Source organism: Tinamus guttatus, unplaced genomic scaffold, assembly GCF_059628265.1.
Source record: "Tinamus guttatus ecotype Peru unplaced genomic scaffold, ASM5962826v1 Tinamus_guttatus_pri_ptg000399l, whole genome shotgun sequence".
In the NCBI taxonomy this organism is placed as follows: Eukaryota; Metazoa; Chordata; class Aves; order Tinamiformes; family Tinamidae; genus Tinamus; species Tinamus guttatus.
The window spans coordinates 1642523-1786701 of record NW_028288933.1 but is presented as its reverse complement, the minus strand read 5'-3'; the positions used below and the strand labels follow the sequence as shown (position 1 = coordinate 1786701).

At 37.2% G+C, this 144179-nt stretch overlaps 2 protein-coding genes across 2 annotated transcripts; one reads left to right on the top strand and one right to left on the bottom strand.

The window, feature by feature from the left end:
• Positions 1 to 37003: 37003 nt before the first annotated feature.
• METTL25 (methyltransferase like 25) lies at positions 37004 to 82836 on the bottom strand. Its single transcript, XM_010211142.2, has 11 exons — positions 82680 to 82836; positions 79684 to 79784; positions 74117 to 74743; positions 71010 to 71154; positions 53912 to 54006; positions 51952 to 51981; positions 51369 to 51442; positions 49403 to 49496; positions 39593 to 39667; positions 38904 to 38975; positions 37004 to 37355 (listed from the first exon to the last, which is right to left on the bottom strand). The coding sequence occupies exons 1-11, from the start codon at positions 82834 to 82836 to the stop codon at positions 37233 to 37235; spliced, it is 1593 nt and encodes a 530-aa protein (XP_010209444.2). The 3' UTR covers positions 37004 to 37232.
• A 7280-nt stretch (positions 82837 to 90116) lies between these two features.
• On the top strand, positions 90117 to 95062 carry CCDC59 (coiled-coil domain containing 59). The gene is made up of 4 exons (XM_088531214.1): positions 90117 to 90234; positions 91064 to 91286; positions 94030 to 94126; positions 94804 to 95062. Exons 1-4 carry the CDS (start codon positions 90117 to 90119, stop codon positions 94963 to 94965), a joined length of 600 nt encoding a protein of 199 aa, XP_088387340.1. The 3' UTR covers positions 94966 to 95062.
• Positions 95063 to 144179: the final 49117 nt, after the last annotated feature.

Sequence of the window (144179 nt, the reverse complement as noted above, 5' to 3'; positions counted from 1 at the left end):
TGCAGCAGTCGGTACTGGAGAGGTTTAGGTAGCCATAAAGTCCATTTTGGTGTAACAGCATCAAGTCCAGTGCCATCCGGTTCTGAAGAGTCTTGTTTTTTGATGTGGCTTGTAATTGACGATTGACTAGTATCAGTGGCATTAGCTAATTTTTCTACTTGATAGGCTAGCTTACTTAACCATAATCACATTTGCAAGACCAAATCCAAAAAAAAAAAAAAAAGTCCTTCCATCTAAGACAGATCCTGGGAAGAGCCTGAAAACTAAACTTTGGTTTCTTCTTTCTTATGTTCCACAGAGCCTTTTTTTTTTTTTTTTTTTTTTTTCTCTTTGATGCCAATACATCTCCTCCCCAAACATCTTTTAACATGCACATACCTTCTCCAACATTCTGTAACACATCTAACCATACCTGTGCTAAATATTTAGCCCTCCTTTATTATTTACTGTGTGCAAACTGGAGCTCCCAGGACCCAGGTCATGATGGGAAGACTCTGGTTTCTTCTCAGTCCTGCCATCCCTCTACATGTCCTGACAGTTCTATTTTTACTGGTTTTGCTTAAGCCATTCAGTGGGGTCAGAGAAGAACCCTGCTCCACATGGGGCACAATGTTGGGAGGCCCAAGATACACTGGCGTTCAGGTAATCCAGCCCATAAGGTGGTATACATATTGCCATCACTGCAGGCCCAGATCAAACCAGCCGGAGCGTCACCAGAAGCTATATGGCAATCATTACGAAGCACAAAGTCTTCACTTACTGATTTATATTTTATGCTGTGATTATGGCACAGACAGCCCATTTTTAGGGAAATGTAAACTGGCCAATAATGTCTCACCCAATCGTGTTGTTCCCAATTGGAGCAATTTATCACATTTTGGCAATACCACAATGCTGGCTTGTTTGATACTGAGCCAAAAGAAAATCCTGGGCCAAATGGTACTACAGATTTGGGTAGAGGCAAGCAAGCGGTAATACTAGATTCATTGAGAGCAGTTGCAAACCCCTTTATTAAAGTTTAGGGCTAAGTTATCCTTCAAACCATGGGTGGCAGAGTCAGGGGCGGATAAGGTTTGTGCGTTGTCACTATGAGTATCTCCTTGATTCCAGTGCACTAAACATACCAAGCCAAAGCATATCTTCCCAACGCAAGTTGGAAATATCATATTTGCTAATCCTAACTACAGCTCTATAACCCTATTACAAATATCTGATTTACAAATATCAAAACAACACTATGCATGAAACTAACAATCCTGATGGATACTCAAGATAGGAGAGTCCTTGGTTCCAGGTACAATTGTCCAGCATTCCGGGTTTTTCACATCCTGGAAAACAAAAGGAAGAATGCTCGGTCTCTGCCTTGACCGGCATAAATTGGATTGTTATTGATTTTGCAAGCATAAACAAGCAATTATATTTGGTCAGAAGTCGGGAAGGATCCACCGACTGCTTATGCGGTGTGTCTTCCCACTGGCATCAGTGGCTTCCCAGGCACATAGTCCTCGAGGTTTAGCCAAAATTAAAGGAACAACCCCAATAGAGGGCAATTTTGCCATCACGGGCTGTCCCACCTGCATTTGAATAGGTGTATGCTTTTGTGACTCTGAGGGCTCTGATAAGGTGGGAGCAGGTGGTCCTGCGGGACAGAAAGCTTGTATTTTGGGGCTTCCATAAGTTCCCCATCTGTTATTTACTGTGTAGACTGCTTGGGATAGCCGCAGATCCCAGTTAGGCTGTGACACTTTTGCATGTTTCTTAATCATGCCATTGACTCTTTCCACTATACCATTAGCTTGGGGATAATAGGGAGTGTGAAACACCCATTTTATTCCTTCTTGTTTTGCCCAATCTTGCACTACAGTAGCAGTGAAGTGACTGCCATTATCACTTTGTAGGCACTCTGGTGCTGGGAGGCTACTAAACCAGTCCTGCAGGATTTTCACAGTATTCTCACCAGTGGCTGCACTTAACTGCTGTGGCCATGGTTAGTCTGGATACTACTTCCACGCCTAACAGGATGTATTTTCGACCATGAGCAGGTCTTAATGGTCCTACATAATCGATTTGCCAGGTGCTCCATAAGACTTTGTTTCTTTGAATGTGCTGAGGGGGAGCTTGATTAGGATGATTCATTTTCAGTCGGAGTTGGCATTGAGGGCAAGCTGATATGATTTCACTAACTAATGCTACTGACACAGGCCATCCCCGTGCCACACATTCGTGATATAGATCATTTTTCCCCGAATGTCCCCTTTTTACATGCAACCATTCGATTAGCCTTTGCCACTCATCTCCTTCAGCAGCTACTGTTTGCACTTGCGCTAACCTATCGACTTCCTCATTCCACTTAGTTGCGGGTGCACTAGTTTTTGCATGTGCCTTTACCCATCCTATTTCTAAAGGTCGGTGTCTGCTTACTTCCAAAAGTCTCTGCCAGTCACTTGTCCTCCACACTGGTACACGATTTACCTCCCAATTATTTGCTTCCCATTGACATATCCATTCTGTTGCTCCCTTAAATGTGGCATAGGAATCAGTATAAATTACCTCAGCTCCATTTTCCACAGCTAACAGCAGGGCTCGGAGTTCCCCGACCTGGGCGCTACCGTCACCCTCCTCAGTTACTGACCGTCCTGAGCTTATTTCCAGGGCTGCTGCCTTATAATTCCACCCCGTGCTTGTTCTTCGGGCAGAGGCATCAGTAAACCACACTCCATCCTTTTTAGAGGATACAGTGAATTCTGGAGCTACCTTAATAGGTGAAGGCTTATAAGGAAGACATAATGTTGTAATGTCTGAGCTTACTGGCTGTTGTAATTTGGAGGTCTTAGTTGGTCCTTCTTTTAGTGCTAGCAAGTGGCTTATTCCTTCTAGATAAGCATACCATTTGCGGATCGTTCCCTTCTGTGCGACACCTTCAGGAGGGGGGGCGCCTTTAAGAATAGGACTTAACAATGGAAAAGGCCCCTGAACGATGATATCCTGTGAGGTTCGTAGTTTTTCTGCCTCTTTCACTGCCCGAACTAAGGAGAGAAGTCCCTTTTCCCACTCAGAATAACGCTGCTCTGTCTCTTTAAAGGAGGTAGACGAGAAAAGCAGGGGTCGCGAAGGACCTGAAGCTCCTTTTTGAAAGATGCCGCAATAGGAGGCATGTTCAGAGAAACCCCATTCAGCCCGAAAAGGGTCCACTGGATTTAGGGGGCCTAACCTCTGATTGATAACTAATTCATCCTTTAGGGTTTTAACAGCTTCTGCATGGATCGGAGTCCAATCCCACGGTTTGTTCTTTCTCAGCAAATCATACAGAGGACGGGCAATTACAGAGAACCCAGGAACATGTTTCCTCCAATATCCTAGTGTTCCCATTAGTCGTTGTAGTTCCTTCTTGTTTTGGGGTAGGCGTCCCTTTTCGATCTCTGTTAATGTATCGTCGGGCACAGCTACAGCTCCTGATACCCACAAAGCCCCCAGGAATTTAACTTCTTGTGCTGGACCTTGACATTTGGATGGTGGTACCTCCATGTCATGGTCTGTTAATAGTTGCCAAACATTTTGAGCAGTTTCTCGTACACATTCTTTGTTGTTTCCACCTATTAGTATATCATCTATATATTGATAAATGCATATTTCAGGGGGTTTCTTTACTGTGGCTAGAAGCTTTGCGAGCGCATTATGTGCAATAGTGGGTGAGTGTTTATATCCCTGTGGCAATCGATTAAAGGTGTATTGTACACCATCCCATGTAAATGCAAACTGTGGCTTATCTTTATCTTCTAAGGGTACCATAAAGAACATATCTTTGATATCTAGGGTGGCCATCCAGGGGTGTGCAGCTGATCGTATAGCCATGACAATCTCAGCTATGCTAGGGACTGCCGCTGTTAGTGGGCCGGTGTTATGATTAAGTTTTCGGTAATCAATTGTCATTCTCCACTTGCCATCTGGCTTCTTGACAGGCCACACCGGGGAGTTATATGGAGAATGGGTTCGGCCAATTATGCCTCGCTTTTCTAAGTCCACAATTACTTCAGTTATTCCCTTCTTTGCAGCTGCAGGCAAAGGGTACTGGGGAACATTGGTCACATGAGATGGGGGCAGGGCATGGGTTACTTCCAGCACTCCTACCGTTAGGCTTTCCTGCTCGTTTCCTCCAAAATTCCAAACACTACCATTAGGCAGGTACCATCGTTTTCCTCTAAGTACATCGTATCCTAGAATGTTCCCAGGGTGTGAACTTAGTACCACATCCACAGCTGTCATCCTCTTTTCCCCAGGCAACCATAATTGGGTCCTAGCAAGTGGGCATTTTTCTTTAGCACCTGTTACTCCACTAATCACAATAAATTTTTGAGAGGGTTTAATTCCTAATGATTCTGCTTGCAACTTGTTCAGAACACTAATCTGTGCTCCAGTATCAATCAAAAATTCTAGACTAAGTTTTTTTGGACCAACAGGAATTGATATATAGGGTTCTTTGTTTTTGGACCATTGAAAAATATGTATCATGCGGGTTGGGCGGCCCGAATCCCAATCCACATGGCTTAGTTTTTTTGATCTCCTAAACTCTTCACTTAGAGGCGCAAAGGGATTGTTTGTTCTGTCAGAGGCGGGGGGAGAGGGGGAGTTCTTGTCTTGTCTGCTTGGAGGAGGAGATTCAGTTGCTCTGCGTTCCAGGATTTCAACCAATTTTCTGATGCAGCTAGTGGATTGCCCCTGCAGCATAGCGCGGGGCACTCCTAAAGCTAATGCTTGTCGCCATAAATCATTGCGCAGAGTGCTGTTAATTTGATTTACTGATGCTGGCAGACCCTGAAAGGGTTCCAGTTCATGTTTCGGGTATGGTCGACCCTCCAATTTTCTTGTGTGAAATACCTTCCTAGCTCTCCCTGATTGTTCTGATAGAGGCTCAGGGTCTGACCATGCCATCTCTCGTCCATAACTCACCATGTCATGTAACAGCTCTGCCCAAGTAGGGACGTGTGCAGGGGGGGCGTGAAGGTTCTGATTATTATGCTGTTGAGCCCGTATGACCCTTTCCTTTAAATTTTGCATATATATCTTTGCTGTGTCAGGCAGACCCTTAATAAGGGGCCTTAGGTGGACTGGGTCTACCGGAGCCATTAACGGAACATCAAAGCGTCCTCGGTCATACATTGCCTGAATACAAGCAGCTTTCTGCATTGCCTCTGATAAGCCAGACAGCCCCCTAACTTTGATTATTAGTGGCTCGTCTCTTTCTCTGGGGTCTATTCCCCCTGCCCAGTAAGCAACTCGAGCAGTAATAGATCGATTATCATCTGGGAACCCCTCATCTAGAAACACTCCTGGTCCCCAGAAGCCTAAAGATTCTTCTCTGTCTAACAATATTCTGTCGCCACCTGAAAGGGAAACTCTCCACAAGTATTCAGTTTCGGTTTCCCCAGGCTTTCTTGAAAATTTAGTCTGCAGTTCTCCTAATTCTGAACCTGAATAAGGAGTAGTCCGAACTGTGGTGCGGGGATTCCGACCTCGGGGACCTTCAGATGTTTCGGTCTTTATCAGCGGCCGAACAGCCACTAATTCTGAGGATTCTTCTTGTATCTCTTTATCTGGATCTCCCCATATGTCCCCGTCCCAGTCCTCAGGCTCAGTGTTAGTAATTAACTTTCTGATTTGCCGCATATTAGGGGGTCGGGGTGCCTGCATCAGCATTGTTTCAATTCGCTGCTCCAGTAACTGGGTACGTCTCTTTTCCTTCTCTAATTCATACTGCAAATGTTGAATTTCTGAATTCTTACTTTGATAATCTAATTTCAATTTCTGAAATATTTTATAGTCCTTCTGCGCCTGAATTAAGCAACCGCCCAGAATAGCACAAATAACACCCTTGCCTCTGCCGTCCTTAAACTTAGCATGGCATTCCTCCATTCTTTGCAAAACCTTTTCAGGATCTGACCAATTATCTCTGGCCCAATCTTCCCCACCTTCTGAGGGACCACATTTCTGTCTCCGTAGGAATTCCTTTATCGACATCCTGCCGACTACGCCAATTTTGTGTTGAAAATGTTGCAGTTTGAAAGCCGCAGTGGTAGTAGTGGTGGTGGGGGGGAAGGAGATATCAAAAAAAAGTATCGGATTCACAAACAGTCTGTGGACTGTAGGTCCGATCGCCTTCCTAGGAGCGAATCGAGTTCCCAAATAGCGTGATCCACTATAAGCTCGACCCTGGCAGTATCGGATTCACGAACAGTCCGTGGACCGTAGGTCCGATCGCCTTCCTAGGAGCGAATCGAGTTCCCAAATAGCGTGATCCACTATAAGCTCGACCCTGGCAGTATCGGATTCACGAACAGTCCGTGGACCGTAGGTCCGATCGCCTTCCTAAGAGCGAATCGAGTTCCCAAATAGTGTCACCAACTATAAGCTCGACTCTGGCAGTATCAGATTCACGAACAGTCTGTCAACTGTAGGTCCGATCACCTCCCCCCAAACAAGTAGTCGAGTTCACAAACAGTATGATTTATTCAAATGCAACATTTACAAAGCAGGTTTCGGATGTCAGTACAGGAAATTCTCTACTAGAGCGTGGGATTTTTTGCTAGCTCTGATGTACAAATGTGCAATCATCACTCACCCCAGAAGATGGGAGAGGGCTCTCAGTCTCGAGTCTCCTCAGGCAGCGTCCCAGCGCGAGGGGAGGGAAGGGGGATCAGCCTGTCGACTGACCCAGGAGTTACGATGGTTTCTTCCCTCTCACTTCTTAGTCTCTTCAGGCAGCGTCCCAGCGCGAGGGGAGGGAAGGGGGATCAGCCTGTTGACTGACCCAGGAGTTACGATGGTTTCTTCCCTCCCGACTTTTCATCCTTAGTTCACCTTTTATACTTTTCTTTACATTCAGGTGGAGCTTGAGTGACTAGAGTCATACTTAATATTGTTATTGATTGGTGAAAAAGTTTCTCGCTTTCATTTAAAGGTACAGTCAACCGAAAATCTAGAGCGCATGCTCAGTGAGGGGTGGTCGTACCTCGGAGGCGGGTAACTTTTGGGATGGAAGTATGGTTTTCACATTATAATGAGCAAAGTTCAAGCAAAGTTCATCATTTGCCACCTTTGCTGGCTCAGCACCGGACTTGTTATCGTATATCTCTCATTAGACAGCCACTGTGCGGCTTATCAGCAGACCAGCACAGGGAGTGCAACAGAGTTTGGCCGCGGAGCCTTCACCCCGCTCCATCCTCCGTTACTCCCTTTTGCAGCTGCGAGGAGGGCAGATTGCGTTGCCCAGGGAACCGTGGAGGAGCAGAGTCCGTGCATACCAACCATCCTGGAAGTGGCAACTGTGTAGCACCCCAAGCAGGCCTCTGTAATGCCAGAGCTGTGTTAGGCCCTAGTTTTCCTCTCAGTTCCTGCTTTCAAACAATTCTTCCACAAACACTCCTTCCACAGAGAGAGGTTTTGTTGTGTCAGGAAAGATTAAAATGTGCAAAAGCATCCTGAAATATTTGGAAATCTCGGTCTTTCTTGCACTTCTTTTTACTATTGCCAAGAGATGCTTCCTGCCTGCGGAGGTTTGGCGTGGGAATCAAGTGATACTTTGGCATGTGCTTTTTAGGGCTTACATTAACTGAAGTGTTCCTTCTCTTTGGGCAAAAGTTATGGGAAATTAGTACAAAAACCTGACTCCCGGGAAGTACCGCCTTCCAGTATTAGAACTTGGCTGGTGGGTCTGTTATCAAGGCCAACATTTTGTACCAAACACTGGTCTCATGGACAACCAGGCCTCCTGACCGAGGGAACCACTGCTGCTCAGCTGGACTACGTGGGCTGCGAAAAGGGAATATTCATTTTGTGTGCCCAGGGTGAGGTCGGGTCCTTTTAATGAGCTGTCTTCAAAGCACGGTGAAGGGACTTGGGCTCATGGGCCCAAGGACTGTCTTATCAAGCTTCTTTTGGCCCCTTAAGTTTCACCTGTTTATCCCTGGTTCAAACTCCACAACTACAGCTTAACAAAAGCCCAACTTCCAGACACCATTTTCTTTTGTTTACTACTTCATTTTCCCTGTGGTTTGCCTCAGACCAAAAGAACCACAGAGCAGATTTCCACATGACTCTTGCCTCTTTTACCTAAATAAAAGAAAATGTCATAAAGTGACAGAGTCATGTTAGAAACCACAGATGTAGATATATATATTTAAAGTATGTTTTAAGGAAATATCTCTTCTAAATCTACTCAGAGACTTACCTAGCACTAACCTACCTATGCCAGTGTGGATTAAAGTGGAGCCCAGAATTCATGGAGTTCTTCCATTATACAAGAGGTATATTTTCTATTTCTTATTGCAGAAGTTTTTTATACTAGTAGTAAAGAGAGAATGTGAAAAAGGGTGGGGTGGGGAGGAGCTTTGCAGTGTATGCAAATTTATCACAAACACAATGAATGTAAATGCTTATATTTCTTACTATAGTCAAATTTACAGGACCAGAGATACAATCTATGTCCCTTAGCAATGCACAGTGGAAAAAAACTGCAGCAAAGCCACTCTTTTTAAAAGAAAAGTAAGTTGACTACAAGGCTTCAGTTACAAACACTACCAAGGAATAGATGAATAGATAACCATTGCTTCTAAACAGGTGAACACACAGACAAATATATCCCTTTTCAGAATTACGCTTATCCGTAGCATTCTCAAGAATACAGATTTTTTTTTCACAAATTCTACTGAACCATAAGAGTTGCAAGACCAGATAATAGTAATAATACAGAAGTTCCCTTTTTTTTTTAAAAAAAAAAAAAAGGAAAACAAATTCAAGATGGAGCCAAGTATTTCCTTATAATCAGCCAGTAGCAAGGAACCTGCTATCACCCAACTTTTCTCAAAAGTTTTCTCTCTCTCCCTTCCAGGTTTTCCTTGCTGGAACTTGCCTCATCTTTGGATTTAACCTTTATCAGGTTCTTTGGTGTTTTTGCATGCTTCCTTCTCCGCTTTCTCTCTCTCATTGCAACAGATAGGCAAATCTGCAACCAGTTCAGCGCATCTGAATTGCATCTTCCAACGTGTCTGAAACTCTTACAGACCCGCCCAACATAGAGCTTTCCCATGTGTCCTCTTTAGTTAGAGGCAGAAAGAGGCTGTTTCTTGGTCCCTCACGCGCCTCAAGAGGAGAGTGTCCATCCTTCCCACTGGTGTCCATGCTGCCGGTCCTCCCTCAGCATTGTGCATCACTTCTGCAACCTCCCTGTTGCTCCAGGAAATCATAACACAGCTGCAGCTGCTCCCTGATGCTACTTGACTGCAATATCCTAGCAGGCTCGGCTATTCAAATAAGTCTTATTACGTCTTTAAAACAAATACGTTTAATTTTACACGAGGAGCTGGTTTAAGATAAAGGTAACATGATAATTTTAAGATGGAAATATTTCGGTTAAAAAGAACCAGAAACCACCATGTCCTTATCTTATGTAAATGCTACATCGTGAAAATCCTCGCTGGCTTATCCTGGCTTACACCGTGTAACATTTCAGCTGTTATATTTCAACTGTAATAACAAGCAAAATGTAATCTTAAGAGATCTTATCGAATCACCACAATCCTTCCATATGCAAGGACAAAATAACTCCTCATCAATGTTATGTTCTCTGTAAGAGGTTCTTCTGGGGTTTGGGACTTTTCCCTTCCCTTCCTGAAGGAAGAAGATGAGAATTTGCTAAAAAATAGCCCCGTCTCTGCTCCTCAGAGCCTAAGAACACTGTCTCCTTGTGGATTACAGCTGGCAGCTGCGAGGTGTAAAGTTTTACAATTTACAGTGCTGGGATTTCTTCTTCTTCTTTTTAATCTAGGCTACTCAAAAACCTTTAGTTTTTTTGGCGAGCTGTGAAACTTTAGATTGCGAGTTAAGTGGAATGTTTCTGCCTGCAAATACTATAGTGCATGTATGGACTAGAGGGAATGTACAGCAAACGAATGCAGAACACATTAATATTGACTGGTTTGGAGGTGTCAGGGGAAGCTAAAGGAAGTTTTAAGCAGCTACAGGAGTTGTCATAATGATGAAGGATCATTTCAGAGGTGAATTAACCTTTTCCTCCATTTATGGAAAAGTCCTGTTATAGTTAGTAAAGAATGGTCATGCATTTTTAATAGAACAAGGTTTTTCATGATTAAATTCTTCAGATTGATTTGAGAAGTCTTCATAAGTTCATTTTATAATATTTTCAAGGACTCATTTAATCAGCAAGGTTAATTTAATTTCTGTGGCCTTCCACTGGATGTGTCTCCTCCAATTCAAAATTATTGTTCAGGAAAAAGAAAGAATGTTTTACAATAGCTGGACCACATCATCCCTTCCTCTGATAAAATACTCAGGAAAAAGTCCTCGTAAAAGGCAACTTCATGAGGACCTGGTTGCAGAGACACAGGCTGTCCCACTGGAGGGCCTAGGTTTGCCTCAGCCCAAAAAGGAAAAAGAAGGGCACTGCGCTATTAATTTGTTCGGTCAAATTCTTAAGCAGCTGACTCTGTCTATTCCTGCTTGTTTTGGCCTCAGGCAAGCCTTCTGGCTTACTGGCAATGCTGCTGGATTGTACCTGTGCTGTATGGGATTTCCTCTGGCTCCGCCTGACCCTAATAAAAGCCCGAAGAGGCAGAGCAGAAATAATAATACCAGAACCCTCCAGCAATTGTGGCTAGAGCGGATACTTGTCTTTTCCCTAACCCCCTCCCATTTGTGTCTCCTTTAGCCTCTCCTATCTTTCTTTAATCCCCATCTAGGAACCCTGTCTCTTCCTGCCAAACCTCTAAGCAAATGAGCATGCAGGACAACCCACCGTACAGGGGAGAAAACTCGTCCGTGGAGATGCCACGTGCAAAGGCTAGGCGTCCAAATGGAGTTTTTCAGTGGAAAAAACAGACGTGTTCCCACCTTTCTCTTCTGAGAGGGATCCCCGAGCTATTTTCTACGAGCCTAAGATGATTGTTAGCAGACTCCGTGCTGATCCCAGCTCCACCTCTGCCTTGAGAAATGTTTCCGCACGGTGCAACCTGGGGTTACTGCAAGAGCAAACCAAAAAACACCTGGGAAGGGGGCTTTGGAGAGGCCAGGAGAAAGCCGGTACCAGCTCTTGCGCTTTGCCTCCTCTGCTTTCGAGCACAAGATATCTACGAGGTAGTTTCTGTCTTTATTAAACACATCACACACAAACTCTATGGAAAAATCTTTTTTAAAATGGCCATGGCCCCAACACTGAAGCACACTCGGTCCCTCCCGCTTCTTTGGCCCTAAACGCTGTGTATCTGCCTCAATGCAACACAGCCTAAGGAAAGGGATTCTGCTGGACTTGCAACTCCCTTATCTTCACGGGAGGAGGCCACATCTTGACTTAAATTTCAAGATGTTTCTTCTTATGTCTCTTTAAAAAAAACCCACAACTCTTTAATCAGAATGGTTAGAGGAGATAATATATAAAATGTTTCAGAAGTTTCAGTGAATGAATTATTTGGACAGCATAGCCTACCAACATTTTCATGACTATTGGATTTAAATTGTTTTTTAAAAATCAAGCAAAACATAATGAAAAGAGTGTGTTGCACGTTGCACTGTAACAACTAGCATTATTTCAAAACCAATATATTTTTTTAAAATAACATAAGATGGAGGAAAATAAAGTCACATCTATAACGACTTATAATGACTTTGTTTTATACTCATACTTTATTAAATGAGCAAACTCAATCTAATCTTAGGGGGACGAAATCATCCTTTGCCTAAACTTGCTCAGAGCGTTGAGTATATGTTTCAGTCCATTTAGGTGAAACTATGAAGAATGTTCTGCTATTGAAATTATAACCCTAAGAGTAAAATAAGAAAGGCTGAATACAGATCCATATCCATGCAAAGAATTAGCCTGAAATTTTCAGAAGTCAAAAACAGCTTCTGTGGAGTTAAGAGGGACTCAAGATTCCATCCTGCTCGTTTCATAAATTAACCCACAAGCTTTTGTCACTGCTTTGGCTATGACGCTGCATCAAAGCACAGCTTACATAGGAAGGCACAAAGGCATGAATTTTCCCCCCTAATTAGCGGCTATTTTTAGGTCCCATGGTCACAGTTGTTCTTATCTTGAAAACTTTTCATTTGCTGGCTATCCATGGAAATATCCAAACACAGCTGAATACATCACAGTGCCAACAGGAAACTGCACAGTTCAGAAGGCAAGACACAGTAGGAGAAGATGCAAGATTTCAGCTTTGCTAGCTGATGTAATGGTGAATGCAGCTTGCCCTCTTCTTCACCAGCTGGCCAGCTCTACTCTGCGTCCTGCTAGTTCATATATTATTTGCAATTGTGTTCAGCATGGAGCCTGAGCCTTACTACAGAGCTCAAATGAACATACTTGGATTTCACTTTGTTATTAAGGAAATGTAAGTTTTAAAGGGCATGGATCAGTCATTTCATAATTTCTTTCAGAAGCACTGGACAAATACAGGGAGTAGTAAGGGATGATTAGTTAAGCAGGGGTATGTTTTCATAAAGAAATGTTTTGAATTAAAGACAAGCATACTGAAATGATTATTAATTACAATGATTGTAATGTTTTTATTCCTTTTCCTGAAGTCACTTATTCCTCTAGCAATTATAATGTTTCCCCCCACCACATGCAGCCATTTGCTACCTAGAACACAAAGGGTTTTATATTAGCTTGAGCCAGTGTTATCTGAACTGCTACCCAGCACAGCTGGACTCTGTTGGAGGCTGGTGGAGCTTAGTGCATGGTGACCTCTACTGCTTGAGTAGTGCTATAGTCATAAAAGTCATATAGTCACTCGGCAACGCCAAACATTGCAACTGCTACATGCCTCATTGTGGAAATATGGACCAAAAAAAAAAAAAAGCTATTTCTGAAACATAGCTTGTACTATGCTGGGACAGTTTCATCTGACCAGCTGCACAATAAGCCACTTGAGTCTAGAAAACACATCCCATACCAAAGGGTGTGTGTGCCTTTTTCACAGATTTATAATGGCCCTATATAATTTCATCTGAAATACTATTTATTGTAACTCCAGATGTCTGGCTGCATTAACTGTTTACAAGGATGCAACATCATGCATGTTAATTGAACTATACTATCTGCCACTTAGTTTTATGAACAAAAATATTACATTTACTGTTAATTTATAAATTGTAAATGTCATGGTTTACTATGCAAAATGCCATAGTAGTATGTTAGAAAGCATTAGCTCTGTGAAAAATGTTACAGCACTTAATAGGAACCTACAAATCCTGCATACAAGCCTCACTCTTGCTCCACAATATTGGCATAAAAGCAAACTGCATCAGTACAAATTTAGGATGCCAAGAGCCAAAACAAAGTCTAATACAAAGTAAAGTGAAGTTAAGCAGATGCATGACCTGGATTCACATATGTTCTGTTGCAATTTCAGTCTTTGTTTTTTTTACCTAAAATGACAGTTGTATCAGAAGATGGGATTATTCTGGTCGATATAAACAGTACTGCCACGTTCACACTCTTTCCACATCTAAAGCCTTTTCCCAGACTACTCCCATCAGCAGAGTTATTTATATCCTTTCCCAGCAGGTATGGCACCATGCACTGTTGAGCCAGATTCAGTAGCTGGGGCTTGACATTTGCCTAGGGTCCCTTGAGAGAGTCAAGATTTAAAACATCTTTTTATGTATGTGATGCATCTCTTCCAGGCACATTTTATGACATGAGAAACCTGGACTATGTCTCTTTGCATTGGTAGAGTCCAAGAAACAGAAAAAAAATGGGTATAACTTAGCTCAAATCAAAAAATGTTTGTAAAATAAAAATGTGGGGAAGTTCTGTTGCCTTTAAGCTGCCATTTCCAGCATTGCCAGATCTCTACTAGTGCAGCCTTTCCCCTTTTTAACTGACAAAATATCACAGCATGAGAGCCAGAGAAAGAAGGGGATATTTCTAAATCCTATAGTTCCCAGCCCAGCTAAGAGTTTGAGGTGCATGAATGGAGCTAGATGTTGCTTGCAGGTTAGTCCTGCATCCATGTTGCATGATGTTGCTTAACTCCAACCCCATTAGCCCAATAAACAGTAATCCTTAAGGATCACCCAAGGAGATCCCAATATCCTTGTAAAAAATGGCAAGCCCAACTGTGCAGCACTTGTGAAAAGCTAAAAAGCTGCACCTGGGACCAAGCTGTAGCCCTTGGATAACTCCAGGAGCTCATGAGAATGACTTGCCCAGAAGCCCTGCCCCATCTTTGAACCTGCTCTATCTCAGAACAACCCAGGGTTGACAGCACATGAGAGCAAAAATCGCAAGTTTTTTTTTTTTTTTTCCCAAAAAAGTTCTCCTTAGGGGAGAGAGAAAGAAATATTTCCCTGGAAGAAGGAGTGGTTTTGTAGCATACCTTTCAGCCCATAGTTTGGGTATATGCAGGCCACACTGTGTTTTGAGAGGTAGAGAAGACATGTCATACTGGTGCAGTAGTGTAACCAGGGAGAAATTGTTCACTTCAAAATATCCTCCGAGCAAGAGCGGAAAACTACTCAGGGAAACTCATTGCAGGCAAACCTCCTGCAGACATACGGTATCACAACTAGAGAATAGATATTTTAACCAGAATACTCAGCATAATTATGTATGATCGCTATTAATCTCTCTTCCAGAATACAAGTCAAAATTCCTTAAGGCTTTCCATGAAGCATTGTTCCAGTCAGTTGAAAGGAATTGCTCTAAGATGTTGCAGTTACTTTTGATAAATAGTCTGTGTTTAAATCAGAAAAGAAAAAAGTTATGAGAACTTACAGCTGCAATACAAGTGTTCACAGTTAAAGCTAACAGATTTTCTTAAAGTGAAAATTAAGCCTCTTATTAAATAAAATCATTTTTAAAGTAAAAAATATTTAGTGAGACGGCCCCTACTAAGCTTCCCGTTCAGACCTTCTCATTGCTGCTACTGTTTAGGCAATGAATATTCATGAACATAAACATGATTTGTAACATCTGTGTATCAGTGGTAGAGTGTTAGCAAGACATTTACACTCCTTTTGTTTGGGATATATGCATGTATACAAAAAGAGAAACTTTCCCTTGTGATCTTCTCCAGAGATGATTTCACTGTCCAAAGTTTGGTCTTAAAAAATTGTAATGTACATCATATGATTCTGCAGAAAGAGAAATGGAAGCAGAGTGCCTCTCAGCCCACAGCCAAACCCTCCTACCTTGCCAGAAAACAGAAATAAAAGTATGAATCCCTTTAGCAGCCTTCACTATGCTGTATTAAAAAAAAAAAAAAAAAAAACCACCATAGACTGCATCTGGCTTGCCTATACCTAAATGATCCAGTTTTATCAGTATGTATAAAAGCCCATCTTCTGGGTTAAAATTCGTCTTTTATATTCTTTAGTCCATTAGCCTAGGTGTGTTAGATGAAGTTGTGAGGCTCAACACATGAGAAAGTCATGCTGATTTATTCAGTCACATTTTACATTCATTAGTGAAACCAGTATGAGCAACCCCTTGCAATCCATGTGAAGTCTATTATTTCAGCTTCCCACTATCTTGTTTTAGTTTATCTTAAATTAACTCAAAACTTTAAACTTTATTCAACAGTTTAAATTAACTCCTAGCCTTTTGTGCCAGGTCCCTGAAGTTCATTTACATTTGTACTTTCATTTGAAATGAGGGAACTTCATTTAGATGAGCTCTGTGATAGGAAGCTAATTTGAAACAGTGAGCTAACAGGAGCTAGGAAGGGTGGTATAATGCTTCATGGTGCACTTTCTTTAATGAACATCTCTAATAAAGTCCAAAATAACAGTCAGCCATGACCTGAAAACAGTGTCTTTCTGGGCATCTAGCTGCCAGCTAAGCTATTAGAAAGTTTCACCAGCTAGATAGTTATCCTCTCCAAAGATATATATGGTTACACACAAGCTCTGAACATTGCATCCTCTCTTGAGTCTTCTACCTGTCCAGATGGCGTCTCTTCCTCTGCTTAAACACACAATACACTTTCTTACTTTCTGGTCATTTTGTAGTTATGTCTCTCTGCTCTGTATGGAAAAGCAGAAATAATTTTGATAAATCTTTTCCTCCAACTGATCTCTTTCCACCTTTTTTTTTTTTTTTTAATTGGGGCTGTAATAGAAAGCATGGAATTGCATATTCATGCTGCAATCAAATTTCATAAATGCAGTTCTCAGACAGATGGAAGTTAAACTGGTCAGGAGCAAGCTGTGTGTCTCATATTCCTACCCATATATTGAATTATTTGCGTGTAGGTCATGCAGGAGTTCAAAAGAAGCTTTAATTTGGTTATTGACTTTTAGCAGTTCAATCGCTAATGTGAGGCATCGGTAATTACAGGTCAGTCCTGTATCTTTCCCGACTCTGAAGTGAGACAGAACTCACAAAATCTGGATTCATGGAAACTGAAATGTATGGAATTATAAAATATGATGGCTCATGATGCTGAAACATTTATCACTCGCCTGTGTAGGATGAAGTATTGTCTGTGATGTAGAGGGGCTTTCAGAGACAATTTGAGGTTTTACTGCAAAATGTATGTCCATGAGATTAAAAGCAGTCTTCCTGTTGTTGTTCTATTGGAATTTTTGAAACCAAACTGTGCCTTATATTTCTGTGGCCCTGCAGTGAGCACATCCAACAGTCTATCCAACTTTTCTGGAAGAAGTCTTTCCTGAGCATTCGTCTTTAATGGGTATCATCTGAAGTGTTCCTCTTCTGGGATGAGGCCTCTTGCCAATGTGCTGAAACATGCCATAAAAATAGTTCTTCCATCATATTCCTGAATCTTAATCATAGAAATTGTCACATTCAGAGACTTCTAAAGAGACTTCAGCATGAAACTGGTCCATCTCAGTCTCTGTATAAATAAGATATGCAGGCAGGAGTGGGACTGCCTTCTCTGGCTTTTAACGGGTGCTACACACAAAATGCAGATTCTTTGCTAGATATAGGTACATTATATGAACAGTCAAATGGCTCCAGTTATCTTACTATGTCCACATTTCAGGTTGCCTCAAACCTCCTCTTCTGGAAAGCCTGTAAAAGAAAGATTAATGGCAAATAGGAAGCTTTAGAAAACACAGACATCTGGAAATGAAGATATCATAATGGTGTAAGCCACAGTGGAATAAAACATTTGTTTAATTCAACGTTTATTCTCTAAAGCCAGTCAATATGGAAAGAGAGCCAGCAATTTAATGGCATGCATTTGTTTAGGTAAGGTCTGCTGTGCAGAGCAGCCACCCAATTTAGTTCCAAACTCTCCCCGACAGCAGGTGCTGGGTGTGCTGGGTTGTCAGAGCACTTTGTTCCCAAGGGTTAATGCACATGGTCACTCATCATCATCACACTTGGCTTTCTTCACTTGGGCTGAGGATCTGTGTCACCTGCACGAGCCCCTCCTCACCCAGCATCTCACAGCAACGCAGAGCAAGGAGGAAACCCAGCCACGCTGGGTTCATAGGGATGTCCCACATCCACTCCCAGCAGACACAAATCCCACCACATGACCCATGCGGATGGGCAGCTGCCGCATTATGGCAATAGCTGGTACAGCCTGTGGCAAAATTTCAAGTGTGGGTGTGCAATAGCATTGATATAGTCATGTTGTAAGCTGTTCTGTAGGTGATGTTTATTTTGTTCTGGTTTTAATTTCCCGCTCAAGAGCTTGAAATATTTTCTTCCTGAGCCATTTCCTTCTTTATCATTTAACTCTGATTCTAATCAAAGCTAATATTAACATAAACGTATTATTTTAAATTTAATGTCATTTCTTGTAGTTCTTTAGCACTTAAAAACAGCTTTGTTTTGTGCAGTAGCACTATCAATAGGCAATAATGCAAATATGAGGCCAATATTTCTTATCATCCTGGTTTGCAACCAGCATTGTATTATAAGAAGAATTTTCCAACTCAGCTGTATGCTTTTAGAGAAGAACAGATTTTGAGCTCGCTATTTTGTAGACTTTCTAAAAACAAGAAGACTTTATCTAGAAGATGACTTGGTAATGTAAAGTACATTACAGCATCAATAAATCACCCTGATGGATGGAAACTTGTCAGCAACTGAATTTAACTTTTGTTAAAGTTAAATCCAATTTAATTGTGTGTATAGGCAAAGCTTGAGAAACCAACTGTGAATTACAAAATTTTGGTTCTGATTCCACAAGGTAGTGAGTGACCTCTATTTTCATTCAAGTCAACAGAAGTCAAGGGTATTTATTTCTTTGTCGAGCTGTATGGTAGGTGAAGGATTATTCTGTAAGGAAAGAAAATGAATTTTAGTTTGTGTTTGCTTTCCTTTAACACATGGTTTCATTTTGAATTGGTTATGGGGGATTCATCTCTCTGAACACAGAAATCTAAAGAAGAAATGCCTGTATTGGAGCTAGTCATCTCCTTTGAGAACTGACGGAGAGAAACAGACATTTCTAGAGCTTTAATAGACATGAAGGGTTGGTTAGAAGAATTCTCCCTGCAAATATCTTTTTTATCTACAGACTATTAAAGGGGCTTAGTCTGTCTAGTTCAGGTTTCATGGCATACATTTATAGTTGTCATGTCACAGTTGTTGTTTCTTAGGATCCTGCTCTAATTTTAAATCAATGGGACATCATCCTTATACTACTGGTCACAGAATATCCTGATGACTTAATAAAATCTTAGGTAATTTCAGTGCTCTATTTTGAAACATTGCTCAGAAACTCAGTGAAGTGATTAAGATTTTCTAATAAAAACTATGAAACATTCAGGTTTAAAACATTCTCCTGTAGGCATTTGTCAATTTTTATGATGCTCTTGTTATTTTATGACAATTATTATGGCACAAGATTGTGGTAAAATAAACAGATACAGGAATTTCAAAAGTTTAAGACTCATCAGTCTTTTCAAGAAGACTCAAGACTGCATTGCGTCTTCCTGATACCCTCTGGGTGGAGGACATAGTTCTATGCAAAAATCTGTATGTGGTGTCAGAGAGATAGAAATATCCCTTTCCTAAATCCAAGCAAAGATAAGGAACAGCAACTTTTTTAGCTATTGCTAAAGGACTGTGGAGCGACAGATCATGGTTATTCCAGCCAATTCCAGCATCCTTATATAAAGAAATGAGGAAGTGACTATGGCGTTATACTGTGTCATGAGTCACACAATCTTCTTGCAATGCATCTTTCCATACTCAAATGAATCACAGTGATTTCCTTTTCTTTGTGAGACTAGGGACTGAGGAATTGCAATAATCCAAGATTTTCTCCTACAAATGGTGTCTGTCTGCACAAACAGGCCTTAGTATTTGTTTAGAATCCTACAGCAATCATCAGAGACACTCCTGTCTCATGGAGCCAATTGCAAGCTTATGATTATTAAGCCAAATCGTAACATAAAAATGCAAGTTGAGAGAGAGTATTCAGGGAATAAATACACAAAACAGGATGATTGAAAACAACAAAGCCTGAGGAGGGAAGGGAGTACTGGCTGAGCAGCAATTTTCTAACAGGAGTTTTGCAGTAGAAGTTAGAAAATTTCCAGTGTAAGAACAGAGACATAAAATCCCATTTCCTTTGTCAATATTCTTGTGGCTGATTTGACACTTTTCCTCTCACTAATTTAGTGATTACATAGTTTAGCATCCTACTCAAAAGCTATCTTGCCTGAGAGAGTTTGTGTGTGTGTGTGAGAGAGAGAATAACATTTCACTCCAGAACAAGCAAATGGCAAAAAATGACAACATTCAAGTGTGTTAGGTCAATAAAATATTTGTTGTTTTACATTGAGCAATGGCATATTTCTCAAGAGCACTGAGAAATTCCTGACCAGTGGAAGTCAAGTATCATGCAGGCTGAACGAAGGTGAGTATCTTAGCAGACCCATCTCGGTCACTGCATGCTTCAAATCACAAATGAAGCAAATTTTAGTAGGACTTCTGCAGTACCAAAATGACTTCTTCCTGAGACTTCACATACTTTGAGCATTTCTAGGGCAGCCCAGGGCTAAATTATAAAGTGCCTCAGTGCTATCTGTCTCTCTGAGAAACAGTATGAGAGAGAATGAGGTTGATTTTCATTTTATAGCCTCAAGAAACATTTTGTTTTTCCCTGTGCTGAGAGGACAGCCCTCACCCCATACAAAACAGAGAGGATATGAGACCCAGCCTACAAGGAGTGAGCTGCTGCTTCTGCTAGTCATGCACTCAGAAGTCTTCCTGTGAAAGGAAATCAAAACTGTAATTAATAAATCAGGTAATTTCACATTTGTATTCCAAATCTTCTCTGCTGAGAAAAAAGTTCAGGCTTATCCCCTTACACAGAAACTTATTCTATATATTCTCATGCCCTCCCCGCCCCCCCATTTTTTTCACAGCAATGCATTTGAGACTGCTATAAATTAGAAACAATAGTGAATACATTTAGGAATTCATCTTAAACTTCCTCTTTTTTCTTCCTTCTCTTCTGTAACAATTCTGTCCACATAACTGTCTTTCACCATCTCTCGAGAGCTATTCTTGGGCTCCATCTTTCCAGAACTGCCTATATCAAATGCTAATTGGCTTAATTAACTACAAGTCATAGCTCCAACAAAAGCATTTCCTATCTGGTCAATGCGACCATTAAAAAGTGATTTGCATTACATTTGGAGCAGCAGACATTTAGCTTGTGAAAAGGAGTAATGAAGCGTGTTTTCTGGGCTCACAAATCAGGTACTGGAGGTGCAGAAAGCAATTCCTTTGCAAAAGCAGCTTAAAAGAGAGCGGCTTTACTTAAACTACTTTTTTTTTTTCTTTAATAAAGATGGACGTAACTTTTTGGGAAGCATAAAATAATTGAGAGAAATGGAGACCATCTTCCTTAAGCCTTTGCCCTTTGACAACCAGAGGGAAAACCTGCTATTTGGTTGTAATAAGCCACAGAAGTAGCTATGCAGCTCATATTTTGAAAATAGACTCAGGAAGGGCAAGTACAGCTCTCAAATGCTGCTAAAAACCCGAGAACGACTGGTGCAAATGCAGGGCTCTGCTCTTCCTTTCAGTAATGCAGAGCCACCCACAAAAAGGTGAAATTTCTAGTGAAATTTAGCTCCAATTTAGGTCCGTTTCTTCATGACCAATTATTAAGTTCTTTATTAATCTAATAGTAAACAAGCTCCTCTTCCCACCTCTGACTGTGCAGCAAGTCCTCACCTGAGAGCCCCAGTACTCAGAGATTACGGTTTTAGATTTTGCAGAATTTGTTAAAGTTAGGATTCCTCACCTTTTTCAACAGTCATAAATCATGTTAAAATTTCAAATAATTAACCAATCTATTATTTAAACTACCAGCAGTGCAAGTAGACTTCAGACTACATCTGTGTTAGCAGAGAACTGCAAGGGGACCTGGGTTGGACCTTAGCACATAAGGAGCTGTCCCCAGAGGGGTTTTGGACCATGATGACTGTCCCTTCCTTAGATACAGCTCAAGGTGTTATTTAGATATAGGTCAAGGTGCCAGGGTGCTGCAGGGGCTGCCAGGGGGCCAGGGTCCTGGTGGGGCTGGAGCTGCCACCACTGCTGTGTCCATGGGCAGGGACTGAGGGCCCCAGGCTGAGTCCAGGTGGGAATCTTGAGGGGTGGCCAGGGACAGGGAGGGCGGTCAGTGCCCTCAGAGCCTGAGACGTGAGATACCATGGACCACTCCAAATGGGAAAGGGCGGGTGAGGCCCTTCTTTTGAGGCAGGAGAGAGGTTAGTCTTGTGGCTGCAAGTTTTGCAAAGCTCCTTTTCTCCAGACTCGAGTTCTTGCTTTTACCTGGAATGACAAATAGATAGGCATAATTTGACATTTGGACAGCTCTGGTTATTGTATTTTTTTCTCTGACTTATCTTTGGGCAGTCCAAAGATTCTTGCATTTAGCACTACAATACCTCAGTCCTGGTTGCTCCCACAGGTTTTCCAACGCGTTGTTCAGATGTGCCTCTTCCATTATCACCCCAAACAGCTATACTTTTCAGCCCTAATGCTGCAAAGGACAGATTTCCACACGGTGTGATTCCATACAGCTGCACCCTCAGGTTGCTGCTTGGAAAGGCTGATCAAGACCCAGACCCTCTGCAGAACCCACCCTCCACCAGGACCTGCAGGAGGCTAAGGGCAGCCCCAGTCCTGCAAGGGCCTGCCTGTGCACTTAACCATGTCCATTTATCACTTCTTTTTAAGTTCAGTTTAAATTTAGAAATTTTTGTTTTCGATCAGTAGCTTTGAAGCTCTCTGAAACTGCACACAGTTTCTGGTCATTCTCAGATTTTTATTCCCTAGATTGAGATGTCTTCCATGTAACCACTAATGGTGAGCAGAACTTTGTCAGAGGTGTGAACATTGGGTAGTTGTGTCTGTTCTGGCATCTACTGCTTTAGGAAACTCATATACCCTGGAAAGTCTCTGTAAGCTCTTCCTCAATGTTTTGCTTCCTTCCAGAATATTTCTTCTCAGAAAGGTCATTTATAAAATGCTAAGTTTTTTCAGAGGTTGCAAGGTTTCCGAGTTATTATTTATTAATATATTTGGTTAACTCTTTTTTTTTAATAGGAAAATGATCACTTCTATAAAACTCTGAATCTCACCATTTACCTTCTGCGGACTGTGTTTTTTGTTTCAGCAACAATACCAGTGTTTCTGGCAGCCTACTGGCTTGTGCACCTCTGTCCAGTTTAGGAATTTTGAGACTTTATTGCAAGAGAAGATAAACGGAATATCAGTCCAAAAGCAAAAGAAACATTCCTTCAATTTGTTTCTTCAGCCCTTCTTCAAACTTTCTTCAAACCATTAAATGCTCAGCAAATAATGTAATTACTTGCAGTTTTTGCATTTTCTTCTGAAGGCCAGGCATTGCATTGTTTATTGCAACACATGCGTCCTGGTTTGTATCTCCACATGCTTTCCTTCTCCTTATTTCAATAATTTGTCTTCTCTTCCATTTCCTGCATCAAAATTATATTCACTCCTGCATACAGCTCACTCCACACTGGATGATAGTTTTCATGCTTTATCAAGATAAAAGCATCATTTTTAATGAGTGGAAATGGCTCCCTATTAATTACTATGTTTTAAGTCAGATTTCAATCATGATTTGCTATGCAGGAATTTAGCCTTCAAGATCTGAGGTATCCCAGGTGTTCCTTTTTTTCTTACATATAGGATAAAACAGGAGCTCTTGTTATATTTATTTTTTTTTCTTAATTTCTAGTTTTATTTTTTTGTTTATTTTACAAATGCTTCTTGCTATCTAACGTGATTCATGGCCAGAGTCTTGAATAACATCATGACAGTAAGCTTTGGGTCTGAATGTCAATTTAAATATGTATTTAATGAATATCATTAATTATTTAAATTAACATTCCGACCCAAATAATTAAAATATTCTTTAACTATTAACGATTTCATTTTTCTTGCAATGTATATTTTTAATTCATATTGTAGATTTAGTCTATTAAACTATTGACTATTTACTGCTTAAAAGATGAAGCTAGTGGTCTTCAAGGTGACCAAGTTGGCACAAAGGAGAATGTCTCTAGTTGGCCTTTTTTGCAGACCACAGCTTGTTGTAGGTCTTTAATCTCTCATTAAGAAAATATGCTCGGAAACATATTTAAATTAATGTACTCAGGGTCAGAAGGTGGAATGAAACAGCTTTGAAGATATTCCTTATGTCACTATGAATTCCAGTATTCATTTTATAATTTGTGAAAGTCTTAAGAAGTGGTTGACAGAGGAATGGAGAAGATCTGAAAAAGGACGTGGTGCTGATGGCTGTTTCAACCGCAACAGGGAAAATGAAGACTTTGAAAGATGATACACTGGGAAAGAAATGTAAAAATATGGTTCTGGCAGAGGTCTTGAGAGACCATCTTGTGGGTATTCCTACCAGGCAATGTCACCTGCTAATTAGATTGGAGACCAGGCCTCCCTGGGTCAAGTTGCCTCTATATCAGTATTTCTGCATAAAACAAGTCTGCTGTAGAGACATGTGAGTGGCTGCAGAACAGCATATCACACCAGTCAGACTTAGTAATTTATTCAGGTCACCCGTTCTGTCCCAGTAGGCAGTGGATTCAGAGGGAATGGGGATGAGGAGGTGGCAATTTCATAGGTGGAAGGAACATGGCAAATAAGCAGCAGAGCCAACTCGATGGCTGAAGGGGTGGGCTGGAACAGGATGGAGTGAGCACTAGTCTCATGTTAATGTCCATCTCTCTTCTGTTTTTAAGCACATCACTGTCTATTATAAGACTATAAAAAATAATTATTTCCTTCCCCTATTAGATAATCTTGGAACATCTTCCTTCAGTGGAAATTTCTGCAGAAATTCTATGAACCTGCCATATTTTTCTGGCAGGGTTTGGGATAGCTAAGTTGCGGATTTTGAATAGGAAACCTTCAGTTGTGAACTAAATCCATGTGAAATACGGAAATTTATATTCTGCAGGGAGCTAAATGGATTTCTGAGATCTATTAGCTTAGAAGACTGGAAAATTGCCAGAAACCTGGCAAGGTCACGTGGTCATCCTGCTAGGGAGGAAAGATTTGTAGAGTTTGCAATTACTGTGGCCTAGCATGGCCAGAGTTTTCTTAAGCGGAAAACAACCCCCACCAAGGCTGGGCAATAAACCTCTGTCAAACATTACTGTTTTGGGTAAACTACGTGCAAAGCTGTGAACCGGAGGGAACCATGGGGTAACAGTGACACCCAGGGAACCCGTGACCAGACCTGAATGACTTCAGGGGAAGAAGAGCAACCTGAAGTTCAGTGCTTTGCGTTCATCGTGTTCTTCCCCCGTAAGAGTTCTAAAGTCCAGGTAGGACTTTAAAAATACATAATAATACCATGCATCGTTATGCATAAAGAGGCACAAGTGTGAAGTCTGAAAGAAGGGAAACAGCAGACAGAATCTAAGCTTGTTTTGCTGGAGGATGCAATTTTTTTTTTTTTGAGGATAACTGTAACTTCCTCAGTTAATGTGGGGTGATGACTTTAAAAGTCATTATCTTGAGCGCTTCATACTCCAACATTCAGCATTTGTTTTCTTTAATAATGAAAATATATTGTACCAATGAGTTGATTTCATATATTTTTGCCTATTATTACAATAAAAATAGTTTTTTATTGAAAAATCTGATTTTACTTTCTAGGAAAATAATATGAGAACTAGGATAGATTGTTGATATTTGCTTGTGATGATAGAAAATATACCTGTGTCCTTATGATGTGCATGATAAGAGGAATTAAGATTCAGTAAATTCTTCATATTTTCCTCTCCATAAGGGAGGTAAACTTCATTTATAGATGCTCAGCAATTCCCTCATTCCTTTTGCATAGGCTGTATGGGAAATCTGGACAGGTAGAAATACAAATCAGGTTTGTATTCCTTGGTAAATGACAATTCCTTGGCTGATGATGATTATTTTCACGCTAACAAACAAAATCTAAAAATATTCAAAGAAAACTCCAGCAAACCCATGGGCCCATAAGATCATGGGCACAGAACTGCATGCAATGCACATGTTCATAATGCAGCCACTTCTTACCTCTGTTTTCCAGGAAATTATGAAGAACTTTCTCACTGGTCAAAGCTTTGAAAACAACATACGGATTATCCATATAGGCTAAAGTGGTTAGAAGACATAACAGGCATTACCAGAAACATATTTTTGTCTTCATCCTAACAGACTTTTGCAGTATTTGCATAATATATGCTTCAAATACCAGGAAAATGCAGGTGATTCTCTTAGTGTGTGGAAGTTGTTCAGCGTAGGAGCAGATGGAGCTGTAGTCCTTGTGGGCTCCATCCCTTTCTTCCTCTGCCAGTAATTTTTGCATTAAGTGCTACGCACTAAGTACTATGAAATCATATTTGGCAGCTTTCCTCCAAATGCCAGTACTTGTAATTAAATGATCACAAGAGAATCTCTTCTACTTTTTAACAAATATTACTCTTCTTCTTACCCCTGTGTGTAGAAAAGCATAAACAGCGACTTACTTAGGCAAACCACGCGGCTCAAAAAAAAAGGAGACATATTAAAATAACATTAAAATAGCAACAAATAGTGGTTTTAGTCTTGCCACTAAAGCTACTGACATCTGAATAACCAATATTCAGAAAGGGAGGGTAGGATGAAGCAGTCTCTGCTTAGACTTGCCTGGGAACAGCCATTCTGATGTTCCACATTGTGAGTGCAGGAGGCAGCAGGAAAACCCTTTCTTATACCCAGTACAACAGTGTGTGCCAAGACTCACTGAATTTGCCACCTACAAAAGAAAACCAAAAAAAAAAAAAAAAAGGATTTTAAATCCAGCTTTTTGTTTTCATAAAAGATGGGAAATGGGAAGAAAATGGCTCCTGGGGTTGTGTTATTATGCAATGGCTTTTAAGTTCATGTTATCAATTGCAATGATGGTTGGAAATGTAGAAGATGCTCCTTGCACATCAATATCACCTCATCTCATATGCTGCAGAGAACTGTGAAAATGTTTACTAAAAAACAAGGTGATTCTCTTTTCCATAATCGAAAAAGATGCATTTAAGTTTGAATGGAGAAACATGGAAAAACTTAATGGAAACATTATCATGACCTTGTACAAATTGAAACTTTAATCAAATCTGTTGCATTTATAAAAAACTGTGAAATACACATCTTAACACAGGAGAATCAATGAGAGAAATTCATCATTATGTTCTGATCAAAGCATCACGCCGCAAGGTATGTATTTATACAATGTGACAGTACAAGCATGGTAATTTTTGTAAATCAAATGGTTATATTCAAACAGACTTGACTCAGACGTGTTGCCTCATATCTTTAACACCCACTGGGCTGGCTTCAAGTTTTCCCGTTAGAGATAATTATTTATAAAACTTGGTGTGTGCTGAGCATCCAATGTGTAAAAATAGATGCACTAACTGGAAGCAATCCTCCTTTCCATTCGGTTCAATTATTTTGGTTTATATTTGCTGTGTTCCAAAGGGCCCACATCTTTTCTTCATTAATTAATTAGACTGGTCTTTGTTTCCTCCCCGCCGCCCTCCGCCCCTTTTTTTCTTCTGCTTGAGCTAAGCAAAGTATCAAAAGTTTCCATTGCTGTTGCATTTCCAAAACATCCTGTGGTATGTCCCACTCACTATGGATTTGGCTATTTTTCATGAGCTTGCTTTGAATGTTCAGGCTACGAATCGTGCAATAGTCTCTCTGGCATCAGTGGTCTGATTTTCTTTCCTAGTCTCTCTGTTACTGGTTCAGAGCACACTCTTTTGATCGTGATATTAATATAGATGTTAAGTGTGTATATTACACATACCAAATTTGCCTTGAAGGGAATTCTGGAGTAAATAGACTTCAGAAATGTTTACTTTAACTATTGATTTTTAAAACATATATTTTTGGCTTTGTTTGTGCCTCTTTTGTGCTCATGTTCCATAAATATTTTAGTAAACGATCTTCATTAAGTAAGTTACGACAGGCTAATTTTGATCAGATGCTCTAATAGTCGCCAAAAATATAGTTCATAATTTATACTCCGTCGTCAACCCTCCCTTCTCAATTTACCATTCTTGCTGCTCTAGCTCACGAACCTCTAAGATATTCCCCACTTATTTTTACTACGATGAAGTGCCTTGTGACCTAACCAGGACCAGAGCAGTGAAGCTAAGCAGATGAGCCAATGTCTGCAGAAACAGCTCTTGCTTCACTGCAGAAATGATCCAGTTAGAAGGAAAAAAAAAAAAAAAAAAAGGCATTGGAAAATGTAAATACTCACTCCATGCCATTTGTGAACCATCTGCAAGCCAGCAGTTATTCCCCAAAGAAATTAATGTATATTCCAAGGCAACAAATACGAGAGATAAATATGATGTGCTAGTAGAGTTCACAACAGGGGGAAATTCAGCAGTGAGGCACGAGCCAGAATCAGGTTAGGCGTCTTGCAAGCTGATTTTTTAGCCCTTCCAATAAGGTTTAAATTAGACTTAAGTAGTACATGTACTCTCCACCTAGGAGCAGAGTTGACATAAACCAAATAAAGAGTTAAATTAACCGATTAGCCTGTCACAATGTTTTTGTGTTCTTCTCCATAGCACATGCAGACTGAATGAAAAATACTCTTTCTACAGTGAAAGGTGACATTGGGTCTTAGAAAATGGGGATGTTTTATAGCAAACTGCTGATAGTGCTTACCGAAGCATGCTTATTTTGTTGTGGGAGGTAATTCATTACCTGCATGTGTTTTAGGGCGTCTTCTTAGCCGCAGACTGCAGAGGTATGGGGGCTGCCATCTGAAGACCATAACCAAATAGAGAGATTTTTGGGAATTTAGTGCAACCCTTTGAAAAAAATAAACAAAAAAACCAAAAAAACAAAACCCAAAAGAACACAGTTTGAGGGGAGCACAGGCAGCGCGGGGAGCTCTTGCTGCTCTCTGTATCACTGGGTATGCTCAGAAGCACCCAGTGACGCTGGCGTCACGGCTCTGCTGCGCTGTTAATCTATCCGCGCCGGGCGCCCCCGCTCTCCGGGTCTCCTGGGCACATATCAGATATTGACTTTCCATAGGAAAGCTTATTTAGATGGCTTGAAAATATACGCTGCAAACTTCTACTCCGGATGGAAAACGCTTGTTTTCTCTCCGACGCTCCATGGCAATACAACTGCTGAAAAAGAAGGAGAAAATAAAGAGCAGGTGGAAAGGCCACGAGAGGTAAATATTAAAGATAAGAATGACATTTCTAATACAGTCGGGTAACTTCCCTGAAGAGATGTTGTGAGAGTGAAGGTCAGTTACCGAAAAGAAGTTTAAAGCACATTTAGCTTCCAAGAGGACTAGGCCAGAATGCAAATGTAGTGATAATGCAGATAATATACATCGAAGGGTTTTTTCCACCAGCAATATTTATGATTTATCACAAACGCACAAAAATATTCACCTTTCTGAACACAGAAAGCTTATTTATTTGTTTATTTTGTGATGATGTCCTCTGCACAACCTGGGAAGGATAATATGCATTACAATGTTCAATGGCAAGCCGGTGAATTCAGCATTCAAGGGAGGCAGTCTGGCCAAAAAAAAAAAAAAAAAAAATCAGTCTGAACATGCTGGAAGAGCAGCCCTGGGTATTTAAACCTTTTCCAAAGCACAGTGTCACATCTCCTGCAAGACAAAGCAAGCTGTGCAATGATTTTCTTTGGGGGAATGAGAGAAACGGAGAAAAAAAAATCCATTCTTTGCAGCGAAAGCTTACCAGATTTCAGGCAATGTTTTAATTTAACAAAAAGTATTATTAAAAAAAAAGGAAGGAACTTTCAATGGGTATGAACAGTTTGTGTGACTGAGCTTCTTGGTAGGAGTTGAAGTTTTATTGTTTGAATTAAAACAATAAACTTCTATCCTTAAACAGCCATATTACTTTTATCCAAATATTACATAATAAACCCACAAAGCCTAAGGCGAGCTACACTCTCTGATCCTCCTGCTTTCCGAAATTTGTTTTGCAAAATGGAAGATAACTTGCAGCCAGCGCACGATTTTTTTTTACAGAGTTATCAGAATAAATTCACGCACACGCTTCAGTCTTGATAATAGATGATTAAACCGAATATCTTCTTGCCTTTCCAGATCACGTTCCTTAAAAAATGTCAGTGCTTTATGACTACTGGGCTGCAGCTGTCATCGCTGATACAGTGGTGCTCCTAACGTCCCCCAGCACCCAATGGGAAGAGTGAGCAGCATGAGGAGAGCAACAAGAGGAGAATTAATGAGATGAGATAATCTCCTAAATGAAAACCCGAGGTGAGGGATTTCAGGACCATATTTTCCACTGGATGCCTAGGGAAGCCCCAAGCATGTGCACTCAGCACGAATCTTGCTCCCTTGTTTTAAAGAGAACAGAATTGTTCTCTGAGGTATCGCTTCATTTTAGGTTTAGTCATGGAAAAGAGATTTGACACTCAGACCTGGAAAATGTCCAAACTGAAGTTATTTGAGTGAGGCAGAGAGACTAAAGATCACCAGCTCTCCTATTAGGGTGCATTCATGTTTCTGTCTAGTGTTAAACTATTCTCTAGCCAGCTGCACCCGAGTGTATATAGAGAAAACACAGTTTACTCTATGCTTGCTCTAGCAGGTGAGCATAGAAGGCGTTCGACTTCCAAGACCTTCAGAAACGCATGCCAAAACTTTCCCGTAGCTGAGACATGCAAGAAACAGCCCTCCTCTCTGACGAGGCTGAGCTGAGGACAGGCAGCACCTTGGAGAAGTTCCCCGTGGACAATGAGAAGAGCTCCAAAGTGAGTGAGAACTCCACAAGGCTCCTCACTGGGTTGACTGTGGGCATAGACCACAGAGCAGGCCTGGACGTACCCAGCAGCTGCTGACAGTGTGTCCCAGCCACCGATTTCTACGGGACAGCTCTGCAGGAGCCGAGACTGAGCTGCTCACACACCTCTTGGGATGTTGATTGCTGCCCTAGACACGAAGAGACAACTCTGAGCCCAAAGGGCTTGCAGAGACATCACAAATGACAAGTGGGTGAAGGGCTGAAGCTCTTCTTTTTCCTCTCCACGATGCCTCTCTCACAACATGGAACTGGTGCTCAGAGGATGTGCCTGCGTCTTTTAGTGACCTCAAACATGAGCTCAGGGTAGCACCACGCTAATGCTGACGTGAAAATAGGCTTAAGTTCCCAGATTTGCCCTTCCTGAAACTTAGGTAGAGTTCAGTCATGGAAAAAGTAAGTTAGCAACATATGAAACAGCAATAATGCGGTACCACACTAGAAGAGAATTGAATAACTCTGATACATCTTGCACTTAATTAATTTATGCTGTCATAAAGCTAAATGTTAAATCATTGTAACTAGGACAAATCTTGAAAATTATTCCTGATGGCAAACTTAAATATTTTCTTTCTTCACTGAGGTCCTACCTTCAAGTATAAAACTTTCAAGACCCCAGACCCGCTGTAAAATATTTTCAATAAAGATCATATGTTAAAAAATATTTTCCATGGAAATCCATTCTGAGCCATACGTCTTAAATGTAATTGTAAAAATCAATCAAAATTTATGTCTCACAGTCTACATTTACACATTCTGTACTGAATTGATGGGGTGTGTGCAAAGAGTTAGTAATTAACTTTTTTTTAACATAATAGCTCATGAATAAGGGATGCACTGCCTGGAAAGCACCAACAGAGATGGTTGATCGGGGAAATATACCATTTATATAAATCCATTCCTTAGTTTTATGATATCTGATAACATTTTTGCACAGAAAGAGATAAAGGAAGAGAAATACAGGTTTCCAAATGAAGTCTTGCTATCAAGACCTTCTGTTAAATCACGGCAACAAATGTTGCTTTCTGACAAACCAGGGCTCAATCTTACTTTCCTTATTCCTCAGAACAGTTATAACAGAGTTCACAGGAATTTTGCCATTGGCTCAGGGTAAGCACAGCCCCTGACACTTGCCTTTTCACTTGAGTTATTCCTGGGAACAATGAATGCCATTTAACACTGTATTACTGTAATCACTGCGCTCCTTGTTCAGGGACCACTGAGCAGGGACAAGAAAATACCGGGAGTTTTAATGCATTAAAAAGCTATTATCCGAAATAAAAAAATAAACAAAAAGCCATTTCAACATTTGCTTGCTATATTTCAGGAAAGTTTCAATGATGCACAAGAGTTCACAAAAATTTGTACGCTGCTCGACTTCACAACACATAGAAAAGGAAATGAACCCAATTTCTTTGCCTTCACAAATGTGAATTTTTAACCTGCTTTATGCGAAAGAAATTTGATTGTCCCCACTGTTTGTCTTTAACAAACGCCGCCTTTGAATTCAAGCCTGCTCCCATGGAAAACAGCAGAAATTTACCATTGACTCCAGTGAGGATGACCTAAGTCTTCACTATGTGTCTAGAAGCGAATATTTTGTATTAATATTTGCTAATGTTTTCTATGGAATTTTTGTATGGCACTGACTGATTGGAATTGTCCTCCTTTCCTCTATAGATATGCAACAATATTCAAAGGATGCGGGTACCTTGAGATAAGTGACAATTTCAGTTTTAATGTTCTTTAAATTCATATTTAAGAGAGAATCTCTCTCTCTTTTTTTTTCCTCCACATAACTCATTATTTCAATGATTGATGTTTAGATAAATGGCATTAATCTTGATTCATGTCATTAATCACCACTAATTGAATGCTTTTCCAAAATCACATCTTATATCCAGTTTTTGATTTTTTTCTCCCACTTCTGCAGTACTGTGTCTGAGGATAAGTACATGTTCAGCAGCTCTCCTCAAGATTCCTTCCTCGAATATTTTCTTTTTGTAAATGAACTCAATTAAATCCTGTTTATTAAACACCAAGTTCAATGTCACTACAGAAATGTGACCAAATAACTTCAAAGCAAGCAAATGAGCTCTATAGCTCTTGCTGGCCAGAAATTCCTTAGCTAAACCAAGAATCAATCTAATAAACTAAATAGTACACATTTTCAGTACATAACTCTGTACTGCTCTTCATATTCTTGAATCAAAACTAAGATTCCTCAAAATGAAAGGGTTTACATTTTTATTTTTGTTTATAAACTTTAATCACAAAGAGCATAGCAACAATTTTGCTGAAACCATCCCTATGACCTTTGCCAACTAATCATTAGTCTGCCAATAAACAATCAGTGAAGAGCTTAAAATTAATAAACCTTGATTTATGTGCTGTCCACTGAGCATTTTGAGAGTTGTGTTCTTTGAACCGATACCCATGCCTTGGAGTTTTAAAAGGTTAGCAACAGGCACATTAATCCAAGTAATGTGCAGCTCCTTCCACACTTCCTAACATCTGTGTGTCCTCTTGGTGACTTCAGCCTTTTTAAGACTAACAAGTGAATTTAGGATTTACAGCTGCGAAACAGCACGGCTGCTTCGACTGTCAGTCTTCATTCACGACTCCAACAATAGGAGGTGTAATAAACAATGTGGATTTATAACCGTGCGTATCAATTATTGCTTCTGAAGGTTTAGGTAATCAGAAGAGGTGATCAGCGCTTCTTCTGATTGGGAATTGCCTCTCCTGGTGCCAGCCACCACTGAGTTATTCAGCAAGCAGACAACTCTGCTCTTTTCCTCAGTGATTCATGGAAGCGCTGACAGCTTCTGTGCTCAGGCAATCTGAGCTCCAGCCTAACAGTCTGAGTTGTTGGCCCGGTAGATTTAATGCATTTTGATTTTCGTGATAAATTCCATGTGAAACCCAATGCCAGCTGCCCTGACAACATCTTTGTCAACAGGAAAAAGTTCCTCCTGGCCCAGATGCAAAGAGAAAATCTCACATAAAACCGAGATCTCTACTATAAGAACTTAAAAGTTTGCTCAGGCTCCAAATGAGTCTTTTCTTTTTTAAAATCCACAGTTAACACAGCATTAAATTTAGAAATGGCATTTTGCTTTTGAACAGTCTTTGTTAGTCTTAAAGTTATTAAACAATTGTATCTTGTTCAGACAGCATGTCTTTTGCAAGAGGAAACAGTAAATCCTTACTTGGTATACATAGCCACTCTCTAAGTCCAACAGGCTGACACAATATAACATTAAACATGTAAGAAATCAAAAAGAATGCATAGACTGAAACTACAGTTCAGAATACAGTTTTATGCAGTTTATAAACCAAGTGTTAAGTAGAAAATGGATCAATTTATTGCGGCGAACATTGTATCAGATTGTCACCCGAAGAGGAGTTTTCACTTTTATGGCTAGGTCCTAGATCTCTAGGCAAGTTTAAAATCTGAGCCTCTCGTCTCCTTCCTGACAGTTCATGCTTTCCTGTTGGGTGTTTCCATAGACTCTCCTTGGAGGTCTGAGTTTAATGATGCTGCACACTGAAACTTCCGTGACAAAAACGCCTCAGAGCTCTTGACTCTAAATTGACTCCTAAAGAGAAATAAAATACTGTGCCTCGTATCTTCTTTTTAATACCCTGTGCCTCTCAGGGAGTCTGTTAGTTACTCATCTGTCCGATCTTCAGGCACTAGTTTCAAGGATTCAAAGGAGAGAACTGCAAGAAGCCAAACAACGGCAATTTCTTTGTGGAGTCCTAAACCCTTAAAGGGTTTTACTTCTCTTGTCAGGGCATTCTTGAATACAGCATTAATGCAGATGACAGTCACGGATAGGCAAATGCAAAGGGGCTAAATAAGGCTTATCCAGCAGTTGCTTAGAGGTGAAGAGTTTGGAACCACCAAACCGTGCTGGTTACTTCAGGTAACATGGTGAGAAAACAGTAGCTGGATCCCAGAGAATTAGGCCATGTGGCTGCCTAGCAAGTAGCGTGGACACCTTGAAAACTGCAAAATCTGCACGGATCTAAGAACAGAACTAAGGAAGGAAGCTGAAGTTCCAGTTCTAAATGTAAGGTGGCCAATTAACATGCTTGGACACCCCATACCGCTGCTCTGAATTGATTACGGACTCCGAAAACGCTTCCTGGCTCCCAGGTCCAGCATGGACCTCACTTCTTTCAGAGTCCGGTGATGCACATGTCAGTAAGAGTGAGGATATCTAATAGCAAGAATGGTAAGACACTTAAGATAAAGAGTTTTAAAAATACTAATACTGTGTATTCAGCTGCGTCGTAGGGAAAGGAAGGTTGAAGGGCCACGCTCAGCTGCTACTTCCCTCCCAAGCAGGAAAGACCTTCTTGGTGCTGGTCCTTTCTTACCACTTGCTTTAGTATGAGTGATCTCTGACAACATGATGACACAGTCATGAATTTTTTTTTTTTTAGGAATAAAGTAGATCTGAACCAATAAGTAATGATAGGAAAGAGCACTCCAGCAATCAACAAGACACACAGCTGTCCTCAATGCAGATATATTTAGCATGCTTACCCTGTTCAGATTTTAGACAATCTTAGGACATACAGATCCTGAGTCTAAATATATGCCATGACACAGTAAAAACATCTTAGCACCAAGCAGACAGTTATTTTAACTGTAATTCAATGAATAACGACAACAGAGAAAATAATTTCTAACAAAAAAAAAAAGTTAAACTAATGACAACAAACTTGACACTGTAAGTTTATAGCCACAAGAGCAGGTTTTTGTAGGGCTGCAATATACTCTTAGACATTAAGATAGCACATTCTCCTTTCTGACCATCCAAAAATACGGTTGCAGTCTAAGAAGCATAAACAAAACACTACAAGTCTGCTACAGAAACCATCAGTGTGCCATGAACACAGTATCAGGCAAGCACCTGAGGAAAAACAGGTACATCCAGCATTCCTTAAGGGATTCAGCAGGGCTGCCACAGTGATAGGAAATAGGGATTCTTTCCTGTCCAAAGATGTTATCATATCTGGGATACCGTTCACGTTATGGAACGATTTCTGGCAACAACCATGATGAAAAATTGTTGGATCCACCTTGATCCCTGTCTGGGATTCCCCCATGAGGTGCCTAAAGCTTCCAACAGCCTCGGGAGCAGAGGGCTGGTGCCCGCGCCGGGCCCGTTGCTGCTCTCAGGGGCTGCCGCGGCACCCACCGTTATCCAGAGCTTTCTGAACCGGCGGAAAAGCACTCGGGCTAATCCTAGAGATGTGCTGGTTATTCTAACCTGTCCTCTTAAAATAGTAATAACCTAGATTACATTCATTTAGACACATTAAAATATTGCACAGTATTGGCTAGCTATATTCGACGTGCACGATGCAACCTGGGCTGTGTTACAGCAAGCCAGGCACGGCTTGGCACTGCAGGTGTCCAGAGGCTCTGAATATTGAACCTAAACTCTGAATACTGAAACTAAACAAATGTGAGAGGTTCACGCTGGATCCACGCACCCAACAAGGAATGAAATGGAGCTCACTACCAAAAAGAAATAATTTTTCGAAAAAGATGCGTCTTGCCAAGAGGGTGGCTTGCTCTCTTTTCTTGACTAGTCCTGTTCACAAACTCTCATTACATTTTGCAGACCAAAATGGAATAAAACTGCTCTCCAGTCAAGATACAAATCTCAGTCCGAATTCCATAATCATCACTTCAGTTACACCATAAAAATAATATTAACAGGTTAGTCTGACCTCCTGCCTACTGAAGTCCCATTCTGCCTTTTCCTTCTTTTATGTTGTATTTTATTCTTTATTTGTTGTCCTTTTCTTCTGTGCACTGGAAGATAATTATGCTTTATGTACACTGGAAAGCTCTAATAAAAGCACTGACACTTGGAAATTTCTCTTTTTTAACACCAATACAACATCTGCAAGTTTAAAGGAGGCAACTCGTTGAAGCAAATGCAGCAACAAAGAAGTTTCCCAGTCCTGAATTCACTTCTGCCAAGCAGAAACTTGGGAGTTACAACCCACTTGGGCACCCAGGTGTTTACACCCAACACATTCGGGCCAGACCACAGCCTCCTGCTATAACCGGGGGGTTACAGCACGAAACCCAGCGGGGCAGCTGGTTCTTAAACACTCCAGAGTTTCCCAGCTGAGTGGATCACACCCAGCAGTTCTTTTCAGCATGACCAGTGACTAAGCACACCCGGAACACACCTGAAAGACGAAGAGGTTAATGCAAAACCCCTTCTGGGTGATATCCACTATTGGGCATTAGGCAAATTCTAGGCTCTTCTAGTGGCTGCATAAGGGAGTTGGTGCTGATGATCTGGAGAACAGGGAAGTAGAAAGATTTCCCTTAGTTTAACCACCTCCTGTCTACAGTACAGGTTAATATTCCTTTTAAGGTCTGCACAGTCTGAATACAGCAAAGACCAAGGCAAGGCTGGTGTGTGAGGACTGATGGCAGCCACTGGTAAGGAGTGAGAAGGTTTACAATCCGGAAAAGTGATCTTGCAAGTAAAAGAAGAAATCACCTAGAGAAGGGGCACTAACACAGAAGTAAAATGCAATAACAAGAAGAAACATTAAAGCTATTTTAAAACACTAATCACATAATATGGGCCATAACTTTTATGATAAAAATCAGATCTTTTATTTAGCAACTGACACAAGAAGGCAATGGTATTTATAAATAAACTACAGATCACTATTTATTTATCATGATTTACAGAGGCATTGCAATTTTTATTTTTGCAGATATAAACTGAACAGCTATCAAATGCATCATCATACTCGAGGAATCACTTACAAGTAATAGGAAAAAAAAGTGAGGAAACGGCAGTATCAATGCAGAGATTTCAACATATCTGTAGTTTTGATTCCACTTCAGACGACTGTTTCTTCAGAGCAATAACTCCATAGCATCTGGGAGATTTCACAGGATCAAATAACTTCACAAGTCCAGACCAAGCAATGTTGTCCTGTAAAATGATATATGATTGATGTACATAAAAATGTATTTGACTTAAAGGTTAGTATGCCTACATTTTCAAATATGAAATTGCAAAACATAAATATTATCCTTGATTCAAAGCAGGAAAAACACTTATGGAATAACAAAATTACTGAAAGCTTGTTGTGAACAAACAACCCTCCAAAACACTAAAGTCATTACATTAATTTTGGTGCTCTCAAGCAACACTTTACCACCTCCATCATCAATAAAGCTTTTCTTTCCAGTGATGTAGAAGGAAAGAAATTAAGGATCAAATCTTACTCATTTTATGCAGCACATACAACTACTGAAGCTAATTAACTGACTTTTCAAATGAATAAGGCCAGCTGGATTTGGTCTTCATGTTGCGTATGGCTTTTATCACTCCTATTTCTTCTTCCTAAACATATTTTGTGAATCAACCAGTACAAGATTAAATCTATGGGTGTATTGCATTTAGAAAAGGTAAATTAGTGCTAAGTGCAGCAAGTCTGATCTTCTGTCTTGGAAATCATACAGATCTCTATGTGATTTATAGCTGGTTGGCATTTGGGAAAATACACCACTATTACATATTTCCGATTGCCTTTCTGCAAAAACACCAGCTAGATAAAAAGCATACATTTACTACAATTCATTTGTTCCATGTGCACTATGCCAGAAAATAAAGTGAATTTTTACTTATGATAAAATGGAGATGTTAAAATTAAAAGTTTATAGTGGAAAAAACAGAGTTGTTCACATGAACGGGTTTAAAATTCATTTTAAAATTTTATTTTGCGCATGTCCCTGAGCAGAAGCTACCAGACACTACCATTTCCTCCTAAACAAATTATAACTTGTCAAAAATTTTTACTGCTGCAGAGAAGGTATGATTGTTGCCTCTGAGTTAATCCCGCCAAGCTCAAAATTAGTGTTAGTAGAAACACTGTAATAGATAAATCATTGCAGAGTAAATGTAGTAGCACTTGCTTATTATATCCCAGGTCTCTACTTGTATAATATATCCAGGCTGTATGTTAGTCAAATGTACCTCAGTTGACTCATACAGTTGTAGCAAGTGCACCCTCTCTCATCATAGATCTTAATTAAGAAACAATAAAAAGAATTAATGAGCATTTTGGACCTAATTCAAGATTTCTTGAAGTACATGTTCTAAAGCATATTCTTTGGAAGCTCTAGCATGCACATCATAGTTTTTGTTCAGATCTTTCAATATTCCTTTCAATTATTATATCTCTCAATATGTTGTATAAATTAAGATTTGTTGTATATTTATTTTTTTTACTGTCTGTTGACTAGTAATTACTGTACAATTAAAAGAACACAAACCTTACTGTTGCTGCTACACCGAAAATGAAAACATCTGCTAGGCATATGTTTACACTAAAATGAATACTTACACTTTTGCAAATATGATGAGAATAATAATTCTGCAACAGAGACTTCTGGCCTGCACACTAATAAATTGGCTGAAACAGCCTCATTTCACCAGTGTAGCCTTTAGGTGTCATAAAATATAATGCAAAAATACCTGCTCCTTGAGGTAGCAAAGACGATCCAGAAGTATCAGAACTTCTATGCAGGGCGCCAGAACTACCTTCAACTGAAAGATTAGATGCTATTAGGATTTTAGGGAAGAGAGCCAACAGACTTCCAAATGGCTACATTTCCACAAAACAATTCCAGGAAGGTCAATCATATTCTAGTGGATTTGTTGTACAAATGTCACCTTGCCAATTTTCCCTGTGGGATGGACATCTTCAAAACAGATTACACTGAAGATCAAAAATACATAGAATGTCATAAAACTAAGAAACTATGTTATTTAGTTGGCTTTGAGGCACTGTCCAACAAGAAAATGATACTATATGAAGCAGAACAATTTTAAAGAGGGAAATAATGAATTTTAATAAAAAGAACTTTTATGAAATAACTGCATGGAGACCAGTCTAGATTTAAAAGGAGACTAACATTTCATTTTTCAGGGTAATAGTCCCTCTTGCAAAAGAATCTTCCATGTGTTCTCTTTATTATTTTACTAACACCTAATATAGTTTTGGAATAGGATATGCTCCAAAGTTTGGAGCAGGGGGAGCAGCTTTGTTTTTGAGGTTGCATACCACAGTGTAAGACAGTCCACCTCCACATAAAAGTTAACGGGGCTTTGTTCTAGACTAGCACATATGTACAAGGTAATGGTATTAATCCCATGATTTTTACCATGTTAAATGCTTCGAGCTCATTCATTCGGTCCTTGTATTTTTCATAGTAATCCGTTATACAGCTGTCTGAGAGCTGCAAGGGATAAAAACAAAAAGGTATCAGAATTGTTCCAGGTATTTTTACATAAATATAAATAATTGAAAGTCATACTACAAATGAAATCTGTGTGCTGTTTTTGAAATTAGCAGTTCCCTAAGGTTTATAATAATTTTCCGGCAACATTTCTTTCAGTTTTCATTTACAATACCTGTTCTTCAGACAGCATTTTACCGGCATTAAATATTGAAAGAGATTCATTATTCAAAAAGCTCTAACCATTCTTAAATGAGTATTACACCCTAAAGTGGAGATGACATTCTTATTTCCCTTCCCATTTATCTCAACCTGCCCCCTATTCCTAAAGCCCAAGAGATTTTTCTATGTTGTTGAGGAGTGGAGCCTCGTGGCTGGAGTAACATGCTTAAGCCAGGACTCCTGGATGATATTTCACATTGCGAAACCTGCTATGGGATTCTGGAAATAATACTAAGTGTCTCTGCCTCAAATTACCCACCTGTGAGAGAAAACCTTCCCTAGTGACCTTGCACCACTACACGTTCCTCCCTTCTTTTCCAAATTATCTGATGCAACGTTCAACAATGTCCCTATAACTGCAAACACTGTGATTTTGGGCTGAACCAGATGCGAAGGCAGTTCAAGAATGTGAAAAAAAGAACCAAATGCATCTCCCCCTGCCAGCCACAGAGGCCCCAGCAGCTAGAACCAGGAGGATCCGTGCTGTTCACAGAGCATGTTCTCCATAGGGCAGCAGGGCTACGTTTCCCTGTTCCTAAACATTGCACTGTCTCTACCCTTCTGCTGTCCAGAGTTCTGGATGCTAAAGATGACAGTTCAGCAGGTCAGCAAAGGAGCCAACAGAGGAGTGGAAGAACTGCCAGACCCTGAGTCACCTTTTTAAAGAATTTGGCATTTTAAGTGTGTTTCCTCTGTGGTGACTGTGGAGAGGGATAGTCTATAACTCGGCAAAACAATAACATAACTGCCAACACACTAGGAAAGCTAAAGTGTTTAACACATTTCTGGCACATCTGTTAGAAAGGTCATCTCTGAGCAGGTGCCTAATTCAATCACAAGTAAAACCAAAGATTAGGGAATGGACTACAGAATATTTGCATCAATTACATGTTTTCAAATAGGATAGGTCTTATAGTCAAGAAGAGAAGGAAATAACTGTCAGAGCTATGACCAACTGTCATTAGGAACTTCTGAAAAGCAGAAAAAAGATGAGCAGGTACATGCCTAACTTCAGGAGTGCAATGAGAAAGGAGCCGGCTCATTACGGACCGCTCGGTTCACATTATATGCATGGAAAACAAGAAGAGAACAGTTACTCAAAGAATTGAAAACCACTGAACGGTAAGTAGATGAGTAATATTCAACAGGAGTCTGTCAAGAACAAACCACATCAAGTCAAGCTAATCTGCTGTAAGAAGGAAAAAATGGGAAATGATAGGGAAAAGCAAAACACTGTCCTCTGTTTTGACCTCAGTATGATTTTTGACATCATTTCACATAACAATTTAATACACAAATTCTAGGAAACAAGGTCTAGGTTAAAGCATTACAAAGTGAAAACTGTTTGAATAATTATAACTAAAGAGTATCTACTAATGAATCCTTAAACAACTGAAAAGATGTGGAGTTCTTGTGGAGTTTAAGTCAATGTTTTCTTTAAGAATTTAGGTAACAGAAATCATATTAACTAAGACTACAAACGTGCAACTGGAAAACATTACTAGAATTTAGAATAATATTCTGAAATTGGAGAATTACTTGGGGAAAAAAATTGAAATGCTCTAGCAAAACCAAGAGGGACAACACTTCCACAGAAACAACCTACTGCTCAGGATGAGGAAGACCAAACAGTGATTCTGGGTGTTACAATGGATCACAAGGCGAGTGAGAAACAAAGTTGTGCTAATGCAATAAAATAAAAAGATCATCATTCTGGGACATGTACAGGAGAAGGGACTGCAGAGCATAGGAAGTAATTTTTCAACCCTGCTTGGCAGGAGTAAAGCTCTAGCTGGATTATTGTATTTTGGGCATCAGATTTCAAAGAAAGATATAAACTATCTGAAAGAGCCCTGAGAGAGTGAAGAAAATGGTCAGACATCTAGAGAACACGACCTATGAGGAAAGATTGAGAGGACTGGAACTGATTAGGCTAAAGAAGAGAAAACCGAAGAGTGAGAACAGTTCACTCTCCATGTCCACAGTGGATGGGTTAAAAACTAACAGGTTTGTGTCAAGAAACACAAATTTGAAGAAACTTTCTTGTTGTTAATTAAAGACTGGGAATTAAAGGAAGCTTTAAGAAGACAAATATTTTTCAGAAATGACTCAAAATTCTAATTCTCCCTTAAAACAAGGGGAGGGGTTAGAGCCTGTGGTCTGTGAGCCATATATATGTATATATTTTTAATCTAGAAACTACTTTCCCTACTATGGAGAATTCCATAAGTGATCTGGTTGCACTAAGGTGCTGACATGGCACATTTGATCCTGTTGCAGTTTTATTTTCATTAAAGCTGTGCAAATATCTGAGGTCTTTTTTTTCCCTTCCTCTTTAAAAAGCCAAACCAATTAAAATATATTAATCATGAGACAAGAAAATACTTCATTTGATCTCTGCCTTATGAGCTCTCCATCTCCACTAAGAATTAAAAGGGTTTTAGTACAATGGAGTTTTGATATTACAGGTTATTTGGAATTATAAAGATCTCTTATCTGTGCAATTATGAGCATAAAACCTTTCTGCTTCTGCATCCTTTGTGTTCTCCTTTTTTCACATGAGGCATTCATTCAAAACAAAAGAAACTGTGAAATGTCTGACAAATAAAAAGTAAGGTCCAAAAATGCCTCCTGAATGCTGCCACACTCAAGTACTGTGCCCAAATGCCTTACAGAAATCACTAGAACATCTGGATTAATTTCTTTACTAAATGCACCTCCACACCAGAAACCTATAGAAATCCAGCTCATCTACCCTGTTCATCTTTATACCCAAAGAGCTGCAGCTGCTGTAAGGCCAACCCGAGAAAAGACACGTGATAAATCTCAATGATAGTTGCGTGGGTAGCACGGACAGTGGAAGTGGGAGGCAAGGTCCCCAAGGACCACTCACCTTCACCTGCACAGACCACAGTTAGAGAATGAGCTCATGGCATGAGGATGGACGGAGAGCCGCTACGGAGGGACAGAGCCTCCACCAGCATGTTCCTCAGAAAGACCACAACAGCCGTGTCAGATAATCCCCCCTTTTTTTGTTGCAAAGGGGGGAATATAGGATCTTATAGATGAATCCCAAGAATGCTCATAAGGAGCTTCCAAACCCTTTCCTAGCCACTCACAGTGAAGCTATCTGCAAGATACAGTTACAGCATGGCCTTTTTGCAGAACAGTAATGCGATCAGGACATGCAATTCGCTCAGGAGTCCCTCAAGTCCCATGTTTTAATTTTTGGCAGTGCAGTGTTTAAGTGCTTCCATCTAATACTATAGCAATCTGAACACAGCGAATTGGAACTATTTTTGTATTAATTTTAAAAAGAGCACTATTTTCATATAAATAAATGCAAGCAGCATAAGCATAAGCTATGTCTGCTGAAAAAATTATTCAGGACAGAGCCCAATATATTAAATATAGATTTAGCTAACATGAATACCCGGCTTATCTTAAAATATGAAATGGCATCTCTTCAATCCATGTTCAATCTGCCATCTGAGTAATTATGAAAAGGAAATGCATATATAAAAATTGCAGTTCAAAAACTGTGATAAATTATTAGTTGGAATACACATGCACATTTATGCTCCAAGTGCAAAAATACTTATTCTTTTAAAATTAACATATCCTTAACAGTTGTTTTATTGCTATTGTATAAAAACATGATTGATTTGTTTAGTTAATAATAATAGCACTGAGAGATCACTTGACTCAGCTATTTGATCTTCAGGCTTTAAACGTGTGCTGTTACTATTATCTTTTTGCTTCATTAAAATTAAGTCGTATATGCTTTTTGTAAGTTTTCTTAAAAAGAATCACTGCTTTAAAGAAAGTCTCTACTGCATGTGAAACGTATCAGATATACACATTAGCTATCCTGAAATTGTCCAAAGACATCAGAAAAAAAATTACAGAATTTTGCCTGACATGCATAACCATACCAAATACCGTAATACGTATATTTTACACAAATTCTGATTTCAGTATTATTTATCAGTTTTACTATTTAGGAATTAGCTTATTAATGAATCATTTCAGAAAATCCTGTAAAATATAAGCCAAAATGTACATGTAATTATAAACAATATGTATAAAAACATACACCAGAACGGTTATTGTAGAGAAAGAAAGTAATAACACATTTGTTTAACTGAACATGCTTATAAATACATAACCTTTGCAAAATATATAGAATAACTAAATTCAGACAGACAGCTAAATCAAGGCTTCAGAATCCTTCTTGGAGTAATATTGTTAGACATAATATATCAGATACCAAAGCTGTTTAAATTACTCAAGATGATACATGAGCTTGCTACAGGACATGAGTTTTCTATATATGTCCCTTACAGTGTTATTAATTTAAGTGCTGTTGCGATAGGTACATCTCACTGAAATGTCTCGTGCCCTTTCCTGATCCACTGGTTTAGACCTCATAGCTGTAAATCTGTGTGGGATGCTCCACCTAAAGCACAGGATCAGAGGAAAACAAATGGGCAGCAGCTGTTTTTAAGTAGTCTGGTCAAGGTTAGAGGAAACAAGGATTGTGGAAACTCAGCAGTGACCATCTGTTTATTGTTGCAGATCTTATCTTGGGTTGTTATATGGGGCACCAGCCAAACAAATGACTTTTTTTTTTTTTCAACGGGAAGACTCCAGCCCTTTCAGGTTTTATGCAAACACTTGACTTTCAGAAATGAAAAATAATGTTCACAGGAGACTTGAAGAGAAGCTGAGTTAACCAAAACCAAAGAATCTGCAAAGATGCATTCACTGCCCGGCACGTGAAATTCTAATTGCATGTGAAAGCTTAAGGTGACCCCATCTCTGAAACTGCTCGTGTATCTCCCCAGCATACACCTACCTCTGAAGAGGTTAAGTGATTTGTGAAGTTACTTTGACTAAGTAACTACCTTCTTTGTCATTAACCCATCAAGGTAACCACAGAGTGTATAGCAGGAGATGAAATCAAAGTGACTAATAGCTTCTCTTCGCGGATGTCAGAAGTGTTTCCAGCCCTTTATATCTTGCAATCAGATGTGGCATTAAACAGCCTTCTATCCTTATTTCTAGACTGTACTTTTAATGAATTCCGGCCAGCATCTGTTAAAAAGCTCCACCCGCTAAGGATGTTGCTTATTAACAGAAACATCCCCCCCACAGGATCCCAAGCAATCCTGTCAGCCACACACCTATGCCTTAACCTGTGAGTCCTTTCCTCCCTAACTCACCTTAGAGGAAAGCCTATAAAAGAAATTTTGCTGTTTTGCCTCTTTAGATTCAAGACACAAAATTTTACATTTCTATTTTACATTTAACAAAAGATTCTTTTTTCTTAAAATATGCTAGAAATTCATTAAAAGTTTGTATAAACTAATTCAGGAAAGGATTTTAAACATTTTGCCGTGGCAAACCTTATCACAGCAATTGTGCTTGTAGCACTGCCTGTCTTAATCTGCAGCTAATGCACTATTAGAAAGGCTTCCTTTTACATTGCTCTGCAAGAGGCAGTAAACAGAGCTGAGAGACACCCCGCTGAAGGGCTGCAGGAAGGGGAAGGAGCAAGGCCTGTTTCAAAGAGGTTAATGGTGTAAGAGCGGACAACTCTAGGAGAAAGAACAGCCACAAACACTGCCTTCTGCGAAGGTCAGAGTCTCACACACATGTTGAAGCAGGAGATCATTTTCAGGGAAAACAGTGAATGACAGTGAGAAGAAATCTAACAGAAATAACTTCTCCGATATCTAAGCAGCGCTGAAAGCTTCACCCGTGCAACATGGAGTGTTTGAGGACAGAACAAGCAATGACAAAGTAACCAACATGGAGCACAACACTGCCTCTGGGTGTACCCACAGGAATTCTGGAGCCTGTGCTGGCACCCATGGCCCACACACTAATTCCATTTGTTCTGAAGCTAGGAGCAGGATAAATACACCGAGGGAGCATCAAGCTTACACTGCAAAAACCTTCTCTGCTCTCCTATAATTAGACTATTTTGCCATCAGTAGTCATGGTGTATGAATCAGCTTTACTTCTGAGGTGGAGGAATCTATGAAAAGAATGGATGTCAACTAAAACGGCAGGAGAAATAAAAACCTCACCGCTTAATCTGCAGTTGACAGGCTCTTGCACATTGAAAAGAAACACAATGGAGGAAGTCATTTTGGCTAAAATAATGGGAAATTTCAATCCTTGAACAGTAGTGTGAAACAATGAACAGCTCAGGTGATTGATAAATGCTTTTCTTCTTGGTAGAAAAAGCTATTTTGCCTCGTTCTAACTTACTCCATCTCAACAATCTTTTCACAGCGGGCCTGGTTCTCATTTCAAACAAGCAGAGAGGCTCCATTCTCCACGCCGGCCTCGCACAGGAAAGAGGGGCTTGTTCCTATGAAGAGCCAGCAGGATTAACCAATCCCTCTTTACTGAAAACTACCAAACAAATCAACTTACTTTGGGGGATATTTATAACTCATCAAGTTTACAAACATTAGCATCACTGCAGGCTAGGTGCTGCATGCAGTTTCACTCTTCATCCTGCCTCTTAGTTGTCCAGACTAGAAGACTTTTGGATTGAGCCCCGGCTACCCCTCGGTCAGGAACAGAGACACGGCTGTGTATAAAGGAAGCAGCTGTTGTGCTCACTGCGAATCTGGAGTTTGGAAGGAAGTTTGTGTCCCATGGTTTAGATGCAGTCACAGTGATCAGAACCATCGAGGACTGGAGCACTACAGCGACCACGCGCTGGCAGCACTGAGGTGCTGCTTGCTTTCCAAAAAAACTTACTGTCATTACCCCTTTACTTTTCAACACGTTTATTATCATGTGGAGATTAAACTCACTTTCAATTTTCTGATAAGCACAGCTGAAGACTTGCATTAATGCTTTATATGTCTCTCAGTTTTCTGGCATCTGATTTCTTTTTAATATCAGAATTTTTTATTCATAAAACAGAGACTCTCATGAGTTCTCTGTGACTGTGCCCCTGGCTTGCCCGTATATTCTGTTTTCTGTAGGGGATATTTTATCTCCATATTTCGGAAACTATTAACAGGACAAATTTACTAAGATGTACTTTTTAAAAAATGATTTTATGCATGAAGACAAGGGGCAGCTCCTTATTTTTCTGAATGACAGACATGTTTTTGGTTACTCTGTATCATTCATACATGCTCCCTCTCTAGTTCCTTAGCCACCCACTTCTGGATACTGTTGGAGACAGGGCAGACATTTGGTCTATGCAGTGCAGCTGCTCTTTTGTTCATTTTTAAAAACAACTAGAAAACAAATTCTGCATAAATGTCGCTTTGATTTTTGTTGTCTTTTAGAGCAACTGTTCAAGCTTCACCACATTTTTAGCTGCGCAAGTGTTTTTTAATTTTTATTTTCTGAATAAAGGAATTTAACACATTCTCCAATATTGTGTAGATGTTGTGCTGACTCCACCATGAAAACTGCAATGTCAGAAGCACTGTGGAGAGAGCAGGAACAAGTTTCCTCAGACTAGTTAGCACAACACCACTGTTCTCACATTGCTGAAGATTTGAATATAGCTGGGAAATGAAAAATAATCTTGCTTAGATCAGCATACACTTCAGTCTTCAGTATGTAACCAGCTGTACATGAAGATGAGCAGAAATATAAGCAAATAAATTAGCATAAGCTTGAATCAGATCTTTAGCTTCCACCACAAACACGTGCAGCTTCAGTCAGTGTTGACAGACATGTTTTCCTCAGGGCAATTTGCACTTGTCCAGGCCCTTTCTGGCAAAAGGCAGCACTTCTAAAATCACACATATTGACACCAAGTTTCTGTGCTCACTTCGGCTTTGAGGAAAGTTATGTACAATGGCTGGAAGTCCTACCTGCAGAGTTTTATCAATAATCTAGTGAACTGATCACTGTGCAAACCATCCCCTACTGTCTTTTGATGATCATACAAAAGTTAGGCCAATACCATTTTAGTAGCTACTTTCATATGGGGTAACTGCATGATGTTAGTCCCTGTTTATACAGAAAAGCAAACAGATAATGTAGTTTGCAAATAAAATTAAATATAATCTCTTAAAAACAAAAGAGTGAAAATTCAGAAACACGAGACTTTTTTTTTTCTGCATGCAGCATGAATCCAAGTATCATTTGCATTTATGCAGTTATTTGTTTTACATTTTTTCTAATTCATGCATTGATGTGATTAGAGCATTTTTAACAATTTGACATTTCAACTTCAGACTTTAAGGACTGCTTTACCAAACACTATAATATTCAACTTAAATATTTAGCATACTTGCCAATCTTACTTCTGGTATCATTTGTACTAAGGTTTTTAATCCTGTAAATAATATTCTCCAGCATCTCCATTTTACCACATTTCTCTCAGAAGAGCTGAGAGCTGCTGTGTTTTGGGGACTCACACAGTCGTATCCCATGCCTAATGTTATGTTGCCATCTGTTGACCAGTTTAACAGTTGTACTCTAAAATACTACAGTACTCAAAACAAGACACTCAGAAATTTTTGAGCTTAAATGTCAGATTAGTATTAAAATTTTCTTTATATAGGAAATTATTTTAAAATACTAATACCTATACTTAACACTTATGAATTGAAAGCAAACAGTATCAGCCTCCTCTCGGACAGAGGCAACACCAGAGGTCTTAAAAGGCTACCTAAGCAGACTATCTAAAACCGAAAATAAAAAGCAAATAACTTCAGAACAAAATTGTAGGAGAAACACGTGGTATAGATGGAATTGTCTATCTCACTATACTGTTATTTTTATCAAATTCAAGAAGACCTCCAAACAAGAGATAAAGAAAATATTGCTTCAGAAAAAGAGAAAAAAAAAGAAAAAAAAAAAAGGAAAGACAAAGGGCCCAAAGCTTTTACTATGTGATTAATTATTCATCTTTTTTTTTTTAGACTTCTTTAAGCTTACATATAAAAACATGTTGGCAATGGACAGCACTTCAGCTGGATTTAAAAAGATGCAAAAGTTACTTTTATCAGGTTGTATCGTATCAGCACAGGCAAGGAATTTCATGCACGCTTGACTCTGCATTTAAAAAAAAATGCTGTACTTAACTCTGAGTGACTGCATACATAAAACTGAGTATCATCTGGTGAATTTTTTTTCCTCAAAGGAGATTTGTAGGACTAGCTTCACAGATAAGGGAAATTCTTTCAAAAATTCCAGTCACCAACGTGAAACATAAAAATGGATTGATATTATATAAAGTCACTAGAGTGCTGTAAATTTAAAACAGTATCTTTTAAGGATAAGTGGAAGTCAATTTCCTACCAAATTAAACAATCTTGTTTTGATAATGTTTAATACATAAAAATATAATTGGTTCTATTGGATTGGTTCTATTTATATAAGTATTTGATATTTATGCAGCAATATACAAACTAAAACAACACAATGCTTCAGACATACATAGCAGCACTTTGGTGCTGGCATTATTAAAAATTTACATGGCTGCAAGAATTTACATGCACTTTCGATTTACTGACTCACCTTTGAATCATCTAGTTCCAGTTTTTTCAAAGACTTTCTTACATAGTCTAAAAAGGAGGATGACTTGGAGAAAATTTTTCCAACATGTCGATCACTGTAAATATAACAGGGAGATGCCTACTTTTATACAAATTCCACAGTACCTATATAATTCTTTACTTTTAATATCATCCTTTTATAATTATACATAATTTATAGTCATTTGTAATGTAATTAATCTGTAAATAATAATATTTACAATAATTTACTTACTCTGAACAAGTTGCCAAGTTGCAGTAAAATTTCACTATCACTTGGTAACTTGTTTTTTAATCCTCCCTCATGGATAACACACTTGTTATTTCATTAGGTGAGGTGGAAATTTTTAACTGCCCACTTTAGACAGACAAAAATGTTGGTATTTTGAGCAAAGTGTTAAAATAATGCACAAATGTTCAAAGACAAATATGGAGACGTAATCCTACCAGGTTACTTAATTTAATCTTTTCTCTGTGTTTAAAATACATTGGAGAAAGTAAATGCAAAGTTTGATAGTCTGAATTCACTTTCTTGACCTCCTCCTAATTCTCCTCTTGCAGCTTTGCAGTGAAGGAGTTAAGTTTTCAGCTTCGTAAGCCACTCATGAGTATGGAATCCAATTACTTAAGAAGAAAAACATATTTCCCTTGAAATAGCAAGAGATAGCAATATCTTCCTTTAAAAATTTCTCCTCTTAATAAAAACTCTTTCCACTTATTTGAGAATCAAAATTTACAACTACTGAGGTCAACACACAGACCTCCCTCAGTCGCATTTCTAATGCTTCTGGACTGCTGCGGATCCCCATCCACTGAGAATTATCAGTCACACATATTTTTAATGAAAAAAAGATTTTCCATAATCAGATTGAATGTCCCAATACTTTTAACATTTAGGCTGATGCAGCCTGAAAACCAACAAAATATTATGCAGTTAAAACCTTCTTTGGAAGATATGCACCTGCCCCACAAATCAGAAGGAACAGGATCAAAGCTGTAAAATACATTTACTACATTCATTATATGATTAGATTTACCAGGTTTATGTTGTATACAAGCAGTTTAAAAAACAGAATGGCTTCTTAAACATTCAAGGTCTCACAGTTCATTCTCTTAATTGCTTTAATCTGTTTCTAAGGTGTTAGTCAGGTTCTTGACATCTTAAAAAGCACAAAACCATCTCAGAAAGCTTCAGAACAATCAAGCTGTTCAACTGCAATCAGCTGCTACTGCTGCTCAGCCTTAGCTGGTGACACCCCACGGTAGAGGGCTCACAATTGGCCTGCACTGCTTTTATTTCCGAAGTATAATCTTAAGCACTTCTTCCAAATTAGACTTTGTTTAGCAACTAAAACACATTATCATCTGTCTCAAGTTTTACACAGCTTACCAATGGTGGTTGCATATGTTATATCTTCTACGTAATTTTCAAATAAACAAAAGGAGTATTTCTTCCCTCAGGAGTTCGGCCTTTGACCAAACTAATCCTCCAGAAGAGTACAGAATGGTTGTCAGCCTGGCCTCAGCACTGAATGTTTCACTCTTCCAATTCCCACCAGCACACAGCAGTTACCAACACAGATACGGGCAGCGCGTGGCCCTTTTTGCCTTCTGTACTATGAAAAGCTGCCCAGACATCTGCAAAACGGGGTAGCCCAGGGACTGCTTTTTAGTGCTTTTTAGTGAATGTTCTATTGGCTTTCTGGGGAACATACATTTCTCCATGCATCCAGTACCAAGGAAGACCTATTTCAATTCTTGGCTAGAGGAAAGAAAAGAGGTTTGTCGTGTGGATTCAGAATGAACAAAAGCATACTGTGCTTCAGTAACCATACATTATTGAATAGCTAATAACACTGATTTGGACACCTTTTTTTAAGAAGTAATTTCAGAGTAGAGATGACAAAGCAGCAGATTAGGTTAGTACCTGTGAATTCACAGCTTCCTACCTTTTGGTGACACCATAATTTTCCTCTATAATAACCTGAAGAACAGCTCGATAAAACAATGACTCTGTAGGCAACTGCCAGAAAAAGAAAAATACAACAGAAAGGTTTTAAAGTTGACAATGAAATTAGGACCACAATAACAAAAACAGTATTGACTTCCTTAGCTAATTAATGGCTTGTATTCTCTCTAATCAGTTATAACAGCCTTAAAAAGAGGAGAATTTACTAATATTCTTGCACCAAAATCACATTTTTGATCACATTATAATGCAACCATAACTGTGAAGAAAAAAACCCCAAACTCTAAAGTACACATTCAAAGGTAAAAGCCTGGCAGAGGGAAGCGAAGAAAAGCATGGGGTCCATATGCTGCCATGTAAAATGTAGAACATAAGTATCATCTGAATATACAGAAGCAGATCACTCACACTAAGGTTGTTCAATTACATGATTACATTTGATGTACCCTGTAATACTGCTTTAAATTCTAGAATTTCTCAAGTTCAGTAAAAGGTCATTACCACTAAAAAGAGGGAATAAAAAGATTTTATCTTGAAGGGTTAAAATAAACAACTTTACTTACCATTTGGCCAACTGCAACTCGCTCCAAAGCCTTTGGGAGTGAAGGAATTAAATTGTTAATATATTTATTCTTTATCAGAACATTCTATAAAAATGATCTAGAACAGTCAAAGTGTATGACATTTTAAAAGATTAAAGTGAAATAATGTGAGCTTGCATGCTCTAAGTGTTAACACCGTCAGGAACTCATAATCAGTTCACTTCTGTTAATCTGGTTTATTTATAGGAGAAGCAATGAAAATGAGACAAATTGCAATAGGTGCAAGCAAAACTTATTTCTTTTTTTAACATTCTAAGAAAATTTAAGACAATTACTTTTTGTAAAAGTGTAAGAAGCAATGTATTTTTCTTGAATCTGTTCCTACAGAAATATAACCAATTTATTTTGTTTATTCAACTATTTTAAAGTAGCTCAATGTATAATGTCTTAAAATGTTTTTAGTCCCTAGTACACACATAAATTGAACTTCCTTATATAAAGTAAGACAAAAACTTAAGAGGAATTGCAAGTAAAAGATGTTCATTATCTTTCACAACGGAGTCTTCGTATCGTAAGGGTATGATAGTACTTGATTTTTATGATCCATAGTGAACAAAAATTACAGATATTAGAAGAGTGGAAGATTTCTCCACATTTTTAAGACCCTGTACCTATAGGAATTTCAACTGAATATTAAACATCATAGGAAAAATGATGATAAAAATTCAACAAATTACCTGGCAGTACAACAAATGAGATAATATAAAATCAGGTAAATAGGGCTGCTTGTCTCTGAATCACCTTCCCCTTTTCCTTCCCCTAGTTCTAATACTGCTCTTGTATTTCAGACTGTTCTTCAGAAACAGTCCAGTTGCAGTGCCTCTGTTCATGACTTTAGATGAGTTATCAGATTTGATTTACCTCTGTATAAACTGTAACTACCAGAGCAGCACGTATCTGCAGCTACTTAGAAGGTGGATATGGGTTCTAATATGTTCTGGAGGGGTCTGATACCTCATCTAGACCCCCTGGTCCTCAGCATGTTAAACAATTTGAACAGACATATGTAGTAATGATGAATATCACTGATATTCATCAATGATGAGTATCACTGAATATCAATGATCGACATCATTGTTCAGCAGAGACGGTTTCCCCTAGCCAGCCCTTCCCCATAGGAAGAATAGTGCCTGGCTGCACTGGGCTGCCTCCCCTTACAGAGCAGAAGGTGAAAATCCTAGTCATGAGAAATGAATACATATATATATATAAAGATTTATTAATAAGAATATAGTTAACTGTAAAATTTCTATGATTTCTGAGAAATCTAAAATAGACACATAAGGTATGATCAGTACCATCTACTGGTGGTCATCTACTGGTAAAATTTCTCTTTCTACCTTTGTGGAATGACAGTCCACAAAGGTAGAAAGTCCCTTTCAAAAAGGAAAAGAATGAAAAAGGAAATAACCAAGGTCTGGTGAGCAAGAACTGGCTACTGACAAAAAAAGAAAAAAGGCAAGTCTATTTTAGAATACTTTTTTTTGATAAAACTGTTTTTCTTGTACCTTTTTCAGGGAAATGCACGTAACTCTTACAAAATACCGAGTAACTGCCCTGACATACTTTCTTCTGATAGTGTTCAATTATCATGCTAGCTGAAGCTTATATAACTTTGACACTTTTAGTCTATGCTGCATCTTGCTGCCAGGAATTGGCCCTCATAAAGGCTTGCCATTTTGTTCACTTTTAAAATACACTTTGTCAATACTCGTTTTTTCATTTTCTCATGCCTTCAACATCTTTAAAATATATAATGCCGGAAAGTCAATACTATATTTCTCAGTTGTAATTTATCATATTAATGATATTATTCTGTAGATTCTTGGATTTAATCATGGCTTAATTAGAGGCCAAATCCAATGAATTTTGTAATGTCTGGATAAAGCTCTCAGTAGAAAAAAGAAAAGGGGAATCATACCAAGCATGCTGACATTCTAGCATTGCGACCACAGCACCAGCCCTCATCCTTCAAGTACTGACACATGGGAAAGCCCCACGCTTCTTCTGTGCAATCTGCAAAAAAGAAAAAAATAACAGCTGTAACTTTGATGAGCAATTTTTCCTCTTATTTACAGAGTAAGCAATACATGGAGTAGGACAAACAGTAGTTAAATATGGTGGCAGAAAAGCTTGCCTGCTTTCCTACTCCAACAACAGAGAGCGTATTAAAGTTATAAAAGAGGTATTTTCTCCGTAATAGATGTTTTTGGTTTATGTGCAACTTCTCATAATTTCACAGTTTCCAAAACTATTTTAAGCAAGGGAATTTTACAAAAAAAAAATCCACTGAACAAGGTGGATGGACAACAAAAGAGTTTGCAATTAGTCATGGCACCCAATGCCCTAACCTGAGTCACAAGATGCAAGCTGGGCATCGTGACAGTGTAGCAGGACTTCTCTATCATTTCTTGTTAGATTCTTCTTCTGTCACAAGCAACGTTTTAACATGGGACAGAACAATGCCTGTTTATTCCAGTACTTTTCTGCTTTGCTTTTGCTTTGCTGCTTTGCTGCTAGACAGCATGTTTGTTTTCCAGAAAAGAACGGCTGTGAAGGCTCTTGATGTTTCTTCAAAACACGAAGAAGCATTTCCATCACAATCTGTGATTCAGTTTCCTTCAGTATCAATGTTTTGAATAGCAAAACTCTTCATACTTAAAAATAATGCAAATGTATGATGACCAAATTACACAGATATTCGCAACATCCGGTTTTATATGCACCAGACATCTACAATATTTTGAATGTTTATTATTATATTAGTCATTTGATTGTTTAGAGCACTGAATAACTACTACTTTCTTAAAAAAAAAAAAAAGAGATAGAGACTGCATAGGAACTTGGCCTCTTAGTACAGAAATATGACTCAGGTATTTTTGAAGATAAATCAATGTAATGGGCTTAAAAAGGGGACAGCAGAAATAACACTTGTTAAATGCAAGTGAAAAGTCTGGGATACAATCACATAAGCAGAATTCATTTTGTGAAAGTTAAGTGAAGAAATAACGTGAAATAGGGAACTTTAGAGAATACATCCCTTCTCTCCTGTAGTGAAAGCCCTCTGTTTTCCAATAACAAAATCAGCTCAAAAGCTGAAATCATCAGCCTTTTTAAGTTTTCTCTTCTAATTTACACCCTCCCCTCTAGGCAAACCCATCATCCATCCATTCAAATTGCTACCCACTGAACTACTCTCAATAACCATGCACCGTACCTACATCTAAATCTGAAGCAATTAAGACGTCTTTAAAAAAGAAAATCAGGCAAGCACTATCTTCATTTAAGTTATTAAATGTTTATACATTTAAATTATTAAAACTGTAAATCAGGAGAAAAAGTGTTAGAATTTATTGTGTATCTCCCAAACTTATCTACATTCTACTATATTGCCTTATCTGAGTTTTGTTTATTCTTCCATATCTTGTGCATTATCAAGCAAAGTGTTGCTTACATTTTTTTTTGAAAGATAACTATATTGTTATTAAATTTCTACATTTAGCAGCTAGATTTTAAAAAATAGAAAAGCTTTTAGTGCCTGCGTGTATGTTTAGGCACACTTAATATTACTTAGCTCACAAATTACCATATTGTGCTTGTGATATTATTTTTCCCTGCAAAATTGCAATTAGAGATGGCTGGTTTAGCCATCTGAAAATATATCGCATATAGTTATTTCAAGAGTTTTGATTCTTTTTAATATTCACTGCAAATGATCTTTATAAAATGTGTAATTATGGTACGATTCAAACTCTAAAAGAACCCCAACTCATAGCACAGCAATAGTTCTAACATTCAAGCAACATTTTAAGTATGGGTATTCTATGGAAGAGTTCACTGCAAGCAAATAAAGTCTTCTACTTTGCATTAAACAACTAAGAAATTATGCTATAATTCAACATAAAGCAGCCAATCACTCAGAATTCTCCTTTCCATGAAAGCTTAAAAAAATGTAACCTAGATAATCATTCCATGAACTGAACTGCAGTTGTTCTAGGGTAAAATCCTAGAGTCTGTTAACCTCAACAACATTTAAAGTTGTATCCTAATTCAGCTTTGCAGACCAAGATGGTTCATTGAAGGCCTATTCAAATAAAATCCTGATTTAGTTAGTCTACAGATACTTGCTGTTATTTTTCACTGTCCCCACAATTGGATACATCTGGCAGAAGCACGGAAATGCACTCATCAACACTGCTCAGTAACACATGGACCAGTAAGCTAAAGCACAGACAACAGAGAAACATATAACGCTGAGTAAAGCAGAAAAAAAATCAGTTCTGGCCAATTGTCACAGAGCAAAATTCTTATTATTTCTATTTGACTGAGTTTAGTAAAGTTCAGAGTTTCATGGAGGAGCTGATGCTTGTTACATGTTTGAACAAACTAATCCTGCCCATACAACTGTTTTCTGACAGCAAAGAGTATTTTTCTGACAACCGTAACAACTCCCCACCAAAAATGAACTTAAATAGGGAGTATCCGAATTTTCACCTCTTTCATCCATTTTCCCATGTCTTTTGTTAAATTAAATTTTAACTATGTCAGATTTCCACTTTTTATTTCTTCCGAGAACCCAATTCTGTACTATTATATTACAATCATTGAATCATTATGGTTGGAAAAGACCTTTAAGATCATCAAGTCCAAACATAAGTCTTTCACCACCCTGCCTGCTAAACCATGTCCCCAAGTGCCTCATCTACAGGTTTCTTGAACACTGCCAGGGACAGTGACTCCACCACATATATTATTTTGCTAGAATGAAATTCTAATTTGCTAATTCGCTCTGAATTTGAAGTCATATGTTAATTTCTGTCCCTATTTTATGACCTATAAATTACTGATAAGTTTTGTATAGGTATCAGATTTCAGTCATTTTGTGTAGTTATGGAATACTACAACAGCAGTTGCACATAACACTTGTAGTGCTTTTATTATTATTTGAACTTTCCGTGCAATGGATTTTTTTTCCTTTAACTTCCAAATGAAAAAAAATCACTGTACATGGGTCATCTTGCATACCAAAACGACTAGACTGAGTAGCAAGAAAGCATAACTCACAACAAAATCTAGAGTTGTATTATGTTAAAATTAGATCAGCTGTAACTTCTTTCACCATGATTTAATTCTGTCTTGATGCAAAGAAATGCTTCAGGCCCACCGCACTGTTGTCTTCATCCTATCCACAGAGCCATTAATACTCCTATTTGGGCGGTAGCTTTTATGAGAAACTTATTAAAAGAGTAGTTTGAATACCACCACAATTAAGCATAGCTAGGAAAAAGGATTTCGAAAGTATGGAACACAGAGTGCTCTTTATTTATATTCCTTTTATGCTAGTTATAAATATTTGACAGTAGAAATAAAATAAAAGGATTTTACTGGCCAATTCTTCTGTATGTGCACAGTAGTTTCCAGGAAACCCTGAGAGAAAGGGCCAAGCTTCTCTACTCTAATGTTAGACCCTACGTAGTTCTTCAGTCCTAAGCAGAATACAACCATTTCTAGTAGTCTAAACCTGAAAACACTTTGCACTGCATTGCAAAATATAATCTTGATGAAACATAAGGAGCAAAGGGTTTTAAGTCATCATACCAGTAAGCTTAACTAGGTTTCCATGTGGTCCTGTAGTCTCCTGCTTTACCTTTTTGTTAGCATTTATGAAAACCTACCAACATTTATCCAAATTCCCAAATCTTCCAACATCCAACTTCCAATATAACAACGGAATTGTATGTTTTTTGATATACCTTCTGGAAGGGCATCCTTCACTACCACATTAATGTCATTCCTTGATTAAGCTAATTTTTATGATACTTCTGTCTGTATTACACTTCACTGAACAGCACGCGTTGAGATCATCTTGGCAGAAACCACTTTATTTTGTCATGAAACAACAGTCAGTAATTTACGAAGGGCAAATCAGGTTTCAATTTTGGTACTGTGTAGATTATTATAATGTCTGCTTTGGAAGAATGATTCTCTTCCTCTGCTCTTTTATAACAAAGTAACACAAATATGTAATGGTAATTGGCAAAGTACTATAAAATAGAGGATTCTGTTTTTCATGAAATGTATGTTGGCTTTCCGTTCTTTTTAAAGATTTTAAGCTCTTCTAATATGCACATAACAACAACAGATGCGATTATTTTCTCATGATGAACTCCATTAGTTTGTAAACAGTATGTCAAAAGAAAAAAAAAAAGGCAGAAACAGCCTGCCTGGCTTAAATTCCCACTCAGCATTGTATTTTGTTGCAGAAATTATATTTTCCTTCGAAAAATAACCATTGCTTATTTCATTTCTACACTTCATCTTTACTTAGACAATTTGATCCTGACGTGTTGTAAAACATCGGTCTGTCAGAGTGTTTCAGCATGAGAACACAACTTCAAAGGACGAGAGCTTACTCTGATTTAGCACTGTCATGCCAACTGCAAAACCACAGCCAGTACCGTATGAAACCACTCACACAATAGCTTTTAGTCACACAACAGCTTTTAGTCACATAGTTCCCTTAAAAATAATCTTAAAGACTAAAATCGGTTGCTGTATTAGATTTCACCTTTATCATTTTCATCCCTTATTTTAATATCCAACTAATAAAAATAATCTATGTATTCTCAATAGTTCCTAATAATATAGTTCAGTGAACTAACACTACAATACAATCTATTTAGTTCTAAATGCTTAAATACACCTTTGTCTTTTACCTCCTAAAAACTGCACTGGATAAAACCAGCTACATATACATCTATTTATGAAGTGTGACCAATATTAGTTCTTGTAAAATACTGCAAGTAGTAATCGGTTAATGTAGCAGACGTGCTCCTAAAAAATAAAATATCTTTTTTGTGTCTTTTCATATTACTAGAAAATAGTCACATCTCCTACTCGATCGTATTATTTTGATATTAACATCTATGTCAGTCAATTTCTTTCAGTGTTTTAGTGTACTTTGTTCATTCTCATAATCCTTGTCCCCATCTGTGATACTGCTACAGTATAAAGTATAATTCCCCAACTTGCATCTCTGTGATGGTGTATGAATTACTGTATGTAATTATTAGTATATGGATTTAAGATTCACAGAGCTGTTCTTCAAAGATTTTTGTTGTTATTGTTCTCACAGTTTCAAGCCGTGAAACACAGAAACCTGGAGTTCAGATACTTATTAAATAACTCTGTTTGCACTTCAACTGCATTTCTGTACTCCACATCCAATGCACTTGAGTGTCTATCATCTCCTTCTGTGATCATGAAAGAAAAAGAAAAAAATAGCTGAAACTAAAAGAAAGGCAAGAATATGAAGGCTCCATTCTGGGAAGCTACAGGGTATTCAAGGCAAAAACGAAACAAACGCCAAAAGCAAAACTGACTGAGGATCAGACACAGCTGTCTGCGAGCGAATTGTGCAAGGATTGCCAAACACATTGAAAAATCCCCGTATTAATCACTACACTTATTGGCTAGCACTGTTTTGGGATGCTCGCCAAAGACCAATGTGATACAGCACCTAAAGCTGAAGCTACAAAGCTGGCAAATTTCAAATTCTTAATTCAAAAAGTAGTACCTGGGAGGTAACAACCACAGGAACCCCGTGCTTGCTTGGGTGCTTCCTGACATAGCAATGGCCACAATAGAGGGGACTAAATTATCCCTTATCCTTCTTTCCTAATTAACCTCAACCATCATTCCTATTTTAGGATTTGAAGTTGTTAGGAAATAAATGTATCCCTATGAATCCTTGGTAAATGGTCAAATTGTATCACTATCGCTATGAAAAACTGTGATCCAAAAAGCCCCGGGAGGATTTTCTTCCCTTTTCAAAGGCAGCATTCCTAGCAGTGTATGGCATTCTCTTCCATTTCTCTTCCTCTATTTTTTTTCTCTCCTTTATTTTGCTTCAATAGTAAGATTCTTTTTTTTTCTATTACTCTGAACACATGATTAGTAGAAACATATAACTGAAAAAAAAGAAACTTTGAAGGAAAGCAGCAAGCAAAAGTTGAATAAATGGTAATTTATAATTTTATGTTGTTACAGTTATTTCAACAGGGGCCATATTAAGGTAGGAAGAACCCCATTCTTGTGAATATGACTTGGAAGTGCTTTAAGTAAGTTACGATCTAGATAAATAACAGAAGCACAGTAAGGATGGACATGATGAGTTCAGATTCTGAAAGTAGCTCCCAGCGGAAAACAGAATTCATTTCAGCACTACCAAAAAACCCAGGAACTTTCATAAAAGATGTGGCCAATACATGTGACAAGAGATTAAAACAAATTCTTAGCTAACACTGTATTAAAACATTGCTTATTTGAACTATTACCTAATTTTAGGAGGTTACTGCTAATCATATTAAAAACCAGCAACACCAAACTAGCATTTCCAAATATACATTCTAACTCAAACCCCTAATAAGAAAGTTATTCATACAAAAGCGGATTTTGACTTACACACAATATATTAAATATTAAGCCCTCTTAACTTATATGAAGATTCAATAGACAACAGTTGTTTCCCAAAGGCACAAACCACAAAATATTCACGAGTAAAACAACATTCTCTTCATATATTCAAAACTGCAAATATGTTATTAAAGATGAAGGCCTGCCATTTACAAATGATGGAAAGCCCCAGAGATTTTCACTAAAATACAGATATAAAAAATAAAATGGACACCAACTTGATATAATGACAAATACTACATTTTTGCCAAATGGCTTTTACTATCATATTAGCTGGAAAGAAAGATGAACAATAATATTTTAGTTAAAACTATCTTGGAAAGAAACATTCTTTCCCCATAAATATGGTAAATGTATAAAATCTCTTAAATGCAAAACCAGAATTGAATTATAGCGTACAAAATCCATAAAATACCCTAAAAAAGTACATCCTAGAGAAAGAATGTTTTTCCATACTGTAATCAACTGCTTTCCCCAATTTTCTTATCTATAAAAAGGGATGTTGCTAAGTATCTGTAAATTACTATTTCGAGTTGGGACAATGGATTATTCTGCAGTTGTTTCTAATAAGCTCCAAACCAAAGGGAAATGAATTTCAACACCAGGGAAGACTTGCCTACCTTTTATATTTAGAGAAAATTCCCACTGAAGCCAATTACTGCCTTTTCATAATACCAGACATCTCTCATAGCACTCAGTTAGCGAGGCGTGATAAAAATTTAGGAAAGTAAAAGAATGTAGATCCTAAATCAGACATCTGATTTGCAAAGCGGGAGAGAAGGATATAATATATGTGTAGAGATAATATGTAGCCATCTTTATATAACTTCTAAGGTAATCAGCAACTTTAAAAGAACTATATATTATACCTCCTACTTCTATTTTTTCTTATCCTGGCTGTGAAAATTTGGCAAATTTATGACTTAACTAAGCAGAAAAGGATTTTCAATAACAAACACAAGCTATGCCTAAAAAAGAACTCGAGGACTGGAATACCATGGATTCATGAGGAGTTTTCTATATGATGAGCCCTGTAACACCCAATTACAATTATCACTCAAAGGTCATGTTGTACATTTGATTTTTCTTATTAAGCTGTTGAAATAACAATATTGAATACACAGTACTACACTTAGAAAGGGCTCTGCTGAAGTTATTTAAATATTACAAACTGAGCAGCCTACTTATCTGCTGTAGAATATTTACAATGTTTTTTATGTTGATATTATGCTACAAAGGTGTGCAAAAATGCAATGTAAGCCTTAAAAGGACCAGCTATTGTCACTAAAGGAGTGAAACATAGTAAAACACAGTTTTCTGAAGTTCTGCTTTAAAAATGGCCTTACATTTCAGAAGGCCTTACCTATTCTATTTTTTTTTGTTTTCCCGTCAAATATGTCAATGTTTTTTTACTAGTTGATTTATAAAATGCACAATAGATTTTATGTTGACATAATATAAAATATTCTATTTTTCTAAAAGTAAGTAGACAATTATAAATTTGATTGCTTGATAGTTTTTTTTTCAAAGACTATTATTATGTTGCTACATATATTATTGCAATAAATGATGCACCAAACACGTTTAGGCCACAATTTTCATGACGTTTTGTTTCCAGTGAGGCCCACAGACTCTGACCTGACTGCTGGAGGAACACGCATCCGATCACATCACACAAGCTCTTTGCTCTTGACAAACCAAGGCTGTGCACAGCATGCGCACAAGCACACGGGCTACTCTTACATACGTCTAGAAAGGATTTAAACTATTCAGACTAAATTACATAGTGATAGTCTGACTCAACAACAATGTCATAAACACTACCAAGTAACCCTGCCTCACAAAGATGTCTAGTTTTGGCAATTCCTTTGCCTCTATGTGATTATTCTCATTGCAGTTGATCTAAACATCAATCATTATTTTTTAAAAAACATTTTTATTTCTTCAAAACCAAGTAATTTTTATTATTTCCTGAACGGTTAGACTCCATTTCAGAGTAAGAAATGGTCAATGTATTATTCAGACTCTCTTTTAGAGAGAAAAGCACAAATCTGTAATCCACAAAATGACAGAAGAAAATGAGTTATGCAGTAACTTTCTTGGGTCATCAGTGTAAATGGCAGAGGCAAACAGAAAGCAGTTCTTAATGCTTATAATATTAAAAAAACTTTATGTTCTTCTCATAACAATTTGTTTAGGCCTTCAATTTTCTTTAATTTCATTCTGAGATCTTTTGGACTTTTTGCAGTTATCTGAATGTCTACAGAATTTCTTATAAACAGACAGTAGCTATAGGACTAACAGATGATGAAAGTATAAAGGAAACAAAGCATGGGAAAAAGCCTAATTGCAGTTCTTAAACTGCAAGCCTACTTTATGAAAGTTTTGATCAGATCAGATATCTAAAACTAAAATATCCTTTTGAAGAGGTTATACAAATACAAAAATAATCTGCATTAAAAAAATGCAATGGCCACATGGCATTCATTCCAAAATTCTTAAAAAATCCAAGGATGAAATTGCTGAACTGTGATGTGGAACTTCTGGATTAAGATGTTTTGATCCTAGAGACTTGAAAAGCAGGTATAACATAAACATAATATTAATGTTTATGAAGAGCGCAAGGGAATAACAGTGGCGCTTCCAGCCAGCAAGCCTACAATTAAAATTGGACAAAGTACTTAAGAAAATAGTCATTGGTTACATCAGCAAATAGGACATATTTGGGAAGAGTTAACATGACTTTCTTAATGGAAAGTCATATCTAACAAACATATTCATAGAGAAGTCAGCAGCAGGAGCCTAAAGACTCTTATGCTGGGACCTAGGTTGTTGATCACATTTATAAATGAGCTGGAGAAGTTATGAATAGTAGGACAAACTTTGTCCTAGATCCTAAGGGTAATAAAAATTAGAGTCAAACATTAAGAATTAAGAAAGACTTTATACACTGTGTGATGGTCTATGACATGGCATATGAAATTCAATGTAGATGAAAATGATCCAAAGTCAGAAAAACATTAACTACACAACTATAAGGCAGGGGTTTGAACTGATAGCTGATAGTCCAAGGAAAACATTAGCTCAGTAATAAGAAGCGACTTATGCCACTATATAAATACATGTTGCACTATGATTGGATTTCTTTTTCTCATCTCAGAAAATATAAAGTGTCACTAGAAAAGAAAACACAAAGAGAAATTATCACAGATAAGCAGCATTTTGATAACATGAGCAAGCAATATGAGAAAATTAAACCTGTAAAAGAGACAATGGGTGAAGGAAGTCTATAGAATCAGAAAGGGATTGAGAAAATAAATAGGGAACAAGCGGACATCGCCTTCTACATACAAAATCAAGAGGTATCAAAAGAAACATGCATTTAGTGGGCCTAAAAAAGGCAAAAGGAAATGCCTTGTCATGCAACATTCAGTTAAGCTGTGCTCTTCCTACTCTAGGATCTTATAGATGCTGAAAGCTGACCTATGTTCAAAACTAATCTGAGAAATTCAAGGAATAAAAATATACCAAGGATCATTAAATGCAAAGATAACGTTCCTTTTTTCTGAGAAGTGCAAAAGCCAAAACATGCTGGAAGCAAAGAATATTGTGGAGAAGTATTGCTGCACACTACCTTTCATTTTATGCACCTCCTTAGGCATCTGTTATGTATACTGAAGACTACATGTATACAGGCACTATGTTTACTCTGTATCTCTTATTTGTTATCAAATATTTTATATAATAATGAATTAGCCTTCTTTTATGCACTGTCTGGCACACCTGTCAAATGCCTGGGAAATTGCTATAAGTAATGCAATGTAAGTATTCAAACTAGTCTAAAGTCTTAGTGATTTATAGATGCAGCAGACAGTATGAAATAAAGGCAATTCCTTAACACATAAAATGATACTTTGATAGCAAAATAAAGTACTACAAATATTCAATATTTGTAGCAGTGAAAAAAAAAAGGAGATTCCTTGGCACAACTGTCACCCATTTCAAGTATTTTAGTATCTTGTAAATCTCCTAGTTTAGTAAGAGATTTTGTAAATCTCCATAGAAACAATCTAAGATTGTTTCTAATATAACATCTCAGGAACATTTGACACCTGTTCTTGTTTTAAAATTGGACCTAACTCAGGGGATTTATGCCAGCTTACACTAGTCAAAGATCTGATTCATAACGTGTTTCAATCACAGAAATAACATGGAGATTATGTCACTCAACTTTCTCACACTTTGAGTAGACTTCTTTAGTATTAATGAATAATAGCAAATCAGTGTTAAAAATTGATATTAACAAAAGGATTATTATTTATCCTCAGTAATTCTGAAATCCAAGAGGTTCCATCTGACTAAGTGATACCAAAATCTTCTTAGCATTTTCCATATAATGCCATATAATTTCCAGATAATTTCCAGATAATTTCAGGATTTAAAATATTTTTTGTCATATTTATTCAGGAAAATATATTTCTGCATTCAGAAATTCTGATTTCAATCATTCATTGGCTGCACTATTTAACAAGTTAATATTTTCTCCAAGCTTTATTTTTTTCAGGATCAATCTTAATGAAAAACATATGGGTTTTTAGTCACAAGTTGTGTTACAAATTGATGGAAACGTGATCTGTGCAGCAATATCTAAAGATTACTTGGAAAAGTAATGAAGCTCTATGATCTTTTGCTTGGAAGTGTTTTTCTATGTTGCCATGGTATTAGTGATAGATATTTTAACACACTGGCTGTGCAGTAACTTTGAAAAAATAGTTAAGCAACATACAAGTCATCTGTACTCTAATACTTCTAAAACAGTGACTAATCTTTCTGTATTTCAGTGGAATGCGGTAATATAAAGCCATGTCTATATAAGAAGACCTTTGGAAAATTTGTTTTTTGAAGCTTTTGTCTTCTCAATCCAGCTGATACCAAAAACCTTTTCAGTTTTCACAAACTCATTAAAGTTCTGTAAATGATTTGTGACTATCCTTTGTATTCTGTTTTTAATTCCCTCAATTATGTTGAGTAGCTTATAAAAGTTAAATCCTAACACATATAGCCAAAGTTTATACTCACCTTATTTCACTGTCCTGAGACTCTTGCTCTCTTGCAGAAAGTTGTCTGATTACCTAATCTCTAAATGAATTCATTTTGATGCTATCTACGCCCATAGGCACACATGCTGCGACATAAGTTTCTTAGCCTTTCCCCTAACTGCTTTCAAAATGCCTTGTAGAAAAGCTATTCCTCACAACTTTCAGGAGACTGCCAGAATACATCACCTTAGCATGTATTTTTCCTTCCCACAGTAAGGAAGTATTGAAAATTCTGGCGTGTTCCCAGGAGTACACCTGCTCATCTCACAAAATGTTTTTGATCATAGGGCTATCATAAAAACTACTTATACCACTACATCTTTAAAATTTGAGGCCTTATTTCAAATAATTAAATATTTAAAGGTAAGCATTTCTTTTTAACTATTAATTTTAAATGTAAAAATTTAGTTGAATTATTTACTAATCATATTGAACAATTCCATGGCTTTCTCGTTTTGTACTGACACGTTTGGGGGCTTTTCAGAATAAGAGAAAGAGAATTAGGAAGACAGACACTTTATGATAAAATCCGTAATTCATCTTTACTGCCTTTTAATGGATAATCATTGTCCAGTTGTGCCAGAAATGAACTTTTTGCATGTTCGATAGGGCAGCTCCCCAAAAGGCAAAGATCAGTTTCTGAACAGAGATACAGTTTGATTCAACCTAAAGACCATTAGGAAACTGAAATTCTTGAGAAAAACTGCCATAACAGCTTACTATGTAAATAAGCTAATGTAAAAAATCTCCAATAAAAATCTTACTACTATGAAGTTACTATTAGACATAGTAACAGTGAAGAAAACTCCCAAAGGAATTAATTAAAGTTTAAGTGCATTTTATCCTCAGAAGAATCTCTGTTGAAATGGCCAATTCTCCTTAAAGAAAGCCAAAGTTAAACTACTCAAATTTTCCATGAGCTGTCATAATACTCCTTATTAACTGGTATTTAGTATTTGATACAATTTACGATAACAGCAGTAAAATTAAAGATAGGTGTTAAAATTCACAGTTTCAACTATTTTTAATTCAATAGAAAACTGAGATTATGTAGCACTACTTTGTTGTTGCAGTTACTAATGAATCAAAACAAAGGCCTTTAGGAGCATGAGACACAGTTTAAAATTCTTTCCAGTAAAATTGGAGATGGGTCCTATTACCAAAATTTCCAGAAAAATTTAGCTTATGTACAGACATGTGGAAGGGCATCTCATACTGACTGCAAGATTCAAGATGGTGAGTACTGACACTTTCATCAGAAATGTTCCCCAAATGGTGGTGTCATACAATTTTACAACATCTTTCCTATTTTTTTCCTTACAGTCAGTTCCTCACAGATGCAAAAAAATCCTTGCACTAATCAAGGCAACTCAATAGCCCACCAAAAAACAGCAACTACTCACCACCTCAGATCTGTATCTCCTACAACATACAACAAAAATTTCTCATCACCTGAATGTGAGTGAATCCATTAATAAGAGATGAAAATGTATTTTTTCACTGGCCTCAAACAAGACAAACTTAAGGCCACTTCACTCCACTTTAGACTTCCAGACTTCTCTACAGTCTCAGGCAGATGACTACCTTAGCTCATGGTTTCACTGAGCCTAGTGACAGTCTGAGCGAGCAAAGCACTAGCTACAGTACAGGAAGATTGAGTCAGGGACCACACATTCCAACAGGAAGTACATGAATACACAAAATGTGTCCAGACAGGATTAATTTTAGGAACGTAGGGCATTATGTCACATGAAGGCCACATATCCATCAAAAGAGGTCCCTGAGGACTGGAAAATGGCAAACATCATACACATCTTCTGTTTGAGCTCTGTCACCAAGAAGATAATGGAGCAAATCCTCCTGAAAACCATGTAACCATGTTGAGGTGTGTGAAGAACAAACAGAATGAGAAAAACTAGCAAGGATTTACCAGAGATTGACCAATCTCACTGCTTTCAGTGATGGAATGACTGGCTCCACGGACCAGGCAAATACAGTGGGTATAGCTTACTGTGACCTTAGCAAAGCTTCCCGGAAGGTTTCCCATTACAGTCAGATTGGTAAAATGTGCTTCAGACAGAATATAAAGTGGGTAATAAACTGTCAGGACTGTTTGGCTCAACAGCGTGGACTGCAGGTTAAGGCAGGGATTACTTCCCTCCATTTAGCACTTGTGAAACTGCATCTGGAGTGCTATTTTTGAGCACAAGACACTGATTTACTGGAGCAAATCCATGGGGGACAAGACCACAGGGCTAACAAGAAGGTCAACAAAGAATGTAGGAGCTGTCTTCAGCTACCATTCAGCAAATTTCAAATAGATACGAGGAAAAAGAAATCAACAGTGAGGCACGTCAAACAATGGAACAGGTTTTCCAGAAAGGCTGTTGAATCTCCAGCTTTGGAGATCTTCAGAACTCAGTTGAACAAAACCCTGAAGAACATGAACTTCAACCAGATGACTTCCAACTTAGAATTAACCCATGATGATTCTACAACTTGGCCCATTTTAGAAGCAGTATCAAACTTCACTTGCCTAGGACAGCTGGCAGAAGAATTAATTTGCTTCTTGTACAGAGTAAAATTTGTTATGGAGTCTATGATCCCCTACAATGCTTGGCCAGTCTGAAATTCATGCATAGGAAATATAGGCCCAAGCAGTAGTCTTGTTTATTTCCCACTATCTCACTGGAGAAATTCTCGCTCTTGTGTACTTTTCATCCTTGTGCTCTTGCCGCTCCTCTGTGGATTTATTAACAAGTCACATAACAGACAAACTTTTCAGGGAAATATTAGAACATCATTGTATATTTTAGACTATGTGGCCTCAGAGTAATGGTAGAAAAGATCAATTTTATCAGAGCATCAGTGAAATTGCCTATGTGTTCTTTCTCAAAAGAAGAATGTTGTAATTCCCCTTTACTTTGCATAGACTGATTTTCATTAAGAGTGACTTATATCCTATATGCTGAGGAAAAAAAAAATCAAACAGCTAGAAATTCCAAAGGACAAAATGTTTCCCATAACTAAACATTTATTAAACTGCAGTATATCCTGTTACTGCGAAACTTATTTGTTTCTTTGAACTTACAATAGGTATCACATCTGATCTTTTGACAATATCTGAGCAACAATACTTCAGAAAAGCCTTATGCATTGGCTGGGAAAAAAGGTAGTCATCCTACACAAGAACAGGAAGTTTTATGGACATTGAAATAGCAATAAATGAGCAGATGTTTGAGATACACAAAAATCATTACAAGTGCCTGAAAAGGTCACCGTTATTTAAAAACTTGATATAAAAAGAACTGCTATGTTTTTACAAATTGCACTTCTATAATGCAAATACTTAACAGTAGGATATTTCCACTGTATGCCTTTTTGATAATTTGAAGTATTGTGTAAAGCGAAAATACTACACTCTAGAATTGTTCAAAATTCTCTCTGATCTGTGCTGAACAACATAAAAAGACCATTACAACAAACAAGAGAGAGCATGTGGTATGGTCACTCTGACTGAGCAGCCAAGTATTTAAAGAAGAGCAGCTGAGTTCTGCCGGCCTTATTTCTCTGTGGAGTTCTTTCAAAGTGCTGAAATAAACCTTACCAATTCACCTCTCCCTCAAATCTGGTCGATACGGCCATCAGGTTCTAATGCTTAGGCAGATGGTCTTTCATAGCTCAGTTACATACACTTGTTTTCTCAGGAAAACCAGCTAATTAATGTCCTTCATTATGCACTAAAAACAAATGAACCAAATAGAAAGCAGCATGTTAATGTATATGTAAATCTACACTCTACTTAAAGTAGTAGAAGGAAGTGGCATAGAAAATGCTTATTAAATGCTTATTATTTTATTTTACACTAGCTCACTATGAAGTTGCTAAGCAAGAAGTATCAAAGCAGACAGACAATTTTAGAGCTCAGTAAGTCACCATGACTGAATGACATTCACTCAAGGGCCTTGCAAGAAATCAAATAGGAAAGCGCAGGACTGTAGCAATGGCCATTGTGCCAACATAACGGGTTTAGATGGGAACTAAAAGCTTTGTGTTGCATTGATTTGGTCATCATAACGCTTAATAATGAGGGCATGAATAGGGACAAGGATTAAGTGAAGTTTTGGGAATTTTCCACCACAGGAGGTTTGGAATCATACGATAGCATCTGGTTCAAAAAGGCATTAGATAATTTCAGGAACAAAAAGTCCTTGAACAGATATCAAAAGGATTAGGCAGGAAAGTATCTGTTATGCACCCCTAATACATGAATCCTGTAGGTTGGGAATGTGCAAGAGCAATGCACTAAAGAAGCGCCCTGGCTCTTGTGTTTTCCTTAAATAACATCTAATTTTTTCACTATCGTACACAGAATTCTAGTCCAGAATGGTGCGCTATGCTGACCTGGAAAGGTATTTCTTATGTTCTTGTTTAAATACATAATCCAGTAAGCATAATATTTACATATTGCATATTTTTCTTATTATTTTTCTCAATCATTGCAAAAGTTCTTAAATTAATTAATTCAAACTTTTTTCAGGTTATCTAGCTTTTACAGATGCAGAAGTATCTTGAAGTAATTAACAGATCTCAATACCATGTAATTTGCTTTTGTGATTTTAAGCTGAATTTCCTTTATAATTCCTCACAGTACTACTCTTGGCAACAATGTTGCAATCACTGTTGAATATTAAACAGTAGACATCAGAAGCCCCATTTTCATAATATTAAAAAATCCATGAGTTTCATACATTACAGTATATATTCACCCCATTTAACAAAGACAATCTTTAACTTTGATGTTTAAAGGCTGTAGAGAAAGACAAAGGATTTACTTCTGAACTGAAAATATCAACCTTCACTCCAAAATGAAAAAGCCACATTTAAAGGAAAACTTTAATTTTCCTTTTATTTTCCAAATAATTTTCAGTTTGCCTCCTCAAGAAAATCTGTTATACATGTACTGTTCCATAATGCCCTAAATTGGCAATGCTTCAGAACACAACATTTAGATGAGTCCTTTTCAAAGTAGTAACTTACGTTAAAAGGACTTAATTTTGCTCATAGTTATACATGTACCACTCAACATAAATGAATATTGCATGCAAACAGCCAATGGCAAAACCTGGTACAAAGTATTTCAGCAGAAGGAAAACATATTGACCAAGAAAGCCTCCACATTTTATGAGCGAAGTAATGGAATAAAACCAGCTGTATACATAACCACATAAAAACATTCTGCATTAATGTCCTTAATTTCAGAAAGAATATTAGGAATAGTGGCATAACAGGAAAGCTACAGGGCATCCGGGAGTGAATGACCTACATAAAGTAATTAAAAACAGTACTAAGTAAGCCACTGGAAAGGAACATGGTTATTAATTAAAAGGCATAATTTTCTCAACATGCAAACTGGCAGCCACAAGTTAAGCTCAGAAGAATTACCTTCTTGGTTTTCATACTGTTCTGACAACAGATGGTAGCAGCAGCCTACACTGCAAACTGCTTTGATTTCAGGCTTGGCAGTAAAAATTCGTAACGTATTTGGAGCAAGATCCCCACACGTATGAAGACCCACCATTACAGAGTCCTAAGAGAAAGAAGGAAAAAAAACAATAAAGCATCTCATTTTTTTTCTCAATGAAAAGGGCAAAAATAAGATGACAACAAACTCCAAATCCCCAGACATGTTGCAAGAGGTTATTCACTCACAAGGTTTAAACGTACAACTCCACGAGGAGTCCTGCTGCTTCATTCTCAAAATTTGTAAACATAATGAAAGCACTACAGGGCTAAGACAAGATGGCATATTTCCTCTATTGAGAACCAGAATGCTCATCTCTCTGATTACAGTTACTCATCCCTGTACCTTCCTTCTTTGGCTAGGAGGAATCACAAGTTGATAAACAGCAGCCAGCTTACCTGAAGAGAATGTCCAAGTGGTGACAGGGTATTGGCCATTTTCTCTTCATTTTCTTGGCTTTCCTTTGAATACTACTACTACTGCTAAATCCTCCCTGTTTTACTTCAGGGGCACTACTGTAACATACATGGCTCCACTTACCCCATGGCATTTCTTTATGACCGTAACCGTGATTTGAAGAGCAGGTTCCTCACCATCTGCTTTGCTATTTCCAGAACTGCACTACTACAGCTGTTTTACAGTATGTCTGCTACTGTTCAGCTACACATAAGCATAATCTTCCAAAAAAACATGGAAGAACTTCAGCTCCAGACACTCTATTCTGTACATTCTATTTCCTGCTTTCCTTTTTTTTTTTTCCTTCGTTTTCTTTTCTTCCTGTTTCCCATCCCAATTATCCCTTTTCTCAGCATTCATATTTTTAACTTTCCCCCAGACTTATTAATTGGAATCAAAACTGTAAAAGCAATGTTTGCTGTTTTGATCCATTAGCAAGATTATCAACAAGAATTTAACCCTGTTATATTCGAACATTGTAACTTTCGTTAACTATTTTGATTTTATGCGCCCATCTATTTTTGCTCCTCTGCATTACAGCATTTTTTGCCACACGTCTATACTCTATAGCATACAAACATGTTGGGACTACAAACCTTTTTTTTTTCCCTCTGTTTTCTGCTTCTTCCCTATCCCCCCACTTCTTGCCTTCCACTTCATTTGCACTGCTTCTCTGCACTTGCCCTTTCAGTGATTCAGGATCCTAAAATTTTAGGTGGCAAAGGTTCACGTTTCATTTTGGCTTAGTTTTTTACCTTTGTACAAGACCTTCTCCCTTGTAAAAACATAAAATACTGAGTGGAAGAACAGTGAAGTTTAGAAGCTAATCAAAGAGGTCCACTTCTAAGAAAGCATTTAAATCCCTGGACTAGAAAAGCTGGAAAGATTCTCTCTGCAGAAGGCCAGGGGAAGATGGCCTCAAATTATATGACAAACACGACAACACTCACAATTTCTGAAGTGTCAAGGCAAGCTCTGTCAGTTACATTTTTGGCCCATCACAGATTTCAACAGGGATACCTAGATATTACTGAGAACACTTTCCTTTGACTTAAGTCTAGTAAAATTTCACATCTCAACATCAGAGGTGGGCTATACACAACTTCTATCCTCCTGTATTTCTATCCCTGTATTTTGTCAGCAATTCAAACAAATTTCAAAAATTATCCTATAAATTGGTAAACAGTATTTTTTTTTCATTCTGTTGTGTTAGGAAAAATCCAAGAAAACAAAAAAGTATTGTTAAAATAAAAATGTGAAATCCTTACTTTAAAATATGTAAATATTTGCACATTTTAAAGTGTTTTAACTACACACATTCATCACGCATTGCATGTACACTGATCAGTTACTACTGTGTTCTTATAACAATGAAGTTTTTACCTATAGTAACTTTTCCTTTTAAAGAAAAGCAGTAATATAGGATCTTTTCTGCCTTTTACATCAATAGAAACTACATATCAAGAGGATACAAAATCCAGCTGTGCAAATTTAAGAGCATCTATTTGACATTGGTTTGCTGAGCGTAAAGCACAGGAGTAACTCCAGGACCACGAAGAGCAGGTCCATGCAGTGGGCACAGGACCCCGAGCTCCCTGCTTGCATTCTGGCCACGTGGAAACACTCTGTTGCTGCCCACCAGCTACATAACCAAAGTGCAGACTGCATTCAAGTGAACAAATATTAGCACTCGGGATATATCTTTTCTAGGCAGACATGAGCTTGCTCCACACACTCTCAGATAGTGAGTGGGATTTATTAGCTCACATGTAGCACCACTAACACAAACACATGATATTGAAATAGAGACACTGAACGTACTTAATTCAGCTACTACTGGACACAGACAAGTTTTCATCTTTCCATGAAAGATTACACACTATCTACTTAATCATTGTAGGACAGCTCAGGCATAGGAACTAACACAGCTATACTGCTAGTAGGCTCATGGCTCCATCTTTGGGAAGCTGAGCTGGGGCCTCTTTGTATCCACATAAACTTAGTGGGGTAGTAAATTAAGAACTGTATTTAAAGCAACTCCAAAAATTATTATGTATAAAACATTATATTTAAAAAAATCTCATTAGACATTCTTCATGTTGAATATTTGCACTCATTTCTTTTATACCTTCAAAGCTGAAGATGACATTAAAAAATAAAACTTAGAAAATGAGAAATTTCAGAGAATACATTCTTCTCACTGTTAAATATAACCATATAACCATCATAATAATTAGACATGTTACCTATAAATTCATCTGGAAAGCAGCTGAATATCCTGTTACGTATGCTGTTAATTTTGATAGCTGATTATCTACACCCCAGATTCAAAAGACCATTTTACTTGCATACTCCAAATAATCCTAACACATACACTGAAATAGCAAAACACTCTATGTATGTATTAGCCATAGCTAAGCAAAAGCTGAAAAACATTACTGGGCCAGAAGCCCTCGTTCATTTACACCTCTGATAATATGCTACATGCAAACATTTGGTATATAGGAAAATGATAATACGAAGGTAGTGGAGAATCCACTTCAAGTGGATTTGTAAGTACTAGTAAAACAACCTCCAGATCTTTAATGATGTCACTGAGTTCCGTCTCTGCCGTGATGTAAGAGGTCAATGGAAAATAAAGGTTTGATTCACTTGACTTGCTTGCTTTAGCCTGGAGAGAAGCCATTTTTCTCCGTGCCTTTTCCTCTTCACAGAGCTCCCCACAGTCACACCGAGGTGAAGAAAAAATATCAACAGCATTAGCAGGCAGAACATTTAGAATATCAAGAACATTTTCTGAAAGTTTGTTCTCATCAGACTGTGTCTGAGCCACCAAATTAATTTCAGTTTGTTTGCTGCTTTCAGATGTAGCTATCTCTGTGAAAATACCAGAATCTTGGGTAGTCACTTGGTCTTGACTTTGAAGACTGCTGTTATTATTTAAGGACTTTTCATCGGTATTTGATTCACATTTAATTTCAGTTTGTACTGGCCTATCATTCACCTCTTCCGACTTCTGGCTTTGGAGATTTGCTCTTGCCCGCCTCTCATACGCTCTCCAGTGTTTCTTCAATTTCCTGTTCCTTTCATGAGCACCATGAGTGTTGGTGTTTGAGGAGTCAATTCCATAAACTTTTAAGTTATAGTGCATGGACAAAAAGGAACTGAGGTAGCCCTTTCCAGAACCTATATCAATCACCTAGAGGTAATGAAAAAGAGAGAAAGAACTCTATTAGCAAGCAACAGATAGGATACATTTCAATCAAATGCAAAACAATTTCCTTAAAAAAAGTAAGCATAGATTTCATATCTACCCATAATTATCATGGAATTCATAATTATCAATTATCCCACTTATACGTTGTTCACGTGCTTTGCTGAACTTTGTGCTGAATTTAAAACACAAAAGTAAATCAGAACCGATCTGTTCCAGAAAATAGACACTGCAATGCTTACACAATACACACATCCTGACTCTTCTGGAGAAGTCTTTTACTTTATTTTTTGACACAGAATTTCCTTCTGCTAAGGAAAATAACCACAAGCTACCACCACCACCCATGATTTCCAAATTAGCCAGGTTATACAGTTAGGAAAGAAAGTATTCCTATTAATTAGCTTTACACATCTAACTGCCACATTTATTATGCTGAGTTAGAAGTCTCCTACCACTAGATATGCAGAAATAAAATTCTTCAGTTTCTTACTTAACCACTACAGACTCATGCCTAAAGGCCAACAGTATGAATATACTGTATGAATACCAGAACCTGTTTCCTTTCCTGCGAAAGTGACCCATACAGGGATTTATGTAACCTAAGGATGTTTTTGTAATAAAACAAAGGGGCTCAGAAGCCATGTGATTCTCATAGCCTGTTCTAGGAGGAGAGAGTTGAAAGGATATTTAGGAAGTTTAGTTTCTCATAACTGAAAGTATATCTAGAGTAGCACCAGAAACAATCTCAGAGCTTAAGTACATAAACATAATTTTACTATGTGTGTTTTAATTTATATTAATATATTATTTATTTGTATTAATATACATTATATGTATTTATATATGTATGTATGTATATATATATATGTAATCTATATATTTTATGAAAATAGATAATAGAGTACCAGTTCTCTACAGAAATGAGCTGATAAGGGGCTCTTCTGCTCAGGTGTCTATCAGAAATTATACTCACTAGACATAATGATTTATTTGTTAACATATATTCTTGAAAGTGATAGATGCAAGTTTATTTTTAATGTCTTATTCTTGGTCTGTAAGACATTCGTATGAAAATGTATAATGAAATACACTCAATATAGCCTTACTCTCGCTGAAGCGAAAATGATTTAATCTTCATTCTGAGAGCTTTTTAGATTCGTATAGTCACGGAATCAGGACAAAGATTATAAATTCAGTCTGAAAGACCACACAAAAGAGCAGAGAGAAAATACTATTTGATACAGATTATTTAACCACGCTACACGTGGTGCTACACGTGGTTCTTCACGTGATACTGCAGCACACCTGCCATCACACACTACAATCCTCAAATTTCTTGAATGAAATCAGTGCAGGTGTAGATTGACTGATATAAAATTAAGCACACTATTCTCTAAGCATACTATTTTTTGAAATGTAACTTTTATTGCCAATATTCTCCCAGAATATTTAAAAGAGAAGGAAAGAAGGAATAGCTCAAGGAATACTTTAGCTCACTGCTTTATAAAATAGATGTTACTACTATGCAGAATATGCACACCTCCATTTCTACAAGGTTTCAAATTATTTTTGTGAAAAGAACTATGCAGATATAGATTCAGATAACTCATACGTGTGACCTCTGTAAAGACAAACTACTAGTTTGGTAGGATTTTTTTATTTGTTTCTAAGCAGAACAACAATAGTAACATATTGTTACATTAATACTGGGACAATAGTTCTAAAATGAAGAGAAAATATGGCTAGAAATAAGTAGCCAATGATTTTGTGCTGAATAGATAGACATGATTAAATTAATCTCTGCTTTACCTTTCCTTGATTGCAGAAGAAAGGTAAGCAGCAATCTGTAGCGCTATGTGTCAAGCATGAACTTTTAATATGAAATTTCCATGATATAATATACTCTAAAGGTCCTACATACCATGGGTTGGGCACTATGTTTAAACAGTTTCTGGCACAAACAAGAACTCCATTTCCAGAAGAATTTCATCGTTTTCCATCACTAAATCACAAATTTAATAGATGCTGAATTCAGAATTAAGCTTCTATTGCCCACACTGCAACTCTTGTTGCAAATGTTGCAATTTCCAAGGACACTTTAATCAAATAATGTAAAGAAAACCAATGTGTATTTAAGCAAGGAACTACCACTGGCTTCTTTTCAGAATCGAGAGTAATATAAAAAGTTCCTTTTGTATGACAGGAACAGATAAAAAGGGGCAGTAGGTAATTTAAAAATCTTTAAAGTTAGCATGCTTTAATGCTTTAATTTAAATCATTAATCTAGAAGTGATTACAGTACTCATAATTTTTTTTGCTTTTATTCTCATTTTACTATGTATTATATTATAAAACACCACAAAAGCATAATATCCTTTACCACCCATTATACATCATGGGTACAGAGGTGAAACTGAGGGCATTTTTCAATCCTTCAGTGATCTCTAATATCTGAAAGAAACACCCTGAGGACATATGCTGTTGTAAAACATGTGTTGTGTTTTCATAGCTCAAGACTTTTTAATTAAATGCAACATATATTTTTTTTGCAAGAAGGACACAAAAAAAAATCAATAAGGAAAAAACTCTCCTAAAACTTAACAATTCCTGTATTTTCTTAAGTTGAAAGGTAACCAAAACAAAAGAAGTTGCTTTTAATAACTGAGAAGGAGAGTTTTCTTTTTTCTTCTTTTTTTATGTAACTGGAAAGCTCTTTTCATATATTAGGGATTTGTAACTTTGAACAAATAAATTTTGTTGCAGTGTATGACTAAAATGGAAAAAAAAGTTAATATAAAGCAGTCGACCTTTCATATTCAGTGATATACTGCAATAATGTTTTTCATTAAATACATTAAATATTAGATTCTTTTTTTCAAAAAAGCCTACAGAAAATAATCCTTTGTCTAATGACACCCCAAACCAACTGATAAAAGTGCATATTCACTGGCTGAAATTGCAGCATATTGACAGATACTTAATAATGATTGCTTTGAGATTTTATTAGTAACCAGCTATATCAGGCCTTACGTCAGGTCATTAAAGTGGCTCTATTTCCTTACTCTCTGAATATAGGTTTTTCTTTCCTTTCTTTTCATTCCTGAATCTCACAGGAACTATTTAAAATCTAAATGAAAACGCTATATGAAACACCACCAATTCACCTTCCCGTAAATCCAGAGAGCACTGAGTATTGCATTATAAGCAAACTACACTTTTCTGCATCTTTCTCACTGCATGAAAGACTTCAACACTTGAACAGCTGACACTTGCCTAGAGCAAAAGGCAAGCAAGTCAAAAACACGCTAACGAAGAGGAGAAAACACTTTCAAGAATCTGCTAGTATTATATGCTTATTCTTTACAGACAGCACCCACCTACTTGGAAGCTCCTGAAAGCACTACTGAAAGAGCTACACATTCTCTGTAAATTATCATGGATGGCCACCAACTGATGGCATCTCATCCAGTGATATCTGGCAGTTGCAGCTGTCTTTTACTTATCAATCTCAGCTGAAATTATGGAGAAGGCTGCCTTTGCCCTCTATAGCTGTTTCTCACAAAACAGAGATTCAGAGTTTTAGACTTGATTTCCAAAGATGCCACAGGTCTGGCCTAAATCTGACAGCTTACTATCAGAACCTATCATTCATACTGTCTAAGTGAAATTCTCAGTTTCATCCAAATAATTTCTAAATCAGAGTCCAACTTCATCAACTGACTCCAGTTTTGGAACTCTCCTTTCTTTCTACTGTGGCCTCAGCAGCAGCAGCAACTCAGGACCCTGCAGTTGTATCTGCAGCAGCAAACCAACGGTGCACGGACATGTACTCTGGTATACACATATTCTACGTGCCTGTCCATAGCCCTTATTTCCAGCAATCTCCCTAGTGCTGTTTGGAAACAGTCCAACTAGTATTCTCCCATGGAAAAGGCTCAGGCACAACCTGGGACACCAAATATGCTAGAGATCCTTTTTGGTGAAGGAAACATTCTTTTCTGAGGGAGAGAGTTTAGCCAAATGCATGAGAAGAGGGATATGCCATTTCCCTCAATGCTCTCACCCAAATTACTTTTGCTGACAGATTTAGCTTTCCACTGCCTCTCCACACTTACATTCATCTCATATATTTTTAAAACACACTACGAAAAAGCAGTATTTTTGAGCTGCACTGAGAAAAGAAAAGCTAAGAGAAAATACACAGCAGCAAATCTGGGCAGGTATCCTCAGTCTTGTTTTCAAAGAACTATAGCATTTGTTTGACCAGTACTGAATAACTGGCTTGGGTCCTACCACATAAACCTGACTACCCCAAATAAACATTACATACTTTTTCTTTCAATCTGATCTATCTTGAAACTATAAAGATCATATCTAAAGCCCTAATTAAATATCTCAGTACATCTTATAGAAAGGCTGCCAGCATTAAACAACAAGGAAAGTTTCAAATACCTTGCACCAGAATAAGAAAGCATGCTTTTAAAATTTTCCAGATTTTTGGGGGTTTTTTTGGTTGCTTTCTTCATATAGTGCTACTGTCTACCTAAAGGAAGTGAAAGAGCAAAGTTTTGCTCTCTTAACAACATCTTAATAACGATATGAAGCTTCTCAAAGAGAAACTACCTGTGCATTACAAAGAGCAGTGCTATTTTTAACTATTCAACATTCAAAGGATGATTACATTCATTAAAATTTTTCATGAGTCATAAAATAATAATGACAGACTGAAAGGCAGTTTCTTGAGAATGATACCTTGGCAAGCAAACTGGATCTTTTCTTTGGCCCTACAGGCTCTTCTTTATCAATAATTATTTCTATGAAAATAAAAATAGCAGTAACGGAGTATCAAAATACAGCATATGAACATGATAAAAAGAATCTGAAAGGTACACAGTAACATACAGGAAGAGATGCTTTCTTACCTGCTTTATACCATAATAACTTGCTATGCTGTGTATCAGCTCCGACATCACCTGCACTTCATGTGATTTCTTATTATTCATGAATTCATCAGTTTTAATGTCTATATCAGATTAAGAAAATAAACATAATTGAGACAATTCAGAATAACTGAACCCTTATAATAAATTGGAATAAACACAGGCCTAAAATATTTTCAGTATTTTTATATTTTAGGGGTAGTAATTTTGAATTAAAATATCACTAAGTAATTATAAAACTAAACTACTGAATTAAAGATGAACTAGTAGAATTTAACATTCTTTTAGAAAACACTAACAGTTTTGCTGCAGAAGACACTAAGGAGGTAATCTCTACTGCCAATCCAGTGTGGAAAATACCAGACACCTGCTTTGCTCATCTCCACATCCCCCAACCAAAGCTGCAACTCGGAAGTTGTGAAAAAACCATGTATCAGGCCATCATCATTAGGCCACTGGAATTCATTATAGTTAAGTTGATGGGAATTTTTGTGAGGTAAATCTGAATGAAGGTAGCGAAAACTGGAGTGCTATTGATAGGATTAATTTTAGAAAATAAGACTTGTCTACGTGACTAGGCCGATTAATATAGCTGCCCATTAGGTGGGTTTTTTTCTGCGCAGAATGTGTTCATCTGTCCAGAAACTTATCATTAGGGAAGAACTACATTCATTCCTTAATCAGATCATGCTGGGAACAGAGCCAAGAGTGTTACTTATTTAGAAGACAGTGGGGAATTGAGCTCATGCAAAATCTAGTGTTTTTCCCAACTTTTCACAAAACCCAGAGAAACTCTCTATTTCTTAAATATCTGGGTTTTTTTATAATAAGATGTTGTGGCAAGACTTAAAACCTAAAATAGATTCTATGAACTTACAAAAGAAAATAACAGATGAAAATATTTTTAAACAAAATCATCTGTCATTTAACTGTTAGCACTGTAATGCTCATTTACTTCAAAATGGTTAGGATCTTCACAAAGAAACTAACACTCCAAGCGTGGCCATCATCTTGATCATAAACTCACTGCAAAGCTAGAGCAGTTAACACAACATTCAAGTCACCTCTGCTCTTATATTCAAAAATAAACCTAATAACAAAAGAAATTCTCCTTGCTGGGTTCTTCCCTGTTGGCCAGGTTTTTCTGGATCCTGTGTCCTCAGTGTAAGGAACCTGATTGTTCAACAAAAACTGCAGTAAACTTTGTTAGGAAGCAATGGAGAAACTCCTTTAGATTCAAAACTTCCATTCAGGATATCTATGTCAACAACTCTAAAAAGGTTTGTTCTCACTTTTTTTAAGCAACTATTCATAGGTAGGATAATCATACATCTATATTAATGTGCTAAATAAGTTTGAAAACTATGCAAGCATGCAATCTATGGGTATATAGAAATCATGCTTCCAAGCATGATTATCTTAGAATGTGGAAATACACTGCAAACATTTCAAATATAAATGGAATTATCCTGAAGGATATTTTTCATGATACAAGCATGGTCATCTTTCTCATTTTCTCAGACTTACCCTTCTCTTGCCTAGCAAGCAGCAGCAAGTGAGCAAATGAAAATATTTTCTGAAAACAGAATTAAGTAAAAATATCTAAAATATCTCAGAGTTAAAAGATCCCAAGGCGTATCTGGCAACTTTTTATAACAAACCCCAATTTCGGAATTTTGCTTCTCTCCAGTCAATCACCAGGCACACCACTGCGTTAATTTAACTGTTATTTACAGTGAATTCAATTTGAAGGTTTCAAATTCTACCACTGTATATACAGAACACCCGGAATACACCCTACTAGGAAGTACAACTTAAAAATAGTACATCGCAATTCCAGGGCGCAGTTACCAAGAATCATTCCTGCAAGATGCCAACCAAAATGTTCAGCATCTGTCTTATTCTAGATTTTCCATTTTGCATGATAAGAGACAGAAGAGTCTCCCTACTTTTCTCTAAGAAAGCTCATTTAAGTATGAAATCCAGTATGGGTATAACAAGGTAGAACTACAGAACTGCAAAACAGAGGGTAAGAGGGCATTCAGAAAATGAAAATAGCTAAAAGTAAAAGAAAAGCTGCACACAGCTGGACATAGGGAAACATAAGGAAAAAAGGCTTCAGATGAAAGAAGAGCAGAAGGAAAGAAGCCAGAAAGGAAAGTTACAGTAAGACCAGTCAGTCACAGACTGTTTTACCTGTGGCATTTTGGTAATTATGAAGAAATGGAAAACTGGGAAACCAAATATGGAAAACTGCAAAACTGGAAAAAGATCACTGCAGAAAAGGGCAGAGATGGCCAAAATCTGTAACGGTGCTGCCACTTACAACAGAAAAGGTCAGCAGAGTTTTAATATATCATAGAGACAGAGCACATCAGAAAGCAGAGAGCTGCTCAGCATCCGCCCTTGGAAAATTAATGAGAAATTTGAAAGACAGCAACAAATCCATAACGGCTGGGGTCTCACTGAAGAGCACACTTGCTGTGAAAATGACAGCAGCTAAAGTAAGTAGAAATGCCCATTTACCAGCTGATAAAGAAATACAGTCTGGGGCAAGACTTCCCTTGAAAAGATGCCAACTTGAGAGTGTTTTCATACATTTTCTTTAAGTATAGAGAATAAAATGACTCTAGTTTTAAGACATATACTTGACATTGGTCCCCAAAAATAGAGATTGAAATCTCAAAAAGAAATTGATTTCATTGAAAGTCTTACAGGGACACATTCAGTTAAAAACCTAAGCACATACAAAAGATGAAGCAAAAAAACCCTCCTGGTGGTATGGCTTCAGGATGGTAGGTTGAGGCTTTTAAAAAAGCAATACTTGCAATCATGACTCTTGCTGCTGAGAGAGAAAGGAAAAAACAAAGGAAATAAAACTAGGTAGATGAACTGTAACACAAATGATGTGCCTGCTTGCTCAAAGAGAACTGCACTACAGTGGACACACAGAAAACTAAATATCAGTGTAAATATACCATTTCTTTCTTGACATTCTCCTCTCAGTGCTTCAAGTAACTCTTCCAATGGTGTGCACAGGCCAAGGTTTGGCAAAGAATAATACCTAGCAGCCAGGGCAAAGGCCTGCACATCGATCAGCCGCTGAGACTTCTCACAGAAGACACTGGAAAGCATGCTCTCATCTGTGTGGGAAGAGAAAGGAAAAGATTTGTTTCTGTTCGCAGAAACACAACTAAGTAATAAGAAGTGCTACGAGACAGGCCTATCATTTTATTTTGTGTGTATAAATTGTTTTCTCCCTTCAGAATTTAGCCCAGACTTCACTCTTTGCTAAGTTGGTGTAAATGTAGAAAAAGCTATTATTTTTGCAGAGCCATTTTAGTAAAACTTGTAAGGGAATTTTATTAAGATTATCACTTACCCTCTGCCTACAAGTTTCCTCATGATGTATTTCATAATCATCCCATCTGACAATACATATTACTATAATGATTTTTTAAGGAAATATAGCTGTTCAACACATAAAATGTCTTGACTTACAACCATTACATTCATATACTTTCCTAGTTGCTTTTTAGCTGGTGGATGTATTGGGAGAATTAAATTAATTTTCATCTCCGGTCAGGTGTGATCCAAAGTTAAAGCCTGATGCATATTTTGTTTGATTTCGAATGAAGTATTTGTTAGATATTACTTAATGCTTTAGAACACACTACATTTTTAAAAATATGGACCTACTTTAAAGTGAAAAATACCATGGTATAAGCCATTTAATATTTCTGGGAATACAGTGATTTCAAATGATATATTTTATACTTTGAATACATTATATATTTTCTAATTCATAGAAATTTAGCTGAAATTATTTGATTTTATGTAGTTTCAGTAAGAGTTTTTAGATCGCTAAAAACTTACAATTCTTTAAAAATAAACAAACACTAGCCCTCTAGACCTAAAAACAAACTGTTACACAGATTTACAAAACCCCTCCTGGTTTCTCTTGTCTCGTAAGTAAATTTTGCATAAGTACCCACCTAGCATGGCACCCTTTTCCAAATACCCACCCATATGAGAAAGCGCTGTTTCTACTGACCTCACCTCTAATTCTCTTAATTTTCTACGGTGACTACAAATATCATAGAAAACAATCCCAACAATGTCAACAAGTTTATTTTCACAGTATTATGCTACTGAGGCACGAACATGGCAAAGAAAATTTAGGACTAAGTAAGACCAAATATTGCCTAAGCTTTAAACAAAATTTCTACTGTTACTGTATCTGCAAGGCATCTATTCTACTTTTTTATTACAAAATCAAAAAACAGAGCATCTTTTTCTACAAATGACTTTATTTGTCCTTCTGAACATTCAATGATTTTTCATTAATGAACCTTCATGACAGATGAACGTAGCATACTAGAGAAAAGGCATGCAAGAGAAAGACGGAACCAGCTAAAGTCTGCTAAGCCCTTGGGGAAAATGGGTAATTTGGTCTTTCAGCAAGTCTCTGTAAGATAAGTTTATAATTTATATTTCACAAAAGTGTTAGATTGTGATAGGACATGATATTATTCTCTTACATTGTTTACTTCATTAGTAGGTATTGTCAGAAAGGAAGTTTATTTGTCTTCAATCATTTCCAAATGTGCACATGTAATCTGTTGTCTTTCTGTAAGAGAATAGTATCATGTCCTATCACAATCTAACACTTTTGTGAAATATAAATATTAAAAGGAATTAGTTTTTAATTCCAAGTTTGCACACCCACAAAAGGAGGCAATTATCTGCACAGTGCAGAAGTGGCAGCCACCCTCGAATAAAGCAGCAATCTAAATTCTCAGGCACCCTGAACGGCATAAGAAGATACATGAAAGTATCTTTGATCTTACCATTTCAGCGTAACTTTAAAACACTAGTGGTAGTATTGAATTTTAGTTCAGCACGTCCGTTTGGCATCACACTTTATACACACTACATAAAAAGATCATTTTGGAGGTAAGACATAATGACATACAACATACAGAAACTACAAAGGCGTCAACACCCAATACATTCACACACGTACCTACTACTATAGTAGGTTTCTAGGGACAGAATTTGTTTTTTTATGGACTAACTTTTGCATTAGGAAATTAGATTTGAATCACCTTTATTTTCCCTAAGAAAATAAAGAGGTCCTTAAAGAGAACTTTACTTTCAGTGTAAAAATGCTTACACCAAAAAACAAGGAATGTTTATTCATACTGCTTACTAGAAAAATAAACCCTCGACTTCTTTCGATGGCTATATGCATGGTTATGTTGATAGAAAAATCCATTTACTGAAGAAAAACTGTTGTTTATGTATTGTTTTTAAAGCAAGTTTTATTCATTTAACTCATTTAAGATTCTCCATACATAGGCAGCATTTCCAGGAATTTACACATATCCACAACATGAATGTAGCCTGATAACCCCCAAAACGCATAGAAATCTGTAGGTTTGATCCAGGGGAAACCAGTCACTGATCTGTCAAGCAAGAGAACAAAGTTGAAGGGATTCAACAAGCAAGGCTACAGGCCAGCAATTATTGACCAAGTGATAGAGATGTTAAATCTCAAGGTGCAGAGGGATATTTTGCCAGCTGTTCAGCACTGCTGCCAGGTGAAGAAGGAATCTAATCCTCCTGATGAGAAGCTGATGTTCCCATTTCATAAATATGATGGTCTCTTTCATGTAGTACAGCACTTAGTACAACACACTTGTGAAAATTACAGCCCATTCCAAAATACATTTATGCTTTTTTATCTCCAAATTTTATTACCTCTGTGTCCAGCAAGGCTATTTCTTGGCATAAAAGATGGAGCACATGACACTGAAATATATAATCTTTTTAGTTAATGACACACATTTTTAAATATTCTGGCCAATCTTGTATGACAAAACAAAATAAAAAATGAAACAAAAACCTTTCCTTCCAAAATCCATTTATCTTTTTCATGGCATGTAATTACACAAAATAAAGGAGTTAGGAAACATATTGGAATGTCATCTTATTACAAGACATTTCTTTAACAAAACTTATGCGAGTAAGAAACAGATCTGAATAAACTTCGATTTTTGTGCATTTCTTTTTCATACGTGTATATTACATACTTACTAAATATCCAGGCTTACACTAAAAAATATTTTGCTTTCTAAGCAATATTTTTTTTGAAATATCTGGCTAGACGTCAAGTAAATTTCACTAATATTTATGTTCTGAATGTACTGAACTGCAGCACCAGTGGAAAAAAAATATGCCTTCTGCCATTACAGAAGGCTACTTGGAGGTGTAAGATGTTCTTATTTTGCCTAACAGGGTAACAATCCGCGTAAGCTGCTTTGAGTATTTTGTTCAGGTCCTGCACCTAAGATACACCTAGACTGACCAGTAACTAAGAACTCTTACTACCTTGCTGCATCAATGTCCTGGATATCTAAATGGTCATATCCTTAATATCTATGAAATTAGTAATTGCAAGAATGCCGTTGACCCAGGCACCTCATTTCCACACCAGCAGCCAGCATCAAACCATGGCAGAAGCACTATCTCATACCCTTGTTGATCCCCTAGTAGGCAATACGTATTAAGCACTTCAGCAGAGACTTTCACTCAACAAGGACTCTCAGCTGGAGAAAGAAACATCATCTGAGAACGAGCCCTTCCCACTCTAGGACCCAAAGGATCAAAATCCACAAGTGTTCTCACCTCAAAACCTCCTGCCTCCCCCCAACTCCTTTAAGTTGTCCCAGGCTAGTTCCTTAAGTGACGAATTCACACCACCAGTTAAGAAAAATCAGCATCAGTGGAAGGAGTTACTTCATGAAACAAAAGCAACCTCTCAGTCTCAAGGCTCACATTTGGATGTGATCTTGAGAACTAATACCCACCAATACTCTTCAGGATACTAAAAAATGTTGACTCAGTAATTTGTTTATTTATATGTAGATATAAATACACTGAATACATTCACTGAGTTTGCAATTTTTAGCATCCCATCCTTCCTTTCACCTTATTTCCTGCTGATCCTTCTACACATGCACAGCTTATCTTGGTAATTAATAATTTTATTGACTGTTTACTGAAATTTAGAGTTTTCTGCTTCTTTATTAGAACTCACAGAAAGCTTATAAATCCAATGCTTGCCTGCTTTTAACTTTTTCAACAGCTGGCTTAGTAAAATAGATTAACTCTCCTTACTAAAATTGTGTAATGTTACACATTATGTAACTTTCCTGAATTCACTTTTCTGACTGAAGAGCATTAACAGAAATATCAGGATCTCATTCACAATGACTGACATATCACATCTATAAAACTGCTACCAAATTTAAATTGTTCCAAGGTGACGACTAAAAGGAAAAACTCATCTACTCAATTACATTAAGGTATCTGAAACATTACTTCAAACACCTCAATGGCAGCTGCTTGGGTAAGTATTGTCTTTGGTTATTGAAAATAGTGTTTGTTTTGGTTGTTCGCAAGATAAAAATCTAACATATTTCAACCCATCAATTCATTCACTAGCAAATATATTATGGCAAATGGCAGCTTTTTGAAGCATAAAAAAAAAAGTTTTACATATTTACGAATGGACATGAAATTTTTTTCTAGGCTCTGGCTGAAAACAAGGAATTCTCCTTGTATAACTGTAAGGAAATACTATTTCATGATTATCTGAGAATATTCCTTGAAAATAATTCATAGAACATGCTGTCATTTCCCTGCATATGATTCTATACAACAGAACTGAAGGTTGCTGCTTATTTCTAGCAAAAAATATAGCTCAGCATATTTGTTTGTTGAAATAAGTGAAGCAATGCAATATATTGTACAGAATAAAAGTATGGTATCTACTTTTTAATTTGCAGGGCTATGTAAATATGAACAACTTCACATTTCAAAAACAATCTGTCAGACCGACCCAACATTTCTTTTTAATTTGTGATCCATATTAGAAGAGATTCTAGGAAGAGTGTCAGGACACTTTTTTTTTTTTTCCCATTGCATTCACCTTTTCATGACAGTCTAGGGACTCAATATATTTGTAAATGTATAAATGCACAATTTCTCAAATACTTAGGCAGCTAAGGTTTTACCTTGTGAAACCAAACTGTCATTTCACACATATATTGAGAAAGGGGTTTGGGATGCATGGTCACAATGTCTTGCTATTCTCACAGCCACTGCCAAAAACGAGACTGACAGCACATTATGAGATTACTATAGCACTCATCAGAAACTAAATACATATATATCTAACATTTAAATAGCTGGCAATTCTGAGTAACAAACACACAGAGTCAATATTTTAAAGAAAGTACAACTTCTCTTTATGTTCCCAAGTAAGTAACTAATACCTAATATTTACTTGTACTAAAAACCTACGAAGACATGCTGTATTTTCTCCATTAGCTTGAAGACCTCTCATCTTTCTAGAGTATATTCCTTTTAGCCATAAAACGTGACTCCTGAACCATTCATTTCTGTATTAGATTTCATGATGCATGTTTTGGATGAATATCAATAGATGATTTTCACACTTTAAAATCTACAGGACAGTCTGGTGTCTTCCTGGTTCTACTGCACCCTTTCATGGGCTTTCCCATGCATAAAGTTAGGATAAAGGTCAACGTCCTTTACAGCTTTGTTTTAATGACATCACTACGGAAGAATTTTGTTCATGTTCAATTTTAGGCCCTTATTATGAGTCATGATAAGTTTTGACCCCAGCACTACCTGTCAAAAACATTAAACCTAAAGGATTTTGTTGTTACTGCCCCATACCTTTGCTTCATAACTGCACTGTCTTCCTTTTCCACCTGGCTGTCAAAGTCAATTCACATTATTTCATGCACAAATACATTGTTGCTTTTTTTTTTTAACAGATATCTCAATCTTGAAAAAATGTGGCCTGACACTTAATATTTTGAAAACCTTCAGATCCAGATATGTTACAAAGTGATGTAGCAATTTCCAGTCCTTCAATATTTCCAAATTCAAGTGATTATCTCAGTTTGCTTTTTATGCCAAAAACCATGGAGCTGCACATGCTATTTTCTGTCAGCTCCTTCATCACATCCAACACGGCTCTCTGTCTCACATGCTATTTCACATAGCAGTCACTGCTGTGCAAGAGCGACACTCCATGAGCTTTGGCACGATACAGATTATTTTTCTCGGAAAACTTCGTCAGTGATTTTACCCTTGTTTTGAAACTAATCTCCTTGGCCCCCCAAACAATGTGTCTTTCAGATGCTTTATCTTCATTTTTGCATTCTGCCTAAAAGCCTATTACTGCTGTGTTTCCGTTTTACATGGAGTGCAGTAAATTCAGTAATGCAGTTTCATGGTTGGCCTCCTCCTGAGTTACTTGAAAACTATCAAAAAAATATGAAGTACTTCTTAAATAGCTCGTCAGAAATGAAACAGCTTTCTGTCTTCCTTTGCCAGACACTCGTTATTGCAGATATATAGCAAAGCTGCATGTAAGCCTTTTCCAGCTGTCCCCCATATTTCCTGAATTTCAGCATTTGGAGCATTTTTAACTTTTACATCTTTCCACTCGTACCAGCCTTCTGCTTTATTACCATTCATTGGAAATTACAGCAAACAAACCTAGCAGTTACGAGTTGCATTTCATTTCTGCCTTCTAATTGGACGGGAGGCAACTTAACGAAATGAGAAGGTCGCTTCAATTTGTACTCATGAGAGCCTCTTATACTTAAAATACAAATCCAGGCTCGGCCATGATTCTGAATCACGCCTGTTCCAGAGATATCCCATTAATCTGGAACAAGAAGATGAGGGGAAAAGCACAAAAACCTCCAAGTCGAAGGCATGTGGCAATGTGACAGTTTGTGACAATATGGAGAGGCCTCTGGAATGCCACGTGGATAAGCTTTGGACGAATACAAACCAGCGCAGTGGACGGCTGCGAAGGCCGTGTTCGCCCCCAGGCACTGCCACTGTTGCCCTCCCCACAAAATGGCGCAGGGAAGCAGCAAGGAGGCGTCGCGCCCGCAATCGCCGCAACGCCCAAAATGGCGGCGCACGGCGAGGCACCGCCCCCCGAGCCTTCGCCACGCCCCCTCCCTTGGCCACGCCCCCGCGCGACTCACCCCAGCGCGCGGGCGCGGCGGCGGCGGCGGCCGCCAGGTGGCGCCGCAGGGCGCGCAGCGCGGCCTGGGGCGGCGGCGCCACGAGGCGCTGCCAGAGGCCGCGCGTGTAGAGCTCCACGGCGGGCGCGCGGAGCAGCGGCAGCGCCCGCGCCGCGAACCGCGCCGCGCGCCGCAGCGCCGCGCCCGCCGCCGCCCGCGGCACCGGCCGCGGCAGCCGCGCGGCACCGCGCGGGCGCGACATGGCGCGCGCGGGCGGCCGCGGCGGGGCGGAGCCGCGGCGCCGCTGCGTGACGTGGCGCCGCGCGACGCGCGATGGCGGCGGCGGCGCGGCAGAGCAGGCCGGGCCCCGCGGCGGGCGGCGGGCCCCGCGCGCAGCGGCCCTGGAAGGCGGCGGCGGCGCTGCGGGGCGCCCTGGGCAGCGTCCAGGAGGGTGAGCGGGACGGGGCGCCCGGCGGGAGGCCGGTGTGCCCCCCACTGCAGCGGTCTGCGCGTGCGGAGCGGCGCTTCGGGCCGCAGGGCGCGCGTTTGGGGCAGCCTTGGCGAGGGAGCTCCCGTGGGCGGCGCGGCAGGCGAAGGAAAGCTCCACGCGTGGGTGAAGTCTAAAATAGAGTGGAGGTTTAAATGCTTGCGTTAAGCAGAAAATACAGTTAAGGTGCTGGAGGCCACAGTGTGAGCAAAAATGCCAAAAGGGCATTTGGCAACAGTGTCTACAGCAACTGCGATGCCAGTGTCAGTTAAATTGTTCAGTAGTAGGAAAAATTGCTCAGGTTGTAAAATCCACTCATTGTATGACTGCAACTAAGTAGCTATATAGAACCTGGAACTACCATTAGCTGGTGTTTCCTTTACATACTTCTCTGATGTAGCTTCTCTGGTATTTTTTAAATTGTAGAAAAGCTTTTTTTCTCGACTGATCTGGAAAGAGATCTGGGAGTAAAACAATATATTTCTGAGAAGTTGTAATGGCATATTAATACAGTGTAGCTCCCACCCCTGTTTTTCCCATGATGTGGCAACTTCAGGCTTCTTCGGCAGCAGGTATTACAACTGTTGTTTTCTTGATGATTTGTGTAGAGATCTGTTCTGATGTGTGTGTTGCTGTCAAAGGCAGGAGGTTAATGAAATGTTACTACGTCTTTTCTTACGACGTGAAGAAGCGTTAGTAAATGGGTACAGTATTGGGTGTAAATTAAGTAGTATGTCTGCAATGGTCTGGCCTCTTAAAAATTCAGGTGAATTTTTTTTCCCAATGTTTTCAGGACAAGGATTTGCATTTCGGAGGAAACAGAAGATCCAAAGGGAATACAGAAAGCTATTAAAAAAGGAGAGGAAGACTGGGACACAATCAGACGCTCAGTTTACCGATACTTACCCAGAACACTTGAAACATCTCTACCTAGCTGAAGAAGAGAAGCTTAAGAAACAGCGCAAGACTGCAAGAGACTCGGCTTTGTTAGAAGAAAAACCTAAAAAAGCAGTAGAGTAAGTCTTTAAAATAAGTCTCCAGAAGCAAGTAATTATTTTCCTTGTTAGAGAAATATTTTAGGTCTCACATTTTACGTGGACTTGAGTGTAGTGATTTGCCATACTGAAAAATGCCATTAGGTCTTTTTTAATTATTATTATTAAAATGTAAAGATGTGGCTTTGTTCTCTTTGCATCAGAACCGGAAGATGAAATCAGTGATGGTTAGGGTGTTAATTCACAGGTATAATATAAAAATTCCCCTTACTGTTGCACTGCAAGGATTAGGTCCAGTTAAGCAGTAGCTGTTGGCCATTTTTTTGCCATTTCATTTCAGGCAGTGTTCTTTCTGGGTAACAGAGAGATGTGTTACTATTTGTCCTGTGACAGATTTGATTTCTTAACAGAAAATAAAGCCAAACTGAACAATTTCAAATATCCCTATACTCCCACTGTAGTTTATGCAGTGTAGTTTTGAGAGTATGAAGTTGAATGATTTTTCAACTGAGATTTCCTTGAATCTAACAGTATTATAGCTAATATATTCAAGCTCTAGATCTACTGGAGATTAATTTTAGTTTTCCTATTTTGCTGTTGACAAGAAGTATGTTTAAAAAAGGAAAAACAAAAAACCGTGCTGGTAATGTGCGCTTAGGTCCCATGAAAGTCCACAAGTTAACATCATAATTGCATCTCAGTTTCTTTTAATTTAATTCCACACTTTAGGAAGAATTTTTGTATTGTCTTTGCCAATTTGATAAGTTCTGGTTTTCATAACTTTTTTTTTTGCTAGGGTGAGCAATAATGTCTGCAGCTATCCTTTTGTGGGATAGATGGTTTTGGAGGAATTTTAACTTTAGATTTTTAACAAATGAAACGTGGGATGTGGAGAACCTTTAATTAAGGTAGTGAACTGTTCCAGAATTCAAAGCAATCCAAAATAATAGAAATGTCACAGCATTTTGTCATGTGGCACAGGGGACAGAACTTGCAGTAATTCATTATATAGGATGGAGAGGGCTTCTAGTTTGAACCTAGTCAAGTTAAGCTTTTTTGGGGGGAAAATTATTATTTAATTTTCTTTTTTTGAGTAGTCTGAGGATGATCCATCTAGCAGAGAGAATAGTAAAGTGTTATTTATAAATAACATTTCTTCTTGTTTTTGAATGGATAAATGGATGCTTCTCTTGTTTTTTAAACTTGTTTATAGTAAGGTTTGTTTAAAAATCTACTTATATTTCACAAGTAAATTAAGTGCTTAATCTGAGGCCTAAAATCATCAGATAGCATAGATGATTCTTCCCTGCTTGCACATAAGTCCCCATGAAAACTTAGGAATGCCAGTGACCTGAAAACCACTGGTCATTCACTATCGTGGCAGCAGTTTGGAACAGTGTTTGAATATGACAGCTGAGATAATTGCCCTTACTTCAAGAAATGCCTTGAATCTTTGAATTTCAAGGTGTGTCCACCCATAAACTTTGCTGAGGAAAATGCTTGAGAGGGAGGGAAGAAAGAGTCAGATCTATGCCTTACATTGGGAGAAAGGTTTTGTCTAAAACTGAGGTTGTCTGAAATAGGAGTGGTATCTCTCTTTAAGAAAGGATTTGTGTTTTGCTGACGTTAACATCACTGATTGAGATTAAAAACCAAAATTAATATTGTGGCTGATAATCTGTGAGATGCAGCAGTACCTAGAGTTTTGGAGTAGACTTTATTGGTTTATGGACGTAAAATAAAATTTCACCGAAGTAATTCCATTTCTGGCATATGTCACCATTTTTCTCATTATGAGAAAATGAGGTGCTATGGTGCAGTATTGCCACAAGATGGAGTTCAGAATTTTTGATTTTTTTTTCTTCCCTGAATAGCAGAATACCGTGGTATTTCTACATGAAAGCATGAGACCAAGTCTTCATTTTCCTCTCTGGTTGTCTTTCTGAAGTTTCCTAAATGATTATGGCTAGTTTTCCAGTTTAAAATCTGAATAATTGAGAAATCACAACTTGCTTTTGCAGCAGTTAAATAAAAAACTAGCAAGGCTTATAAGTTTTTGTGTGAAATGCGTAAATGTCTTACAAAATAGTGGTGACAGAGTGTCTTGGGCAATCATCTTGTTTCTGCCTGAATTGGACTCTCTGGCAAAAGATCTTTAAATTGGGAAGGAACCTAATTTCTACGGGTAATTTTTGAATATTAAGGGTAAAGATATATCCTCTTCTTCAAGAAGAGGCTTTCATAAAGACATTATTGCATGTTTTTGCCTTCCATGTCAGCATGACTTATTCGGGAGACAGGTTGCTCACACTTGGCTGTCCAGATCTCTGTAATTGCATCCATGTGTTGTAACTAGAAAGAGAGAATGCATTTCTGAGCCGGTGTATGGAGTTTTCTGGTATCTGAAAAGCCAGTGTGATTGGAGAAAACTTCTTTGTCAGTCTTTAAAGTTTATGAAACTTCATCCACATGACATTCCACGGAATAAGATATATGTGTTTCTAACATGCTGTGCAGTCAAGACTTCAGTATACTCAAAAAATCTACATTTTCATGCCTGATAGTCACTGTGAGTGAATATCATGTAAGAAAAGTGCATGCAAGCATCCATCCAGTATAGAAGGATGAGCCTTACTTCTCACTTGCCTAATCTATAAATCTTACAAGGTTATAAGGATTGTACTCTGAATCTGCAATGGCAAAGGTATAGGTGATTAAGTGTGCCAAGTGATGTATGCCAAGGATGTGTACTTTTTAATTATAGGCCAATTACACCTGAAAGGAAGTTTAAGAAAACGTCCAATCAGAAGGCAAAAGAAGAGTATGAGAAAATAAAGGCTGAACGTGCCAGGAAGAAAGAGGTAAATCTCGGAGATCTTTCTCAGCTGTAGACAAGCTGAGAAAGTACATTCATTTTTTATTAATCGTAATAAAGGCCAACCATGTATGTTGTTTTGAGGAGGACAAATAACAAATCAGCCTGGTCTTAAGTTGTCCATACATAGTGTTGCTTCTGATGTCGAGGCATCACAAACCTCCAGGCACATTGCACACGTTGTACACATGTGCCCATTAGTCGGCCGGTCCCGTGCAGGTTTCTCCGATCTCCTGGCAAATCTTGAATTGCAAGACATTTATATGGGGGCCGCAGAATAGTGTTCATTCGTTCTATCTTGCACTTAAGTCTAGAAGATGGAAAAATACTGGTATTTCTCATTTAAGTAAAAAAGAAAATGTAAAGGAGCTCATTTTGCAGAAAAAATCAAGCCTTCATTGACGAGCTTTATTGGCAGCATGTTTGCTGAAGAAAACACCGCTTTTCTCTTGAAGCTTTGGGCAAAATAATGTGCATTTTGATTACAGTGTGCCCTAGAAGAGAGTCAGAGTTAAGTTTTTAAGAGTGATTGTGTTGCTACTGTTAATACAATACCTAGTTGCCAGTATTTTCACTCCCCAGAATTACGTTGCTTTCATAGCAATTTATCAGTTGTAGAAGGTTTTAAATTATTGTGACATAATCATCTCTCTTTTATTTCAGGAAGCTGAAAAAAGACAACAACAAAGAGAAGAAGCTCAACGGTTATATAGGCAAAAGAAAATGGAAGTTTATAAAATACTGAGCAAGAAGACTAAAAAAGGACAGCCAAATCTAAACTTGCAGATGGAATATCTTCTTCAGAAAATACAACAAAACAGATAAATCTTTGCAGGTTTCTTGTATTTTCAGTTAGCAATCAGCTAATTGTGTGTTTTAAGTTACATGTGGATATTTTATTAAATAACTTTTTAGTAGATAATGTCTCATGCTTCTTTATAACTTTTGTAGGTTAGTGTAGCTGTTGAAAAGACAAAGGAAACATCTATGTGAATTCATGTTTGAAGTTCCTTCACTTTGTGTGCATCCATTAGCTAAAGGTGTTTAAAGAACATATAGGATATGAAAATACTTAGCGCGAGGACTCAGAGTTCTCCCAATTTACCATCATTTTGAATTATTAGGCAGATATCATCATCTGCCGTGATGTCAGGTGTTTTTACAGAAAAAATGTCAGAAAGCCCAACTCTTACATTGCTAATTGCCCCTTCTGTTTCACTGATACACTATCAATGCGGTTTTTTTTTGGAATTATGTTTATCTATAAAGACTTTTCAGATGAGGCAGTGATGCATTTTTAAATGTAAAAACTCTTTTCTTATGTTAAAGGATGTTTATTGTAATTCAGGTAAAGGACTTGAGCCACAAACTATGGAGTCTTACTACAGCCTCACTATTGCTGATTTCAAGGAAGGGGAAGAAGGAGAGTATCTGTAATACTCTAGTCACTTTCTCACTCCCACAGTTTTATTTAACTGAGAGAAAGAAGGGGCTATTATTAAGGCCTCACAGCTCTTTGTGAGGCTTCTTTTCCTCCCCCATCAGAAGCTAACTCTTGATACAGCTGTCCTAAAAGGGAGGAAAAAAAATCAGTTAATTATGTTTTCCCACACACTGTACTGTGCTGATTACCATAAAGTACCAGCCTGGGAGAATACTCACTACAGTTCAGTGCATCAGCTGCTACTTTAGCCTTCAGTCAAGCTCCTTAATTTTTATTTAGCAGTGGAAGATAAAGGTAACAGTGGCTCAAGGTCGTAGTGGGTAGAATAGGGTCTTGAACCTTTGGTTTGCAGAGTAGCACCAACAGCTGACCCATCCATCTCTTTATACAGAAAAAAGGTGAAGGAAGGGAAGGAATGTTTTGAGGGAAGGAGATTAAGGTGTTTTCTTTAGATATATGGCATATATATGACCTTGTGAAGGATACCTGCATAAGTTGCTGCTTTGAATTATGTCGCTTTAATTTGTGGCATAGAAGAATTTAGCTCGGTTAGATGCTGAAAGCCCACAACACAAAAAGAAAGGGCACAAACCCTTTCTACTTGAAAATCTAAAGTGTGATCCACCGAAGTGTCAAGAAATGGTATCTGCTTGGTTTAGTGTTAACATTTGCTGTGCATGTGTCGTGAGGACCTTGAAATGTGAAAAAGAGCAGTATATGTGTCCCATCACAACTGTTTTCTGGTACACTCAAGTTTTCTCACAGTTTGAAATTTTATTCTTTAAATATGAGTATTCATTGAATGCAAGCAACTGGTGAAGCTATAAATCAGAAGAAGAGGGAAGAAGTCATCATGTGCAATATGTATTTTCTCTTTGGGGTTCTGAGGAATAGAATGTAAAGTTTTGTTTGCTCCTTTTAGACAAAGCTGTGGGGAAATCAATAGTAACTTGAATGAGTTGTCTCATCTTAAGCTCATTTTGAAAGTACTATGACTTTCTTTTGCATGTATCTATCTGTTCTTGCACTTAATGGGAAAAACAAAAGATAAGTAAAGGTAGGCTTAGGAAATATGGAACAATGTAGACTTCAGATTTTATGCCTTACAGACTGAAAAAATATGCATGCAGTAAGAATTAGACAAAGAACATGAAGTTAAAAGACTGTAATTTGCCGCCAGCTCTTCGGCTTTGGAGGCAGTATCTGTCAAGGGATGGGGCCCAAATCCAGGCTGCCGGTCCAGGCAGGAGCGAGGCTGAGCGTGTTTTCCTGGGAGGCGCCACGCAAACACGTGTGTACCCAGTATATGGCTGCGTAGCTGGGCGCGCACAGCAGCCCACGCACAGCAACGTGCCCAGCGCTTGCGACCACAAGCAGGTCCAGCATGAGGCCTCGTCCTGTTCCCTGGGGTTGGTCAGGGAGAAGGTTGGCCCGGGAGCCACAGGTACCGCGTGTACATCGGTGTGGGTCCCTAGCGGCTGGGCAAGTTCAGTCTCCCCGTCTGGGGCATCTGGATGTATGAGCCAGGGGCTAATGCACCCACACACCCGCAGGGGAGGGACCCCTGCAGCAGGTGGCCTTGGACTCTGGGTCCGTCCAGCAGCTGGGCCCGGGTTCCAGACAACAGAGTCTTCCCCTTCCAGAGTCTCACCCTGTAGAGCTATGCACACAGATGGGTCTCAGTTGGCCAGGTAAGTGGTACTTTATGTGCTGTGGTAGCATGGTGGCAGTTTTTATCAATTATAGGAGACATCTGGAGATTAATAGTTGGAGTCTAACCTTTCCATTAAGGTCTCGTTCTCATATTTAAAGTGATCATACTGATTAAACCTTTTTGTACTGAGCACAATTCAGAAGTTTTTTTTTTTTTTTTTTTTTTTTTGTGATAAATATGATCTATGTTATAAAACCATACATCTGGTGGTTTTAGCTGGAAATGAAGTCAGAACTGGGAATCATCTGATAACTCAGAAGTGATTTCAGACAAAATGCTAGAGATGATAGAAACCACAAAATGGATAAGAGCAGTGGTGCTGTAGTTCCCCAGAAGATTTCACTTTTGAGTAACAGTCACTAATAATTTGGGAAGCAGTGAATAAATGAAAGCATTAGGGGGAAATATATATATATATATGCATTTAGGAAGTGTGGATGTTGATTCTCCGATAATACCCATGAATAGCACAACTGTAGTGTCTAAAGGCATTTGCAGGAGGGTGGCTGTGGTGTGGTCTCCTTGCCTTGAAGAATTAGCTCTCTGGGAGCCCTCAGTATACGAGTATCGTGCAGTATGAGATGGGGTTTGCAGTATGATATCGGTGTACTTTGTGGTTACTACTTCCAAAAAGGAGTCACAAGAGTTAAAATGTTTTTTTATGTATGTTTTAGAGGTCACAGGTTACATCTGATGACCCTATTGGTGACATGTACTGAAAGATGTTCTGAGACACGAAAGTAGAAACAAGTAGAAGTTGTAGAAGTAGAAACAAGAATGACCCTGGAATGTCATTTTGAGAAACTATTGTAAGAATGCATTTGAAACATTCTAATTCTGATGTTCATAAGGTTTTGTGTGGTCAATGAGAATACCATCAAGTGGCAAATAATCTCACCTGAAGAGAAATCACAAGAATCATACATGGACATGCATATCCATCCATGGGAAGCTGATGGTGACTAGCTCCAACATTCAGACTTCTAGAGCCAGGTGAGGTGGTTCCCATCCCATGTCATCACAGAGATTTTGCAAGGGGCAAGTGTTGGGAACAACTTTAATTAGAATCTGATAATTTGCACTGCAGATCTGTTCAAATCCAGACACAGAATAAAGGATAATTTCTGAGCGACAGAAAATGGAAGCAGTCCAATGGAAGCATGAAGCACACCAGGCCACGATAGTGGGCAGAGGGCTGTGTTCCTCAGCTTCCTTTGAACTACCAGCTTTCTCTGGTAGTTTCATTAATGCTGGTTGATGTCTCTCATTTTCAGCTCAGACTTTTTTTTTTTTTCTAGTTAAGCAGTAGCGATTTACTGAAAGGATGATGATGATATTGTAGTTCCTTATGCACTATAATAAAACAGTGGGACTTAAATTAACTGCCAAGAGCAGATGGACATGTCCTCCAATTGCTGACATGTCATCCTCATCTAAAAGTTGAAGCCAAACTCTGATATGAGACAGGAAATCACTGTCCTCCTCTTTAATATTAAAACTGTACTGTAATACGCAGTTTGTATAAAGTCAGCAGCCTGTCCAGTGCCATTGGGCTCCAAGAGCCCTAAGGACACCTGTGTGATTACATCTGCGCAGGAATAGGGTAGTGCTGGACTGTACTAAGGCCTTCAAGTTTTGTCATTCAGTTACTAGTATTTATGATTTATTTTCTGTGTCTTTCCCTTACATCAGATCACGTACACAGTGAAACGAATAAATATTCTTTTTCGGCAGAACAGAATTCGAAGCTGAGTATTTATGATGGATTCTTTGTTTGTTTTAAGTTTCCAGGCCCAAACCTGGTTTTGTATGTAGGAACATACACCAGACTAGCCCAGTTAGCAATGTTAAAGGTTCCAAGTATTCTATACACCCATTTTATCTTCCAATTAAAACAGTCTCCAGGCTGTTACTACTTCCCCCCCCCCCCCCCCCCCCCCCGAATTCCTTATACCAGGGCTGCTGTTTTTTGTTCGGGTTTTTCCGGAGAGAAATAAAAATACCTGCTCTCCATGGTTGGCTGTCTCACGGGCAGGGAATGACCAAGTGTCAGCCTTCCAGATTTACTGTGCACGTAAAAACATTGCATTCAGTACATATGCGCTGTGTTTTGATTTATACCCGGATTTATAGCAGTAAGATTTACAGCTGATCAGCACTGCACATATATAGGACACCTGAAGCTTCAAGAATTTTTACTGCATGTTTATGCATACGGTACAAAACTGATTTAATCGGCACCCTGACTTTTGGCAATGCAGCACTCCCGCCTGCACCCACGCTGGCGGTATTCAAACTAGTTGCGTGAAAATATTAGACTTCATCAGACAAGAAAACTGGGTAGAAAATGCCCACAGACACCAAATATTACATAGTCCTCATCTGTTAATAGATGAAAACCATGTTTAATTGTACTTTCTTTCACCTGAGTGTCCCATTTTTCAGTTTGCATCTCATTTTCTAATGACAGCTAGAAAATTGCAACTTTCTGCACTTAGGTGATGAGGATCATGAAGCAAATATTTGCCGGAGACAGGGTGGCTGCTCTCAGATGGAAAGCTGTAGTATATTGTATTTTATATTCCACTGTGCATATTAATGTGCTTTTTGTCATCTTATAGAAATATGTTTTCATATGATTTTGATACAGCACATATTTTACGTTCTGCAAGGACAATTCAATAAAAGCTTTTTAATACTGTTTTTGTCTCTCATTAATGGTTCTTCTGAAAAAAACCTTTAAAAGCATAAATTCATGTTGTTTCATAATTTCTGTTGCTATTTTTTCCTTTTTATTTCACTCTATTTATTTCTATATTAATTTTTGTGATATATAGTATCAATAAAACCCAGTACCTTAGGGGGAAGATAGTACTTGAATTTAATAAGGTTGACAACATTTTATTTTTAAATTCTCTGCTAGGCATTAAAAATACATTTACTGGCTGATAAACCAATACACACTCTAATAGCAATTTATTGAGACTATGATTTTAATGATTGTCATATAGATGTCAACATGTTGAATTGCATTGGAGATTTGAAAACACGAAACAATATTTCATATGCACTGCACTCAAGATTAAAGCAAAAGAAGGGAGGTAATAAATGACACATCCATATCCATAGAGGTATCTGTAAGCAATGCTTAGGTTTTTCAGGAAGAGCCAAACTTGCAGCAACACCTTCTGATGCTCATTTTTTATTTTAAAGCTGTGTCTTTTTTTTCCAGGTGGCAGAGGTTTCTTTGGTCAGTATTATTTGTAAAGCTGTTATGTATTCAAGGTTGTGGTAATTTCTTCTCTGGACCTGAGAGGATGTGGGCTGTTGCTCCTTGATCCCTTTTCACAGTGTTGTTCTTGGAAGGCAATCTGTTCTTCAATGCATGTGGGTGCTGTGTATGCATAAACTGATTAATTGCCCCTGCACTAAGAAGAATAAATCATGCCCAAAATTGCTACCTTTTTGTATTTAAGAAATACTTTATCTGGGAGAGCACAGCAAGGAAGCAACAGAGTGGCAACATGAATAGGAAGATCTACCTTCTGCCCATCTCACACAGCTCCACAGCGCAGAAAGTTCTTCACTTTTCATCTGCAGGAGAAGATCTGCTCTTCCCTCTCACCTCATTTCGGCATCTCTGCTCAGAATAACCATGGACTTAAGCAGATGCCCCATCGATTTAAGCTTAAAGGTAATCATATACAGTAAGGGAAGTTTCTGGGGCTGTGTTTACGAACTCCTCTAGGTCATTGCCTTTCTTGATTTCTTGGACTCACAAAACAAAAACACGACTATAGTGAAGGTAGAATAACCATTTAAGGAAAAAAACGAACACACTGAAAACCAAAAAACAAGCAAACAAGAAAACCCGCCAACAATTAAAAAAAACTTAATCTGACAATGCAATGACCAGGATGAGCATGTGAGAATTTCATAAATATTTACTTTTTCAGAATATTTTCTGGCAAGAGTAAATCTGAGGTACCTCAGATCATGGGCAGCTGTAAAAAAAAAAGATCTGTAGAAACAGCTAGAAACGTATCTATCAGTCAATATAGATTAGATATTTCTCAAAAAGTTGTAGTCTCCTTAAAGTCGTGAACTTGATGAAAAAAATTGTTTGAGAGTGGTGTGCTATACAAAATGCCAGAGTAGATGATTGTTGTAGTATTTCCAGGTTTGCAGTCTATGATTCACTCTCCAAAATGTTTGTTATGTTATTTCTATTTCACAAAAATCAAGTTCTGTGCTGAAGAATATAGTGTTTTGCACTCATAAGACTTGCATAATAATTACAGTCTGAAAAGCTTTTCGCTGTCTTTTAATTTCATTGACTTTTATTTTCAGTGCAATATTAATAAATAATAAACAGTTCCTTGCGGATAGGACGAGTTTTTTTTTTTTAAATGTATTTCTTTTCCTATTGGACATACAAACTAAGGACAATAAAAGTGACAGGAGATCAGTTCTCTGGCCACTGTGAAGGAAGAGGACTTGCTCCTCTTCTCTGATTGGGATGGAAATCTTTCACTTTTCTTGCCTGAGGTATTAAGAGGTTTTTCTCCCTCCCTTCAAAATATCAGTGAGGCAGACCCCAAATAATTCACGTTTGCCCCCTACATTTTCAGGAGATAACTTATATCTTAAGGAGTTCTTCATGCCCTTTTGTTTCTTTGTTTGTTTTTGTTTTTTTCTTTGTTTTGTTTTTCAGAATTAAAATTAATTAAAATTATTTTCAACTGTTAAAATTTCAAAATTTTATGTTATAAAATACTGTTTTCTTCAAAAAAAAAAAAGAAAAAGAAGCAAGCTTGGTTTGAACATTTACAAAGGGCAGGTAGGAAAGGGTGATATGTCAAACTTGTGCTACACTTTGGACTGTAGCTCATCTGCTAATATTACTGGGAAGGATTTCAGGTTCTAGGAGTACAAATACATTTTTACAGTTGTTCTCCTTTATTTCTTGGAGACCCAAATACAAGCGCTGCTTCACTATCCCTGTCTGTCCCCTTAGATTACGGTTGGATACAATGACTTCTTAAGATTTTACCGACTCAGGTCACTTTAATATTTTATGAATTTTTTCAGAGAGGCAGTCTGAAGAGTTCTTTGGCTATTTTAAAATGTGCATTAGTATGCCACATTAATTAGTGCAGTCATCTGCAAGAGGCAATTGCATGGTATATACCACTTCTGCATCAAGCATCTTGTTTTTATTCAGGGCACGAGATAAATGAATCGAAAATATCTTTGAAATAGTAATTTAAAATACATACATTCCTTAAATTGCATATAATCTAATATGTCCCTTTAGTATCACTCTAAGAAGATAACTGATTAATGGGAGAATTCTTGGCATATGTGTTTCTTGATGTAAACAATTTTCAGAATAAACCACTGCTTTATTAGATTAATGCATGCATATAAATCTTCTAAAATATTACTGCTTGGTAGTAAGGGCAGAGCAAGTTCTTTCACATTAAATTAAATAACTCAAGTTCCGACTAACCTAATGGCTCTTGTTGAAAAAATATTAGATTTTATTTGTTACTTAAGAGCTATAGAGCACAAGGTAAATGTGTATGCTTCTTAAAAATTTGATTTCATATCACTAAGATAAATATCTCTTCTGAGATAGCTCTCAGCTCACCCAAATCAGTAGTCAAGATGCACAACAATGCTTTAAGCATTTTATAGTCACTTTCTTTCTCTGCTATGTTCTCTAGGCACAGCTTTAGTCTTGAATCTATTGCTTTCTAAAATAATGAAAGTTTATAATTTAGCTAAGATGTTTACATTTATAGAACTTCTTCTGTCACATGTGTTATTGCATGTATGACCAGGACATTTCTTTCAACTTAAAGCAGAGTTGTTACCACAGGTAACTAAATAATCTTAACTTGCAAGAAAAAAATAAAAGTTTTCTTTTTAAAATGTGTATCTTCTCATCCAAAAATGTCAATCTTCAACATTTTTCACCATCAGCTGCAATTCATATAGTCACTTTAAAAAGTATTGACAGTTGTATGAATCAACTTGGTACTTGTATGTTGGTACTTGTTTGGTACTTTATCATATTTCTAATATTGAATAGGCAAATTTTAGTTTGAGCGTGGGAAATATGTAGTGCAAAATAAAAGCTTTCCTTTTGGATATGGTGCTATCATCTGTTTTTTGCATTTATCTCAAAGCCTGAAAAGTCCACTGGGTGGAGGCATAGAGCTGAATTTCGTCAGACGACAGCAATTCATGGACTAATAAAGATTTAAAAAAAAAGAAAGAAAAAAAAAAAGAAAAAAGAAACAAAAAAGAAGAGTATTGAGATCAAAACTGATGGATCTGTTTAACATAGCCTGGAAGACTTCCCTGAATTGACCATTACTTGAAACTGTACTCTGCTTTCTTAAAATCAGCTATTGCCTGAAATTAGTCCTGGCACGGAGAACCCTTCGTGAAGGGTTCAGATGTTTCCCTTGTTTTTAGTTGCAGCTTGCCAGTTACAACTTTTTTAGATGAAAGGGCTTTCTACTGTAGCAGCTTATGCTTACATGTACGCATCCTAATCTAAGCAGAGGTTCTATTTTACCTCCAGACCTTTCCCCATCACCAGAGGATATGTTAATGGATCCAGTAAGCAATGTCCAGGCAAATATCAGGGCACCTGTGAGAAATGGCAGCGCTGGCTGCATTAGCTGCAAAATTCGTTACGTTATTCGTTTTCTCCTGCTTCTATTTTTTCACACCTCAATGTAAATCAGAAAAAGATTGAGATTTCCTTGTTGCTGGAATTCACTCTGGAGAGTAAAATGGGCATTTTCGCCCTAACCAGTGTGCTCTGCATTCAGATTTGGAGGTGGATCAGATGATGTGGTATCAGGTTCTTCCTGCCCAGCAGCAGGTCTTTACATTTTGTCTGGCCTGAATTTCGTCAGGTTCTTGGCAGTCCCCTCCTCCAGCTGATCAGGTCCATCTGAAAGGCAGGATGCCTCCAAGCACTCTGATTCACATCCCCGATTTGGTGTCACCAAATGTGCTCCATCCCTTCCTCCAGCTCGGAAAGAAAGCTATCAAACAGGACAGGTCCCAGGCCAGGCCCCATGGCGCTCCACTTTGACCAGTCTCCTGGTGGGCTTTCATGTTCCCTACCCTTTAAGCCCAACAGCTTTTAACCCATCTACCAACCTGTAAGCAATATTTTTTTGGAATGGAAATCAGGCAGTGTTTTTATCATTTTGTTTTCCTCCTTTGGCAGTGAACAGAAACACTTATTAAAGATTTGAGCGTTGTGTTTTTCTTTTTACTGTATTCGTGGAATTGCATGGATAGGAATACTTTCGTTCTAGATAGACCTTCAAGTAGTCTTATTTTCCATACTGACATCTATAGACCTTCCTTTTTATCCTTTAATTTCCCCTACTGATTTTCTACAATTTCTTGTTGATATTCATTTCTACTAGCCTTCTTTTCTTCCTTCCTCTTGAACATAAAAAGGAAACCTTTCATTAATCTATACAACAGTGTGATGTATACATGTAATAAAAATGAAAATTTAAAGTACTAATTTATGTGCATAAATTCAGTTCATTTAGCATTGCTGAAAGTAATGAGCTTCATAAAATATGTACTGATACTCCACACAAAAATAGCAATGGCTTTCACAGTTGTAGCACCTAAAATCCTGAAGTGTATATATATATATATATTAATCTACTACATCACACTTGAGAATTAAGGTGTAATATCAAAAAGAGGTAAAGAGTGGTTTTATCACTGACTTTTTTTTTTAATTGGTATCTACTGGGCTAAGCGTATTCTAAAATTTATATATAGCAATTCCATATTCAAAAAGAAGTTCATTCAGCTCAGTAGTATATAATATAAATAATATAATAATTTTAATAATATAATAAATAATATAATATAAATAATAAATAGCAATCTGGCTTTCTGTTATACATCATTTATTCACCACTATTCACCAAATGCTCTGGGAGAACATATTTCAGTCATTCACAGTTATGCACCCTTTGCTCCATACCTGGGGCATTTGAATCTGAGATTATATATTTGTATTCTGATTGTTGCATTTTAAACAGCAGAATTATTGATAAACAGTTGCCAGTAATGATTTTTTTCCCAGTATATCTCTACAAAATGAATACAATTATTTTAAAATTATCAATTTCAGAATAGCACGTTATACAAGGGAGTCCTCAATATCTCTTTTGACACTCAGTGACAGAATAAAATGACTCTGTGCATGTGGATCATTTAAAGTGTGAAAACGACACATATTCAGCAAACAGCATACGGTTTTCATTATCTGATTTTGCTTTGGATCCATGTTGTAATTAATATATTTTAAGGATTATTGGGCTACAGGGCAGTAGCTATGTTCTTTGCAGAGAGGAATAAAATAAAAGTTGAAAATAGATAGTTAAGGAATTGCTATCAAGTTGAAGCCCTACAGCTGAAGTACTTATTCTCTTTGTTTGACCATCTATTTTGAAGGCTGCTGTTGTTTTTTTACAGCCCTTGATACTAGTAATGTTCACATACCTTTGCTTTTCCTCTAATACACTGCTGGTTGTATCGTTTCCCAACTTGAAGACTGGTTTGACTGGGCTTGTCCTAATCTGAGATTGTTGGGTCAGTCATGAGGAAAAGTGACATTCAGGACTGAAGATGCTGCTTTTCCACTCTGTCCATGTCACAAAAAATGAGTCCAAGCCTTTCCTTCACCTGTCTCAGAAGAAAAATAACTGCCATACAAAGGCTAACTATTGGGGAACAGAAAAAGAAACCAATAATCTAATCTGATGTTTCTAGATAGCCCCTTTTTGCACGGTTTCCATGTCAATGTCTTCATTATGTTTCTTAAATTGGGGCTTTACAGTTCTCCAAGGTAAGAGAGAAGGGGCACCAACTTTTTGTCAAAAAAATTTTCCCATCATAAATCCTCTCCCACAGAGCTTCACAGTACTCATTCCCCAAAAGAGCCATAAGGCAACACATCTTTCCAAGACCCAGAAACTCCCTTCTAGGTTGGCCGTTCTCTTGGCCTCTGCATTTTTTTTTGTGTGGAATAAAGAGAAATCTCTACATAATGGAGCACAACTCATTTGGAACTGGTCACTATTCTGATTCTTGCTTTATCGGTGTGCAGCATGATCCTTGAAAAAAATGCCTGAAAACTGCTACTGTGAATTTACTTCCCTGGCTTTAGCCAACACTATGGGACCCACCAACATTCTGTCTTTGTAGTCACAGGGATCGAGAGAGAAGTCTGAACTGGCAGAGCTCATTGTTAGATCTATTAGGGGTAACTTGCAAACACCGTAAAAGTCATACTAGCTAGCAATGAGCTGTAGAATTAGGATCTCATTATCACATTGTACGTTAATGTAGAATAACAAATCTGACATCTCACAGAGAATAAAGTGACAAAAATATTGTCACACCGTGTTTAAATTCACTAGACATGCTTTAATGACAAAATATTAGATTTTTTTAGCTTGTTTCGCTAAAAGAAAATTACATTTTTGTCAAGAGTACTTTGAACTAATTGTAGTAAAATTATCCTGATACATTTCAAAAACAAAAAAATATGATTAGGTGTGAAGAATAGAGAGAGTTGAGGTAGTGATATAGTTGGATTTTCAATGTTTTTTTTTCCAGTGAGCCCAATTTCTCTCACTCTATTCCTTTTGTTAACCTTTTCTGTCCCCATTCCAGTCTTTTGTTTCTTGATCTGACAGCTCTCTTCAGAAGACTTGATAGACCTTGTGGTGCATAGCGCTTAATTTTATGTGTCAGTAATTTTTGAGTTTGTATAACCTGAAAACAAGTTTTCTAGAACTCCAAATGCACATATTTTATTTCTTCCTGCTAGTGTATGAGGATAGTAACACTAATCGAGTGCCTCAAGACCTTACTGTCTCTGTGACAGAGAACACACGGGTTTTTATGACCTCGAGGAAAATATGCAGTCAATTCATGCCGAATGTCTGTTTTGTCATTACATTCTCCTTTTGATGTAATTACTTAGGGACATCTTGCTCTGCTTGGAAATACAAACATCAGTGCACAGGGAATATATCTTATAACAAGGTTAAGCCGCCTTCCCTATAGTGTGGAGGAATAAATGCCTCCCTTCAGCTGTCCACATATAGGGCTATGTCTTTGAAAAGCAAATCTGGCTGGTGTGGCAGAGACACACAAAAGCATTTTGTAGAACTTGCTGCTTTCATCCTTTTCATTCATTTCAGGGCACCTTGGAGTGAAAGGAAAGCCCACTGATTCTGCTAGGTTTGAAGATTTCAGCTCGCTTCAGAGGCAGATTTGCAGGAATGGTATAGTACAATATTAGCAGAAGTGTTATGATCCCAGATTTCCTTTGCACATCCCAAGACATGTTTTCCTGGGAGAAAGCAGAAGAGTCATTTCCAAGCAATGTAAATAAATTTACTGTCTGAATAAATGTTTGGCTCTTTGCCTTAAGCCACTAGATCTATGCAACTTTAAGAAAACTGGGTATAGCAAACAAACTGAAATCTGCAAACCTCAGAAAAAGTTCACATTTGCGTAAATTGAAGCATCTTATAAGATCAACCTAAAATAAGATATATGGATTATTTATAATTTCTAATCTTATCAGTATTTTCCACAATACCATCACAACAAAGAACACTGTATTATGTGAATTGGGAGGTTTTGTGCCAAGTTATAAATTTCATATGTTTTTCCAATGATACTGTGGAACATTTCAGAAAAAAAAAAATCACACACCCAGATTGCTGCATAACAATATGACCCTACTTTTTAAAGTCATCTTTTGGAGGTTCCCTTGAAGTAGTTTGTGGGACCTCAAAAGTGCATGTGCAAATTATAAGCTAAAAAGCTCAGTATTAGCATCTGGGCAATCTTCCTCAAAGCTGGGATCTGGGTGCCAAAGTCAAACCAGAAATAGCCACGGGTTGGAAACCCATGGCTGCAGTCATGTTCAGGAAAGAGGGAGATGAGAGCGAGTACAGTGCCCTCCACCTCTTTAGCTACAAGTCTTTCCATACAGATCTCTGTGAGCAGCCTACACTCGATGCAGTGTGCCTGGCAGAGGTAGGTAACTCACTCCCTCCTTTGGGGAAACTTGTGGTTTCTTTTTTTGTCTAGCATCTAGCTAAAACTGTCAGGATCAAAGAATCTGGTTTTAGTACTGTTTTCTTTTTTCTTTTTTTTCATCAAGAAGAAAAATGTGTGGATAAATTCAGATCTAACAAGTCTGAGTTTCTGTGCAGCTTCTCTGGTTTTAGTCTAAACTTGGAAATGCAGTCAACAGTGCAAGCAGTACATTTCTGGTAAGGGGTGGCATTAGTCTTTCAGCATTTGTGAAGTTGTAAAAATAAGGCTGTCTTGATGGCATGAAGATTGTAATATAAGAAAATATGAAGACTGTGAAGAGTGCTACAAGTTCCTATAAAGAGCTATTCAAATCACTGCTAGCACAGCATTTCAAAACCTACAAAATGAATTTAAGTTGTTAGGAATCAAAACCGGAAATATATGTTGTTGTTTGGATTTTAAATTGTGATAATATAAATAAATGACTCTTTTTACAAGATTTTCTGCTTACATTTCACGATTCATATATTCTCTTGGGTTTCTATTTTCTCTTGCCTTGACTGTATTCAGTGAGTTAGAGATGAATGTAGTGGAAGATGTGCTACACTCTTCACTCCAGTAATACCCTTCCAGAGGGGATATTTTTCCAGTGATATAACCAGGTCATTGACAAGGAAATATTGTCACTGCCTGTCTTGTTTTAACTCTTCTATTAATTATGTGTATTTCTCACACGCAGCGCAGAAGAAGAAACAGCTCTTAAAGAATACTTAGCAGAACTTGAGGCCTTTCTTAACTCTGGAAAGTTGTGCTTCCTTGAGGCTTGTGTGCTCTGTCTTAGCAGCTCACACATGATTGCATTTGACAGTGCTTTGGGTCATTGCCTATGGAAGCTCACAGGTCTTCTGGAAGCTAGGTGTTTTATGCACGGAAATTTACTACTTCTTTTTCCTCACCGCGCAAGTAGTTTTTTCTTAGTGAGAATTCAAATTATGCCAGATTTTGTCAAAAAAAAAAAAAAGAGAAAAGGTCTACAGAAAGCTTTTTGTATTAGTAATATTAGTCATTGAGTTAGGAGTGGAGGAAGTACCAATATAAGTTTCCATAAGTGTTCCCAAAATGCACCCTGCTTCCAAACAGGGCGTTCACTTTAATTACTTCTTGCTCCAGAGTTCATCCACTGAATTATCAATTTCTTAGAAGACACTTAAAAAAAAAAAAAAAGAAGTGTTTCACTTCTCCAGAGACAATGGCAAACTGTCTCCAATAATGAGCTGCTGGATTTGTGGAATTGCCTCCTCTTCTGTTGCCATGGAAACTAAAGTTAGGGAAAACAGAATGAAAGAAGCTGATGGTGCCTCCCATAGTTTTCCTATAACTCTTAGCATTGTTAATCTTTCTTGTCACAGATAATTATTCTTAAATAGTTCAGAACAATATTGAGCTTTACTGAGAATAATTGCATGCTTACCTGCATAATTGGACCATATCGATGCTCCAATATCATATAGAATCTCAGAAATATGTATAGATCCGCTTCAATAAATACAGAAATCGATAGGAAAGGATGCCTATCCATGCTGAGAGTGTTGAGAATAAGTGTCAGTGCTGACTGGTAGCAAAATTGGTCCAATACCTAAAGCACTAATGCCTGTTAAGACTGACAAGTACTCATATCAATAGGGATCAATAAATAACAATAAATATGATATTGATCAAATCCCTCAAAGACCAATGATTCAATGAACCAAACCTAAATTTTTAGAATTTGGTCTAAGTGATGATGAACTGTTGTTCTGCAAATCTCTGGACACTTCCTCTAGTGGGAATTAATCTCTCTCTAAAGATTAACTGACAGTTACTCTATGACTAAAACATTCCTCAGCTGCTGTTTCTTAAAGTGTCCAAAACTCTTTCAAAACAAAGCTATGTAACATCTCTCACAACAGGAATCAAATTAACAAAATCCAATATCTCCTTTGCTTGAAAGAGCCATCTCTAGGCATCGCCCTAGCAAAAGAAAACAAAACAAAACAACCAACCAACCAACAACAACAACAACAACAACAACAACAACAACAACTTTGTCAATTGGTCCAGTAAATTGGTAGTTATGATCTTAATTATATCTACCAAAATTTTACACTTTAGAGTGCTCTGGTAGTTCATAATTTTGCTTGTTTTATTTTTGTGATCCAGCCCAACCTCTTTTCTAAGAAGGTGTCTTTAATACCAAGGAAACAGCCAAATCATAGGTACTTTGCACCTGAAGCATATAGATGTTTGCTGGGCATCAACCATTAACTAAACTCCTAACTCTACTCTCTTTGCTTTTTTTTCCCTTTTTTTTTTTTCTATTTATTATCCTATTTTTTCTATTTATTATCCTATTTAGCAAGTTTAGTTGGTCATAGGAAACTTTGTAGGCAAATGTATGATTACATTTTCTATTTTCTTCAATGAAAAACAAAAGAATACAAACGCAAAAACCCGGCCCTGATAAAACTACTCACCAAGATTGCCAGCAAAATCTACAGTTTATTACAGTTATTATTTTAATAATCTTAAAAGATCTAGGATTTATATTTGCAGTTATTCTTTGAACTATTATTTAAATAGATATATTTACTGTTCAAAAACAGAAGTGGGAGGTGGAGAATAGAAGTCTGTGCATGAGCACTCGCTACCTGAAGTCAATGGTGACGCTTCTTTCAACATCTGCTTTGATAAATTTAATCTGCTACGTGTTTTCACTACAATGCAAACCAATACAGTTAGTACTACTGAGGATCGAGTGATGATTGATTGACCCTGCCTTTTACAACATGTCAGGCAAGCAGTGCTCCTTTTTATACGGTATAGACTAAGGCTTAGAGCACTGGATGGCAGCTAAAACTTCGAGTTAATTCTCCTCTTCCAGCTAAGGTAACTCAAGTCCACAAAAGCTACAACTGAAGAGGCCACCTTATACCTTGTTTATGAGCTGGGTTTATTATGAGCTCCTGCAGAAGCCTGTCTAGGGTGTCTGACTATTCCCAAGAGATCTATAAAGCATTGCAGTACTCAATTCAACATCTATCTTTCATTTTCATGTGGTGATGTATTCCCTAACATACTATCCAACATAATGTATCCAGATCCTTTATCATATCTGACTTTATTTTCTTTTCTGCTTTAGTTCTTCAATGTTAAAGTGTAATATGACTGCTATATCTCACATAACAAAAGCCATTGGGAGCAGTTACAGCTTGTGAGTTGCTTGAGTACTAAATGAATAATGATCACAAAAGTAAATTAGGTAAGAATAGATCAAATAATACAACAAAATGATTTATATTTTATATATTGTATTATTTTTATTAATGAAGAAATAAAATCAATTATCTGTATGAGTTTTGCATTGTTTTCAAATAAGTCAGGATTTTATCTTGAAAGGTTCTCCTTTGACTTCACTTGAATTTTATTCTGGCTTGTTCACCCTGATTCAAATCACGCTTCACTTTAACTTTTCGTCATTGGAACCCTGAATCAGGATTTCTTCAAGGTCAGGTTTGAGTGCTTTCCTTAAATTGTATCTTTGACATATCTTATGGTTTAATCACCAATTTGCAATGTTCATTGCTTTCCTGAAGGAATGTTCATTCTTTAAGAGTCATCTCCTGGATTTGTATAGTCAACTGAGAATTTCATCTGCAAGGTTTTTCTGTGTGCTTTCTTTAATAAGCACCCTGTCCTAGCTGCCCTAGCTGCCGATAAGATCTAGAGAATATGACTAAAATGCCTATAAAAGCACATATTCCACAAAGCAAATACAAATAACCTCAATGGGTTCTTCTTACAGCTGTTAGTTGTGACTAAGCCTCTTTGAGGTTACATTCTCAGTAATATAGGAACAGAAACAGAAGATACCTTTAGGACGTAACTAATTTTTTTTCAAGACTGATACAATTTTACTCCATTGAAAGAAATCAAAAAGCTCCCCACGTCTTTCGTATAAATATTTTAAATGTAAAAACAAGGAACCAAGACTTTTGTTTAACTTTAGGAAGTATGAAGGCACAAAAAGAACTAATTTAGGTAACATACTGCATTTAATTTATCCTCATTCCAGACAATTTATGAAGGTACCAAATGTTATACTATGTTGTAGTATATTTTACCTTAGGCAGCCCATTTATGCACAAACTGAAATATGCTTGATTTATAACTACATAATACTTCTTTTGACTGGGTGATAATATCACTAATATTAATACGTTAACGACTGAAATTTGAATGACTTGGAAATCTTACATTTGTTAGAGATAAAGGGAGTAAGGTGGATTTCTGACAAAAATATGTTTATTAGGGCCATACTGCACAATGCTAAAATTGGCCACAAGGCCAATGTTCTATTACTCTTATTTATTTTAATTTGATCTTGATTGACATTGAGTATATTAAATGTTTATATTTATGGCCTAGAAATCACAGTATAATGGATAGCCTATGTTTGTCCTTTCAGTGATATACCTTTTCCCCCTATTCTGGAATTATATTAGGTTAAATTAAATGCGCACTGATACATCTAAAAATAGGTAACATATCTCAGCAAATAGATTAGAGATTAAGAAGAGATGTTTAACCATTTGAATGCTTTATAAAAGATCATTCTCCATAATTGCAATTTTCCAGGAAGATCTCTGAAAAAATTACCTCCTACCCTAAGACCTGAAATTTCAGCCTCAGAGCCGAAAAGATCTAAAATCTTTTCCAATAACTGCAATTCTGATTCATCAGTAATTAAACTTTTAAATTCATTTTTTAAATTCTTTTTCAAAATAAATGTTCTTATTCTAGTACTCTATGATCTAAAAATTAATAAAACCCTGTGAAATGTTATGCAATTCACTGTATTGGAGGGGATTAGTCTCATCTGACTCTGCATCTTAATGTTAGGCGCCCTGCCTAAATTAATTGGTCAGTGTTTCATGAAGAAAACAAGTAGTTCTAGAATTTAAGTCCTTCTGTAACATCATAAAGTCTTCACGGCTAATGAAGTTCTCAATGCCCCATCCACATGGTCTTGGCTCCGCCGTTCCCCAGTGCCTGTCTCCGCAGGGTAGGAAGCTCTCTGCCTGGAAGCTTGCTGCGTTTGGGGTGGGATCATGGACAACTCAGCTTTTCAGCAGATATCAGGGCTCCCTTATGAGAGAACTGCAATTACAGAAGCTTGAGAGAGAACTTAAAGAAAAACTCAGTGGAAGTGGAGTAAAAAGGATAGATGTCGTAGAAGAAACAAACTCCAAGACTTAACATTGCATATGAGTGAAAATATGGTGAATTAGGAAGAATCATAGAGGAAGAGGATGTTGGATCAGAGAAGAAGGAGGCATAATTTAGATTTTATTTTTGCACGGGATTCGGGTGGTCTTAGCACAGCTTTGCTAGCAAAGAGTTAAACTGATTCTCTTGAATAACCTAGAGTGACATTTGTTGCCATAAATTATTCACTGAATACCTACAAATAACAAATTCATTCATCATAATGGGCTTTCAGACACAAAATATGGTGAGACTTCAATACATCATTCAAACTGCCAGAATTCAGATATGTTTTTATGTCTCTCAGCCATAAACACACTTGAGGTGGTGTTAGACGGCCACTATGATAAACTGGGCATTTCCTTTGCATGAAACACTATTGATTGCTGAGCTCAGAGAGCCATTGTCTGCTGAAAATGTGGAGTATTTGAGTTTTTGCCAGTTTCCTGTTGCTGAGCAACAGCATTTGTCCCTTCCAGTTTCTTGTGGATATGTGGCTTGTACATATGGATTAAATATAACATAATGTAGAATGACAACTATCTTAACTATTTGATTACCACACAAAATGTTGCCCCTTTTAAAGAAGGAAGATCTGTCAAGCAGTACTTTTTTTTCCTGGTTATTTTGATATATCTTGGACTATGTAAAGGATATGATGTTGGTAAATGTGTATTATTTTTAGTAAGAGCTAAGCATTCTGTATTATGCATTTGGATCACTTTAAAAGACTGAATTTCCAAACAGAAGGACATTTTACTTTATTTTATGCAGACAGAATATTTTTTAAGTTCCACTACAACTGAGCATGTAAAAAAAAAGTAATATTCATTAACAATGGACATTTGCAAAATCTGGACTGTCAGAAGCATTTTGCTCCCACAGAAGAGCGAAGGCATTTTTCTGAGATCTGTAGCTAGTTAACAGTAGGATTCACATGACAATTCTAAAGATTAATTTGACCTTTTCATCAGTCACTTTAAAATGTCAGAACTTTTCAGCTGACTCCACACAACACCATTAGTCCCATTAAGCACATTTTCTACCTGGTATTTTAAGCTTTACAAAATAAAAATAGATCTGTATTAATTAAAACTACAAAAGCTGATTTCCTTAAGATTTCCAAATGCAAATTGGAACTCAAAGACAAATTTAAAATTGCTTATTTAGAAGTATGAAGTTCCCAGTGAACCCAGTTTCCGACTCTTCCAGAGTCTGAGAGGTCTGCAGTGCTTATTTGTGACTCATTGGTGAAAGTCTATAGCAAATATCTTAGATCTTGTGTCCTGACACAAAATCATGCTGGATAATCATATCTGAAAGCATTTTGGTCCAATTCTATGCATCATTTTTATTTTATCGGTTCCTATTGGGAGTAATACCCATTAAAAATTGAAACACAGGAAGTTCCATCTCCATGTGAGGAAGAACTTATTTACTGTGAGGGTGACCGGACCCTGGAACAGGCTGCCCAGAGAGGTTGTGGAGCCTCCTTCTCTGGAGATCTTCCAAACCTGACGGGATGCCACCCTGTGCCATGTGCTCTGGGTATCTCTGCTGGAGCAGGGGGGTTGGACTAGATCTCTAGTGGTCCCTTCCAACCTAACCATTCTGTGATTCTGTGAATCTTATTGGTGTCAGTGTAACTTTTGTGTGCCGCCTGAAAAATAATAAGCAAGAGGCTTTTGTGAGAGCTTTTCTAAGATGGATTTATTTTGATAAATAAAGAGAAGCATTGGCTGAAACTTAGATTATGAAGAGCCACTAAAGCTGTTTGTTAGTTAAATTGGCCTAGGAATTGCTAGCCAGAGTGGTCTATCTGCACTCAGTGCTGTCTCCATCAAAATCTAACTGGAGGCTGCTGCTTCCTTCAAGAATAGTGTTATGTGTACATGAAATCTAACTTTACCCAAAGATCCAGCAGGAGGACTCTCACACTGCTAAAGAAAGAGATATTGATGGAATGCACCTCTTCCCTCCAGCCATTTGTAGTCATTATTTTGGATCATGCTGCAGATATTTCTTGTTCATATGACACAGAAGGTCCCCCAAAGCCTCAAAAAATCTCATTAAATGTGGTATTCATTTACTCATGATAACAGTGGGCAAAGAGAAGTGGAATCCCACTTACCTGACACATCTCGTGCTTGGGAGCCAAATAATCATTTTTGCTTGCTTCAGCTGTTTTCAAAACTTGTGCTAAGAGAAATAGGTTATGTAAAGTTCAAAGCTGTACATTCAGAAAAGGACACAATTATTACTGTTATAAAACAAATATTTGTGTGCAATGGCTTTGCAAAGTCAGGAGTTGTGTGACACTGAGTGGAAACAGTCATGAGTGGTGAATGAATGCTTTTTTTTTGGTTCAGAGTAGGTAACACTATCTCAAAAACTTACCCTTTTTTGGTGAGCTTGTGTTTGTGATCACTGTTATTGGAGGAATTGTTTAGAAGGAAGCCTCTGCATTGCACTTCAACTTTGGGTATTGTCATAAAATTCTTTTCATAAATGGATTAAATTCCATCCATTCATAACATCCTGAAACTGTTTAACACCATTCAGACTTATAGGGAGACTATTTGGGAACTGCATTTTGCTGAAAAACCTTTTAATTTCTAACTTAAAATTATCCATGGCCCTCTTGTATCTGTTTCTATGCCAACATTGTCCTTTAAATTAAAGAGTTCTTTTCCCTCTCTTGTGTTTATCCCCAAAGAATTTATAGAGAGCAACTGTATTCCCTCTCAGCTTTTGTTTTGCTAGGCTAAACAAGGCAAGTGCTGTTGACAGATGGTTGGCCACAACCCAGCCAGGCGAAGCTGACACACCAGCTTCAGGAAGCCAGAAGCAATCACTCTTCGGAGGCTACCTCCAGATTCTAATGCATCCTGTCACAGATTTGAGAGCAAATAAGCATTCTCTTGGGCTGTAGCTCTCTCACTACTTCCCATTCCCCAATTATCCACGGTCCATAGAACAATTATTTATTCTTTATTAATTGTGCATCAGAAGCTCAAACCATTTTATGGACATAGGACAGAGGATGGTTGCTTGTGTTGACCAAACTGTTTGACTTTTGATCAACTGATCATTTTGTACACCAAAATAAGTAAAAACACCGGAGTCTGGAAAGAGGGTAGTAGAAACCTACCATGGATCCTGGGTTCCTATTTCAGAATATGATTCATGGTAGAGCTCTTAATGTGCTATTGCTACCGTTACCCAAAGTAATTTTTCCTATGTGTGGCTGCTGTGTGTACATATACACTGGTGACATCTTCCTGGTACTGAAAAGGGGTCCTTAAATGCTCAGGAAAAATGAAAACAAAAGCATAGAAAAATCACTAGCAAATCCTGGATTCTTTTTGTCCTCATTAAAAAAAAAAAAAAAAGAGAATCAGGAAATAACTTAGAGTCCATATTTTCTTTCAGATCAGATATCACGGCCAAAATACAAACTCAGGTGCGTTAAGTGCTGCCAAATTAGAAAAGGACTTGTTTGTTTATTTCAAATTTAAAAAGTTACTCTCCTTCCCCATCTTAAAGATGTTTTGCATCCGTAAAGTGGCTTCTTACCAACTGTGTTGGCTGCTTGTCAGCACTGGTGAGGTAATCCCTACATTTAGTGCTTCGTCTTAGGAACTGGCAAATCTCCAAACTGTAAAAAATACATAATTTGCGCTGTCAAAATAGCCTTTGAAATCTTGTTCCGGTAAATCTTATGAGGGGAAAATCGGGATTGTGTCACTACAGACATTTCTATGACTAAAAATCCTGGACAAGATTTGCCCCGTGTACAAGTTCAGCCATTACTGAAAGAAGCCAGACCCAAAGGGATCCTTTTAGTAGGATCCATGCCATATTTAGCTCTTTTCCTCCCTCTCTCCATCCCTTCATTTCCACCTGCCCTTCCCTCCTTCCTACCCACTTTCTTTTACCCAGTCGTCCATATTTTATCACCCATACAGTCTGATTCATCAAAACGCCTTCGCAAACACTTCATTTGACAGGTCTTATTAATCATGGGATGATTTCTGTGAGGCTGCTCAAATGTTTAGATGTTTGAATGAATCATGATCATAATTTTCAGTGTGAAAATAAATCCAGTACCCCATTTTCTGGATGTGTTATGATGCAGATCGTCTGATTACTTTATGCTGTGTTCAATTTGTTGAACTCATTCTTGCTCAGTATAACTTTTCTTTACATTCGAAGTCTTCCTATTTCCCTACATTTTTTTTTCTGTTAAATCTGTATTTGAAGGAATTGGAGTAACTTGGGAGTTGACAAAATATATGCCTTTGGCACCACTGACACTCAGCTTGTATACTATGTCATCTTTTGTCTTTCACATGAATGAGCATGATGAAATCCTTCAGCATTAACTGAAGCTTTGCTGGCTGAGGATTGACTTTTGGCTTTTGGCCATGATTGTAATATGTATAATACATTTATTAATTACAATGCCATCAACGGGGTACTCTGCATGACATCAACAGGGTACTCTGCTACACAGAAGGGAAACTTTGATCTTGCTTAGGGATATTGTATATTTGCTAACTGAGTTCTTATGGGACCCAAATATATTTTGTATACAATTTGTAAATATTCTTAATACTATGAATGAAAATGTTGTTTTCATAAACAAAATTTATACTCACTGGTAATCAAATGGCAGATTTAGGTTGTGGATTCAGTGCTTGCATGTGTGATGAAGACTTCAATATTTGCAATGCAATTTTAAAATCTAAAAATCAGTTTTGCTGTAAGACTGACTGAGCAAGAAAGACTTGGCAAATGTCTAACTATTTCATTTTAAAAGCTGAACTTCTCTAAAGCATAACATGCCATTTTCACATGTAGATGACGATCATAAAAGCATCCTTGCTGGATAGGATATTTCCAACATATCCTTGTAGGACCAAGAACGAAGGTTGGTGCATGAAAGGCAGCTGCTGCTGCTGGAGGGGGAAGGGGAGAGAAGGGAGAGGAGGAGAAAAGACAGGAGAAGAGGAAGATGAAAAATCTCAGTCCAGCAACTTCCCATCAGCATCTCGAGAGCAGTGATAACAAATAGCCAGAGCTGGCTGCCACAGGAAAGCGGGACTTGAAAGATATGCAAAAATCCATCAAATTTAAGAGCTGTGCTAACCTGCCTTCGTATTTGCATGGATAGCAGGCATTCAAAATGTTTCTTAACGTAGAAGTATTCACGTTGCCACCATGCACTTACTATTCCTTCTTTAATGCTTCTCTCTGCCTGACTGGGTTTCCATATGTTATCCTTTGCCTTACTGCCATATGGTGCAATGAAATATAATAGCTTCTCCATAAAGTTGTATTCAGAGCATTCCTTAACCAGCGGAAGACTCATTTCGTAGTCTTCTCAGGGTGAATAGCCTTGTCAACTGCTGGATGATCATATAATCTGACTGTAATCTGTTATATAAACAGAATGCTTCTGTTTATATAATATACATATATAATTCTATAAATACATATTTATATTCTATTTATTTCTATTGGATATGTTCTATTCTGTATTACATTATATACGGGATTCTCAAAGGGACAGTTTTGCTTGTTTCTGCATTGTTGTTGACTGTTTCTGATGATGGGTTTTAGGTCACAGTTATTAGGACTTACTCCTTTTGACCATGGTCCTTCACAACCTGTATTATGAAGTCACTGTGTAGACAGCATGCTATACTACTTTAGAGTTTTAGTATGGTCTAGTACTGACACCTCAGAATATTAGTATGAAATTCTTGATTATCACAGTTTTAACATAAAATTGTCAAGAAAGGAATGAGATTCCAGGTAAATGAAATGACTGATCAAATAGATCAATTAATCAGTTTCATTTTGCAAATTTTCTTTGCTCTAAAACTTATTCAGGACAACTCTGTACACTTTTACTTCATAATTTACCCTACTTTAAAATTCTACCTACCGGTGGGATGGAAGTCCTGATACTGCTGTATGACATGACATCTGTGCAGGAACTTGCCTTAAAGACAGGGCAAATTCCTAGTAATTCCCAAAGAAATAATGTCTGCTGGAGACATAAGTCTTTTCAGGTGCTTCCCGAAGGTGATGCAGCTTTGTTTAACCTTCAGAGTAGGCTGACTGGTTGAGCTTTTGTTTCTGTTTTTCATGCAAGGTGATGGGGTCCTGTTCTGGCACTCTAAGAGCATGACCAGGGACAAGACTGAATCATTGATAGAAAGACCTTGCTTTGATATTACTTATGTGTTATTAGTTCAAAGCCAATACTTACAATACACTGAAATCTTCTTCTTCTGTCACAACACGGGAAAGAAAATGTGGAGTAAAGATGATCATGTCCAGCATGTTCCTATGCAGTAGGTAGTCAGAAGTTTGATGTAGCCTTGGAAAAGATTAGTAGAAGTAGTAAACTAACATGATTTTGGATGTTCTTTTCCTTAACTCTGCCTGGCTGTATTTCAGTTTGGCTATAACCATGGTGCACAGTGTAGGAAGATGTTATCCATTTCTCACTAAAATGATTGTGGAGAGACTGTTTTGTTCCTTCAGAAATGAATATAAACACATATTTCTACTGTCCTATTGCTTAGATTTATAATAATAGATGATTTTTTTACAATATATTTTTACATTAGATATTACCAGATTTTGCCTACATCTCCCACTGCAAATTAGTTTGCACTACCTGTGTCAGTATTTGGTCTATCTTTAGACCTGAGCTTGTCTATTTTTTCCAGGTATAAATACTTTTCTTGGATCAGGATTAGATACTTAGTTTGATCGATTCACTAGCTTTTTATTTTCTTTGTCAGATTTAGCAGATAGTATGTATGACATATTCATGTTGCAAATATTTGCATTGCTGTCATTGAAAGGCTTTCTTGAAAAAGATTTTGTCATGCTTTCTGAAAAACACGGGGCTCTAGGTTTACCTCATTCCATCTGGAAGTTTCTCCCCTACCTAACCTAACCTAACTCAGGTCACAGAAATGACCTGATACTCAACTTAACTGGAAAGTTCACTCAGAACTGCTTGCGTTCATCCTTATAGTTTCTCAGCCATTTCATGATTTTTTTTATTATTCTTATTTTTATTATATTTTATTATATCTTATTTCCTATCATTTAAACAGTAATGTGACTTTTTCTCCATTCTATCTTTCAGACAGATTTATTGCATTTATTTTGCTTTAAAAAGTAGCTATCTCAAAGAAAGATCATAGATTAATTTATCATAACCTACTTCTACTCGGACTCTGCTAGATGTTGCTCTATTTTTCTTCAATTATGAATTCTTCTTGCTTTCACAATTTGTTCTAATGTCTTTAACACATCTGAAATCAGACTACAAGGTATTAAGTCAATGATTGTCATTTCATTTTTATTCCCTGTCTTAAATATCTTCTGTTTTCTGATTAAACTCCAATCTCCATAGATCTCATAAGCCATATTTTTCAGCATTCTATGATGTAAATTATCACTGAGATCTTTCAGTTTTTGATCCTCTTTCATTGGATCAGTCCTCTCCATCAAGGACGTTTCATTAGCTGTTGTCACCTGGACATCATGATCTAAAGTGTCACAGGGGAACACAACTATTTTGCTAACTAACAGACTAAACTTTAGTCTTTAATATAGCTGGCCCTGGAATTTTAATTGTTCCTTAAATCTATGCGTAAAGATGACTGTGCCAAGGACAAATAACACTGAGCTTGAAGTTGCTTTGAAGATTATATACGCCTAAATATATACAATATTTGTGAAATAAATATTTTCAGATCTAGTGTACCAAGTGTTCGCAGTTATTTTTCACTATTCCTCACTTTCTGAGGTATTATGGTATTAAAATGATAATGCAAAATATATTTTTACATAAGAATATTCTAGATAACAGATTCTGTCTTCTTTTAATATCCTGGAGAAGGTGGATGGGCTGGAAAAGAATGCATGTGGTCTTTCTTCAGTGTACTAACTAACTCACAGAGTAGGTATTGCAATAAAAACAAGTAGCCCTCGCATTTCACAACAACTAGATTGAACCATTTTGGTAGTTCTGCAGGTGATTTAAAGTTGGAAATTCTGAATGCTTTGCAAACATTCCTAACCCATGCTAATGATCATTTTTGTGTCTGCAATGAATTGTAAGTATATGGAGAGGTGTTTCTTTGAAGCAGGAAAACAAACCTTCTAATAGCATGCACACTGAAATCAGGTTTCTCTTTATTCCCTTAAGTATGTATGCACCACAGAAAAGTAAGCACCAGCCCTGAGCACACTAGAATTACACAGCTGGTGCACAGGTGAGAAGATCTGAGTTGTGAAGAGGCATGCAGGGAACACAATATCAGCTAGGTTTCATGTGAAAATCAAAGGGTTGTCTTTTACAAACACAGTTGTGCTCAGGGCTGCTCAAAATGCAAAAACAAAATGAGGAGGCAAATTTGTTTAATTACATTGATTAAACGAAAAGGAGTTAGTTGCTATATTTTTCAAGGTGCTGGCAATTGCAAGGTACTAAACATTTCCCGCCTAGCTGTTAAAATCTTGAACTACTAACGTTGCATTTAGCAGGACTAGAACTGTGAAAAAGTCTGCTGTAGGGTTGTTTCTGCCAAGTTCTGTGCTTGCAAATAATAGAGAATTTACATTCAGCATTGTCTCCATTTCTATGCACGTTAGTCAGGATACTATATTAAATACCAGTTTTCTGTTTGACAAGTGACATTTTCAAGCATTTATTGTGAGTATAACAGTCATTGAGAAGACTTTGGAGGTATTTCCCAGAAGCAGACAAATTCAACTCTAGGAAGAAAGGAAAAGTATGAAGATACCTATAGCATACCCTTTACTACACGTTGCTAAGTGTTAGACATCATTGACTCCACTGAGAAAGCCACAGAAATACGTGTGTGCACGTAAACAGTGCTTTATGAGTGACAAGAAATGTTCCTGCTGAGCAATAGATGCCATCCAAGCTACCATCTTTGTGGGGAACTTGTTCTCACAGAAAATATGTAATTGCTTAGAAATAAAAGGTGTCATCCCTGATGCCTTAACTATCATTGCAGAAATCAAAAATCAACATGTTCTTAGTAGACCAAGTGTTGGTTACATTGCTGCTAAGTGAACATTCGCAGGAAGCAGTTGGTTGTTCTAATGATTGCATCTGACATCTGGTTTAAAACCTTCTATGCTTTGCGAATTAGCTAGATCTTCCTATTGGCTCTTAAAAATGATACTGATGGCTTTGAAAGGAGGAGCTGATGAGCCACTTGAAATATATACCTCTGATTGATAACACTAGGTAAAGAAATCTAACTTGGCATCTTGAGGTATAAATAATAAAGCCTTCTACAGAAAGGAGAAAAAAGAAAAAAAGGAGCTATCTTAACTAGGATTTAATTTTTGTATGTGGCTCTGGGCCGAAACATGTCCCAGAACTCCCAATTAACTTTGAAAAGAGTGTTCTTAGTGCAATATCACAAAGCAAATATTTTGTTTTAATATCAGTTGTACTATGATCTTTTAAAATTAACTTTTAATATCCCTAGTCTGCCACAGCAGTACTCATCACTGTTTTTGACATAATGCTCCTTAAATTTAACATTGAAAGGGCTAGTAGTTAATGCCTAGAACTCTTTTGTAAACAGTACCAAGAAGAAGGAAATACTTTGAAGGAAGGAGGGTACTAGTTGTCTTATGAGATTTGCTTTTCAATTTTGTGGTAGAGATCTAAAGTACATTTGTGCATACTTAAACTGAGGGAAATGGAAAGATCTTCAGCCACAATCAAGCTTACAATTTTGAATACTTACTTTTATAAGTTTGTTCGAGGTTGAACTAAAACAATATTTAGTTTTAGTTCTTTAGATTCTAGAGTGAAAACTAAAATGAAAATTGTCTTGCAATAATGAGCTATATTCTATTTAATTGATTGGTTTTCTACAGCATATGATATCCTTCCCATTTTTTTTCTCTTTATTATAGCTGCAAAATGCTTATTTTTATGAACGTAATCCACAGCTAATGGGTGTAGCTCTTTCTGTTTTCTGTTGATGAGCCCAGGTCTCAGTTGGTGCCTTGCACTATAACATCTGACTTACTCTCAGGAAACTCATTTTAGTAGTTCCAGCTCTAATCCACTTGCGATTACTGGAGCAAGTTTCATCTCTGAGGACAGCTCACACTCTTTCTTTCTATTAATGCAGCATGCTAACCAAAAACCATGACCATTACGCTAAAGTATATTTCTGCAAATTTGCATCCCTTTCCAATCCTCAAGAAAAATATTTCACAGAGGACTTTTCACAACTGAAAACCAGCAGAATCTGCTTGTAATTTTCATTCTGCGTGGGTGTATTCAATTCCTTGCTTTGGTATATTTTAGAGTTATGTTTACTCTGTGCTGGAGGAGCAATTCTGCTGCTCAGACACTTAATGCTATTAATTAGCAATAATGCAAATAACCATGACCATTAGAGACAGATAAGTGCCTCCTACCATTTTAATTATCTGAAAGGAGACACAAAAGAAAGACAGATCTATTTATTTTACAATCAAAAGAGAAAACATTTGTCTTCGGTCATACATAGCCTTTGTATCTTTGCTAACAATACCAAATGGCATAGTTAAAAATATGCTGTCAAAACTAAATGTGCACAGTGAGAATTTAGGCTGAAAAATGCAGCAGAAGATTTTTGTTTATTGTGTTTTATTCCATCAGCCACTTTTTTTTTTTTTCTGAAAATGCAGTAAGCTCAATTATTCTTATGTAGCTGGTTTTAGAATGCCTCAATTAAAATAAAAAAAAGAAAATCTTGATCCTTTTCCCAGGCAAATCTGCCATAGCTAGTCAGAATATAGTATGTGCTCATTATTAAAATACAATTGCTCAGGCTCTAACTACCAAATTTTAGCGCAGTTCTTTAAAAATTCTATGATACATTACCTGTCACAGGAAAACTCGATACCAGTTTAAATAGGGATTTTGCTTAAAATAACTCTGATTCTAGATGACATATGAATATGACATATTTTCTAGGTGGTATTTTAACCACTGCTAGTTAACATAAGCTGTATCTCTACTGTTTTTTGAATTTATGTGTCAGTCTAATTTTGGGCCAAATTTTGGCTTGTGTTCCACTGCCTGAGAGTGGGAAATCCTCTGGGGAGAAAGACAGAAAGTGAAAAAGGAGGAAAAGGAAATGAAAAATGGTGAAGAGCTGGGACACATGCGGTCCTATACACATAGATGCACAGTCTTAACATGGAATTATGAGTGAGCTATTGCACTCTGGGCTTTCTTCTACTTTTGAGGCACTCTCCTGTTTTTGATGCTTGACACATAGGTTTGGATATTCAAGAAGACACCAAATCTAAATCCCAGGAGCCAGTACAGTTTGTTATAAAACTGAATTTATGCAGAGTAGATGTCATCCAACATCTGTTAATTCTAAGAACTGAATAAATATGAATCATATTCCATAGGCATGCACAGAAAAATACAGTAAGCGTGGCTGATGGGAGCAGCCAGTGGGGCTGGAGTGACCTGGGACACTCACCCTGGCTGGGGGACAGTTAATTCCTGGCCGAGCATGGACATGGCTGCGAAAGTGAGCATGGACACACCAGCCTCCACCAGGCCTTTCTACCTGGCAATACTTAACACCCATAATTACAGTGCAGGGCAGAAAACAACTGGCAGCTGCTTTTTCAGAGAAAAATAGTATATAAATTATGGTTATCCTTCAGGAATCGTAACTCTTTTACCTTGTTAAGAGCATTCTTCACACAATGAAAAGACGAATATACTTCTGTTATTCTGCACAGTGAAGTGAGTGTCAGGCAGTCTCTCTAAGTAGCAATTTTGTTTTGATAAAAAATAAAACGTTTAAAGCTCAGAAACATATTACATTCCCAAAATTTTGCATTATGTTTTTTAAACTAAGTACTATTTTTCCATCTGTGTTTTGCCAAGTATTTCCCTTGTGCGTAAATAATATGGCAACTAACGTTTTCATAAAAAAGAAGATAAACAGCTGAAGTTAGGTGCGTTGTCAATCCATCAAGCTTGATAAAAGAATTGACTTGTGATATTTAATATGTTGGGTTATATATGAGAAGAAGGCAGAATGAGAAACGCATAGATTGATGTTCTCAGGCCTGAATCTCATCCTATGTATATAACTTCTATTTTCGGTGGAATTACACTGCAGCAGATCAGGCAAAATTCAGACTATTATATATGCTAAGCAATAACGCTGAGCACATTTTATAGATAAAACATATTAATTAACTCTAAAAAGTTATCTGCTTATGTTTATAAAGTACTTCTTAAAGTCTCATTTGTATCATTAAAACAGACAAAACCCTTTGTTAGCCATTGTTAGCCATTTTTCGTCGCTAATAGGACAAATAGAAATTTGTCCTTGCTTAATAGGAATAGCTAAAAAAAAATTAATACTATTTATATTAATGCTAATAATATATTTTAGCAAGCAGTATATTTCACAGGGATAACTCAATTTTGTAAACACTAGGAGTTGGTGATTCTCTTATAAATCAACAGTAATTTTCAGTGTATAGTAGCTGTTACTGTGAACTGCAAAAAATTGCTATAACCTAACAATGTCAATGGAAATATGCTGATATACACTAGCTGACTGGAGACAGCAGGATCAGAAAATTCAGCTTCAGTGTAATTTTGAAAGAATCAGAACTGCTTACTTCAAACAGCTTCCAAAATATAGTACAATGTAAATCTTAGATTAGCATGAGATGAAAGAGTTTGAGGAAAAAAAAGATATGGATGTGGAGATATAATTAGAATACAATACTGAAAAATATAATAACAGAACCGGAGTAAAATATATACACACAAAAAAAACCTCTGGTTATTATCCACCAAAGAGAGAACATTAGAAGTAGAGAACAGCGAAGATAAGGAGCTGAGTGTCTCCTTCCTTTCACATGATGCTGGCTAATTTGTTCTGATACCTGTTTAGCCGTGTACACTGCTACTCCTTATATTCTGGTTTCCAAGAAAATGACCTAGTAGTCTTCATCTGAAACTTTTCTAATTGTAGAAGCCCTAACTAATGAAATACTTACAAGGGATAATTTTGTCTTAATGTCTTCTTCAATTCTCATGTATTTTTCCTTGCAGGCCTTACTGGAACATGAAAATCAATTCACCTTTTCAACAGTTTTCCAATTAAATGTGGCATTACATTTATGCATGATAGATATTCAATATTAATCTCTTTAATATAATTCCTATTGTGGTTGCATATTTATATAAAGAAGGAAGGAAACTTTGCCTTTTGTTTTTGGTATGTAATAAATTCTGTTAATGGAACTCTAATCTTGCTTTTGTGTTAGCAGGAGAATGTCCAGTTTAAAAAACAGAGATTGCAGTAATTCCAGTTGAGTTAATGAAGCTGATGCAATAGTTAGCAGAAAATTACTGCTAATTACTGTGTCATCCACTTAATCACAAAAAAAAAAAAAAAAAAGAGATAACTTGTTCAGGAATAGAACAGTATGAAATGCAATCTGCTGTTCCAATAAACCAATAAATCAGGTAACGTTGAACCACAAAAAACAAACATGCGGGCCCTTATTATCTAGTTACATATCTTTTGACAGATCAGGCACATACATCAAGTCCACTGGTTCTATAGGTAGCTGCAGGAAATACTGTTTGATTCAATGCCATTTTAGTTCTCAGTGTGGTAAGAATTCCTGAATCCTGAGCTGATTCTGATCGCCACAGAATGACTCTGGGTTTCATCTCCATACAGCTCCCCATCTCTTTACACAGCCACGACTGCACTAGCTTCAGTAGATTTGGAAGACAGAGAGGGCCATGTATATTTTCAGGCACCTAAAAAGCTAGGTTTCCTGCCCAAGCAGGACACCCTAGAGTCTTTCTGCAGTGATAGAGGTAGTAGCCAGCTGACGTATAGGTAGTAGCCAGCTGACGTATTTTAATAAACATTTGTTAGGAGATGGGAAATCTTTAGAATATAGTTTGTCTTTTTTTTCTTTTTTCTTTTGCCTTTTTTTTTAAAAAAATATTTTTTAAGTATTAAGTAAGTGCTTTTACCTGTAGGGATGAATTTGAACCACAGTAAACTCCACTAATGTGAGAGGCATCTCTACTGCTAAGCCAGAAGAATTTCCTATCACTGGAGAAGGAATAAGGCCACTGAAGTTTGTTTAGTTATAAACATAGAAGCAACAGATATTACCAGGCTTCGCTAAGTTAAAGTAACCTATGGAAAAATCTGTGGAGTAAGGTGTTTTCTATAGGCGAGGCAAACATAGTGAAGTGGTTTAGAGCTCTTGGGTGAGCATGTGTGAGACACTAAGATTTAGATCTTGTTCCTTGCAAAGAACAAGGGAGGAGAAACTGCACCACAGACATGAAAGACTTTCAGGATAGACTACTCTGTCTGAAACAGCAAAAGATCACAAAGATATTCACAGAAATTCAATAGCTATCCATACTTTTTTATTTTTTTATTTTTTTTCTAGTTTTAATTGCTTCCGTGCTCTAAAAGAATTGCAAGGATGTGGCAAAATACAAGACTGAAGGAGAAGTGTATCAAACTTTGAACAGTAATGGTTATCCATCATACTGACAGAAAAGAGGAAATAAAAAGAAAGGAAGTCTACATTAATTGAATATTACAAAGACGCATTGCTGGCTCCAGTTAATGGAGTTATTTAGGAAACTTTGGGTTCTACTCCCAAAAGTGACTTCTCATAATTTATGTATTATCTTGTACTGCTGCTGCAGCCCATTAAGAAAGAATCTTGTGAAGTGGAAACTTGCATTGTTGGTTTTTGAATGGTGCCTGCAATGTTATTCTAACCACAAAGGAATTTGTCTGGAAATTATGAGAGATAGGAGTAAGGATAAATACAAAGCAATGTTGAACAAGCAATTTTAATACAAAAGTAGAAAGATAGAATAATGCCTCTTCTGTATTTTTTTTTACCCAAACAGATATTAGAGGCTGTATAATGCATATTGCAGACAGATATTGGAGTTTGGATATACATTATATACTGACATATAATAGTAATATACTACAGGCCATAAGTTAAATTGCATAGTGAAGCTGAAGGAAACCACACGCATTCAAACACCAGCACAAAGTACTTTCCAGGATTAAAAAAAATATTCATAGAAAAGAATCCTTTTATTCCCTGTGTTCTGAGATAGTCTACAGATTTAGACTAGAAAGAATCTTTCTAGTCAGTGAAACCGACAGAGGAGTGACTTTAAATTTTTCAGAGCCCAGAAGTCAGGATTTCAAGAATAGCTTCTGGAACTATACAACATTTTAAAGTAATATGTAGGTAAATATGCAGATTAAGAGTTCTAAAAGCAATCCAAATTCATAAACCTCATAAATTCAAAAAACCCTTGAAGCACAAGCTTGTGGAAGATTGTGATTATTATTTTAAGATGACTGCAGAATAGAATTACATGAAGTGAAACACATAATTCACTCCAGTTTGACTAGTTAGCAGTAATTAGAGTATCACTATGGACAGAAGTAGCTTCCAAACTAGCATCCGTGTGGAATTAACAGAGAAAGTACATGGATGCTGAAGAACTGATTCTTTACTTCCCTTAGTAAGGAAAGCAGTTTTCTGAGAAACAAAGATTAACCCTGTAATATCAAGTCACAATTTCAAATTACTCATCAAACTCAAACTTTGACAAGAAATTTGAGAAAAGTATACCTGAGGAGCTATTTCCCCAAGCCAGAATATAATAGAGAAATTAAGAACTGTTTTTTTTTAATAAGCTATTACAGTCAGTTCATCTGATTTCCATCTGAGTTTGTTGAGACCCATCCCCACAAACGGTCATGATGGGATCTCTGAGGGAACAACATCCTAAAGAGGTCTTGGAATGAAGGGAGAGGAGGTATACCTTGAAACTCTTGCAAAATAAAGACTTTCATCCTTGGGCCTTATATATTGCAGTGCTTTCCAGAAAGTATCTCAAAACTCACCGGTTCTTGCTCCAAAAGTTTTCTCTGCACCTGGGATTACAAGAATGTTTCTACCTGTATGCAGGAGAGAAGGATTCATGAGATACTTTGAGAAGAAAGACAATATTATTCTTTCAATCTATACTTTTGTTTAATAAACTGCCTACTGTGATTTCTTCATCAGTGCCATGCTTAATTGCAGCATGGTTGTCTGCATTTTCTAATATCCACCAAAGAAGACTCTTTTTTTGTTGTTCTTGTTGAAGGAAAAAGCACGTAACGCAAGGCATTTCTTTTCAGTATATCATTGTGTTATTCAGTAAATTATTTGGCATACAAGTTCCATGTAAGCCTTAAAAGATATATATTTTGAAAAAAAATAGAACTGAATGAGACTTAAGAAAAAGCATTGCCAAATCTAAGGTGTATGCAGTAATTTATCATTATAGAAAGATAATCAATGCTTGTTTAGCCTATTATCACTGCAGCCAAGTAAGCAATTCAACAAAAGCTGTTTTCTTGACATATGAGAATAGAAATTTTGATTAAAGCAATAGATTTTGGATATAAGAAAGTAATTTTCTGCATACATTGGCAGGAAATTATGGTGATGTCTGCATTGGTCTTGTATTTAGAATTCCAAGGCTGACTAGCCATAGCTACAGTCCTTCTGCCTGGTCACAGTGGTCAATTTGTGCAGGGACATAACTGATGTGGCTCTTGATCTGGAAATACATGCTTTAAGAGAGAGAAAAAATGACCGCCAGCCTGAGGGAATTCAAAAGATACAATTTCATACAAAACCTACTCTGAAAAGAAAATTAAAATAAAAAGTATCAGGGCATGTGAGGGAGGAAAGGAACATTTTTTTTCTACCACAGCTGGTACCACATATCTGAATGAGTAGCAGCAACAACATGGCATCTTCTGGTCACCATTACAACTTTTTATCTTGTGCAGGGAAACTGGTGAGTGCTCAGGATGAAACAGATAAGGAGTCTTTTATATATGGATTTAGGAGTGTAAGGTGACTCAAGCTCATTGCACTGGTTTGCTTTCATTTTAAATCAATGCAATCCCCTGCAGAGACACTTTTAAGAAGTTACACTGCCTATTTCTAAGCATATAATATTGTCCCCTAAGTTAGGTAGTTAAAATAAAGCAATGTGAATCTTCCTTTTTGTTTTAGGTTGTGTTGATTTAAAAAGAACATCACACGAGGATTAACTTCTTAAACTTCTAAAGTGATTTTAATTATATAAGTGCAACTTTGTGTGCAAAGTTTTGCAAATATTGACCCTGTTACAGATTCACACTAGTAAATTAAGTGAAGTAAATTAAGATTGGCCACCTGCCAATCTTCTAGCAACGCTGGGTCAGGCTTTGGGGGCATAACTCAATTTGCTGGACAGTATAGCAGTATAGAGGAAATCAACCTTTTTGGGGGCAGAAAATTTAGCCATATTGATACCAGTTGTGATGGAGAGCTATGGCTTCTTTTTGATACTGATACTAAAACCAAAGGTGTTTTTATTTCCTCACATCTTTTCCTCTCCTCCTTTCAGAATAAGACTTAAATCTGGAATAATTCCTAAATTTTGCCTGCATCTGAAAGTAGTAACACTGTATGGCTTTAGCTCTCGAACTTTATATTTTCTCAAGGATGTTTCTGTATATTTAATAACACACTTGCATTGATAGAGTCATTGTGCATTAGTATAAAGGTTCAGATAAGGTAAAAAACCATGCCAAGATAGTCATAGCTGTTGCAAAAACAAGGTGGACTCTTTTTCCTTACGTATATCATTATCCTCTTATACAGATATCATCACATATATCATCCTACTGGGAAAAAAAAAAAAAAGAGAGGCAGAGCAGCAGGAAGTGGAAGAATTGTGGCATGTTGTGGACACGGCTGTTGGTAGTGAAGATCTCCTTGGTCGTGTTACCTCCTCTCAACTCGTGGACAGTAAGTAGTGATCTACCTGAATGCATGCTTATAACTGGAAATCCTACTTTCTTTCTTTAGGTCAATTTATTTTTCATCACCAGGCGCAGTGTCCTTGTCCTCAGACTGGAAATAGTCATTCTTCACATTCCAGCAGAAAGAAGCTTGCAGAATAAGTTGTCGGTAAACCTTCTGCTTCATTAGTCAGTTTATGGCACAACCAGTATTACTATCCTGCCAATAAAAAGCATATGCAATTTCACTGAATTTAGATAAACACAAAGGTTTATCTTTAGGTATTTTGTAAGTAAGTGGAATATATATTTTATTTTACAAGTTTCGTGAAGTTTAGTACTTGCTGAAAACATAGTAGGAGATTTATGAAAGAATAGGGGCTTATTCTATGTGGAAATTTTCTTAGAATACAAAACCATTGCCATAGAATACTTAAATATCCATTTTTATAGAATCCCTCAAAAATTTTCCATGAAAATATTAAATATGTTTTATTTTTCAGTTCACATATCAGAATTGCAGGAATTATTCTTTTAAGGAACAAAGACATTTTCTGAGGAAAACTATATGAACAGAGGCAGGACGTGAAATCCCTTAGAAGGCTGTAAAGGGCTGGCATGGATGATAGTGAGAATAGCATGACAAAAAAGAAGACTTTTACTGTTCTGGTCCGAGTTGTTAATTGCATTGAAAAACAACATTTCTATCCCATGACAGACCAGTGGGCCCCATGGCTTAGATGATGTATCGCTTAGGGTATCCTCCTAACAGCTTCATTGTCAGTATTTTTCTGCAATGTCGTTCATATGTGCACCATAGACATATGTATATGTACATGCCCTGGACATATATACTGTGGATGTGTGTACAAGCCTGATGCAGCATCTAATTCAGGAGAAATGATGATGTACATCTTACATAGGATTTCAAGCTTAGGAACACAGTAAAAGATATGATCTGCAGCTCCTTGCACTGCTGAGGATAAATTTGGCCTCCATACATGCTAAATTAAAGGTTTAATTTAAACTTTTTATTAACACAAAGTTTATTTTCACATCAATAGCATATATACATATTAGTATACATTGCAGAAATAAATGTGTGATATATCTTTCAATGTGCCTCATATATGTGTATTTGCCAGTGAATTACGTCCCTGTTGGCACCCATATTCCACTGGCTAATAGACTTGCGACTTTATTTTTTTAAAAAATCTAAAAATAGAAATAGCAAATATATGACCTCATAAATGTATTATTTGGACATATCTTACAGTGGGAAATTAATTGGCTTAGGTCTTGATATATAATATAACAAAATGTGGCATTATTTTCTGTGACCAAAAAGATTATTCTAAGGGGAAAAAGAGATATTTAATGAATGATCATAAATACATTTTATGTTACCTCAGCATCTCCTAAACTATAAATGCAATAATCTAATTCAGAATAAGCACTTAGACATTTCTTCAGGTAGCTGAGCTTGTTATTAAAGATGTACAAGAAGATGGGTTTTACACAATGGACTATAATTTTATAAAAGTAATGTAATAGACATTTTTCGTTTGATGACAGTAAGCAGGCCATATGATTGGACCATTTTGTAACAGGACCATAAAATCTGACTCTGGGAACCAATTATCTTCAACATACCAACAGGATTCCCCTCAGTCAGTAAGTCTTTTCCGTGGGGCAAGGCTGAGGCAGTAAAAAGTTATTTTTACCCAACAGGTCCTTAGGATTCCCACTTCTTACTGTCACTGTGAAACTTCACACTTACTTACTTTATTTCCTAGTATGTCCACTATGAACCTGCCTATCTGGCAACTCTGAGAAGAGTATTATTTTTCTTTATATTTTGGTAACAACCAAAAAGAAATTTGTTCCTGACCTCCCAATGTATTGAATGATTTCTTATTCATGCAGGATTCCTTTTTCAGAATTATATTTCCTTGCTTTCACTGGACATGTTTAATACAAAATAATTAATGTAACTCTTAAACTGTATAACTCTTAACATACATATTTGCATATTCAATGTATAATACAGAACTTTGGTGTACCTGTATAGATAAACATGAAGAATTATGTTGTTTCAGAAGCAAAATAGTATTAATGAGAGTATGCCAGCAATGAGGCTCCATATTACTCTGTCATTTATGTCATTACTGTTGGGTTATTATCAAGGAAAAAAAAAAAAAAAGGATGGAACTGGTTAATTAGAATAAGCTTTTATCTGTTCACAGACTTCTAGATAGCTGCAGTGCCCTTCCAGATAATATTCCCCTGACATATTAATAAGGTCCTGACTATTTCAGCAGTGTTAATTAAAACCAAATCTTACCTGAAATTTTCAATGAATATTGAACTTCCATGTAAATTACTTTGGATATTTAAAGAAAGAGCTTTTATAGTTTTCATCAGTATTCATACCAGCTGTGTTGGAGTTGTCCCTTCAGCTGTTTCTGCAGGCATAGTAAGGCAATCCCATCATGCAGAGGACTCAAACAGTATCCAAACGAAGTAACGGCTTTCTCAAAGGCTGGTAGTTATGGTTTTCATTTTTGTCAGACTTTCTGGGATTTTTTAATCATATAGAATTAAAATAAATGGCCATCACTACTGTCATTGTTACACTAGCATCAGAAAAGTTTGTCAGGAAGAGAATTTCATTCCTTTAGTGTCTTGCTGTGAGTTAGGATAAAAGTTTTATTTTGTATGTAGACAGATATAACCCAGTAAGAAGTCATGGTATCCATTATTTGTAATCTAAGGAGTGCTAGCAAGGCTCACAAACAAAGATGATGACTTATCTATAAAGATGAATCTGAAGTAAACCCATACTTCCATAAGCACAAATCTACCCATCCACATCACTGGAAACGTTTCTGTTATATTGTTTAAAACCCAGTGGGGAGAGGAGTTACATCAGAAATATTCATTTAAAATTACTAATGCCACCAAGAAGTTAAAAATTTTTGTATTTATGAAATTTACTTCTTCCTCTGTAAGAAGGTCAATTTTCAGCTGTTGAACATTACAACAGCTAGTCCACCCTACGTCTGCAGGACTACTTGCATTACGGACTGTTCCACCTTCACCCATAACATGTGCCCTTAAGTAATTAGCTTCTTGAAATCTCATTAGCTAAAGGTATGGAAGAAGACCTACTAAACACACTCTACTGAATCTTCTTGATGCTGTGATGAAGTTTTCATGTTGTGTGACAATGTGACATGCAGCAAAATGCAAAAATTTCAAGAATGTGCTTGTTACAGAAGCAAACACTTCAAAACCACCATCTAGGCAGCTCCTTCAAGTCAGTATAATCTGGAAAGTAATTGTGTTCAGTAACATTAAATAAAACAAAAATATAAGCATAACTTTGCTCATATGACATGTTTTCTAAATATGTTATAGAATGGTCATGTTTCATAAGGTCCAAAACGATTCCAGATTATCTTTCTGTATATTAAGAAATCGAGTGAAGTGTAAAAATATATTCAAAAGGCAATTTAACTTTCTTATCTTAGCATGGAATTAATTGTTCATCAAAAGTGCCTATTCTATTTTCTGTCGCTGACAAGAAATCTTACTTTCTTCTTGTAAGTCTAACTATTCTTCTGGATGGTTTTCACTAGGGAAGATCCTCTTTTGGCAATTGTAAAGGAATTTAGGAGTCCATTAAAGCAGGATGGGAACAAATTCCACTGGAAAGTTCAACTATTACTCAAAAATCTGAAATTCAAATATAGTCAGTATTTGTTTTGCTTTTCATTCTGTATCTGCCAGGGATTGGAACGGACATAATATTATGAACATTTATTTTAAGTGCATATTGTATAGTTGCATATTGTATAGTTAGCTCTTTTTTTGGTTTCTGTCATTTACAGTTTGAGACAAAATCAAAAGAATTTGAAAATCCTACAACATATTTTTTTAAAAGTATAAAAAATAAAAAGATAATTTTACCTTTTTAAATATAATTTTCTTATCACTGGACAAAGGTTAAGATATCTTCAAGTTCACATTGGAAATCTCAGAAACAGGTGTTTTCTACTCCCAAGAGCTGCAGGATTTTGGCTTTGCTTGGCTGATTTGCTGGCAGGCTGCTAAAGAGTCTCATTCTTTTTTGCTTTCTTGATAAGAACTTCCAGAGTTTCTTCCTTTTCAGACATGAATTTATTGGTCTCAGTCTTTACTATGTTCAGTTGTGTTCAATTATTTTTTGTTTACTTAATGTTTCAGTGTACCTCACATAACTGTTGCTGTAAGGATTGATTATTAGTTATTCATTTGAGACAAAATCTTGTGAATTCAGCTGGGAAAGCTGAGACTGAAAGCATAGTTTAAAAATGAAATATGTATATACATATCACAACAATATGTTTGCTTGTAAGTGTAAATTGGGGTAGGGGTGCCTTTTATAAGTTTGCCATTAATATAATGAAAAATTACTAAGGAAAGAGAAATTGCTTTGTGTTTCTGTTTTTATGATTTGCAAAAGTACAGTAAAGCTTTGGTTCATTGCTCAGTATGGTTCATAGGAATTAAAAACTGCAACTTCTCACATTAAACTGAATATGTTACAGGATTGCATTGTTGAGTCACTTACAGATATCTAAAAATATTTAACAATGAGAAGCAATAGTACATTCTTTCTTCAAAGGCTTTTTTCCCTTAGTTGCCCAGCGAGGAGTAATCCATTTAAAATGTATAATGATGTAAAGTTTGTTAACATAAAGCTGATAGTGATGTGAAATGTGTATTAAGATCAAGAGACAATGTTTTGTTTTTTTGCTTCAGAAAATGATAATGCAATTTGAAAGATTTGTAAATAGAGCACAGACAATGAAATGCTTTGGTGTTTGATCCTTTTTTTAATAGGAAGAAAAAGAATTCTTAGCTTAAAGTAATGATATCTCATCTTAAAACGCTCTTATCAGAAAACCTGGAATGGAGTCAATTTGCTCTAAAACACAGCTTAAAAGAGAAGCTGACTGAACTGAAGACAGGTACGGAGAATGCAGATGCGGTACAACTAGAGAGAAAATTAAAGACTTGCTTTTTCCTTTGTGCTGCTCTTTGTTTGACAGGTTGTCTGCGCTTGGCAAAGCATTTGTGCAAAGCAGACACTCCAGTATATTCAGATGTACACAGCTTTGACATGAAACATATGTTAAATTAAGCGTTCTCTATAAAATAACAGGAGATTGACCTTGACAAAAGCACAAACATATTTTTAAGCTCTTGTCGGCACTTGGGTGAAATGAACAGATCTTCATTTTTAAGTTTTTACAAGGATGCTGACACATGCATGAGAGAAGCAGTTCTAGCTATTGCATCAAGCCTATTTTTCTCCCTGACAGACTTGAATGATTGTCAAATAAAAGAGAGACACCAAATTCTATGGAGGAAAAATCTTGTAGATAAACAACGTGTTAGGCTTAATATTGTTTATATAAATTGTCTCTTTTTTATACCATTGTGAGATGTCTGGAGGAGCAGATTTTGCAGTCAAAATGCCTTTCAGGGTTGTAGCCATTTTAAATACCTATGATGTGAAATTCTGTCAAAAATGGGTCAAGCATGAACTGAAGGTTCAGCAGAAAGCAAAGGGTGTTACCATACAGAAAAGCAAAGATTCCTTTGACATAGCCATTGTTTCAATGCAGTTACAATTTTCCCCATCTTCTACAGACATTGTTTTGCTGTTAGAAGGGTTCTTTATGGTGTAATGTAAAAATGTGCAGTAGTGGCAGCAGCTCATTAATCGCTCAAATGGCTAATTAAATTCCAGAATGACAGATACATTTTTGCATGAATAATGCATAAGTTTAATTTACCACAAGTAGAAATATATGTAAGATGGTGCACAGACATATATATATATATACATATATATGCACAAGAGCAATCTGTCTGCTTGTATTCTTGTTGATATCTACATGGTATAATTCTTATTCCAGTCAATTTTCTGTCTTTCTTAACTCTTCAAATACTAAATCTTTAATGATGAAAATCATAGTTTTAAACTGTTTGGGGCCCTTTTTTTCAGATTATTTATTTAACTGAGTTCCTGTAATCCTTATAACTGTAGGAAAAGAACTATGTATTGCATAACATAAAAGCTAGAAAGTGATAAACAGCCCAAGAGACTTATGAGGGGAGTCTGCCATGGAAATTCTAGAGAGGGTCCAGTGCAGAGCAGCAAAGACGACTAAGGGCCTGGAGCTTATATTTTATGAGGGGTCTGTTTGGGCCCTGATTAAGGGACAGGAGCATCTGTTGCATGAGGAAAGACTAGGCCCTGGGCTGGGCCTGTTTAGCCCAGAGAAGAGAAGACTGAGAGGGGATCTTATATGTACCCATACCTGAGGGGAGAAAGTAAAGAGGATGGGGCGAAACTCTTCTCAGTGGTGGCCAGCAACAGGACAAGGGGTAATGGGTGCAAGTTGAAACATGGGAAGTTCCATTTCCATGTGAGGAAGAACTTCTTTCCTGTGAGGGTGACAGAGCCCTGGAACAGGCTGCCCAGAGAGGTTGTGGAGTCTCCTTCTCTGGAGATCTTCCAAACCCGTCTGGATGTCCCCCTGTGCCACGTGCTCTAGGTGTCCCTGCTGGAGCAGGAGGGTTGGACTAGATGATCTCTAGAGGCCCCTTCCAACCTCAACCATTCTGTGATTCTGTGACCAGTACACACAGGTGCATGTTGAAAGGCACCAATCACATAGTTTCTTAATTTAGCATGAGTATGTGCACTAAAGACAGGCGCACACTCCCTGGATGTTAATAAGCATGTAATCTGCGCTTACACAAATACCTGCATATGCAGATGAGGCTTTAAATACCCATTTTTTATACAAGCATTATTCAAGCATTTTTCACCTTACTGAATTGTATTCTTCAATTACTAGTCTATGTTTTACATTCAACTTGATGGCAGTATTTAGGACAACAGACTGAGAAGCCTTGATATAAAATGGTCTCTTCTTCCTGATATTGAGAACACCATTAAGTATTTTTCCAAAGGTGTTTTCGCTACTGCTGGAAGTAATGTTATACAAATCTGAATTGATGTTGCTGTTGAAACATAGCATGAGCTTTTTGAATGAGCAAAATCTTCTCTACTAAAGAAAATAATATGGGAGGAATAAAGATGTTTAATAGAAGATGACCTTAATGTTTAACCATAAGGGTAAATTTGTATGAAGGAATAAGTCGCATAGTGAGGTCTATTGTGCGGACTTCTACAAAAAGCTAGAGATGTGACATTTTGTTTACATTTTTCTTTCCAAAACCAAGTCGCTGTGTTCCACCAGATCGGGGCATTGCATTTTTTTCTGACACTTCTGCTAATTCCAAATGACAAACTTCCCATGTCCCACGAGATCTGCCTCTCCTGAGCTCCGGCACAAGAGAGCACGAGAGCAGCATCACAGCTGCAGGCACGAAAATATCCTGGAATTACTGGAGTGAGAGGGAAGAGGGAGATGAGCTGCCTTCCCTTACCCTTCTACCCTGTCCACTTTTTCCCTGTGGCACAGGCAAGACCAAGGGCTTCATCCAAATGGAGGAAGAGGAAGAAATGATGGTGAGTCTTAAAACCTGGGATAAGGCTGCCAGTGCCTGAATGGGAGAACCAAGTGGGTTTTGCTTCCAGGTCTACCCCTACGTTTTGCATTAAAGAGCTAGAAATCCCCCACGAGCACCAAGCACGGTGACAGCAGTGAAGTGTGGCTATACTTCAGCTAGCTGGCTGAAAGTGGACCACATAAACCTCATTAGGAAACGTGTATTAAAACTAAACTTGGAAAGGACACAGAGAATTGCTTACTGATATTTATGTTGTTATTCTATACAGCATTTTCTTTAAGTGCTATTTTTCTCTTTGGATGCAGAAGTGGATCCCAGAAATGATGCTGAGTCACAGTGTCGTATATGGAAATGAAAAGCATTGCTCTAGTCAGAGTCCATGGTGTTTTGCTCAGAGTTTGGCCCCTTTCATTTTAATTCACTTAAGCAACAAACAACTAAAGGTCAAGACATACACTTAAAAAAGGTACACTTAAAAAAGAATATATTTATTCAGCAGGATCAAATATTTGTATCTCAAGAAAGCTATCTGTACTGTACGCTCAGGAAATATGCTGTGATTTAAAAATAAATTTATATAATCGATATCACTGATATTGACAGACAAGTCATGAATATTTATTTGATACTTTTTTTTTTTCCTTTTCTTTGCAGGATGTCTGCTGAAAGATCATACTTTTAATAATTCCCTTTTGTTGGAAAGATGGGTTCAAATTTATCTCATCCACTTCTACTTATTCGAATGATGAGATTTCTGATTTTTCTTGCATTCTTCTATTCCCTAGAGCCAACACCTTCCTCCCTGGAATTTTCCTGCCCGCTCACTTCATCTGCAGCATTTTGGCTGGATCAGCATTTTGTTGGATTTGTTGTATGTTGTACTTTTGGCTGTAAACACTGCTTTATTTAGAACTTGTAGGATTTGGACAAATTGCCCAGTACAAATTCACTCAGTATCCAATCATTTTGATCTATTTTTGTTAGGTATATATAAATACACTCAGGAAAAGAAGATGATTACTATTACTCTTTTGGACTTACTGTGGTAATAAACTAATTCGTTGGTACTTTATCAAAGTTCAGTTTTACTCATCATTAGCTCAAAAAGGTAAAGCTTTTCTATTCATTTGATTTGATATTTGTTTTGATTTTTCAGTTTAATATTTACTAAGTCTAATATTTACTATTATTACTAATACTAATATTTACTAATATTTACTGAGTCTTCTAACAGTGATTTCATGGAAAATTATTATATACTCTTTCATCCAGGTCTGTCTTCCCTCTCAATGTGAAAACCTATTGGTTTTATTCATCCACAAGATATCTCACTATAGAAACATATTTTAGATTTTTTTTTAGAGAAAAGCAAATTATGTGACCAAATGTTAAGACTGCATTTCACTCTCAGCAGAGTCCTTGGGTATCCAAAAGGACCTGATACACATTCTGATAATATCCATAGAGGATAGAAAGATCTTATAATATCCTTGGATATCCTTTAGTTGTGTGATTCTGATACAGACTTAATTTTTTTTTTCCACAGAAGCTTTCTGCAGACTATCCTCATACGTATATATTCTTACCTAACTTACTCATCATGCACAGTGTATTTTCTCAAATAACTTGGTCATCTGTCAATATATTTTCAATGTACTCAGCCATAATAAAGAAATATATAACTGCATATGTGTGTGTGTGTGTTATACACATATATGATACATATAAAAAATCATATATATGCATAGCATCTAACTTTATTAAATTAATTATCTAATTATGACAATATTAATCATAGTTATTGTAGTTATAGCATAGTTTACTTAAAGCTGTTTTGTTCACTTAGACTACAACGGATGTCCCTGTGTAACAGGTGTAAACCTGGATTTATATTCTGAGACGATTAGTTCCTCTGTATCATGGAAATAGTTCCCTGAGATTTGTGATCCTGTAGTATATGAAAATATACGTAACATCATGCTTTCCTTATATCTTTTCTGTCTGGATTAAATAGAACAATGTTTTCTGCTATTTCACCCCAAATTTCTCAATTAATTTTTTGATAACTTTTGCTCTTTGATCTTTAGACAGATAAGTATTTTTATATTTTTTCATATGCATGCATGAATTGATAGTCTGAGTGCAATTTCATTTATATGTTCCAGGAAATCTCTTGCTAAATTATCTGCATTGACACCTATACAAATTTCTTGAAAGTTATTATAATTTTCCTAAATACTGATAACTTAGAGGACAATGATGCTTATTAGTGCAGATTAGTCCTTCTTCTGTTCCTTAATTTAAACTTTCAAATTCAAAATTCTTTCTGTTTTTCTTTCATTAGTCTGACCAAATAAATTTCTGTCTCTTTGTGGTTCCCAGTTTTCTATTTTTGATTTATATGTCATATTGTGTTGTATTGATAAACTGCTAATAAAAGAGAGACACAATAATCATGTTGCAGACAAAAGTAAGCACATTAGTCAATACGTTCTACTACAATATATATAATACTTTGATCTCTTGACTGAGAACTATCCAAAGAATTTAACATACTAAATAGATTTTAATAAAGTTTAATATAGTTTTTATAACAATATACTTATAAATATGGAAAGATCAAAAGTCTTAATCAATAAGGTAATCATTTTACACATTATTTCAATGTTTCCATGACAAGGTATTATATTTCTAGGCAAAAAATACCTTTCAAAACAGAATAGAAGGAAAATCATTACACTAGTACATGCATGCAAATGCCATAACTCTTACATATAGTGACATATAAAGTCTTTAATTAATAATTTACATTTAGTATAGAGAGCTATGGAATAGATGATTAAATGAATTTTAAAAAGTATATTTTCACCATTTTGGTGTTTTTGCATGTCAGGTTTAGTAACAACTGTGTATTTAAGATTAATCTCACCTTTAAGATTTGAGACTTTCCAATGGTAGATTTTCACAATTACAATATATGTCATAACATATTCTTTAACCTATTAATTATTAACATATGCTTTCAATCTTAATTCAGTTTTAACAAATATTATTCCCCTATGGGAAATTGTATAATTCTTTGTTTGGATTTCAAAAACACTTGAGGTAGAGAGCCACAAGGTGTTCCCAGAGGAGGTGCAGATTCCAACAGAGAGATTTAAAAATCTACCGTTTTCTATTTTACTTATAATCTTTCCACCAGCCACGGGGTTGAAAGCTACTAACTTGGAGAGTGAGCCAACTGCTTTGTAAAAGGAGCAGGAATTACTGATAATTTCTCCTTTCTCTTTGGTCCAAAGGCTGTACTTACACTTCTATCTTGGTTTCTCCAGCAAGGTTCCTTTCGTTCTTAACAGCTCAGGGTAGCAGCACTGTAGAGTAGAATTCAAAAGAGATGCCCAAGCAAATATACAGTCATAAAATCTTTCAGGAGCTGTCAGTGATGATGCCAAGGACCTTTTCATCATATTCTTCAGCAGCCAACAGAATAACTGCATTGCAGTAGCACCATAAAGGGTACCTACATTTATACCCTGAATTGCTGCTGATGAAAAGAACTACTTCATGTGGAACCCTATGTTAAAAGCTTATTAAAATTGCATACTCAAGCATTTGGGAGTTATGAAATGCCACATATATGTAGCAATGGGTGAAAGCAATGCTTGTTATTACTGTAAAAGTGAAGTAACTGAAATAAAGAGGTGAAGTTTTATGACCGCAGACCTGTGACAGAAACAGCAGCAGAAAATTTCAAGCTAAGGACAAATCAGATTATATTGCATCATACAATTAACATATCTACTGAATTTATGATTTTAAGTATTGTGCAGAATTATGTGTGTTTTTGTTCTTGGCCTTATCTTTTAAAGCAGTAAACACAGGAAGTTGATTTTTAATAAATATTATGTTATCGTAAGAGTTTTGCCCACATGCATGCTCCATAACTTATTTAGAATTAAAATGTAAAACAAATGGAAAAAAATACATATGGCACATATAAAGAATGGGTTTATAATACTCCATTTTTCTGTAAAAAATTGTAAAATAGGAAAATCACAGCTCATACAAATGCGTGGAAGTAAACATAATCAGCATGGGATGGTGATTTACTAGATTAGACATGTAGAGCTCCAAATTAGTGACTTTTTAATACATTCCTTGGTTTTTGGTCCTGAGCCATTGTATTCCACTCAATTTTTGTGTGTTTTCTTTTTCACTCGAATATATGAAAAAAAACTTTAGTCTATTGTACATATTTTATTTAATAGAAGTACTACATAGCTGTTCTGAATGTTACTGCAATATTATTTTTAGAAAATATGCTTCTATCTGAGGCTTTCCTTAAAATTTCCACTGGAGAATAATACTCTATGTGCTAAATAAATGCCTTACATCACAGGGAATTTTGTTTTCCACTTTATCTTGTCTCAAGCCAATGCTTTTCTCAACTACAACCAAGAAGGGGGAAATTTCTTTGTGCATAATCCCTCATTTTCATTTATCTGGTTACCTTTTCCTTTTCCGTGCTTGGAACAGTGTCACACAAGCAGCTGTTTGTCCTACAGAGGGTTGTTTAGAGCCTGCATCTGTTTCCAATTTTACTGGCTTGACAGATGTCTATGGCTCATATTAAGGTTAAATTAGCTTCCCGAGACCATCTCTACCTCATGCAACCATTCTGTTTTTTTCCACACTCTGCTCTACAAGTCCATTACTGAAAGAGAACTGCAATTTGCCAAATTTTTACATTTTCTGCTCTACAGACGTTCATCCATTGGATCCCACTGCCCGCAATTCTAGGCAGAAGGTTACGTTAGCGATGCCTTGTGTTTCTCAGGGAGCAGATTGGCTCCAGCAGAGCTCTGCCCACACATGG

Coding starts and splice junctions, on each gene's coding strand:
- METTL25 (XM_010211142.2), bottom strand. CDS start 82,836: ATGCTTTCCAGTGTCTTCTGTGAGAAGTCTCAGCGGCTGATCGATGTG. Junction 79,785..82,679: donor AGAATGTCAAGAAAGAAATG/GTATATTTACAC, acceptor AATCTGATATAG/ACATTAAAACTGATGAATTC. Junction 51,982..53,911: donor CTAGAATGTCAGCATGCTTG/GTATGATTCCCC, acceptor TCACTCCCAAAG/GCTTTGGAGCGAGTTGCAGT.
- CCDC59 (XM_088531214.1), top strand. CDS start 90,117: ATGGCGGCGGCGGCGCGGCAGAGCAGGCCGGGCCCCGCGGCGGGCGGC. Junction 90,235..91,063: donor CCTGGGCAGCGTCCAGGAGG/GTGAGCGGGACG, acceptor CAATGTTTTCAG/GACAAGGATTTGCATTTCGG. Junction 91,287..94,029: donor AAACCTAAAAAAGCAGTAGA/GTAAGTCTTTAA, acceptor TTTTAATTATAG/GCCAATTACACCTGAAAGGA.